This window comes from Antechinus flavipes, chromosome 1 (genome assembly GCF_016432865.1).
Source record: "Antechinus flavipes isolate AdamAnt ecotype Samford, QLD, Australia chromosome 1, AdamAnt_v2, whole genome shotgun sequence".
NCBI classification, from domain to species: Eukaryota; Metazoa; Chordata; class Mammalia; order Dasyuromorphia; family Dasyuridae; genus Antechinus; species Antechinus flavipes.
The window spans coordinates 337,290,395-337,434,573 of NC_067398.1; the positions used below are offsets into that span (position 1 = coordinate 337,290,395).

The 144,179-nt window shown below is 38.9% G+C and overlaps 3 protein-coding genes across 6 annotated transcripts; 1 reads left to right on the forward strand and 2 right to left on the reverse strand.

The window, feature by feature from the left end:
* The first annotated feature begins 1,832 nt into the window (after positions 1–1,832).
* On the forward strand, positions 1,833–38,059 carry HAGHL (hydroxyacylglutathione hydrolase like). Of its 4 annotated transcripts, none has more exons than XR_007949162.1 (10): positions 1,838–1,997; positions 5,779–5,898; positions 8,764–8,828; positions 14,767–14,884; positions 16,177–16,285; positions 16,595–16,698; positions 17,833–17,934; positions 20,442–20,521; positions 27,366–27,613; positions 34,555–38,059. XR_007949162.1 is itself a non-coding variant. In XM_051969264.1 (9 exons), exons 2-9 carry the CDS (start codon positions 5,794–5,796, stop codon positions 34,559–34,561), a joined length of 690 nt encoding a protein of 229 aa, XP_051825224.1. In that variant the 5' UTR covers positions 1,833–1,997; positions 5,779–5,793; the 3' UTR covers positions 34,562–38,059. The 4 variants fall into 4 exon arrangements, 2 of the variants coding, with proteins under 2 accessions (XP_051825224.1, XP_051825211.1); XR_007949161.1 differs by lacking the exon at positions 34,555–38,059 and adding an exon at positions 27,779–28,362; XM_051969264.1 differs by lacking the exon at positions 27,366–27,613 and having other exon boundaries at positions 1,833–1,997.
* CIAO3 (cytosolic iron-sulfur assembly component 3) lies at positions 28,741–58,534 on the reverse strand. The gene is made up of 11 exons (XM_051969237.1): positions 58,420–58,534; positions 55,710–55,805; positions 46,393–46,536; positions 45,835–45,967; positions 43,769–43,903; positions 43,123–43,241; positions 41,448–41,577; positions 40,001–40,073; positions 32,573–32,710; positions 30,525–30,682; positions 28,741–30,012 (listed from the first exon to the last, which is right to left on the reverse strand). The coding sequence occupies exons 1-11, from the start codon at positions 58,483–58,485 to the stop codon at positions 29,774–29,776; spliced, it is 1,431 nt and encodes a 476-aa protein (XP_051825197.1). The 5' UTR covers positions 58,486–58,534; the 3' UTR covers positions 28,741–29,773.
* Positions 58,535–72,755: 14,221 nt separating this feature from the next.
* LOC127560024 (mesothelin-like protein) lies at positions 72,756–78,601 on the reverse strand. Its single transcript, XM_051994284.1, has 3 exons — positions 78,512–78,601; positions 77,901–78,090; positions 72,756–73,027 (listed from the first exon to the last, which is right to left on the reverse strand). The coding sequence occupies exons 1-3, from the start codon at positions 78,554–78,556 to the stop codon at positions 72,915–72,917; spliced, it is 348 nt and encodes a 115-aa protein (XP_051850244.1). The 5' UTR covers positions 78,557–78,601; the 3' UTR covers positions 72,756–72,914.
* Between the last annotated feature and the right edge of the window lie 65,578 nt (positions 78,602–144,179).

Consider the following 144,179-nt stretch of genomic DNA (forward strand, 5'->3'; position numbering starts at 1 on the left):
CTAAGGATATGACATTTTCATATAGTCTATAAAGTCTTATATCCTTCTCATTTCTTTTTTTGAATCAAGTTTTTAAAAATAGTATTTTATTTTTCCAAATACATGCAAAAACAGTTTTCAGCATTCACCTTTACAAAATCTTGTGGTCCAAATTTTTCTCCCTCTTTTCTACTCCTCCCTCTCCCCAAGTCAGTAAGCAATCTGATATAGGTTAAACTTCTTTTTTTTTTTTTTAAAATAACTTTTTATTGATAGAACCCATGCCAGGGTAATTTTTTACAGCATTATCCCTTGCATTCACGTCTGTTCCGATTTTTCCCCTCCTTCCCTCCACCCTTTCTCTCAGATGGCAAGCAATCCTTTACATGGTTAAACTTATTCTTAAACCATGTTTTACAATTCTTTGCTGTCCTTTTCTCTGCCCACCTTTACACTGAAGTTAGAGGACCTGATCTTAACAAGCATTTTGTAGAATTTTTACATCTTTTCATTAAGTTGCTTTATCTTTGCAGCTATCTTATTTCAAATGTTTAGCTTGAGCACTTCCATATAAGATAGGCAAACATCCCATGAAGTGATGGTTATTCTTGTCACTAGACAAACTATTAAAAAAACAAAACCAACTCTGCTACTTCCTTTATTTTTGTCCCACAGAAGAAACTGTGAACGATCTTCTCTTCTGATTTAAATTATCTCACATTTGATGTCCATAGTCTAATAAAAGTTTCATTTAATTTAATTTTCCATCACTCTTGCCACTATCACTGTAGGAGTATTAAGCTAGTCATATAGGACTAAAGACCATTTTATAGTTTTAGCTATTGCCACAGTATTAAGCTAGTCATATAGAACTAAGGACCATTTTATAGTTTTAGCTATTGCCACAGTGAAAAATATTCATCACTAGGTTGTCAACTGACTTTCCATCTTTAACTGATCCTTAAAAAGCAGATGCAGTCTGGTCTTAGGTCCATACATAAAAGTTCTTGCATCACAGTAAGACCTATCAGACTTTGTTGAATGCTGGTGGGGTTTAAGTATCACCTCCTTGCCAGCATGGAGGCCTTTGTGGCGCTAGACAACCTAAGACTGGAACTTAAGGTTTCTTGAAACCCTTTCTAACACGGGGGAGAACTCAGATCTCTTGACTCTATTGCCAGTGATCTCACTAATATACCATTCTTTAGCCTCTGTGAACGGAGGCAGAAGGACCTGTGTGTGAGGAAGCTGGAGGGCAGATGTCTGGGAAGGGAGAGGCTGGCTCTGTGAAGGATAAGGGTGATGGGGGACAGGGACTGAAGACTACGTTTGTACGAGGCTGGAGGGAGGGGTGAAAAGGCCGTAGGGCCGCAACACGGTAATGTAGGTGTTTGCTCAAGGAACGGAAGGATGGGAATAAGGGAAATAGCCTGGGAAGACTCAAGGGAAGAAGGGAAGAGGAGGTTTTCAGGGACTAAAGGCAGGAAAAAGTGGAAAAGGAACTGGAAGAGGACCCAGACTGGAGTATGAACCACGGTCAGGCGGAGTGTTTGGGGACCGGGCTTGGTCTGGGACGATGGACACCGGGAAGATGGACAGAGATAGGGACTGATAACTGGGTAGGGGAAATTGGGACTGAGGCGTGAAAAGGAACTCCTTTCTCAGGAAGTACCGTGGTAGCCTGGCTAGCGTGGAGGGGAACAGCAGAGAGGGATGGAAGCTTTTCTCTGGGGCTTTTGGGAATGGAGGGGAGAGGGGAGTCAGGGGGCGGAGCTGGAGCTAGAGAGAAGGGAGGCAGGGGCGGAGCCTAAAGGGCGGGGGGTGGGGCGCTCGCTGAACGGCCGTTGGCGGCGCGCTCTCCTGGTGGGCGGGGTCGCTCCCGGGGCCAGTGACAGCGAAGACCGGCCCCGGACGAGCCCCCAGTGCAGCCTTCGGGCTCCGCCCCCAGCTCCAGCGCGCTCCCCCCCACCCCGCGCCGTTCCTACTGTCTGGACAGGTCAGGCCAGGCTCAACCACTGGTGAGGAGCCCGGATCTTGGGTGGGGACCTTCTCCCCTGAAGGAGAGGGGGGTGTTAGCTGTAAGGGAGGGGTCGACGGGGGCGGAAGTGGAGGAGGGAAACGGGCGGGGGCGGAAGTTGGCGTGGTGGGCGGAGCAGTGGGCGGAAGTGGGAGGGGTAGGAGAAATGGAAATAGAGCTTGAGAGGGGCAGGGGTTGGGCGAAGCGGGTTGACTTTTGGGGTGCTTCTCTAACAAGACTTGAGGCAGATGGGCAGAAGTTTGGGGTTATAAGGAGGTAGGTGATGGAAAGAAATTTTGGGTGTCAGGAGATGAATTAAGTTGATTGTATTTGGAAGGGTGAGGACATTTCCTTTTTGCATTCTTAATCCCTGGCTCCTCGATCCTGCAGATGCCACAATCCATGAATTCTGTTGCAGAAATTGAGGCCCAGTGAGAAGTGACAGCAAATGAGCACATCTTTGTCCAGATCCTTGTAGGGAAACTGCAATTGACTTTGATTCAAATTCCCTAAATGACTGAAAATTGCTCTTCATCTACTGCTTTAAAATGTGGGCATTTCCCTTCGGTGCCTTGCTAGGTATCCTAGGGAGAAAGGAATCTATTTGTAAACTCAAAGACAAAAAGGGCCCTCACTACCATGCAGTCATCTGATAAATTATGCCATGGACCTAGTGCACCCTTTTCCCAAACCTGTTCTGTCACTGAGATAGCTCTTGGTAAGGATAAGGTGCAAGAAATCAAGATTTCATGGAGTCCTCTGTAATGAATTCATGGACTCAAAATCATCTTCAAGTCAGGAGAAATAGTTTTATTGTGATGCTTAACAAGAGGGTAAAGTTCCTAAAGAACTAGCAATTAAATTGGGAGAAAGGACTCAAAACAAGATATGCTTGCTTCAGAAAGTAATAATCCTAGAAGCTGACAGCTATAACTTGGCCTCCTGATTGTAAACAATAACTGTGAGTCTCAGGAAAATCCCTTCAGTGCTAGAAATTCAATGAAGGTCCACTTCTGTAAAGATTCACTTACGCAAGATAATCCTGTCAGGTCCCTCTTAGATCTGTGGCCTACCCTACACACTGGTTTGCTACCAGAGACCCGATCTTTTGCTGGGGTCTTATTCACCCCATCAATATTTCATGTGAAATCCAAGAAGCCTTTTTATACATATCTGAAGATCATTGATGTTGACGCTGAGCTTCCTCGACCTGATTAAATTTGAAGTTCTCTAGCCATTCACTTGTACCCATGAGTGCATTTAACCCACTCCTAATAATTTAAATGCATTTGTTTAAAACACACTGGTGGCTCTTCGCTATTAGTAATGTACACTGAGCATTCAGTTCTTGATGGTCTCCATGTGTGTCTTAAATGGTGACTCAAAGGACAAGGACTGGATCTGACTCAGCACAATGCATAATAGACACTTCTTCATTGTTCATCATGAACATGATGATGACAAAGATAATGGAGGCAATAGAGGCCATTACTTCTCTCTCCTGGATTATTGGATAGCTTTCCATCTCTTCTGATCCATTCTGTATATGCTAACTCTATGTCAGAGGTTTTTAACCTTTCTTGTGTTATGCACCTACGACATCTTGGGGAAACCTGTAATGGGCTGAGGCTTGAGTTGATGCACTGAGGTCCCAAGCACATGAGGCTAAATAGTAATTGGACCATACTCTATTAATATATAAGAGAAACAAACAGAAAAAGGTAGTCAAGATGGCTCCCAAGCAGTCTCTCCTCCCCTTCCTTTTCCACTCCCCTGCCTCCACCCACCAAAAATGTCATTTCCTATACAACACATCAGGACTTGCACAAAGAGTGGGCGGGGCCATTCTTTCTCCAAGTTTATATATTAATAGAGTATGGTCCAATTACTATTTAGCCTCATGTGCTTGGGACCTCAGTGCATTAATTCAAGCCTCTGCCCATTACAGAAACCTGTGGATCCTTTTTCAGAAATCTATTCAGGAACTTGTAACAGGTCTGTGGACCTCAGATTAATCATTTCTGTTCTAGAGACATCTTAGTAAAGCAAAACTACAACATCACTCTCCTAGTGGGGGAAAAAACCCCAACAACAACAAAACTTCAGTGTTTCCCCAGGACCTACAAAAAAATCTATACTTTTTAGCTTGCCTTTTGTATTATCCACAAGCTAGTTCTAATTTAGCCTTTTTTTGGTGGAAAAGTCGTGGATTTAAAATCAAAGGATCAGTGTTTGTTACTTCTTACCTGTGTGACCTTGGGCAAATTATGTCATCTTTTGGAGGTTCATTTTGTGATAATACCTGTACTACCCAAGGTTTTTGTGAGGGTCAAATGAGATGACATTTCAGAAATTTTACAAATATCTTAGTAAATAGTTGCTAGATTTCAGCTAAACTGGATTACTTGCTTTTCTTTCAAATTATCTTTAAGAATTTGCTCTCATCAATCAGATAATAGCATTTTATTAAGCACCTATTATGGCACTACATTGGGACAACATGTACACATAATTTTTAAAATATATATAAAGTTAGTACAAGATAATTTCATGGGGGAGGTGCTAGTATCTGGGGTGGCAACCAGGAAGACCATATGTAGTAGGTGGTTCTTGATTTGAGTTTTGAAGGAAGCTGTTGCCATGCTTTCAAGTCTTTGTTCATGTCATCCCTTATGCCTAGAATGCCCTCCTCCTATCCTTGCCTGTTAATAGCTATTCTTCAAAGCCCAGCCTGATGTCATCTCTTTCCCTGGTCCCTCTAGCTAAAAGTCCATTCAATTCAGGAAGCATTTATTAAATGCTTGCTATGTAATAGATGAATGAACATTGATGAAGCATTTACTATGTGCTAGGCACAGGCTAAACACTGAGGATACAAAGAAGGGCAAAACCCAGCTTGTCCTCAGAGCTTACAGTCTATTGGGAGAGACAACATGTAAATAATCACATACTAATCAGATATATTCAGGATAAATTGGAAGTAGTCAACAAAAGGAAGGTACTAATATTAAAAGAAATCAAGAAAAGTTTCTTGTAGAAAGTGAGATTTTAACGGGAACTTGAAGAATCCAGGAGAAGTTAGGAGATGGAAATGAGGAAGAAGAGTTCTAAACATGAGTGCAAATTCATGGAGCCTAGAGATGGAGTGTCTTGTGCGAGGAAGAGCAAGTAATTAAGTGTTACTGGATCACAGCTTATGTAGAGAGTAATAAAGTATAAAAAAAGATTGGAAAGGTAGGAGGGAACAGGACCTGGACTTTCTTATTTTTTTATTAATAGTATTTTATTTTTCTAAATGCATGTAAAGATAGTTTTCAACATTTACTTTTGCAAAACCTTGTGTTCCAAATTTTTCTCTCTTTCTCCCAAGACAGTGAGCAATCCAGTATAGGTTAAGCATGTGCAATTCTTCTAAACATATTTCTCAAATTGTACAAGAAAAATCAGATAAAAAGAGGAAAAATAAAAAAGAAAAACAACAATAAATACTATGCTTTGATCCACATTCAGTCTCCATAATTCTCTCTCTGGGTGCAAATGACTCTCCATTACAAGTCTATTGGAGCTGGCCTGAATTGCCTCATTGTTGAAAAGAGCCAAATCCAAACAAGGAAGTTTGGTACAAGATAAATTGAGGAGAGAGAGAACACTAAAAGCTAGGGGATTAGGAAAGCTTTTTGGTAGAGTGTGTGGTGGGATTGAGTCTTTCTGTAGTAGATACTTAGGAAATGATTGTTAATTTACAGATTGAAATTTTTTTATTTTCTTTAACTTTCATGTAGAGCTGGAAACTGACCATGAAGGTCAAGGTTATTTCAGTTTTGGAAGACAACTACATGTATTTGGTCATTGAAGAGAATACCAAAGAAGCCATTGCAGTAGATGCAACAGTTCCCAAAAGGGTAAGTAGGGATTTGGGAACTTGTCCTTTGTGGACCTCAGTTACCACTTAAAGTGGCAGCTGCCAGGGCCAACTATTCTCAAGAGGCTGGGTTGCTTCAGAAATGGAAGAATAACCAGTTTTGAGTTATTGTACTTTGGTTAGTGAGTTATTAGGATTCTAATCAATGTTTTTAAATTTAAGTTCTATGATAATTTTTAAATTATTAAAGAATTAAAATGAATGAAGTTGAACAACAGTTAAATTTAAAAGCAAAAATTTTTGAGGAATTTTTTTGGGATCCTTTTCCTATTCAGGTGACTAGGATAGGAGAGACAGATTAGGCAGGAGTATACTTTTTCTAGATCCCAAGTTCTATAAGTCCTCCTGTTTTAGTAGATTTGGTCATAATAATAACGGTAAAATGGCATATGAAGGAAAGGAATAACTTTATTGGATTTCTGTCTCTGTCTCTGTGTGACTGTTGCTGTCACTTTTTTTTTTTTAAAGATTGTTTACTTATTTTTAAAGTGAAGAGGTTTACTAGATGAACTTTAAAGTCATCTTAACTTGATATTAAGTATGGCCAAGATTTTTATGGTAATAGAGAAAGAAGAAGTTACAAAGCTGAGACTGAGGAAATTTGTTGTGTCTTCTCTTAATAATTACACTTCCCTCGTGCTTCATGCTGATCCCTCTCAAAGCCCTGGATAGACCCAACTAATGGCCTTCCTGGAGGTCATGCCCCTTAGGGATCATAAACATGAGATACACCTTTAAGTTTGACATTGAGGTTGTGGAATCTCTCACATACCTGAGGAAGAGCTCAGAGAGCCTCACTATGGCTGTATTGGAGGTGCTCTCACATCTTCCCTATGTTTCCTCTATGCTTCTACAGCAAAATGGTGGTTAGATCAGGTCACCAATGTGTCCTCAGAGAGATGAAATTTCTTGATGCGTTTTTTTGGAGATTCAAGATTGTCTAGGGGTGGACTGTCATCGTTATCTGCTTAGCAACTGTCTATCTTCCTTTTCTGACTAGCTTTACTTAGGAATCCTGCAGATTGCTGTTCCTCTTTTTTAAGCTGTCTCCTGTTGTTCCTGAAAACTTACTGATCCAATTTTATGAGTCAAAGGGAGGGTAGTTGCGAAACAAGGACAAAAGGCAGAGAGATTCAAAAAGACATATCAATGCAAAACAATTTTAAAGAGAAACAAGTGCAAAAAAGTGTCAGCTGACTACAGGAGCAGAAGCAGAAGAACTCTTAGGATGGGTCCCAGCTAGAGCGTAGATCATTGTGGACCTGGAAAAGAGACTGAGAGCAAGAGCCCTTTGTCTACTGATTAGAGTCACTACATCAGAATACTTCCAAATATAACAAACAGTCCTGATACAGGAGCAGAAGCTCTTTTTTTTTGGCATGTAGCCCGCTTGTGGAAGTCCTGCCTTAACACTGCCTAAGTATTTCACGAAAGCCCTCTGTTATTCCAGCCCTTTCCCTCCTTCCCTCTCACCCCTCTGTCCCAAGGACTCATTATTCTACATTCTGAAATCTAGCCTTTGAATCCTCCCAAGATTCAGCTCCGGCCATGCTTGTGTTGAGTGGAAACTTATAGATTGTTATGTGTGTTATGTGTGTGTGTGTGTGTGTGTGTGTGTGTTGTATGTGTGTGTCATATGTGCATAGGTTATATATGTGTGTTGTATGTGTCACACGTGTTATATGCACACAGATAATATGCACTGTGTTGTGTGTGATGAGCGTATATGTATGTTGTGTGTATTTTATGCATGCCTATGTGTGTTGTGTGTGTTATATGTAGTGTGTCCGTGTGTGTGTGTGTGTGTGTGTGCGCGCGCGTGTGCGTGTGTGTGATGCCAGTGGTAGGTGGGAGGAGATACAGGGGCTCATTGTGAGCTGAGCAAGGATCAGATTTAGGTAACTCCTGGAGTGAGCTGTGGTAGGTGGGAAGGGATGGAGCCCTGACAGATGTCCCAGCAGTATCTTTTCTTCAGCCCTTGCCTTAAATGGAACAGAAGCCTCCAAGCCATCTGAGGGTTGGGCTTTGCCCAAGGAGTGCTTGCTCCTGCCTCGCCGCCTCCTCCTCTTCGGGCTAGACTCACTTGGGATGGTGCCTGCTGTCATTCTCCGTCTAACCTCAGGCCCAACTGGCCCTTGCTGCTTGTCATAGTCTGTGCATCTTCAGTGCTCATGTGCAAAAGCATGGGCACAGAGGCTGGGATCAGGGAGCTCAAGAAGCCACTGAGCAATGAAAGGACAAGAGACCTACCTGTCAGCTACAGCTCAGCCCCGAGCTAGCCTTGTGACCTCGCACTTGGGGCCTCAGTTTCCCCCTCTGGAAAGTATAGATAGGGGATTAATTAACCCGCACGGTCCCTTTCAGTTTGGATAGTCTGTGCTTATGCTTGTGATTCTTGGGAAGGCTTTTGCTTCTTGGTGTAAAGCCCATTTGGACTGATGGGCTGGTACCTTCTGCTGACAAGAATCTATTGATACTGATTCTAGTTTTTATTTTCCCCAAGTGCCAAAAGATTCTTTCTCAGGGTTCCTCTAGGGGAGATGGGATCTGGAAAATTCCTTAGCATCCCCTCATCAGTTGTTGTACACTAACCTGGCTATATGAGGATAAGGCCTACAGGCTGTCCTGCTTTAGGATCAGCCCTGTGCTCTGTATGGCCCAAAGCAGGCTGCTTTAATTATGTATTCCTTCCTAATGTGTGTGTTCCTTCCTCCTCAGTCCTCTAGTCTTAAGGCCTGCCTCCTTTACTCCCTCAATATTCTCATCTCTTGCTGATTAATATGGTCCTTGGGCAGAGCTGAGGAGGAAGCAGATTCTTTCTCAGGAACCCCCAATTCTCTTTCAGTTGCTGGAAATTGTCAGGAAGGAGGAAGTGAAGCTGACTACCATCTTGACCACTCATCATCACTGGTAAGTAATTTCCCTTTGTCTAAAGACTGTATGTTCTAGTCCTAGACCCTTCAACAAGACTAGCTCTATTAGGGGTAACTAGATGGAACAGTGATTAGAGTGTTGACCCTAAGTCAGGAAAACCTGAGTTCAAATCTGGCCTTGGATACTGACTAGCTGGGTGACCTGGGTAAGTTACTTATATTAGTCTCAGTTTCTTCAACTGTAAAATGGGAGTAATAATATAATTACCTCTCAGTGTTGTTGAGAGGCTCAAATGAGATAATATTTGTAAAAGTGCTTAACACAGAGTCTGGCACATAGTAGGTGCTTAATAAATGCAAGTTTTCGTCTTCCCTGTACCTCTCTATATCTTTCAGAGAGGAACTTGACATTACTTTCTTTGATGAACAACACATGTAGGTCCCAGACAGATTCACTAGTATGGGGGGAAAAAATCACCCCATAAGACCAAAAGAGAAACTGAGGCAGAGCTCCAAGCCAAAAAGCTTTATTAGAGAAGTCCGGCTCCCCTCCCACCAAGCAGACCCCAGACCTCCCTCTTGATCTGAGGTATCCTTCAGGGCACTACTTTTATAGGGTAACAGTGATGCTAAATATAGAATCAATATAGGACAGAATAAATATAGACAGCAATTTCATTGGTTGCCATAATACACAGGCTAAAATATGAATACCAGCAAGGTCATAAGGTTTCAAGATGGGCATTCTCAGTCCTTTTTTGGATGAATTCAGCACTTAATAGCCTTTATTACAATGCTGTACCTTGTACTTATTTTATATCTAAATCAAACTTCACTTACTGGAGAAAAAGAAGGTGGGCAATAGGAGATGGAGAATAAGCTGTGGCATTTAGATGAAAGTGAATTGGATTTGGAAAAAGAGGGCCTGGGTTTAAGTCCCAATCCTATTACTACTAATCAGTAAATATTTATTGCCTGTTGTGTGCTGGGCACTATGACAGCATGATAGGGCAAGTCATTTCCCCCCTTTGAGCCTCAGTTGCTCCATTAGTAAAATAGGGATTATAACATCTACATGATTCATCCCACAGGATTGTTGTAAAAATAGTGTACTGTGAATCTTAAAGGGCTTTAGTAATGTCACTTGGTATTATTATTGTTTATAAAATTACCATGTCTGGAAGAAAATGTTGCAGTTGGCTGTACTACTACCTGGACCAATCCAGTATAATCCAAGATCAAAGTTTGGGCTTGGAGTGAGATGAAGTGAGATTATGAAAAAATGGTGATTATCCATACTTTGTTACATGACTGTGTTTTCTTTTCCTTTTTTTATTATAGACAGAACATATGCATGGGTAATTTTTCAAATTGACCCTTGCAATCACTTCTGTTCCAACTTTTCCCTTCCTTCCCTCCACTCCCTTCCCTAAATGGCAGGCAGTCTCATACATGTTAAACATGTTAAAGTATATCTTAAATATAATACATATTTATATAGTTCTCTTGTTGCACCAAAAAAATCAGATTTAGAAAGGTAAAAATAACTTGGGAAGAAAAACAAAAATGTAAGCAGTCCACACTCATTTCCCAGTGTTCTTTCTCTGGGTGTAGCTGGTTCTGTTCATCATTGATCAATTGGATCTGAATTGGATCCTCTCATTGCCGAGGATAGCCACATCCATCAGAACTGATCCTCATATGGTATTGTTGTTGAAGTATATAATCATCTCCTGGTTCTGCTCATTTCATTCAGCATCAGTTCATGTAAGTCTCTCCAAGCCTTTCTATATTCATCCTGTTGGTCATTTCTTACAGAACAATAATATTCCATAACATTCATATACCACAATTTACCCAACCATTCTCCAATTGATGGGCATCCATTCATTTTCCAGCTTCTAGCCACTACAAACAGGGCTGCCACAAACATTTTGGCACATATGGGTCTCTTTCCCTTCTTTAGTATCTCTTTGGGGTATAAGCCCAGTAGTAACGCTGCTGGATCAAAGGGTATGCACAGTTTGATAACTTTTTGAGCATAGCTCCAGATTGCTCTCTGGAGTGGTTGGATTCGTTCACAACTCCACCAACAATGCATCAGTGTCCCAGTTTTCCCGCATCCCCTCCAACAATCATCATTATCTTTTCCTGTCATCTTAGCCAATCTGACAGGTGTGTAGTGGTATCTCAGAGTTGTCTTAATTTGCATTTCTCTGATCAATAATGATTTGGAACACTCTTTCATATGAGTGGAAATAGTTTCAATTGCATCATCTGAAAATTGTCTTCATATCTTTTGACTATTTATCAGTTGGAGAATGGCTTGATTTCTTATAAATTAGAGTCAATTCTCTATATAATTTGGAAATGAGACCTTTATCAGAACCTTTAACTGTAAAAATGTTTTCCCAGTTTATCATTTCCTTTCTAATCTTGTAATCTGTCTGCATTAGTTTTGTTTGTACAAAAGCTTTTTAACTTGATATAATCAAAATTTTCTATTTTGTGATCAGTAATGGTCTCTGGTTCTTCTTTGGTCACAAATTCCTTCCTCCTCCACAAATTTGAGAAGTAAACTATCCTATGTTCTTCTAATTTATTTATAATCTCATTCTTTATGTCTAAATCATGAACCCATTTTGATCTTATCTTGTTGTTAAGTATGCATTCCTGCCTAGCTTCTGCCATACTAATTTCCAATTTTCCCAGCAGTTTTTGTCAAATAGTAAATTCTTATCTCCAAAGTTGGGGTCTTTGGGTTTGTCAAACATTAGATTGCTATAGTTGTTGATTATTTTGTCCTCATGACTGTGTTTTAGACAGAAAATCCAGAATATATCTGTGCAAGTCATGTTTCTTAGGTTATAGATATTTCAGGTTCTTAATTTTAGGAGTTTGAATTGTTGTCCAAATACAAAAGGCCTAGGTAATGGAGAATGGAGCTATATGAACTAAAGCAAAGTGAAATGAACAGAACCAAGAGAACAGTGTACACAGTAACAGCAACATTGCGCAATGATCAACTCTGATACACTTAGCTCTCCTCAGCAATGTAATGATGCAAGACTTCCAACAGACTCATGATGGAAAATGCTATCTACATCCAGAGAAAGAACTATGGAGATTGGATGAAGATCAAATCATACAATTTTCATTATATTTAAAGAAAATTTAGAATAGAATAGATTTCCATGTATAGATAAATAATCAGAAAATGAAGTTTGAGATAGTTTTCCAACACATTAGTCGTGTGACATAGGGTAGTACTCCAGGTCAGTAGAGCAGAAAGAACTCAATGATTTGGAGTGAGAGGGTTTGGTTCACTTCTGGTTCTGCTACTTATATTGATGTCCTTGGTCAAGTCACTTTACTTCATTGAAGTTTCCTTATCTAAAAAACGAGATTGAATTAGATGGCCATTAAAAGGCTCTCATTTCTTTCTTTCTTTCTTTTTTTTTTTTTAAATAACTTTTTATTGATAGAACCCATGCCAGCGTAATTTTTTACAGCATTATCCCTTGCATTCACTTCTGTTCCGATTTTTCCCCTCCCTCCCTTCACCCCCTCCCCTAGATGGCAAGCAGTCCTTTACATGTTCAATAGGTTACAGTATATCCTAGATACAATATATGTGTGCAGAACCGAACAGTTTTCTTGTTGCACAGGGGGAATTGAATTCAGAAGGTATAAATAACCCGGGAAGAAAAACAAAAATGCAAGCAGTTTGTATTCATTTCCCAGTGTTCTTTCTTTGGGTATAACTGCTTCTATCCATCTTTGATCAATTAAAGCTCTCTTTCTCGAAGAGGTCCACTTCCATCAGAATACATCCTCAAACAGTATCGTTGTTGAGGTATATAATAATCTCCTGGTTCTGCTCGTTTCACTTAGCATCAGTTCATGTAAGTCTTGCCAGTCCTCTCTGTATTCATCCTGCTGGTCATTCCTTACAGAACAATAATTTTCAATTTCTTCATCTGAGAATTGTCTGTTCATATCCTTTGACCATTTATCAATTGGAGAATGGTTTGATTTCTTATAGATTAGAGTCAATTCTCTATATATTTTGGAAATGAGGCCTTTATCAGAACCTTTGATTGTAAAAATGTTTTCCCAGTTTATTGTTTCCCTTCTAATCTTGTCTGCATTTGTTTTGTTTGTACAAAAACTTTTCAATTTGATATAATCAAAATTTTCTATTTTGTGGTCAATAGTGATCTCTAGTTCTTCTTTGGTCATAAATTCCTCCCTCTTCCACAGGTCTGTGAGGTAAACTATCCTATGCTCTTCCAATTTATTTATAATCTCATTCTTTATGCCTAAGTCATGAACCCATTTTGACCTTATCTTGGTATACGGTGTTAAGTGTGGGTCAATGAAAAAGCTCTAATTTCTAAGCCTATGGGATCCTAAATAATTTCACCATTCTTTTTTTGTTTGTTTGTTTTTTTGGTTATTGTTGAGGCAATTGGGGTTAAGAGCCTTGTTCAGGATAACACAATTAGTAAGTAAGTGTTTGACGCCAGATTTGAACTCAGATCTTCCTGACTCCAGGACTGGTGCTTTATCCATGGGCAACTCTGTCTAGCTGCCCCTAAGTTCACTTTTCTAATATCAGTTTCCCCATATGGCACAAGCCACTTGTACTACCTGTCCACAGGAATATTATGAAGAATTTGTTGAATCAAAGAGCATTGTCAGTGTAATTGAAAAATTTTCTTTTTTCCTTTGTTAAAAACCATACCAACCTAAGAAACTTATTCTTATGGTGTGAAATATATATTGATGGCTGTACATGAGAAGGAAGAAAATAAGTGCTAGGATCAACATCAAAAGGACTGGCAATTATGGATCAGATTGGGGTATGTTTCTGAATCCTTAGGATTCAGAGGTAGGCCAGTGTGCCTCCTGCTGTAAGTTGTGAATTCAGGGATCACTGTAGAAAAAGGTAAATGGTGAAAGCCTTGAGTTCAAAGCCATACGGTCCCCTGCTTGGTGATAAATGGAGGAATTAATATATCAGGCAGTTTGTGGAGAGTCAGTAAACCCAAGACCTAGTATGAAATCCTTTACATGTAGGTGGTGGCAGCCGCGGACCATCTTTCTAGAGGTCCTGAAGCAGACTTAAGGAACAGAAAGTAGGAAAGGGAAGTCCCTCATCTCACAGCATCATAGTCTTTCATAATTTCATTATTTCATAATGCAGTTATTCCTAGGGCATCATAGAGATTAGATCTAGAAAATCTGCATAAAATGTATTGGCCCTCCCTTTGTAGCAGAGAAAAAGTCTCAATATTATGGTATTAAAAGATAAAATATATTGATATCACATAATCCTAGACATATGTTTTATGCATTTCTAAGTTTCTAAACTTTTTCTTTGTTGTTTGCTGGCTTTCCTGTGTAGTCTGTGGCTTCTGCAAAATTCCCCCCAAATTCCGTGTGATATATTGAAACCGTGATGGGGAGTTTCACTGTGGAAGGGATAACTATAGTTGGAAGGAACCCTTTGTGGCCCTCTAGTAGAACTTGTACAAGGAACTCTTTCTTTTCTGCTAAGTGATTATTTCAACATCTCTTTGAAAGATCGCCAGCAGGGGCAGCTAGGTGGCGCAGTGGCTAGAGCACAAACCCTGAAGTCAGAAGGACCTGAGTTCAAATTTGACCTCAGACACTTAACACTGCCTGGCTGTGTGACCCTAGGCAAGTCACTTAACCCCAATTGCCTAAACAAACAAACAAACAAAAAAAAAAAAAAACAGAAAAAGAAAGCTCTCCAGTGATAGGAAAACCATTCTTTCCTGAGATAGTTCATTTCAATATTAGGTGGAAAGTCACTTTATCCTTTGCTTCTCATTCTGCTTTTTAGGATTAAAGCTTCTACTTGGTTTTTGGAGCTGGGGGAAAAAGGAAGCTGGGATGCAGAGAACTGTAACTTATTGCTGGTCCTTAAAATCTTCCTGTCTGTGCAGGGATCATTCCAGGGGCAATGAGGAGCTGGTGCAGCTGGTTCCAGGCCTTCAGGTGTACGGGGCTGATGAGCGCATTGGTGCCTTGACACACAAATTGATTCACAACCAGGAGCTCAAGGTACTGTGGCTGACCAGGGGGCAGGACAGGGTCATCTGTTCCCTTCCATCCTTCCCTCCTCTCAGATGTCCTGTGCTTCAGGTGTGTCAGCCCTGGGAACTTTCAAAATAAATTTGATTGTTGGGTTGGAAGCAGGGACCAGGAGTCGGGAACGTGACAAGCAAGTCACTGTTAAGTCCCTTAAGGTGAGAGAGAGATGAGAAGGAGGGAGATCCGGACTCTGTCTAGAAGGCTCAGTCTGTCTGGAAAGATGGGAGTTACACACAGAAAACAGAAAAGAAGGATGATTACCAGGGTACAACCAGGTTGCCTGGGGGCATGGAGAGGAACATGGGTCGGATACCAGAAACTCATTTTTGTTGTGTGCCCTGGTACACTACGAGGAGGCTCTGTTGTGTGCTTCTGTCTGACCTTTGCGGAGAAGCAGCCGTGAAGCAACAGGGGCCTTAAGAGAGCTTCTCCAGCTGGCTCCTGTCTGGAGAGAGGCGAAAGCAGCTGAGATAAGTTTTGGCCAGAAGGGGGCATCACTGAGCTTGTGGTGAATCGGTGAGATCTTATTGTTAAAGAGGGACCCGGATCTCCTGAGAGAGGAGATTTTTTTTTTTTTTTAATTTTTTAATTTTTATTTTTTAAAATATTTTATTTTATTTTATTTAATAACTTTACATTGACAGAATCCATGCCAGGGTAATTTTTTTTTACAACATTATCCCTTGCACTCATTTCTGTTCTGATTTTTCCCCTCCCTCCCTCCACCCCCTCCCCTAGATGGCAAGCAGTCCTATATATGTTAGATATGTTACAGTCTGATAGAGGAGGTTTTAAAGGATGAGGTTAGCCCTCTTTGGTCTTGTAAGTAAAGGCTCCCATTGGAGGCAGTGTGGTGCAAACAAAGGAGCGGGGCTAGATTATCGCCAAGGAACCTTCCTCCTCTGACCTTCTATGTTCTGAGGCCGGCCAGACCAAAGGCTACATGGTTTACCCTTTTATGTAGAATGGGTCATGGAAATTAGGGGGAATGATCCCACCAAGTCTGTTTGTCTTCAGGAACCTGCCATTGGTCCTAGGTGAGACACACAAACTTATCTCAGTCTTGTTTCTGTTGGCCTCCTGCCATGAGAGTGAGAAAACCATACCTGGAGGAAGGATATGGGATGGGGGTTACAGAGACTACCTCAGGCAGCTTGGGAGCACACCTTGGGTCAGGGGTTGGGGGTGTGTGTGACAGGGTATGGGGAGGAAAAACTAGTAAGGCTCCAGGCAATTTCCTGGCCCTTCCCTTCCCTCTGCAGTTTGGAGCCATCTGTGTGCGGTGCTTGCTCACACCTGGCCACACCTTGGGCCATATGTGTTACTTCATGTGGGAAGACAACTGTCCAGATGCTCCAGCTGTGTTCTCAGGTACCTGGAGGCGCTTCTTTGTGTGGCTTAAGTTTAGGAGCCAGGGTGAGCAGGAAGGGGAGGGAGCACTCTGGTTTTCCCTTGGGATTGTAGTCGGCATCATTCCCCGAGCATCCTCCTTAGGTGGATGTCAATGTGTGTGGGTGTCTTGTCCCAATGGAACCATTCCAGCAGATACCGCATGACAGTTTTGTCTGCCTCCTGCCATCTGGGCTTGTGTGTGTCTCTTTCCTCTGTGTTGTGTCCCTCTCCATGATGTCCCTTTCACCTGGCAACTAGAAAGAACTTTCACTCCCCTCCCCTGAACAGGTGATGCCTTGTTCGTTGGTGGTTGTGGTCGACTCCTAGAAGGGACAGCAGAACAAATGTACCGGAGCCTCAATGAAACACTGGGGACTCTGCCCAAGGAAACTGTGAGCACTCACTCTTAGTCTGCTTCCCTTCCCTCACTTTTTCCTCTTGCTATTTTACCACACTTTCCCTTCTGAATCTTCCTCCTTGGGAGGCTTTACATGAATCTGGGGATGAGCTATCTGATACCCTAGTTAATGACAACCTGACAAGCCTGATACTTCCAGATCTTTGGGATAAAATATGGGCAGAAATGTACCAGTCTCAAAGGACCCTGCAGTATGGGAAAAGTAAGGAGTAGAAGATCCAACAATCTAAATCTGTTGAAGCCAATTCATCTAGTTTGTGTCTTGAAGAGACAGATGACTTAGGTATGTCAGGCACAGCCAGCAAAGTCTAGAATCTAGCCCAGTAGTCTAGCAAAATCTATGTCTGCCTGCACTTGGGAAACTGAGTGCTTTACTCCAAGAATGAAATAGCTTGGTTAGAGAACCCACCTGTTCAGGTCTATAACCTTGTAGAAGGTAACTATATACAAATTTACTTTTTCACCATAATTGAAGCAAATGATTAATATCTACTCTTCCTTTTATCTTGGATGCTATTTCTTAGATAGCCAAATGATAGTGATGTTCTTAGTCCTTTTTGCTTGCTTTCTTAAAGTTGGAACATTCTTGGAAGACCAAATAGCTGGCTATATTCATAAATATCCCATACAACTTTTGCCTTATGTTAAAAGTATTATGGACCAGTTTTTTAATTCCTTAGTAGGATATGTTTTCTGAAGCATGTCTTGGATTTTAGTGGGTTTTAGTCTATACTCCTACTTCAATCCTGTGTGTGATTAATCTAGACCCTTAGCTTTACTCTCTTTTCTCTCTGTCTGTAGTCCTATAAATGGCATCAATTCTAGAGAGCTGTGCTAGGAATAAAAAGGGAGAGAAATAGACAAATTCAATGGTAGCCATTTTGGGGAGAGAGAGATTTGTTGGGAATAGAGACTCATAGTTGTTGGTCATCAAAATGTTTGGAGAATCCCAAGTTATCTGCATGATGATGGACATTGAATTGGTATGCCACCTCATTGTCCTCAGCTGAGCTTACTCTTGAGGTGGTCTGGAACGTCTTTCCATTGGCTGGATGTGCCAGGGCAAAATCTGTGGGAACCCTAAACATCTCATCCTTTCCTTTTGCAGAAAGTGTTCTGTGGGCATGAGTACACTGTCAGGAATCTCAAGTTTGCTTTGAAGGTGGAACCTGATAACGAAAATGTGAAAACAAAGCTGGCTTGGGCCAAAGTAAGTATTATAGAATTTGAAAAGATAAATGGGGCATTGAGGCTGTGTTGGGAGGAAGTGGAGTTATTCGACATTAAGTAAGCCTGCTTTGAAACTGAGGACTTAGAAATGGGGAAAAATTTTATTTTACATATTTTACATAATACATCCCTTTGGTGTTTACAAGTCAGAATTTAACAGCTTCATTTTATTAAGCAAACTTATCAAAATACGTAAAAGGTGTGCTGGTCAATTTGTTAAGATTTTAGAAATCTAAGGTTAAAAGATATAAGCTATTTGCAAAAACACTTTAGAATTGTTTCCCAAAAATGGGAGTGACAAATTTCTTTAAGTTTTTACTTCATGGAACACTGGGAAATGATATATTTCAGTTCTTGATTTTTACTTTGTAGAAATAAAGCAAAAGATATCTCGGGAACATCTGGATAAAGGATTCTTTTATCATTGCTCCTCCCTGTCTTCCTGTGTTGAATAGGATGTTCAGTTCCATAGTAATGGTTCACTTTGGGGATAGGGGTTCTTGGCAACCTCATCTTCAAAGAAGAGGTTTTATTGGGTCTGGGCTGTCAGGAACCAGATGTAAATCTGGGAAAAGTCATGTAGAGAAATTGTCAGGACCTGGTCAGTCTATTCAGTTGATCTCTTGCTTTCAATCAAGCTCATCCTTTTTGGTTTGGCTGGCACTCTGACTTCTCTGTTTAATTTCTCATGGACATTTAGTGTGGAGAAATGATGACCTAGATTAGAAAGTTTCCTCAGCTCACTAGGATCAGCTTTCTCTTTCGGAGTTCCTGTGGAGGATACCTTCCTCTTCTGGTCCTTAGCACACTAAGCCTGCTGGCCTCAGAGTGGAGATGTTAATGATTGTTAAGATATTTGAAAGACAGGGGACTAGGGCATGTAGTCTCTCCTTTTGTATAAGCTGACATAGTGGGATGATCTCTAGCATCTCTACCACCAATCTGAATCCCTTGACTTTTTGATAGCCAGTAGAATCTAATTTATTTCCCAAGCATAAAGTCCTTTCTGGTGTCACACAGAAACACTCTCTTCACACATTGCTATTGTCTCCCAGGGGAGAGGGGCATGAGCTTTATATAATCCCAAGCTCGTTGTAACTTGTTTCATTAGGGATTTTAGGAGGCAGTTTAATGAGTTGTTGTGGTAGAAGAAAGCAATCATTTGATGGTGAGCCTCTTTATACTTAGTTTGATAGGTTGGTCCTTGGATGGCACAGTTACCCAGCGAGCCTCAGTTGAGTTCCATTGAACCCATAGTCACTTTCATGCCATAATGACATGTTAGAATAGAGCTTTGGCAAAGGAGGATTTTCAAGACTTGCTAATTACTAACAAGTTTTATGTTAGTTTGTATGCATATCCTAATTTTTTTATTATAGCTTTTTATTTACAAGTTATATGCATGGGTAATTTTACAGCATTGACAACTGCCAAACCTTTTGTTCCAATTTCTCCCCTCCCCCCTTTCCCCCATCCACTCCCCCCGATGGCAGGTCGACCATGTTAAATATGTTAAAGTATAAATTAAATATAATATAAGTATACATGTCCTAACAGTTATTTTGTTGTTTAAAAAGAATCGGACTTTGAAATAGTGTACAATTAGCCTGTGAAGGAAATCAAAAATGCAGGCAGACAAAAATATAGGGATTGGGAATTCTATGTAATGGTTCATAGTCATCTCCCAGAGTTCTTTTGCTGGGTGTAGCTGGTTCAATTCATTACTGCTCTATTGGAACTGATTTCATACCCTAATTTTTAATAATTGTTCATAACTATCAGGATATCTCTGGCTTATGTTCTTCCTCTCTTCTGCTCAGTCCTTCATTGGTTTGATGGTTCTTCTGTCTTCTCCTGTTAGAACTTTTGACCTTCAAATCCCCCCAGCTTCTTTATCTCAATTTTTTTCTATCATATTCACTTTTGCTGCTTCTATCCCTTGATCCCTGCCAAATTTTTTTGCTTTGTTTCTCCTCTACCCCTCCCAGTACTAGTGTGTTGAGCTGAGTCAGCCACTTAGGCAGCTGTACTATCCTATATACCATATTTAGGCTTTAGTATATTTTAATCATATTGCATTGGGTTTATGGTACAATAATGATGTTTCATAACACTCATTTGATATTGAATAATGGGGATTTTTCTATGCCCTTCTGGGACTCAGGAGCCATTTTCACTGTCTTCCCCTTTGGACAGTAAGAGAGCAGTAATAATATCTGGCCATTAATTCCTTCTTGCCTCTCCTTTTGGACATGGGGCTGTTGAGTGATGAAAGGAGTGGAGGTCAGGCTTGGTCCCTGTAATTTTCAGCTTTTCTCCAAAGTGGGTAGCTGCTAACAAAGAAAGCTAGACAATTAGAAGGATGAGCTGAGCATTCTTTATAAAGTGCCTATAGTGGCTGGTACTGAGCCTGCAATTGACTTTGCTTTTTTGACAACTTAATTGTGACATGGCATGTGGTCACCACTTAACTTGTTATTGTTCCAGGCTAGAGATGACGACGACATACCCACAGTGCCTTCAACCTTAGGAGAGGAGTTTCACTATAACCCCTTCCTCAGAGTAGCGTAAGTATCTTCTTGTTAGTTGGACTTGCTTTGTAATATGGAAATATTCCACATATTTATGTGTCCCTCCCTCTGTCCTCTACCTTGACCTCTTCTTCTATCCTTCTCTCTCCTCAACTGATTCTTACTACTCTAAGGTACTCCGTCTTCAATCCATCTCTTAGGTGTCCAGGGGCTGCTGGAACTTGAGAGTCTAGCACCAGATATTCTCAATTGAAATCCTGTTTTGAAAAATACTTGTGTTGTTAGTTTAAGAAATATGTAGCTTCCATGGGACGATGATGATATTTTTGTTCCAGGGGTTTTCATTATGACTTTTGTGAGCCCAGGAATGTCTAGTAGTTGAGTAAGAAAATCTACATTGGAACAGATAGTATGCTTGGAATGAGAAAACTTCCAGGTAGGAGAGCCATGTGGCAAGTGACGGGCTCTCATTTTCCTCAGGGCTCAAGTCCTCCCTTGGCAATAATTTAGTGAATTAGTGATGTCTTTATGGGACCATTTCCTGCACTAAGTGGAGTGTCCTTGGTACTGGTTATAATCAAGCTCATCAAATTTCCAGGCATAAAGAGCTGCTTGAAGCTCTGCTCTGTCATGTATGTGGACTTTTGTTTGGGTTAAGTGAACATATCATGAGTGGATTCTGTTAAGTTTTGAAAATTGTAAAATGGGAAAGGACTGAGAGGGCTTGTTTTTGAGGAAACTGTTAGGACTGTGAAAATTCAACCTAACATATTCTTCTTCCCTTCTTGGTCTTGGCCTTGCTCTCTAGAGATGGGAGCTCAGTCCCTATCCCTGACACATACTGACACATTAATTTATAGCGACCATAGGAGATCATTCAGCTTCTACTTGAATGCTTCTAGTAAAAATGCCTGGCCACCTGTCTCATTTTTGGAGAATAATTGTTAGGAAGTTTTCCTTGGATCAAGGTAAACACCCTCACTTTTTTCATTCAGTCTTTGTATGGCACAGTCTTGAGATCCTCATTATCTTGGTTGCTTACCTCTGGACAATCTCTGTATGGCTCATCTGTACCATTCCTAAAATACAATAAGAACTGAATACCATACCCCAGACATGTGGTCCAATAGCAGGACTAGTTCCTTCCTTTTCTGGGTGCTGAAGCCTAGGGGTTATAAGGAGACAGTTTTGTGGAGCAGAAAGGCTAGCCTCAGAGGTAAGGTGGAATTTCAGGCCCTACCTCTGACACATACTGGCTGTGTGACCTTAACCAAGTCACTTAGCTAGGAAAACTCCCTAACACTGCATAGAAAAAGTTTTCATTCATTTCATTGGTAGAGAAACTTTTCCCATTGGGAGTCCCCTATTCCAAAAAAATCACAGGTCTTGGTTGCCATATCACATTGAAGCTGCTTTCCACTAAAATCTCTAGATCTCTTTTCTGACTGCTTTCTAACTAATCTTTCCCCCTCTCATACTTGTGAAATTGAATTTTTTAAAAATTCAGGTGCTATTATGGCTCATCTTATTAGATTCAATTAAGTTATTGAGTCCACCTTTCTCTTCATCCAAAAGAAGAATATAATGTGATAAATGTCAGATGTTTTGCTTAAATCTAGGTAAAGTACATCCATCTTGTTCCTTTGATCTAGAAGTTGTCAAAAAAAAAAAAAAAGGAAATCTTGGGACAACTAGGTGCACTAGCTCTGAAGTCAGGAGGATTGAGTTCAAATTTGGCCTCAGACACTTACCACTTCCTAGCTGTGTGGCCCTGGGGAAGTCATTTAACCTCAATTGCCTCAGTCAAAAAAAAAAATTGTTAGTATGGCCTGACCTGTGCTGGAAGCTCTTCTAGTTCTTGGGGCACTGCTTCTTTTCTTAGCTTTTCACTAACTAATAAGTTTTAGGATTTTGCCAGAAATAGAAGTCAAAGCTCACTAGTTTATAGTTGGCACACCCGATTCCCTATCCATATCTCTCCCTTTTAAAACAATCAAGACATTTGTCCTTTCTGATCCTGGGGCTTCTTTCTGGTTCACTGACAGTGACCCAACAGTCACACTGTCAGCTTAGTAGCTCAGAATATAATTCATTCGGATCTGTTGACTTGAAGCCATTAAGGGTAGTTACTTTTATCATACGTGGATATCTATTCCCTATTAGCTATTTTTGTTCAGTCTTTCCTAACCCAGAGATTGTTCTCCTTGGAAGAAGAAACCAGTAAAAGAGTTAAATGTCTCTGTCATCAGTTACCATTGTCAATCCACCATGAATAGGAACAGTCCTAGTCTTTCTTTGATCCTCTTTTCCCAATACAGGGTTATTGGTTTTTTCCCCAATACTTTATTTTACTGTCCTTAATATTCTACAACTTTGTTTGACTTCCATATATTCAGAATTTTAGCACTCCTGACTGTCATAGGTCAATGCCCCACTTCTGTATTCATCTTCAATTCTGATTTCATAGTTTCTATATATTTTGAAAAAAATTTTAAAGCTTATACTTATACAGTGCATTTATATCCATTCTTTTGAACAACTACCCTTTTTTCTCCTCAATAAAATTGTTTCTCTTTTTCTTCAGAATTTTATTTGCAAGAGCTTCCAATTCCTTTTGGAATACGTTGGCAGCATTTTAGTCAGTGTCATCCTATCATTTCCTGAATCCATTGATATCTGCCTTCCCCAAATCTAGGATGCATATCAGAGGCTTATCTTTCCACAGGCAGCTAGGTGGTACAATGTAGAGTATTGGACTTGGTGCCAGGAAAACCTGAGTTCAAATCTAGCCTCAAATCTCCTTACTAGCTATGTGACCCAATTTATAAATTGATGATAATAACAGCACTTCTCTTATAGGGTTGTTGTAAAGATATGAGATAATATTTTAAATGTTGTAAGGACATGAGATAATATTTTTAAGATAAATATTTTATTTAATAAATATTTATATTTTTAATAAAATAAAAATAAAATTTTATATTTAATAAAGATAAAGATAAATATTTTAAAGATCTCTGTACACCTACATGACACTATATAAAAGCTAGCTAATTGTTATTATTGATTATTAAAAATTCGAAGATAGTGTGGCCATTTCATCCCAAGGTTCCCATCATTTCCATTCCAGCAGCCAGTTCTTCCATTTCTTCAAGATGTGCTATGGTCTGTCCATTTCCTTGCTAAGATATGATGTTCAAAATTGGACATAGTAGTCTTCATGGAGCATGACCAGGCAGATAACAAAGCAGTGGGCTTTTCTTAATGAAGTTTAAGATCACATTCATGATGTTGGCCACCGTGCTTTGCCCTGAGCTTGCATCATCCCTCTAGCCCCATCCTACTGAGTTAAAATTTTTTTTTTTTATTATGAACTATTCCATAACCTTATCCTCCTATCCAGGCCATTAAGCCCACTAGCTCAATTTTTTTTTTTTTTTTGGGTTTGTTTGTTTGTTTTTAAATCAGCTTGTATTTTTAGAGGAATACTCTACTACTTCATTGTAAGGAAAAGAGATTAGGAAGGAGGGAGGAGGCACTGAGAAGTGTGGACTGGATTGAATTTTTACACGCCTATCAATTTCCAAGGTAGGATAGATTGGTCTTTGGAGCTAATTCAGTCTTTCTGTACTGCTATTAGGTATGTGGTTCTTCCCAAACAGGAGAAAACTGGACCCTCTGAGGAGGAAGCAGCTGCTTGTCCTTCAAGGAATCATGATGTGTTTCTGTAGGGACCATCAGGTGAAAGACAATCCACTTAAGGATCAGAGGAAGAAGACATGCTGATGAGACCTCCACAGTTGTCTTCTTAACAATATTACAAAAATCTTCTTGGGGCAAGAACCTCTCAAGACTTGTTAAACCTGATTACTGTTTACTTTTTGTGAATGACATGGCAAAAATGGTTTTGCCAGAAGTAATCTATAAAGCACTGCTTAAGGATTATGAAATCTTGATTATGAAACTGAAAACTTGAGAGCAGCTTTCATGCTGTTAACTAAAGGCAGGGGTTTCAGGAGAGAAAGGCAGATTCAGGAAGTGAAAGATGGTTAAGAAATGTCTGAGGAGGGGATTTAGATTTTCTGAACTGCAGCTTAAAATACAGAAATGACACCCTGTTGCCCAGGGATGGACTGCACCTAAAAAGATCAGGTAAAAATGAAATCTATTTTTAATCAAAAGTGAATTACTTATGCATATCTGCCGAGCTAGATACCATAGAGAATAACTCCAGTGAAGGAAAAGAAGCAGTGGAGATTACTTAGCATTTCATGATAAAATTAAAAACAAACAAACAAACAACCATTTGTGACATCAGGTACTTATACATAAATGCATAGGAAATGGGTAATAAGGTAAAGAAGTAAAATTGTATGAATCACTGGAATGTGAGGGGATGGAGCTCATGATCAGAATATGCTCTGGAAAGCTATTCCTTTTTTCTAAAAGAAATAGGATAGTTAAAAGGAGGAGTAGAATAGTAATGTACGTAAAGAAGATATATATGTTTATCTGAGAAATCCAGGCATCACAATTAGGGGAAGAGTTGGTAAAGAGCACATTTAGGTAAAGAACAACAGAAAAATAAACGCTATTGTCATGCAGTGGTGTACTGTAGACCACCTGGATAGAAAGGGGAAATAGATGAGGAATTTAGGAAACCAATTATGTGATTTGCACACAAGGTGTGATTTAGAAGTGATAGGATACTTCACTTAATTGGACATTTGTTAAAAGAAGAGCAACTAATAATTCCTTGATGTTTCCCAATGATAACTCCATTCTTCAAAAGTTGGAGGAGACAAAGGGAACTTTTCTGGACCTGATTCTCACTAAATAAGTGTAGAGAAGAATATGTCCAGAAATAACTGGTCACTGAATAGAAATGAGAAACTTACTGGGTGGGGGAGGTGGAGAAGCAATCCCTTCATCTTAGGAAGGCAAGCTGGGCAGTGTAAAGTGTATCCTAGAATCTGGGAGTTCAGATTTCAAAGGGTTTAGAGAAAAGATAGGATTTCATGCACTAAAATTTTCAGGGTAAGTCAGCCTGACAGGAAGGACTCCAGAATGAAATTCCAAAAATGAAAATGGAAGCAATTCTATTGAGGAACAGAGGGTGCAGTTGTCCAAAGAGACCATTGATGGAAACCTAGGAAATTCACTGAACTACAGGAATTAAAGACAGCTACAGAAGATGAATATGGAAGTGTGGCACAGTATGGAAGAACAGTATTAGTGATCCTAAAGCTCAGAATGGGTGGAGGTTGGTGAGGAAAGCTATTGAGAACAAAACAGGGTGAGTTTTTCTTTTCTTTTTTTTTTTTTTTAAAAGCTAGACTGAAGAAAATGGGAAGATCAAAGAAGGAATAAGACTGTTGCTGCCTGATGATAAATAGCCGCAATGATGGAAGACAACATGGAGCTATACAACTTTTAATTTTCTTCTGTTTTTCCTCCCTAAGAGAAATATCTTTGATCCAGAATGGATAAAACAAAAAATAGCTCATAGGGAGTTGAAACATAAGATAAGGGGATAGTAAAAGCACACTTAACTGCTTTTGATGAGTTCAAATCCCCAGGACCAGATGAATACTAGAGTACTATAAAAGAATATTTTGAATATAATTGCTGTCCCACTGCTAATGATCTTTGTAAGACACTGGTGAATGGGAGAGGTACCACGGGATAGATTTTGAAAAAAGGAAGAAAAGAGAGTACGAATTAGATGAGGACATTTGACTTCAATTTCTCATAAAATTCTAGAACATACTTTCTAAACAGGATATTGAATGACCATCTAGAAAAGAAAGCCAAGATACTAAACTAATATGATTTTGAGGACATGCCAAACACCATTTTATTTGACTAGACTTGTAAAGAAGAAGCAATAGCATTACATCCTCATCTACCAGAATAGTAAGTCTACTTGAATTTCAGCAAGATATTTGACAAAATTACAAGCTATTCTTATGAATAAGAGAGGGATATTGGTTGAAAGACACTGTATTTAGGGGATATCAGAATCAGTTGAATGAGTGACCCAAAATGTCACCATTAAAAAAAAGTAGCCATGGATTTTCTAGTACCAGCTTTGAAGGAGGTATCTAGAGGAGTGCCTCAAAATTCTACTTTTAGCTCTGTACTATTTAACATTTTTATCGTTGACTTGGATAAGGGCACAGAAAGCATGCTTATTTGTTTTGCAGAAGATACAAAGCTGGGGTGAATAAGTTAACAGCTTAGATGACAGAACCAGGCTCCAAAAATATTTGATAAACTAGAACAGAAGAAAGCAAACTGTATGCCCCATCTGACTCACTACCTGTTTTTGTATGATTGATCTAAGAATGGTTTTTACATCTGTAAATAATTTTATTGTATTTAAAAATTTTAAATCATCCTTAGCTCAGGGCTGGATTTGGTGAGTGGCTGTAGTTTGCTAACCCATGGATTAGAACATTGGGCTGAATTTGATAAGATGAAATTTAAATAGTGCTACATGTTTTAGATTAGGGGAAAATATATCCTAGATATCAGGTCTGTGAAGCTTGGATACACAATGAATGTTAGATTGAGACTGGCTGCTGATTGGTAGTTGGAGAATCTGTGATTCCAACAGTGGCACTGAAAGAAACTAATGAATTCCTACTCTCATAGCTAAACCCTGCCTCTCTACATTGCCACTGACCCAGACCTTTGTGGGTAATCCTGGTTTACTTGATTATTTATATTTCTCTCAAAGATGACATATCTTGAGATTTATGGATTGTGTTTCAGAGTGTTTAATTTTGTTTGCTACCGTAACACTTTCAGAACCCTGATTGGATTATTTTACATCTTTAACATTTTTACTTGAACTAAAGCTACCTTTTAATTGTAGAGAAGAATCTATCCAGAAATATACTGGGAAAAAGGATCCAGTGGAAGTCATGAAAATTCTACATACAGAAAACGACAACTTCAAAAAACCTGCAGAGCCACTGGACCCTCGTGCAGTCCTTGCATTAGAGTGGGGCCTCTTGGGCTCTTTAGTGCAAAAGGAATGAAGCCAGGAAAACCAGCTCTTGCAAGTTGGACCCCCCTCACCTGACTTTGGCAACACTACAGCTGGAAAGGACTTCTTGAGTGGTACATTGCTTGTTTTAAATTAATCCTTCGGAAAGCTTCTCCTGGGCTTATTTTGGCCTACTGCTGCTAAGATTTTGGGAATGAATCTTCAATTTTTTTGGGAGATGGTTTCTTCCTATAGTTAGCTAATCTGTGATTTTAATCTGATTTGGCATTATTTCAAAGGGGAAAGAGCCCTGTAGCTGGAATCAGAAGACTTCATTTGAGGACTGGCTCCATCCTCTACTGGCCATTTGACCTTGGGCAAGTCATACCATTTCAGTTTCATCTGTAAAATTAGGGGACTGAATTAAATGCTCACTGAAATCTCCTCTAGCCCTAAATTTATTGTTCTGTTGGTAATATGCCACTTTTCTTTCTTCCTTTCTCCCTTCTTTCCTTCCTTCCTTTCTTAAAAGAGTAGCAGTCCACTCATGTGTCCTGTTCCAATACTGAGGGAATATGGAAGCTTTAACCTGCTGATTTTTTCCAACTGGGGTTAGTCTGCCCCCTCTTTGGTGGTTTGGTGACCCTCTTCTCCTGGGAACTCCTCACCTCAGTGAGCTTCTTTACTCAAATGTCACTCCAGCCTCAGGGACTACAAGGTGTTTACTAACACACTCAGTTGCAGCCATATTTTTTCCTAAAAGTATTAAAATCCAGTCTTAATCATGGATTATAATCTTTCCTTCTATATCACTATTGCACCTGCATTGCCTATACTATGTAAAGAAAGTCTGTGAAAATAAAACCCATTTTGGAAAATGGAATATGGAAGCCAAGTTGATTTTAAAAAGCTGCTTAGTAGCAACGTGAAACTCACAACCACTTTCATGTTACTGTGCAGAACTTACTTATTTTTAGGAATGGTGGCTTTTTTGTTTTAATCTTAGAAAAAGCTTTTTTTAATTTGAAGAAAATGTCAGAGGGAGGAACTTCTCTTTTAGAAGTGTTGAGTGCTTTCTCATAGCTAAAAAAAAGCACAAAAGCACAGTAATTCAGTCTTGGTTCAGCCTGACCTGCTGTATAGAAGCTACAGTTTAGAGGATTTCATCTAATACATGTTACAGTCAGACATGTATACAGACAGACAGACAGACAGACAATATAGTCAGAACCCTGAAATGAAACAAGAGGCTCACAAGAAGGAAATGGAAAAATGCCAGGGGCTGATTTTTTTAATATTGTTCATTAAGTCAATATGCAGATTTTAGAACATAATTATATGTAAGCAAAAAAGATTTTAATGACCATAGGAGTCACTGAAGCATTTTAAAAAATAAATACTATGTTTTACCTGAGACAGCAGCACACAGATGGATTCTTAAGGCATCTGAGTGGGTTAGGTACTTGACACATTGAACCCAAGTCCTTGAACATGCCATTTGTTCAAATACCAGGATGGTTTGGATATCTAAATTTATCATTTGACTTAAGAAAATGACTTTAATTCAGTGTTCTACAACATCCTGATAATACCAAGGAATTAGGGTTGGATTCTTGTCAAGACAACCTTAGTTGTACCTGGTACTTTCATCTTTCCCAATCCACAGACATTTTCAGGGAATGACTTCAGACTCACATTTTGCTTTACATTAAGATCTGGGATCAATTAACTAGTAATCAATATTTTTTTTAAATGAAGCTAGCACCATTGAATTATTGGAAAATCTCCTAATACGTGTGTAAAAATAAGAGAGACAAACATCCAAAGAGTTCAAGGAAACCACCCTCGGACTCTTAGATGCTGGTGACAAAAATGCAAGTCACATAACATATGGAAGTGCTTACAAAATTACTTATGTGAAGACTAGACTGAATGGGTATTGGGGCTGGGAGAGGGGGCAGAGGAAGAGAGAGTTTAGAGTTTTTAACCTTTTTGGTAAAAACTCTAGGGCAGATAAAATGTAATGTCAAAATGTCTTCTGTCCCATCCAACCAGAAACCCAGCTTTTCAGCTGGTTTCTATTTTTATCTGAAAGCCTCCTTGCCTCAATATAACTCTAAGATTCAATACTGTAGTAGTCTTGTAATTTGTTTTTCTTAGTGAGCAGTTGGAATGATGGCTTTCTTGGGATTTCTTCTGCTGAGGCCAAACTCAGTCAACTTCAGCAGCCTTTGTTTTTCACAGTGTTCTTACTCCTTCAAGCAGAAACTGCATGCTGGACCCATTGCTTCTCCCTACCATTTAATGTTAAAACCAGTGTTCATCTTCTCTACTGCATGATACTGTGTATGCAATGTTGTCCCAGCTTCTTCGGAGTCCTTCCCTTTAAGCCACTGTTCATACAATTCTTTAATTTCTGGACTTGTCTCGGGCATTACAGTCCTAACCATCTCATAGAGCTTTTCCACTTGCTGGAGAAGGTCCTTACTGGAGATAGCTTCTGCTTTGATTTGACCACCACCATTTAAACAGCCTAAATGCAAAAGAAAAGCTCATGAATTTAGAGTGAGATGTTCTACTTAAAGACACTAGAGGAAGCAATTATAGCAACTATAAAGATATTCAGAACTACAAAGATATGATGGGCTTGATGCTAGAGGTGAAATAAAGGTGATATGGGGAAGGAAAGGGAAATAAAGTACCAAAATTATCAAGGATTGATTTAGGATCAGCCATCACTTTATTCCCTCACCTTATTCTTTCCTCCAAAGAACAAAACATGAAGAAAAAGCCTCTGCTCTGTTCTGGGATGCTAGAAGGGTGGGAATAAACACCCCTGGCTTATTTAACAATGGGAAAGTAGGATCAGCAATACTTTACTATCACCCCATACTGGTCGTTGTGAAAAGCAAGGTCCCATTATACCCTCCCCGATCCCTACTTATCCAAAGTTAATTCCTGCAAATTTATACTTCTGTATAATAAATCATTAGGTCTTAGGCCAGTATAATTGCTCTGCTAGCCAGTTAGAAGTAAAACTTTTACCTGATGGACAGGCCATGACTTCCACATAGTGATATGGAGACTTTCCTTTCTTGAGTTTCTGTACTAAGTTCTGAATGTTTCTAAATCCATATGCCAACGCAAAGTGAAGTAGAACTGTACCATCTTTTTCTAGCATCACTTCTTGGAAATCTTTGTTTCTGAGATGAAAAAGGAGGAAATGTAAGAATGTAAGAAATTATGACCAATTATGTTTATGCACAAAACATTCCATTTTCTGAATAGATTGGGGAATGGGGATTTGGCAGATTTATAAGGAAATAAGGCAGCCTATGTGGCTTTTCAAATGAAGTACAAATTCCCAAGGTCTGCGATTGTAACACGACTAAAGCTTTATTCCCTAAGCAGATGTGGAATGATTAGAATTAGACTGAGCTGAAAATTGGAGCCAGGCAGGACTGGCAACAAAGAAGAGCTTGTTGATATAGAAGGATTAGCCTGGCTTTGCGCTGAAGAAGGTAACAAAGTAATTATCAAGGGTCCTCATCCTTTTCCTTGGCAGCAAGCTGCCACAAATTGCAAATTGAACTCTGAAGAAAAGGAAAGGAGAGGCGCACGCCACAGGCTGATTTAAAAGAACAGGTAGAGGAGGGCACCAATTTTGGTTGCCATCTTCTCAAACGGACACCAAACTCCCAGGGAAAGCAGCTGATGTTTATCATCTCTACTTTGTTTCTTCTCACTCAGGTCTCAGTCCCTTGTGATTTGGCTTCTGACCACAGCACTGAATTGGACTTGCTCTCTCCAGTTACTAATGAGGTCTTAACTCACTTACCTGATGGCCTAGTCTCAACCCTTATCCTTCTTTTCTACCACATTTAATACTGTTGACCACTCTTTCTGGGACCTCTCTGGGTTTTTGAGACATCACTCTTGGTTTCACTTGTCAGACTATATCTGTCAGTCTCTCTTACTGGGTCTTCATTCGGTTTACATGCTGTGTCCCTACATGGGTGTCCTTCAAGATTTTTCTCTTAAACACTCTCAATGTCTTCATCAGCTGCTAAGGATTCATTTATTTCTTATGTAGATGACTCAAAAATCTACATATCCAACCCCGGTCTCTTTCCTAAACTTTTGTACTTGATGGCTAGATGTTTCAAATTGAACATCCTCCACGCATCTTAAATGCAACCTGTCCAAAACAACTCAAAATCTTTTTGCCAAAACCTATCCATCTTCTGAATTTCCCTATCTGTTGAGCGCACTATCAGTCTTCTAGTCACCCAGGTTTACAACCTTGGACTCATCTCTGATTCTTCACTCTTGCCCATCCTAAAAATACAATCAAACGTCAGATGTTGTTTTCTACTTCCACAGCATCTTTTGACTCCACCCCTCACTCTCATGGTTACCATCTAACTCAAGCCTTCATTACCCCTCACCTGCACTACTGTCTCTTCCCTCCCTCTCTAATCCATTCTTTAGCTGACAAAGTTATGCTGATTAGAGTGCAGGTCCGATTATGACGGCCCCCTCAGCCCTATTATTCAATCAAGTTCATGCAAACTCCTACACAGTCATGTAAAACTATTCACAACTTGGTTCCAGCCTATTTTCCCCACTTTGTTACACATGATTTTCATATATTCTTTGGTTCAGTCAAATTTGCCTCAGAATTTATTGCTTCTCACGCAAAATATTCACTCTCCCATCTTTGGAAGGCTGTCTTCCACGTGTGGAATCAATCTCCTCAATTCTAGCTCTAGGAATCTTTTATTTCCTTCAGGGCTCAGTTAAAATGCTATCTCCTTCACGAAGCCTTCCCTGATTTTTCTCTTTCTGTATCTCCCTAGTAAATTATCTTGTATTTTGTGTGTGTGTGTGTGTGTAACCTGCATATGTTTCTTAGAGTTTTAGCTCCTTGAGGACAGGGGCTATTTGCATTTGTATTCCCAGTCTTCTAGCACAGTGCTTGGCACATAGGAGATGCTTGATAAATGCTTGTTTACTGCCTGCTACTTAATACAGTTATCTGGAGTGATCATACTCTAAATCCTCTTTTCTGCACAGTAGTTGAAAAGCCTTACTTCAAAGGTTTGTAGGTGATTCCATCCACATGGATTCCAAAGAGTTCTTGGGCAGCATATCGGAATATATGCTCTAAATAACCACCAGAACCACCACCACGATGGCCGAAGAGCTCCTCTCCAGAAACAGAGCTAAACCTGGGGGAGAGAGGACATAAGATCATGACCAGCTTGATTAAGACCCATATAATCCCAAGTCTACGTGTTCATAGATGGATGAGAATCTCTATTGGGCAAAGAATCCATCTATCAGTAACAAGGAAAAGGCTTTTCTCAGCAGACCTGCTGGTTCATAATGTCCTGCAGAATCTATGTGGCAGATATAGGTACAGTACTTATGGAAATCCTAACCATGGGCTCATTTGCTGACAATGGAATTTTCGCCCTAGCAACAGTGAATATGTAGCACATGTTTATGAATGTCCTTACATTCATAAAACAGCAAGAGTAAGTTTGTGGGGAAATAAATTATAGGACACATTAGAAGCACAAAAGCCTTTTTGTGTCTAATGTACTGGGTGAACAAATATACTGCACTTTAATACTGAGATCTGGGAATGACTCAAGTTGGATCATTACCCTTTTATCACATTACACAGGAGATAGGCATATGTGCACTGGTGCAAGAAATGAAGTGAGGCTTTCCCTTGGTTCATCATGTTACATTCAGACTATTCAACTTTAGCAGCCCACTGAGGCCTATGGGGCAGGGCTCAGTGCACACGGTACTGCTATGCTGGAGTACAAAATCAACTTAGCCCCATTTCCATATCAAATCAGGGATGGATAGATTTCCATGTACTTTGTCTCACTCTTCTGTGGAATGAGATAAAAAAAGTACAATGTGATCCAACGAGTCTATGATGAAAATATCAAACAAAATGTTTTATTTTCTGACTTCCTGGCAATGACCAAGTGCCTCTGATATTAGGATCTCTAAATGCTTGTGAAAATGAAGTTATTAAGATTGGCCCTAGAAAAGAGTTGAGAAAAGGAACCTCTCTTCCTTCTTTGTATAAGTGGAGGATTATGGGTGGGAATAGTTCATAAAATATTAGACATAGTTGGGGTGCTGATTAGATTTGCATAACTTTCCCCCCCTTTTTTATTCTTTGTCACAAGGAATGGCTAGTTGGATATGTACACATTCAGAAATAAGGATGCTATAAAAATAAATGATACTAGTAAAATATGTTTTAAAATGGCCTACTATATCAGGCATGGAAAAATTCATTTAACTTCATTGACTTTATTAATCCCATGAGGATCTTTAGAAGAATGCAAGCCAGTGGAAATGGTTATATTCTGGTAGTTTGGGTGCTTACTTACAAAGTAGAAAAAATGCTTTGAGTGGTCATCTTATGTGGGAATTTATCACTTGACAGCAACTGCCACTGGTATAGTGCTTTAAGATTTGTGAAGCACTGTCCCCATATTGTCCTAAAAAGGTCGTGCAAGAATTATCTCTGTTTGACAGATAAAATAATTGAGGCTCAGAAAGAGTAGGTGATTTCCCAGGGTTATAAAGCTGGTATCAGTACTGAGATTCAAATCTTCTGGCTTTATCTATTTCTCATTATCTACTAATTCCATGCTACCTCTCATGAGAGTATCTTTAAGAATGAACCAAGCCTTGAAGTCATTTATAACTTGTTCCATATGGATGTAATTTCATTTCATTCATTTGTTCATATGTATACTAGCCTTTATTTAGGTCTCAGACCTTCACAGTGGAAACAACAAATTCAATGTGGAGTATAACAATAGATTTGTAGAGGAGGTTAAACAGAAAGCTGTTACTGTGGGAATAGCTGAGCAGAAACCGAGACTGCCCTTCTCCCTGGTCAGTGCTGAAACTTTGGTGCCAGAAACAAAAGCTGTGGTCTTCTAGATTCATATGTTCACATGTTACAAAGGGCAAAATTTTGCCTGGGAATCTGCTTCAAAGCTTCTATTTTTAACTCCCTTGCTCTTGTTTACAGGAACTGAGATTCATTAGTAAATGCTTCAGTGTGTTCAGCATCACGTCCTGCTGGTCTCTACCAGGAGAGCCACCAGCAGTAACCTCATCGGAAACCAAAGCAGATTCAACTATAGTCACATCAAGAGCAGTGGTTCTGCCATCAGCAGCCCAATAGCCCCACCAACTTGACGAGCCCTGTTTTCTTTTTCCCTGGTGAAAATAGTTCCCACTAAAAGCAGTCATTGAGCTGTTTTAATTTGTGCTACAGCTGTCTTAGAAAATGTCTCTCAACATTTAAGAAAGTTAAAAGGCCAAAAGTAAAAGGAGAATGGTTACTGCCTTGAGGTGAAATCAAGTTGGTACCTCTAAGTAACTTTCCTGAGTGGCCTTAATACATTCACTGCCAAAAGATCTGGAGCCAGGAAATGGACACTCTAGGATCCTTATCCCACAGAGACTGTTGCCTCTTTATTGTAAAAGAGATTACCAAAGCTGAAGTCACAATTATGTTACAAGTTATCATATTTACCATAATCAGTACTCCATTATCCACATTGGTGCCTCTGGCTCAGGAGATCCTTGGCTGAGAGCTAGGTGAGAGCTGAGCTAGAACAGGATGTATGTCAATATCTGCATGTTTAACTGAGCTCCAAATTAAAATAACAAGTGATATAACTGGCACTCACTGTGGTTATAGCTTAAGAAATGCTTGTTGGTTGACTTAATGTGGGGGTAATTTGTACTTTGATATTAACTATTAATTATTTCAATTGGTCTGTGTTCTGGGGGTGCTCAATGCAATGATACAGATTACAATCTATTCATGTCTATTCAAACTGTGGATACTCCTATCCATGTGATGCCCTAAACTGACAGTGCAATTCCTTGATCCATCTTCCCTGGTAGAGGCCTTCCTCTATATTGTCTAACAAACACTACATGGATACCAATGGAGCGCATAGGCTGTTCATCCCTTGCTCGCTCTTTGTGACTGGTCAATTTTTTCCTCTCTGATAACATCTTTTATGCGACTTATCCTAAATAGTTTTTCATTTTTAATGTACTGTATCCTATATTTATTTACCATGTGCCTTCCCATTGCCCTTTAGGTGACCCATTTCACAACTCATAGCCATACAGCATCATCTGAAGAATTTTTATCTTAAAAGGATGAGCCTTTGTTTCAGATTGGAGTTATTAGGAGCGCTGAACAGCTAATTGCTTAAAGGCAACCCAATCCTATTTCCTTCTCTGGACCAAGCTGACTGTCTATTTTCAGCATCTGTTCAAGGCATATGTACTGACGAATCAGCTTTATCTGCAAATCAAAGTCTGGACAGCAGACGTTATTTACTTGTATTTTTCTGTGTGATTGGGTGGAATGCTTTTTAATGATCATGGATCTCATTTAAAAGGCTGTATAATACATGGGGTTTAATGAAAATGCACAATGTTATCTGTAGCGACACATAGCTGGAGAATCTCACTATAGGGAATTCTTATTTGGACTCTCGACTAGAATCCTTAAATGACAGAATCAAATATAGTTGGCAAGCATATCACTCTATTTTATGCTTTGCCCAATATTCATAAATGTTGAAGTTATCTTGGTTGTCATATTGTTCAGAGAATTATGTATAATTTTGACATAAATGGGAAATACCTTATTGGAGGAAAACTTCAAGGTAGTGTTTTGCTGTACCAAATCAAGTTTTAAAAAAATCAGCAATACAGTGAGATCTTGTATTTTCTCAACTTTCATTCAACTCTATAAATATGTGGCTTCTTATAAAATATTGTGGAATCTTGCTGATTCCCCTCTTAAACCTTCAAGTATGCCCTCAAAGCAAACACAGATTATTCCCACAAAAATTTTGTTGACATGGGAAAGTCAAGTCAGTATATGGATTGTTAGTTATAGAAAAATTTTCAGTTGTCCTTTAAAAAATGCAACAAAGTTTAAGATTTTTTCCCCCAAAAGTTTGGTATCTTCCCTTTTTTTCATAATTTGAGAATCAACACTAAAATACTTAAAACTGCCTCACCACCACCATAGACTTCGTTGGTACATACATGGTTCAGTCCAAGAGCTCTTGCTATTATTTATATTCTAACATTTATTTTTATTTTACATGTCAGTAGTCTGTCCAAATCAGATTGACAATAGGATAACTAAAATGACTCACCCCTTGATTTAAAAGTTGACTTCCATATCAGTATTGATACATCAAGGGATAATTGATCTTACATTTTTTATGATATAATTTGGTGCTCACCACATCAAGTGTCTTCTTAGTCCAATCATTTTTTTTTTTTTTAAGAGCAGTCAAGGCTTGCCTTTTATCCCCCCAATAGAATGTACAATTATCCCTTCCACATCTCAACTGTCCCAGCTGAAGTTTTAGTCCAATCATTAATAAAGCATCCATGATATAGATATGAGGCTTCTGTGTTATCTTGAAGTCTCTAACCTTTTTGTTTTGATCTATATTTTCCAACGTGTTTTTATCATGCTCACCTATGTTCACTTTTGCAGTGAAATTACGAAGAATCAACTGGATTGGGTTCTAATCCTTTTTTTTTTTGCCATTAGCTATGATGTTTAGTAACCAAGTTAATACAGACTTATCTTGGAGGATCTTACTATCAAATTCTTTGTGGAATTTCTCTACCTCCTCATATTACATGTTGGTGCATATGTTGCAGTGATTTTTATGACACTTTTTTTTTCAAATACGTATGAGGACTATAATAATGAAATAATCTACTACTCCCTGAAATATTTCTCTTTATTTGAATCTTGAAAGAGAATTTATCAGCCATCTTTTCACTTAGCTGCACTTCCTTTTGTCTTCTTGTTACATTTATACTGGGAATCATTTTCAGACTGGTTAAGATTCAGGCCTTCCAGTAGTAGATTCACTTGTTAGTCACTGGTTATAAACCTCACATTTAGTTAACTGTTGGAGGGTCAAACTTATGTGTGATTGTGAGCACTGCCGCCTCTCTTTTCTGGCACTATCCTGCTGTCTTTGTAGAAGCTGTATCTGGATAACTGGCTATTTTATTTTTTCCTTTGTTTTTTGGGTGCTCATAGATAGAGAATTCATCACTACATGGCCAATCTATTGGTGAAGAACCTACTCCTCAAGAAGTGGACACTGTCTATTTGTAGCCTCTCCAATATTCTACTGGGATAGCCTTTGAAAATCCAAGATCACCCTTTTACTGCAATGAGGCATTAATACTATGTTATAATAGTTTTTACTATTCCATAGTATACTGTTACAATTACAGAGTGCTTTCTTCACAACCACCTTGGGAAACAGCTTTTTATTATTAACGTTTATACAGAACTTCATGAATTTAAACATAAATATTATATAATTTAATCTTCACAGTAATCCTGTGGGAAATGCAAAAAACTAGTAGCATTCCCAACTTTATAGACAGGGAAATCAAGATTTAATGGTGACTTATTTAAGAGCACGAGACTAATAAATATTAAAGAGATGAGACCTGAACCCAGGCTTTCTGGACTCTTAATTCCACAAGTCTTTCCTCTAATACAATGTAAAATAAGGTCCAAGAATCCTTTCCTCCCCACCCAAAAGAAAAAAAAATATGTAAGTATCATATTAATGGTTTGTCATATTTTTTTGACCATGAAATATTCAGGCTAGTTTCACTTAAATACCAAGTCACACTCCTGCCTCCCATTTCATGTTGACAAAGTTTTAAAAGACAAAAACAGGTGTCACTCTTAGCAATTCAGGCTAAAATGCCATCTCCTAGATAGAATTCTGCAAACCCAAAGATATCTTGATAAAAATGTTTCAAAATAGGTTATACTGTGCTACTTTTTTTTATCTTTAAAAAAGGAATCCACATTGATAAAAAGTTAAAAAACCCTATCAAATCCACAATTCTATGAGTAATGCAATTAAGCCAAAGTTCACCTTATTAGCCCTGAATAGGTCAGAGAGGGAACAGAAGGACCCTTTAAGGTCATCAAGTGAAGCCTGCCTTCTCATACAGAGAAGGCTCTCAGAAAAGCCTCATACTGAACAGCCCAGGAAGAGAAGACTGATGATCCCTGAAGGTCAAAGACTCAGTATTAGAAACAAGAAGAGAATCCAGGTCTCTGGACCCCGAGTCTAGATCTTTTCTCCACAAGGCAGCTTTGCTGTGCTACATTTGGATACATATGGACACAGGAGTCCAAATTCAACTTTGTCCGTGGTCCCAAGCTGTTTAGTAACACTGATTAAATAAAAGGCAAGGCTACAAAGCCATTTTCTGTGCACTTAAAAAGAAATGGCTTAGTCGAATATGGTACATTACAGCTGATACTAATTTAGAGCAGCAAAACATGTAATTTAGAAGTTATTCAAAGTCTTTTGAGGCCCATCTCTGTTTGCATGGATGGCATTCAGCCAATGGTGCTGCTTTTCACTTTAAGCATTTGAATCACTGTTCATCTGTTTTTCACATTTGAGAGCTCCTGCTTTTATTAAATTGAAAACAAATGACACACACAAAGGGGTAGGCTGAAGTGACCCCAGATGACTTTATCAGTGTATTTAGGATTCCAACACACTCAGGAAATGACTGACTAAACAGAATGGCCAGAGAGGGGAAAAGGATTGTGCTATTTATCACTGCATAATCTGTTCCAGGGAATTAAGCATCTGGATAAAAAAAGGGACATTCAAGAGTAGACGCATATTTCCTGTAACTTTCCCCTCATTGGTTAATGGGCCTATGGTCACAAATTTAATATATAGAGAGATACTCTTCAGGAAAACAGGGAATGGTGTTTAGAAATAAAAGGAAGGGCACAGAAGCCAGAGTAATAGACTAGGGACTATTCTGCATGCCCAGAACAGGGGATCAAATGATCAAAAGCATTTACTGAATGAGTGCCTGCTCTATGCTAGGTCCTTGGTAGGTGCAAGGGCTATAAGTATAAAGAATGAGACAATCCTTATTTGAAAGGGACTTGAGAACTTCTGGCAGCGAATGCCTATTGGTCTGTCAGGATGTATTATGTAGTGGAAAGAAAACTGTCCCAGCAATCAGAAGTAGATTCTGGTTTTGATATTGCCTCTCTCTAATTGGGTGATTTTGAGTCAGTCTTTTTCTTTGTTAATTAAAGGGGCTGAACTTCATGTGATCCTAAGGTCCTTTCTCATCCTAGCATTCCAGGAAGCCATAGAACAGTCAAAGAATGGCCACTGTCAAAACTGACTTATACATTTGATTTTCTCAGCTTTAGACAGCCACCCCAGACACTTCCAAAATAAAGTTCCTTATTTCTAATGTGCCACAAGAACTCCTAGAGCCTAATACTTTGATAGTGAATAAGAGCACTCTGTGATGTTTCTAATCTTGCTCGGTTCCTCTCCTGTTTTAGCTTTATGAAGACACTTTGGCAAATGTGCAACAAAAATATTTGTGCTTACTCAGCATCCAAAGGGGCTGGATCCACATCTGACAAAGAGACGCCCTCTTGTTCCAGCAGCCTTAATATTTCCCCTAGAACAGAACCACAGCATAGATTCTTTTTTCATTTGGCATGTCAATAAAAATTCTGACTCATCCAGTTGAAACAAATTTCACAAAAGACATGAAAAAACAACTGTTAGGACTTGAGAGAATAGGGGAACACAGTTACATTGTGTAACCCTGCCAGAATTAATAACAAGTGAACTCAGTAAAAATACCTACATATTCTTATAACCTAGTTCCAAAAGGAATTCAGAGCCGGGACCCTAAGGAATCATTAAGTCTTTTTTCTGTTCAACTGATCAGATATGTAGCTCTACCCAACTTTAAAGTCGCCCAGAAGAGATCCATAGGTTCCTATAGTAACTAAATATCTGAGTTAACAAACTCAAGACATTTTTCCTTATCACCATTGCTGACTCCCCTACCGCCATCGTTATCACAGAAAATAGTGCAGGTTTAGACCTACATCTATAAACCCCTTCAGGTGCAGCATAAGTCAATCTCTTCTTATTGTGTTCTCAGTGGAAATTAATAATAGCTGATCAAGAATGATTGCTATATTAGGATCAAGCAGAATAGAAGCTCCTTGAGGGCAGAGGCCATTTTTATTTTTGTCTTTGTATCCACAGCAGCCAGCCCTGGGCCTGGCACATATGCACTTAAATGCTTGCTGAGTAGATGTCTGATAATGAAGACTGATTGTTTTCTGCTTTCTAGGATAGCACCCCAAGTTATTTAACCTTTCTTCAAAAAATTTTCTACTTTTTTTTAGGGATTCCTTGAATCCTCTCTAATTTCTTCCCATTTTCCTACGGGCCAGATATGCACATGCCATCTTACTAAAGTGTCTGCAAGAGCTGAATTATGAGGGGGATGTTCCAAATCTTGTGCTTGCTGTTTGTCACATAGCACAGCACTACTGATTCCTGTTCAGCTTGTGACATAATCCTTTTTTGTTATCAACTTTCCTCAAAATGGGAATGCTTTGAACACTATTCCAATTCTATGATTAGAAAAGAGCCAGGACTTTTCAAGCTTCAAAAGAGGAACAAAGGCAGCCATTTACACTCAAAGCATTTAGTTGCTAAATTCATGAGAAATCTGTAAGTCCTCCAAATTAGAGTTCAACTCTAAGGGAAAAGAACCAATATTGGTATTTCACATTCCACATAAATATGACGTGAATAAGAAATTAATGGGAAAACCAAGTTATAGCTAGATTTCACGCAAAAGTAATAAAATGGTATTGTTTTCTTTATTGTCATAGGAGGGGTACTGAGAAAGGCCAGGCACCTAAGAGATGCTGTTAGACTAGTAACTAATAAGAAACAACTGTAAAATGCAATGAAAATATTAGGTCCCAGAAAAGTGCCAAGTATATTATAATAATGTTACCCATACCTGTGGTAATTACACAGTCTACATCTCTAGTTTGGTACTCTTGGTTGAAAAAGTCTGGTCTTGATGCTTCTAACTTTTTGTCATAGCAGGGCATCACTGTTACATGGTAGATCTTGTCAGGGGTTAAATGCTACATTGAAAAAATAAAGAAAACATGGAATTGCTGCACTGATTACTATTCATAAAAATAATCTCACTACTAAATTATAACAACTTACACTCCTATAGTACTTTATGGTTTATATGGAAGAACTTTTCACTGGCAAAGCTGGAATGAAAGCTCATGTTGTCTGAGTCCTAGCCAAATATTCTTATGAATATATGATATTGCTTCTCAAATACATTGAATGAGGGGGATTAGGCATGTAGCATTAGAGACACAAAAATACAATATATCCACCAATTTCTTGGAAGGCTAGGAAATAACTCTGATAGTCAAGGCCATTTAAAAGAGTTTGCCAAATATTTTTTGTCTCTGTCAGTTTTTTTTTTTTAAATGCATGCAGATGTCTTGAGTTAAATTTAGTAGAAGAAAATGAAACCATTCACAGATAGTAAATCATTCACAGATAGTAAATCATGGAATTTGTAGTGCTTTCACATATTCCCTAACAAAATCAATTTTAAATAAGGAAAGAAAAAACCCTATAGGATCTATATATCTAAGGGAGAATTATAGAGATCAAGTAGAAAATAAAAATCACACTGGAAAAAAATTAATAAGCTTGCAAAAAAAATCCATTAATGTTTTAAGGAAAAACAAATAGTCTTTAGGGAAAATAATTAAATGGATTTACATGGAATTTTCATCTATTCCCAAAGGCTATACTGCAAAGTATTTGGCACATTCCAGGTAGAATAAATGCCTCTTTTCTATAGAATCATAGACTGCTTAGGGCTAGAAGGAACCTCAGGGATCAACCATCCATTTTATGGACGAGGGTCAATGGTGAAGTGACTTGTACAATCACATGACTAGTAAGTGGAATGACAGAGCTGGGACTACAGCTCAAATTTGCTGCCTCATAATCAAGTGTTTTTAAAAATTATACCATACTGGCTTTTCATTCCTTAGTTTCATCCTACTCTCTTTAGAAAGTATGTAAGTGCAAGCTATATATTGGAAATGGGACCTTTTATTAGATTAGCTTTGACTGCTCAATGGACATCAACATTCAATAGTTATAAATTGTTCAGAAGTTGAATAGGGAAAAGTATATAGTACTGGGACCCACAGAATGTTAGGATATTTAGAAAAAAGTCTGTGAGCTGATAATTAATGGAAGGAACATGGATAACAGTTAAACAGGATAAGAAAGAATGAATGAGTTTTGATATATACCATGGGAGAGAGCACCCACATCAACATTATTACATATCGGAAGAACTGGGATGCTGTCAATGTACTCTTTCTATTAGTGGGGACTGCATCCTCACTATACCTTAGGAGATGGTCTTCATGAGATGCTGCAATCAAAAAATATCTGCATAGGGTCAACCCTCTGGCAGAAAGTCTCTCTAAAATTGGTTGGGTTGGTCAACAGACATTAGTCTGCCACCAAGTCCAGATTCTAACTGGTCTTGTTAATCCTAAAAAGTGATCAAGTAGTGAATAGATCTAAGATAGAGAGTGCTCTCAACATTGCCAGTTTCATATAGACAAGAGAAATATTACCTGCTTCTTTGCAAAGTGATCCTTGATAAGGCTTCCCATGACCTGTTGGGGAGATTTAGCTGTACTAATGTAAGGGATAATAAAACTTCCATGGGTTTTCTCAGCATAACAGATCCAACCTGCAAACCACCATGGAATTCAGTTAGTGCACAGATCTAATAAATTCAAAAAGCCTAGCCACCCACTTCCTAAACAAGGTTAAGATTCCAGGAACTTTTGCTGCCAAATGTCTATGAAGCAGGTTTGCAAATGACATAACATTTGGGGGAGGATTAGTTGCTAAAGAAAGTCTTGACAGGAAAAAAACATGTATATGATGACATTAGAGAACTTTCCTATTTTTATCACTATTATTTTTATTAATAGTAGTTCAAATGATCACATCAACCCTGGTTTCATGAGAAAGACTAGAAAATCAATTTCAAGAACTAAGAAAACTTCCTGGCTTCTAGAAGAAATTCCTGTGGGTTTAGGAACAGTATATTTTATGTTGATGTTATGAACCAGCTCTTTTATATCATTGTATTTCCTATCCCATCTCCTCCCAAGAATGATTCTTCCTCTGCTTATTTTGAATGACTGATGACCTGTCAGGCTTTATTTTGATATTCAGAGCCCAGTAAAAACCTGTATTCTTCAGGCACACCTGGGCAGGCAGAGGCCAACATGGGCAAGGCTTGTTTGGATTCTGTTCGTCTTCGAAATCGCTGTACAAACTCTCGTTGGCTTTCCAAGAGGCTAAAATTTCTTGAGAAGGTTGTGTCAAACACATAGTGCACTCCTGTAAAATAATTATCTCATTTAGAAACAAAAAAACTTGAAACTCCCCCCCCCCCCAATCATGAGTCTACCTAATTACTCTGTGTTTGACTGTATCAAAATAACCAATTTGCCTCACTTTCAGTAAATGCAACAAGTTAGAACTGAGGTTGAATTTGGTCTCTCAATTAACTCTGCCTAAGGAGGAAATGATACTGCTGATTATGCCACAAAATCTTTGAGTCCCAGTAATGTTATTGTTCAGCTGTTTTTATATGCCAAAAAAATACTATTTTCTGCAAAAATGCCCCAAAGACTACCCGTTGTGTTTGTGTATGAAGCATTTTTATAAGAAGCACAGTTCCCTTTGTCAGAATAACAGCTTCAAATTGGACTCTAGTCACAAGTGGGGCAGGTAAAAGGAAGTGCAGTTAGCTCAGCACAAGCCCTTTCTTATTTGACAAATGGGATGAAAAAACTGCAGATGTTTAATTTGAATCAGATTTAGAATACTGAATACTTGTCAACATGTAAACATGATTAGATTTATTCTGTTAGTTAGATCTGGTGGGTAAAAGCAGAAATTATAGGGATTCACTCTCTAAGGATGGAATGCACTATTGTGGGTGCCCTTTCACCTAAGGTTTTTGGGTGTCCGTGGAGCCACCATTCATTTGGAGAAGGAAGGAATTCCTAATACAGGCAGGAGCTCAATTAGATGACCTCTGAGGCTGACTCCGTGATTCTGGGAGCCCAACATGATCCCTGTGGTCCCTCACCGAGGACTGTCACTGTATAGGAGGTGCTTCCATCCCCCAGCTAGAGGCAACACAGCACAGTGGGGAGAATGTGACTTGGAAGTTCAGACCCTGGCCCAGAGACATACTATGTAATTGTGGGCAAGTCACTGTCACTTCTCGGGCCTAATTTCCTCATCTGCAACATGGCAAGAATAGGGACCTACTACTCTCCTCATGGGTCTATAATGCAGAGGGCAACTTCAATGCTCTGTAAGTATGAGTGATGATGAGCAGAGTTCTAGGACAGCCCAATTGGGGGTGGTGGTGGTGCAATCTCTTTTCCCCAGCCCAGGTGTCAGAAATCTCTGATTGCCTCTGATCAGCATGATACTGTGCAAGGACAACCAAGACAGCATCTTCAAGGGGCTGCTACCCCTCTCCCCTATACACAGATGACCTGAAGTGCAAGCTTTGGCCAGCACTAGGTAAGAAAGGTGCTGAGTGACCTCAGAGACAAGCTGGGCCTGTGGCCGTAAGTTGTTCCCTTCTATTAGAAGGGACCACCAGAACTGAAGAAAGGGAGGAGGAGGTCTATTTGCACAGTAATTCTTGAAGGTGATTTAATAAAATCCTGAGGACTGTGATCTACTTTGAATCTGTACATCACTGAAATCTCAGGTCTCTAAAATACTGAAGAAGTGGCTGAATGATGTAATTAAAAGAGCATTACAATCAGAAGATGTGGGTCTCAGCCCTGGCCTTGACACTGAGGGTGATGAAAGATGATGGGAGCAAATCTCATCTCTAAACTTTGTTTTCCTCACTTGAAAAATGTGGGTGATATCATGTCATTACATGCTATGACCTCTGAGAGCACAGTTAAGTGCTTTACAAATCAGAAAGCACTAGACAAGTATGAAATATTGTTGACAGGAAAACTAATTTAATTCTGAACTTTTCCAGACCAAAGTCAGAATTTTTAACTGTTTTACTTTAAAGTGCATTGTCCTTGATCTTCAAAAGTGAAACTCCAACTTGAAGTCAAATATAACATAAATGGTTGAAGTTTCAAAAAAAAAAAATTACTTAAGATTTCAAGTCAAGCACAATGTCAGTGACTAATAGGCATGAGAATACTTCACTTCCCACCTTGATAGTTTGAGGACACCCCCTTATTATCCAAGGGCAACTGGAACAAGGGGCCCCTTCCCACCTCTATTTTTAAAGAATGAAGTTAATTTCTTGGCAGTATCTAGAGGAGTCAGTTGAAATCTTGCTGCTAATGATGCTCTTGACTGTGGTGAAACCGAAATGACAACTAGCTTTTGCTGACTTGGCTCAGCAATCTGGAAAACAAAAAGTGAAAAATTCATGATAGTTTCAAAAGATAAAATAATTATACTGAAGGAGTATGCACATGTCCTTGGCTCTGGGTCAGATTTTCATTAGTTCTACATATAAATGGGACATCAAATTCAGTCACTTTTAGTTGATCATATCACATATGCACAGTAATATTCTACAGTGGCTTTTGTGAAAAGCACCATTTTAGGCTGAGAATAAATTGCTTCATGTTATAAAATTCATGAAGAGTCCACTTAGGAAATGTTAAAAAGGAAGGTAGCTCCTGGAAACTGTTTTGATCCTAGATTTCTTATGGAAACTGTGGAATGTTTAAACACTGTATCAGTAGGTAAACTACACTTTTGAATCCTACACCATGCATGGCATTTGAAGAAAACACACATTTCAGAAGTTTGCTCCCACATACTTTGTTAAAATTTAAAATCTTGTATAGCTCTTCATGGCTTTGCTGGGTGATTAAGACACTTTCGGCTGAAGTAATGCAGCCACTGCAGGCTAAGCAGTCATTCAGAGAGATTTTAGCTTTTTCAAGCTTCCGAGAGCCTCCATCCTAAAGAAGATAACAAAAACATTTCTTAAACAACTGACAAATGACATAATTATTTCGGCTGATATAAAAACAATTAAACTTCTTTAAAAAGTTAACAAAATCTTCATGTCCTAATCTTATGGTATTAAGTGACTGCATTTATAAAATAGTGCTTTATGGTTTGCAAAGTGCTTTATGTAGTATTTCATTTGAGCCTAAGAACTCCTGTGAAATAGGTGCTATGAAATAGGATGATATCCAGAAGAACAAAAAGTCAAGAATATCAAGGGAATTAATAAAAAAAATTACAAAGGATGGTGGCTTAGCAGTATCAAACCTAAAACTATATTATAAAGTGTCAGTAATCAAAACCATTTGGTACTGGCTAAGTTGTGGATTAGTAGAATAGAGTAGACATACACAACATAATAATCAAAGTCTTTAGCAATCTAGTAATTGATAAATGCTCAAACTCTAGCTTCTGGAATAAGAACTCACTATGTGACAAAAATTGCTGAGAAAACTGGAAAATAATAAGTCAGAAACTCGACGCAGATCTGTATCTCACACCCCATAACAAAATAAGGTCAAAATGGATACACGAATTGGGCATAAAGGAGAATACCATAAATAAATTAGGAGAACAAAGGAAAATTTATCTACTGGATCTTTGGAAAAGGGAGGAATTTATGACCAAAGAAGAACTAGAAAACATTAGGAAAGGCAAAATGAATAGCTTTGATTACATTAAGTTAAAAAGTTTTTGCACAAAAAAACCCAACAGAAACAAGATTAAAAGGGAAGTACAAAACTGGGAAAAAATCTTTATAACCAGTGTTTCTGATAAAGGTTTCATTTCTAAAATATATAAAGAAGTTTGTCAAATTTATAAGAATACAAGTCATTCCCTAGTTGATAAATGGTCAAAGGATATGAACAGTTTTCAGATGATGAAATTCAAGATGAAAATAAAGCATATGAAAAAATGCTCTAATCACTATTGATTAGAGAAATGCAAATTAAAACCACACCTCTCAGACTGGTTAAGATGATAGGAAAAGATAATGATGAATGTTGAAGAAGATGTGAGAAAACTGGGACACTAATGCATTATTGATGGAGATGTGAAATGACCCAACCATTTTGGACAGCCATCTAAACTATGCCCGAAGGACGATAAAATTGTGCATACTCTTTGACCCAGCAGTGCCATTACTGGCTCCGTATCCTAAGGAAATCGTAAAGGAGGGAAAAGGACCTCATGTGCAAAGATGTTTGTAGCAACTCTTTTTGTGGAAAAGGAGTGGATACTAATCAACTGGGAATAGCTGAACAAGTTGTGGCACATGAAAATAATGGAATATTACTGTTCTTTTAAAAATGATGAAAAAGCTGATTATAGAAAGGCCTGAAAAGATTTACATGAACTGATGCTGAGTGAAACAAGTAGAACCAGGAATACATTGTACACAGTACATAATAAGATTGTGTGATGATCAACTATGAAAGACTTGGTTCTTCTCAGTGGTTTAATGATCCAAAGCAATCCTAATAGACTTTGGACAGAAAATGCCATCAGCATCCAGAAAAAGAACTAAGGAGACTGAATGTAAATCAACACATGCTATTCACTTCTTTTTCCTGTTTTTTCATCTCTCCCATGGTTTTTTCTTTTTGCTCTGATTTCTCTCTCCCAACATGATTCATAAAACAATGTGTATTAAAAATAAACTTACTACAATTAAAAAAAAAGAATATTAGAGAGGAAGAGATGGGGAAATTGTCTCCTCCATTTGTCTCTATCTTGATATCATTAAAAAAATAAATAAACAAACAGGATGAGAGAGGTTAAGTGACTTTACCAGCAGCTAATAATCCTCTAAGATAGGATTTGAATTCTGGTCTTCCTGCTTCCAAGTAAGGCACTTAATTACCTCTGTAGCTTGTTTGCCTCTAATATTTGGATCTGAATGCTAGATGCACTGTGTCCTAGGTACTGTACTAAGCACTTAGGTATGAGCAAACAAGATGGTTCTTGCTGTTAAGAAGCTTCCATTCTACCAGGGAATCACAACGGTGTTCCTGTGACAGTCAGTTCTATACCCATAATGTGTTTGCTTCTGATGCCATTTTGTAATTGCCTAAGGGAGGGAAAAAGTTCCTACGTGAGAGAGTCTGAGGATCTAGCTGGGGTTTCAGTCTGAATCCTGGTTCTGACACCTTACAGTTGTGTGACTGTGTATATTTTACAATATAACCTTTCAGTTTCCTAATAAATGTACTACCTACCTCTCAAAGTTGTTTGTAAATTATAAAAAGCTACATAAAAGTGTGATTATTAGCACCATTACAGCATAACAAAATCCCACTGGGATGTTAAATCTCACTCTAGTTTGTCAGATCAATTGTTAAGCATTTAATTGCCTATGGACATGTGCCTGGCATTGTGCTAGGTGATTGGGAATGCAAAGAGAAATATGAGACAGTCCTATGCCTGAAGGAACTCACATGCGAACGAGGCAGACAAAACTCACTTATGTGGAGATATGGACAGTATACATATAAAGCAAACATAGCAGGGCAGACAAAAAGAATACAAAGCAGAAGCTAAGTAGCCTTCAAATCAGCTCTTCCTCAAGCTGGTATAACTTCTCTGAATGACTATTATATTATCCTGCCATTTCTAACACTTCCTGTGGAACCAACTACCCACACACTATAAAGCTGTATTTCCTAGGAACCAACGAATGATTTTAGGTGGTGTCTACTTATCTCCTGAAGCTGAATGTTTATGGAAAATAGCACATTCAATATTCCTAAATTTCAAGTTCTAACACTTCATAAAAACTCATTCATAAATAGTGGAAAAAGACAAACATTCAGATTTCCTGCAGCTGCTTTTAGATGAAATGAAACAGAATAAACTCAAGAGTGAAATAAAAAAAAAAAGTAGCAGTGAAATCAATGAAGGGGAAGAGCAGCTATATCCTTAAGTCTAAGTTTATTCCACAATGGGTAATGCAGTGCAGTAGTCAGTGACCTGACCTATGAGTCAAGAAAATTTGGGTTCAAATCTCACCTCTGACATATATGGACCTTGAGGCTCTGGGCAGGGGCCCTTTCAGGGCTCTCTCTCAGCTCTGTTGTATCTCAACTTCTTAGTGCCCCAGGTGACTCTCAAAGACTAGGAAAGGGCAAAGCAACTGAACCTAAACTGGCAGAGAGAGTTTCTGCCTCGAGTTCCTTATATTAATTAATCACAGATCTGAAGAGGGCTCAATTTTCTAATAGCCTTGGTGAAAGTGAGGGCAAATCAGAAAAGTATATTTATGCTTGCTTTCTCTAATGATGAGAAGGGAAAAAAATTGGTCCAGGGGAAGCCAGAAATAAGAAAATGGCAAAGGAAAGAGTCAAAGGAACAACAGTGACAGTCCTGTAGTCTGGCACAGACGGCCCCTAAGATTCAAGTGCTTATCATCTTATCTGATCCCCAAACTCTGAGCAGGTAAGCCAGGGGTCGTACCTCCTCTTTACAGGGGTAAAAAAGGACAGGTCCCTGAGACTCCAACTTAACTAACTCTCAGTTCATAGCTCTAGGTACTATAATTACTTTGCCTTTTGTAATCCAGAATTCTAAAGAGGGACAGGGAAAACAGAGAGAGGAAGACGCTAAGAACAGTAAAAGCAAATAACAACTCATTTATGGAGTTCTCTGTGATACCTAAAAAATACTTTTGTACAGCTATCCTGTAAGGCAGGCAGTGTATGATAATGTTTATTTTTACAGGTGAGGAAACTGAGGCTCAGAGAAATAACTGATTTGCCTTGAGGTCTCAGCCTAAGTATTTTGAATTCAAGTCTCTTCACTACACCATCTGGTTTCTCAGAATAACATAGCAACCTCCGGTGTGCCTGGCTTTGTAAACAGTACAGACCCTTTGTGAAAAGCTTTATTGGCTCAGGACTGCAGATCTGACTGACAAGGATATTTAGCTCCCTCACGGGTCAATACTGTGTCAGAGCCGAGAGTTTTTCAGCTATCTGGAAATTAGGAAACCAGACCTTTCTTTTTAAACTTTACTGATGAGAAACTTAGAACTTCTTCACAAACACAATAGCCCAGTGTTAAATGGTGGACTTCTAAGCTTCACATTTGGTAAAGACTGATTTACTTTTTGCTAAATGAAAATTAATAGGTCTTTATCCTCAACTTTAGAAATGTAGGAACAAATTGGGTGGGGACCAAATGATCTGTAAAGAGTCTTTTCTGACATTTTTGCTCCTTTCCCAGAATTAAACATATCACAGTTTACTTGTGGGGTGGGGGGTGAGGAGGGAGTAGAGATAGTGAGGGAAACTTAAAGTACCTCTCATTTACTCTTGGGGCCTTTACTACACACTAAAAAGCCTTTATATAAAAAGTTTAGAAAGTGAAGGCTCAGCTGCCTCCAATTAGGAGCCACAGGCTGTTTGGAAGAGCAACCTTGGGGAGATTGGCTATAGCTAATCTACAAATCTCTTGGTTAAATTTGGTCAAGTGAGTTTGCCAAAAACAGATCCTAGTTGTCCTAGCTCTCTATTCTCATCACTTGAGGTGCAAGCACAATTTAACTCCCTCTTGAATCCTCTGATTCAGGTTTTCAAAATGTGGCCTGAGGACTCCTGGGAGTCTCTAAGATCCCTATTTAGGGGATCTCAAAGGTCAGAATTATTTTCATATTAATAAAGATGTTCTAAGTTCAGATATAGTAAATATCCACAATGCTGTTGTTTTTTATTCATGTTAAAATTTTAAATTATAAAGGTGTATTGTACTAACATATTTGAGAATTGCTACTAAAAAAAAAAAAATCACTTCTACTCTTTTCCAATCACATTCCAACTCAGTTCTCCTATCACCAACCCTATTTTCTCACAATCCTTGGGAACCCCTGTTCTGTTGTCAATACATGTCCATGCACAGTGGGATTTTAAAACCAATATTCTTTTTAAACTCTATGAGAAGGACACTAACAACTGGCAGGGATGGGGGGCTGAGGCAAGATTCTTGTAGTGGGCTGACCTGAACTTTGAAGTAAGGATCATGCAAAGGCAAGGAATTGCACAAAATAGAGCATTTGAGCCAATTCAACTGATTCAAAGTTATTTATTAAGCACCTACCATGTGACAAGTACTGACGATTCAAAGACAAGAATAAAACAGTCTCTGATCTCATGGAGTTTACATTCTACTATAACTCACTGGAGCTGAAGAGATCATTGCGAATAAGGGTATGGAGAGAGAAAAGTGGGGTTATGACCCCTATTGAGAAATATTTCCATTAAGCTGGCAGGAGGTTGATTATCCAGCAAATGAGACAGGAAAGAAATGATTAGATAGTTAGAAAGGAGACAGAGAAGTTTCATGGAAGTCAAGGAGAAGCCAATGTCAAGGAAATACACACATTTCTTACATGCTTCATACAAAGATCTACCCAGGTCATTCCTTTGCACAAAGGAATTGGTGCAATTCAGTGTTGTTTTATACCTTCACAATTAAAATTCAAATTCTTCAGCTTGGCATTCAAGGTCTTCTACAATGTCTTCCCTCCCTACCCCCAAATATCTCCAGCCTTATCTTATTGCTCTTTCCCATGCACTAAGTGCTCTGGCCAAAGTGGGTAAAAAACACTGAACTCTCCAAACTCTGTTGCTGTTCTTTGTGCCCATGATGCCTTCCTCTCCCCCTTTTGTCTATTGCTTTTTTTTTAAACTATCCTTTGTCTCGTTTGCTTATCCCTTGTCTTCCTGACTCCCTCAAGTGAGCATTCTCTACAGATCTGTGTTCTAGGCCCTTTCATTTACTCCCATGGTTTCAAAAATCTCATCTGTGTAGGAGACGCCCAATCTTTATTTTCAGCCTGACTATCTTAAAGCATTCCAGACCTTTGCTCAGATGGACACTGTACTAGTACAACACCTTAATATGGTCAAAACTGAGCTTAAATTTCATTCCAAACTTGCTCATTCTTCTGACTTGATTATATTAATCAGTGGTATCACTAGTCTCTTGTGTTTGAAAATTTGGTCCTTTTGACCCATTCTTTTTCTTTTCTTTCTCATCTGAGAAATGATTCACACTGGCTCTCTTCTTTCTATTCTAAATGCCTTTGCTCTAATACAGATTCTCCATTACTATACTCCCTCCAAATCTACCCATCACATCACTGCTAGAGTTATCTTCCTTATGCAGAAGGAAGCAGTTCGAAATTCTTCACTGGCATCTTGCCACCTGCCAGATAAAGTCTAACTTCTTTACCATGTAAAGCCCTCCATAATGTGGTACAACTGTATCTTTCTTTTTCTCCTTTCCCCCTTTTTATTAAGAGTTTATTTGTTCAAAATTCAATTTTATTTTCAACTCCAAATCTTTCTTTCCTTCTTCCTCTTCCTCCAATGGAGAAGACAAGAAAAAAAAAAACAAACCCATGACATATACCATGTATAGTCATGTAAAACAAATTCCTGCATTAGCCATGGTATTAAAAAAAAATATGAAAGAAAACAGGGTTTATTCTACATTCTGAGTCCATCTACTCTCTACCTGGAAGTAGATAGCATTTTTCATCATGAGTCCTTTGGAACTATAGTGGTGAGTCACTATGTTGGATCGGAAATCTCTCAAGGTTGAAAATTTTACTATTCCTGTATAAAAAGTTCTCCTGGTTCTGCTCACTTCACTCTGAATCAGGTAAGTCTTTCTGAAACTGTCCCTCCCAACATTTCTTTCTTTCGTTTTTTAAAAATTTATAGCTTTTTACTGACAGAACATCTGCAGGGGTAATTTTTTTTACAACACTGTCCCTTGCACTCACTTCTGTTCCAACTTTTCCCTTCCCTCCCTCCACCCCCTTCCTTAGATGGCAGGCAGTCTCATACATGTTAAACACCTCTCATCACTTCTTATAGCACAGTGGTTCATATACATGTACTACAACTTCAGCCATCCCCTATTTGACAGGTGTTCCCTTAGTTTCTAATTCTTTGCCACCACAAAAAGAACTGATTTCCAGAACGACAACCCTGCTTTTCTAGTTTTGTCTCATGCTATTTTATTCCATGTTACTTTGCCTTCCACCTGAGTCAAACTACTTGCCATCTCTTATATATGACCTACCTTCATGGGCTCATTTTTCCTTCTGCTCAGAATGCTCTGCTCCTCTGCCTCGGGCCACCCCCTTGCTCTCATCCCTACTCACAATTCTGCTGAATTCTCTCCATGGCCCATCTTTGCGACACTGAATGTGGGTTAGTAAAAAGGCCTTTTGGCTTGGGAGTCAGGAGACCTGAGCTCTAGCTTCAGTTCTGCCTCTGACTAGGCTGTTCCAGAAGCATTTCTGTTAACTGTGATCTTATATTCGGTGCTGGGGGAAAACTATACAGCTTAATTAAACTTAGCTATGTTATGGTCCTAGTAGAAAGATGCAAAAATACCATGTGTGCTCTCCCATGACTCCCCACATTTGATAATGGGCACTTTGCTTACTCCTCTCTTCATATAAGTAACTTTAATATAGAATCAGCTCTGATCAGGGCTCATAGCTCAGTATAACAGCAGTAAAACATTCAGTAGAAGACCAAGAAATCAAAATTTTAGAGGGGACCTCCACATGCTTACCCCTTGTCTTCCTGACTCCCTCAAGTGAGCATTCTCTACAGATCTGTGTTCCCTAAGTATGGGAGCAGAGGCTTTCAAAAGGAAAACTGTGAGCCAGGTAATGAACTCTTTATGAAAAGAGAAAGATAAGTGAGTGAATTCAATAAATCACTGGACTAGGTGATGAAAATGTACTGGAGCTAGCTTTGTGAGAGGTGATTTTTAAATTTCAGTGTGAGCAGTGACATTTCAGATGCTACAAATCAGAGCTTGATATATTGCTTTGTGGATTATCTAGACTTAATAAAGTTAGAGAAAATGCTTAATAATATAGATTAAATTTTAAAATGTTGTCACGTATCTATTTCCCCCCAGAAAGTCATTTATTAAATATTTACCTGCACACTTCTGGATGGAGGGAACCTTAAAGGAAGAGAAGTTAAATGATGATGGCAAAAGGAAAGACCAGAAATGGAAGAAATATGTTTCTTCTATCTGCTCAGTGACTGAAAGGAGGAGCAACTGGTCCTGGAAAGGGTGGTCAGTGATCAGTCAATAAAATCCAGTGTCTTTTGTAAAGAGGCAAGTTTCTGTTGTGTAAGAAGATGGAAGGAATGTGGAATAGAGAAATCTAGGACAAAGGGAAGTCTGCCAGCAACAAAGCAGGGAATCCAGAAGTTATAGTCAAATGGAAAAGTAAAGGGTAATCTAGATGAAGGAAGGATAGGGCTGCGAGGGCTGAGTATGGAGAGAGATAGGAGAGAAGAGAAGGTATGTCTCAGCAGATGGGAATTCTAAATTAAGGGCCAGGAAAAAAAGAAGCAGGTGGGAATATGCTTACCATAACACAAGGGTGTGACCAATCTCTTAAGGGCTCCCCAGAATAATGCTTTGCACACAGCCCTCTGTCAATATGGGCTCTCAGACTATTGAGAAGTCAAGTGACTCAGATAGTTATATAGCCACAACTAGCAACAAAACTGTTTTGGGAACTAGAACAGGCTTCCTCATTTCCAAGCCAGTGCCTTTTCCCATTACATTACACTCAAGTTTCATCCTTGGACATGCTTTCATTTCCTGCTATTAAATCATAGTAGATCTACTTGAATTATATAAATTCAGTCCAAATTATAACCAGGTAAGAGTTCAATGAAGTAGCTTGATTTTAATATAAAGAGTTTGATTTTGATTATATCATCAGCTAATTATGCAACAGATGTTCACTCAGAATAAGTAGTTTTCATTTGAAAATCTCACTTTAAAAACTTGGAACATGCTAAACAGAAAAGAGACCAGTCACTTGCCATATCTTTCTTAAATGAATATCATTTGCTGAACAAATCACATTCATTGTTTTATATGAATGGACTCCTCCATCCTCCCTTGATTACAAGAAAAGAGCTCTGTAATATCCAAGGACTGATATAAAACATAAATTACTTCTGTATAACTAGCATTCAAAGATGGAAAGCAAACTGGAAGAACAGAAAAATGGATCTCAAGATGTTAGTTGCAATTTTGTGTTGAGGAATGGTGAGAAAAGCCCCCCAGTTCTTACTTGATTAACTTGGAAATAAGTCCCATCGTCTTCAATCTGGATCTTCGCTGTGCCTTTTCCAAGTTTTTTTTCAACTTTCATAGGCTTTATGCAATCCTAGGCCAGAAAAAACATACAAAAATCAAAGAGTGTAAGAGGAAGAAAATCCTAGTATCAGAGATACAATGTATGTATGTAGAATTGGAAGGGCTTCTAGGGATCATTAGACCCAACCCTGTCAGTTTTCTGAGAAGGAAACAGAGGCCTGGTGAAAGGAAGGCACTCACTCATTATCCCACAGCAAGTAAATGGCAGAACTAGCATCGAGATCCTTGTCTTCCTAATTTCTGGTTCAATACTTTTTATTCACTGTGAATATCCTGACCATAACACAGGGTTTTATAATTTAAAAGCTCTTTCCCCACAATCATTCTATGGGGAAAGCAGTACAAATACCATATTTCCATCTTATATGTAGTTATTAGTCCAAATTCAGTCATACAGCCAGTATTTGATCCATAAGTCTTATAGGACCAAGACTCCAAACTACATTGCGGTAACTTCTATCTGATAAAGGCTTCTGTAGAAATTGAAGAGGTCTCACATAGCTTTACTGATTATTTTAAAATTTACCTACAAAGACATTATCAAATATGTGCTTTATTTTTTTCACTTCTCCAGCCCTTTGCCTTCTCTTTCCAGTCACTCCTGAAATAGTCAAAATAAGCTCATTGTTGAGGATTGTTTTCTGCAAGCAGAAATGTTCAGTACAAGATAAGAGTTGCTTACCTTGTTTTCACACAGAGTACAGTTTTCTAACATTGTGCAGGAACCCAAGGTTATTCAGCTGATCATAAACCCAAGAAAGGTTTACTCTAACTAGCCAATGTCCGCCCTGCAAGTATCTATACCAGCCCCTCTCAAGATCTCCACTTTCCTTTTTAACAGCAGCAAACAGGAGGTGTGGTCACTAAATTCAGGATGACAAAATGCTGCTTTTGCTACTGAGAGGGAGGTCTGTGAGAAATGTTTTGCATCTGAAAATCTGGGACCATTCTACCCCCCCCCCCCCCATATACTGCAAGAATTTCCTTTTTTCTGCATCTTCTCCCTAGATTCCCCACGGCTAACCCAATAGTGTCTGAAATCCTTCTTAGCTAAAATGAACAGAATTCCTTCCAGGCATCCTGTTATTTCTCACAGATAAAAAAAACCCCTCAGGGACAGAGATAAGTATAAAGTATATCACAAAGAGCCTGGGAAGAGGGCTTTAATCAAGATTACAGAGAGATCCCAAGTAGGAAAATGTATAAAGATCAGCACTGTTTGTGGTGACAAAAACTGGAAACAAAGTACAGGCTCAACAATCGGGGTCAGGCTAAAGAGAGTGGGCTATGTGTAGGTGACAAAAAATTACTGATTCATGAAAAAAGATGACTAAGAGATGTTCACAGAAGCATGGGAAGCCATATGCACTGTCCATAGGGTCAAATTTATACAGAGACTAAAACAAAAGAAATGGAAAGCACACACACACAAAAATCAAAATGAATGTTGTATAATCATGACCAAGTATGGACTTGGAAAAAGACACCTTCCTCCCCCTTTATAGAAGTTCAGTACACATAAACTGTCAGGTACCATTAATGTTTTGATTGACTTTTTGCTTTTATTTCCCCTTTTTTTTAAAAATGCAAAGGATGGGTGGAGGCAGGAAGAATGATGGAAAAATCAAAGACAGCAATGAAAATAAGATTTTTAAAAAATAGAAAGCCTTGAATTTGGCATCAGTCCTGGGCTGGAGTCCCTGTACTGTTACATCCTAGCTGTGTGACCTCGGCCCCAGACACATCATTCGTGGCGATAATCCCCATCTATAACTGTGCTCATAAATTTTACAAAGTATCCCCCTCTCTTTGCCCCATCATCAGGAATGATGACACTGACCAAGGGCACTTAGACACTACAAACTGGGAGCAGGTCTCGCAGCTGCAGAGACCCGCCTCGCAAGTAAAGGGCTCGGCAAACCCTGGGGGCGGTGGAAAGTAGCGAGAAATATTACAACACTAGCAGCCCGGCACGGACCGTCCGCGCGGCCTTGGGGAAACCCAACACCCGGACCCGGCCAGGTCCGTTTCAAAGCGCTGAGTCACTGCGCCCCGGCAGCTGCTCCCGGAGAAGGCCGCGTGATACCGGGAGGAGGGGAGGGCGGGGGTGGGGTGTGCCGGCCAAGGCCTCTCTCCGCGCCCGCGATATCTGGGGCAGCTCGGCATTGCAAAATGGGAAACCGAGAACCATCCGAGGGAAACAAACTGCTCGAAGTCACATGGACAGGAGCCCAGTGTCAGGGGCAGGATTCGAAAACAGAACTAGAGACCAGGCTAAACTTAGAACTCTTGCCAGCCTCCGTGAGGAGAGGAAGGAGTCCTGGCTTAGGCCCTCGGAGGAGCTGGGTCCCTGAGCGGGTTCGCTGAGAGCTCGACAAAGCTCCATAGATGGAACTCAGTTTTCCCCATCTGAGAAATGGGAGGAACGCCGAAGGAAGGTGGCGACGGCGTAGTTCTTCCAGCATATTATTCAGATAAGCCCCGCCCCCGGTCCTCCATGACGTCACTAACAACCCTACAATCTCCTCTCGGGTGCCCCCCACGCCTTCTTGCAGACCCTCCCCGCCATCAGCCACCAGGCTTCCGTCCTGAGAGGCTCTTTCCCCCCGAAACTCCTGGCCCACCTGAGACGGCCCAATGAAATCATCCAGGTCCGTTAGCTGCAATGCCCCGCTGAAAGGCGACGCCATGACGGCCACACTGCTGGGTGGCGCTCCGGCTCAGACGGGACTGTCGTCAAAGGACTTGCAGGGTGGCTCATTTCCGCCACACTGCCGTCAAGAGCTACTCACGCACGCCCGGCCCCTTTCCCCCGCCTTTCGCGGGAGGTCATGCGCATGCGCAGTGCTTGTACTTCTGGAGCCTCTCTTGCTGAGCCCCTTCTTTTCTGACAACGGGTGGCGGTGACAGCGGTAGTGGGCGTCTGCTGCCCCCTGGCGGGGTCTCTAGCTCTGCTATTTTTTATTAAGCACCTTCTCAGCCCAGAGGAGATCCGACATCCGATCAATCGAGAGGCGGTCATTAAGTGCTTCCTTCGTGAGAGGCGCGGGTTATATCAATACAAAGGTGAAGTGGTCCCTGCCCTGGAGAGGTTTACCTTCTCTCAGGGAACACAAAGTGCACACAGATAGCTCTGTACAGAATAGGTGGGGACTCAGTGGGAGGAGCAGCAGCTCGGTGTCAGCAAGACCGAGTTCAAATCCGGCCTCAGACGCTTACTAGCTGTGTGACCCTGGCCTTGTCCCTTAACCCCATTTGCCTCAGTTTCCTCATCCGTAACGTGGATTGCAGAAAGAATCGGCAATGACAAGAAAACCCCAAATGAGGTCGCAAAGAGTAGCGCCCACAGTATTGGAGAGTGAGGGTGGGGAAAGGCTCTTGAACTTGTTCGTAAATGTGCTAATAACTTCTTCATCAGAGTTGGTTTTCTACATAACCCCTAGTATGCTGTTAGGCATTTAGGAACCTTACTCTGAGAAGCGGTCCCTAGGCATTCACCAGCCCGCCAGAGGGGTCCAGGACCCAAAGAAACCGAAGAGAAGGACAAAAAGGGGAGCCAAAGGGGTGCTTGAGAGATGAACCTCAAAAAAAGCTCCACAGAGTTCTAAGAAAGAGAGAGAAGGCACGCGAAAGGGAGAGGGGTAGGTAGATGGGCAAAGTGGGTGATAAGGCTGGAAACAAAGGATGGGACCCTGGTGTATATCGAGTAGGTGAGTTACATCTATGGTCAGACTTGTGCTTTAGAAAAACCTTTTTTCTTAAAAAAAAAAAAAAAAAAGCCATCTGCATCTAGAAAAAAATATGGAGTTAATGTAAATCAATACTTGCTATGTTCACTTCTTTTTTCTGTTTTTCTTTCCTCTTAGTGGTTTTTCCCTTTTGTTCTTTTTCTCTCCCAAATGATTCATAAAGAAATGTGTTTCTAAAAAGTTAGTAGGTCTGTATAACCAGAAAAAATTGATAAATTAAAAAAATCTCTTTCCATTTTAGGTTATGGATGGAGTATGATTCTTGCTAATGAGGAGGGAGAAGTTGCTTGAACAGAAGTCAGAACACTGGAAGGCTCTGCTCCGGGTCTTTACAGAAAAACTCAAGATCTGGGGGTCAGAGTGACAAAACTTCAGGATCACCCCTGTCCTTTAGGACATAACTTTTTTATTTTTAAATTTTTATTATAGCTTTTTATTTACAAGATATATACATGGGTAATTTTTCAGCATCGACCCTTGCAAAACCTTCTATTCCAACTTTTCCCCTCTTCCCCCCACCCCTTCCCCTAGATGGCAAGCAGACCAACACATGTTAAATATGTTAAACACAATATATGAATACATATCCATACAGTTATTTTGCTGCACAAGAAAAATCGGACTTAGAAGTAAAGTAAAAATAACCTGAGAAGGAAATCAAAAATGCAAGGGGACAAAAACAGAAGGAGTAGAAATGCTATTTTGTGGTGCACACTCATTTCCCATAATTCTTTTGCTGGGTGTAGCTGGTTCTCTTCATTATTGAACAAATGGAACTGATTTGGTTCATCTCATTGTTGAAGAGAGCCACGTCCATCAGAATTGATCATTGTATAGTATTGTTATTGAAATATATAATGATCTCCTCCTGGTCCTGCTCATTTCACTCAGCATTAGTTCATGTAGGCCTTTCTGAAATCATCTTGCTGGTCCTTTCTTTCTTTCTTCTTCTTCTTCTTCTTCTTCTTCTTTTTTTTTTTTTTAGTAGTTCAATAGCTTTATTACTTTATTTTTTTAAATAGCCTTTTATTTACAAGTTGTATGTATGGGTAATTTTACAGCATTGACAATTGCCAAACCTTTTGTTCCTATTTTTCCCCTCCTTCCCTCCACCCCCTCCTCTAGATGGCAGGATGACCAGTAGATGTTAAATATATTAAAATATAAATTAGATACTCAATAAGTATACATGACCAAACCGTTATTTTGTTGTACAAAAAGAAACGGACTCTGAAATATTGTACAATTAGCCTGTGAAGGAAATCCAAAGTGCAGACAGGCAAAAATATAGGGATTGGGAATTCAATGTAATAGTTCTTAGTCATCTCCCAGAGTTCTTTCGCTGGGTTCAGTTCATTACTGCTCCATTGGAACTGATTTGGTTCATCTCATTGCTGAGGATGACCAAGTCCATCAGAATTGATCATCATCTAGTATTGTTGTTGAAGTATATAATGATCTCCTGGCCCTGCTCGTTTCACTCAGCATCAGTTCATGTAAGTCTCTCCAGGTCTTTCTGAAAATCTTCCTGTTGGTCATTTCTTACCGAACAATAATATTCCATAACATTCATATACCATAAATTATTCAGCCATTCTCCAATTGATGGGCATCCATTCAATTTCCAGTTCCTTGCCACTACAAAAAGAGCTGCCATAAACATTTTTGCACATACAGGTCTCTTTTCCTTCTTTAAGATCTCTTTGGGATATGAGCCCAGTAGTAACACTGCTGGATCAAAGGGTATGCACAATTTGATAACTTTTTGAGCATAGTTCCAAATAGCTCCAAAATGGTTGGATGCATTCACAATTCCACCAACAATGTATTAGTGTAGAACATAGCTTCTTAAACTGGTTTGCAAACCCATATGGGATTTTATAATTGAATGTGGCAGTTGTGAAGTTATGATTTATTACCAGTAAATGTTTGATTTGTATACCTGCTTTAATATCTATATATTCAATATCATACAAAAATTTCTTGGGAGGAAAAAAGTGGCCAGTGAAAAAAAGTTTAAGAAGCCCTGTTTTAGGGCACCAAGACTCTGTGATCCAAGTCCCTTCCAAAGGTTCTCAATACATCCTGGAAGTGGGTTTTAGTGGATGAGATATTGTCTATATCTGTGGTGTCAGATGGTATCTTTTCAGGCAATCAAAGCTTAATGAGCTATGGAGCAAAATTTAATAGACTTTAAAATGAGGATCTATTCTTTATGCAATTCAAATTAGAATGGGAATAATTAGCTTTCACAGTACACACCTGTAGGAGTATTGAAGCAAGATCCTTAAATGACTGGTGACAAATTGGTTGTTCACAAATTGACTATAAGTCACTGCATTGACATCAACTAAGTTGTGACTGTCATAGGACATATTGGGCATATTGTCTAGTTTGAAGTTTTATATCTTTTTTTTTTCATAATGTATATGAAGATGTGCCAAATTATTTGGATTTTTTAAGAATGCAACTGTTATAATAGTGAATGAATTGACATTGTTTGCCAAAAAAAGTTTTAAGAGAGCTGTAACTTTAAGACTAAAGGTTTACCAAAATAAGATGCTTTAAAGTCATCCCCCTTGGCCATGGCCAAGTTAGAGAGAAAATAATTCTGTTAGAAGTTCAGTTCTTATTGAAAGTATATTCTGTTTAATTATGCAATTTGCTTGCTCATCATTATTTGACCTTATTCCCTAAACTTCTGGGAAGATGTCTTGCTGTTTATAGAATTATAGTAATGTGTATCTCTGCTTTAAAGTAGTTTTTGTAGTTCTAGTAGGATTTTTTTTCTTTTGTTGCCCTTCAGTTTCTGGGACTATAGATAACAGATTTTTGTGTGTTTTCCTTGCCATTCCATTTTATTTTGCCAATCACTGCCTTGTAATCCCTAGGAACTAGAAAATAGAAACTTTCCTTTTTTTTTTTTTTTTTTAATCAGAGATGGAACTTTTTCTGCATACAAAGGAAAAGCCAATGAGTCATCTTTAATGCTGGACTGCTCTGCCCCCAGTTAGCCTCCCAGGTGCTGACTCCTCACCTGGAGTGCTGCCATCTCCTAGTAATTCTCTTTTGTGCTGACATCACATCTGTAATGCCATCACTCCAACTTTGGTACTTCAGTCCCTCCTGAGACTCCTGAGGGTTGTTGTCTCTCACTAGCTGATATGGATTTTTATACTTTTAAAATAAATGGCAGAGAATCATTGTTGATGCTTCCATCATTTGTTGTTTGTTGTTGTTTGGCGATAAATTTACTAACCAACATTGCTTATTGTGAGGGCAATTTCCTCTACATGTTGAAAGTAATATGATTAATTTCTCTCTTTAATATTTTTCTGCAGATGCCAAGAGTAATCATAATTCAGTTGGCAAAAAGAAGGGTAGTAATTTAATATATATTTTCTATATTACAGAGTTCTTATGGGTACCTGACTCCTTTTAACTTGCTCCTTCTAGCTTCAAGGAGGTAGGAGATAAGGGAAGTCATTAATTTTTGTATTCTAAGATTTTGTGTACAAGGGCAGAGACAGGGATCATTAATTACTTTCTAGGATTTAGTTTACAAGGGGAAGAGGGGAGTTATTAATTCCTGTATTCTAGGATTTAGTGTACAAGGAAGAGAGAAGGGAGTCATTATTCCTATATCCTAGGACTTAGTCTTCAAGGAGGAGAGAGGACTCAATAATTCTTGTCTTCTAAGATTTATTCTGCAATTCTATTTCCCCATTAAAAAATGCTGAGGAAAATAAGTTTCAGAGGCCCTTAAAAAGATCACACAATTATGTAAATGTGAGAAACAATGGGCTCATCTGTTCTGAACTGCTTCTGATTTAGGCTAAATCTCAGACTCCTTTTATTAGAATACCCTACAGCTTAGGACAACGAGGATCTGGGTTCAATTCCTAGTCCTGCCACTTACTTGCTATGTGACTATGATCAAATTGTTAATCTCTGAGCATGTTTCCTTTTTTGTAAAGTAAAGATAATATTGACTTTACTTACCTCATAATGAAACTTGAAGAAACTTAGGTATTTCCAACACGGAAAATACCAGTGGGATCAGGGACTTGTCTTCAGCTGACTCTTATAATCCAATTCAAGGTGGTTGCTGCTCTCAGAGAGCTTATGCTTAGTGTGGGCACAGTTATGAAAATACAAATTAAATATAAGAAATTGGGAGTATGTGTCAAAGTCTAGATGGTTCTTGAGATGAACCTTGAAGGGTTCATCTTCAATCTTGATAGGGATTCTAAAAGGTGGAAGAGAGGAGAAAAAACTAACAAAGGCATGGAGACAGGAGGTGATTTGGTTCCAAGCAAGCCAACTTGGGAAATAATATCCTTTGTGACCATAGATCCTTCTGGAAATCCAGTATTTCAGACTCTTGTCTGCCTTTAGATTATATTTGATTATTTTGCCCTTTGGATCCTGATGTTTTTTCAAACTGACCCATACTTCTAGAGCTCAACCACGTCTTACCTACTCCTCTTAAGCTCTGTTAGTTCCCTGATAAAACGTGACTTGATTCTCCCTCTACAAGCATGCTTCCTCTCACCTCATTTCACCAAGAATACAGTGTGATTCTAGTGGGAAAGTGCTCTATAACCTGTAAAATGAGCTCCTAGTTACTTTTTATATTATTGATGAATATTAGCCTATTTGTAGAGATGATGGATGTGTGCTGCCTAATATTTTGACTTTATGGATTCTGATTGTATAGTTAAATATATTCCCCAATGTTGTGTGTAATAAAGCATGTGAAAAAGTAATTTTATAGTTGCTTTTAAGGAAAGCAGATATTTCAAAAAAGAGCTGAATTATTATTGTAGTTAATAAATATTTTAAAGTGCCTATTATGTACTAAATGCTAGAGATACAAAGAGGCAAAAGACAATCTTTGAATAATTTTGATTACATTAAATTTAAAAGTTGTATACAAACAAAATCTGTATAGCCAAGATTAGAAAGCAGAAAGCTGAGAAATAATTTTTACAGTTAATATTTATGATAAAGGCTTCATTTTTAAAATCTGTAGAGAATTGAATGATTCAAATTTGTAAGAATACTAGTCACTCCCCAATTGATAAAAGGTTAAAGTATATGTACAGACAACTTCAGACGAAGAAATTAAAGCCATATATAATATGAAAAAATGCATTGGTTAGAGAAATGCAAGTTAAAACAATTCTGAGGTATCATTTCTCATCTGTCAGATTGGCTAAGATGACAGGAAAAGATAATGATAAATGTTGGAGGGAAAACTGGAACACTAATGCATTGTTAAATGGAGTTGTGAACTGACCCAGCCATTCTGAAGATCAATTTAGAACTATGCCCAAAAGGCTATAAAACTATGTATATCCTTTGATCCAGCAGTGTCACTACTGAGTCTATATCTCAAAGGGATCATAAAAGAGGAAAAAGGACCCACATGTGCAAAAATGTTGTAGTTCTTTTTGTGATGGCAAGGAATTGAAAGAGGAGTGATGCCTTTAGTTGGGGAATGGCTGAATAAGTTATAGTATATGAATGTAATGGAATATTATTGTTCTATAAGAAATGATAAACAGAATAATTTCAGAAAAGCTTGGAAAGACTTGCATGAACTGATGCTAAGTGAAATACTTAGAACCAGAAGAACATTGTATGTAGCAATGACAATATTATGTAATGATCAATTATGATAGCCTTAGCTCTTCTCAGAAATATAGTAATCCAAAACAATTCCAGTAGATTTAGGATGAAAATTCCATCAATGTCCAGAGAGAGAACTTTGGACACTGAATGAGGATTGAAGTATACCATTTTCATCCCTTTTGGTTGTTTTCTTTTTTGTGTGTTTTTTTTTTCCTTTTGTTCTGATTTTTCTTTCAAAACATGAATAATATGGAGCTATGTCTAAAATGATTGTACATGTGTGACCTATATCATATTGTTTGCTGATTTGGAAAGGATGAAGGTTGAGGGAGAGAGAGAAAAAAATTGGAATTCATAATCTTAACAAAATGAATGTTGAAAACTAGCTTTGCATGTAATTGGAAAAATCAAATACTATTGAGAGGAAAAAAAAGCTGGTCCTTGAGCTCAATATCAGCCTAGTGGTATTTAAATTTAAGCGTGATAGCCATTTAAAATGGCATAAAAGAATGTAGATTTGCGTACTAAATCTGAGGATATAGGTGTTACAAGTCCCAGAGAGGTATGCAGTGGTACTGTTGTAGAAACTATAATCATCCACCCCTGACTACTTTTTCTGATTTCTGTAACCTATAGGGAATCAGGCTGTTAACTGATTGACTAATAAACTAGGGAATGTGGCACTACTACTAGTAAGTGACATTACCCTGAGACCATTAGCCCAGTGGTATTGTTAGGTGGCATTGCTTGTGCACGGACTTTGCCAACAGCTGTAGAATCCTTACTGCTCACCAGAGGGCACTTGACAGCAAGGCCTTAGACTGCTTCTCCCACTGGCTCAGCTCTCCTAGGCACCTGAATATCGTGGCTAACAGTGGGATTCTGTGTGGGTCTAAGAGTAGGACTTGAACTATGCTTAAAAATAAGTAAAATAGGAAGATCTCTCATCTCTGAGCTTTAGGGAAATCTCTCGCTTACTGACCCCATTCAGAGACACAAACTTAGTTTTTTAAGGGCTAAGTAATTTGTTGGACCAAAGTAAGATTATTGTAAATAAATTATAGACTTCCCTCTGGTCCTTTTGTTAGTCACCAGGATTGCTCAAGGACTATGGAAAAGGATCAAGGAAGTGTGAGTTGAAGTGGCTTGACAAGAACATGGCAGAAAATAGGAGGAAAGTACTAGGGTTTGAAACTGTCTTCTGACCCATTGTGCTGGAGTTCCACTGGGGTGATCAATCCCATCAATCCCTTTCTGTCTGGTCCCACCTACTACCATTCTGCTAGTTTCACACTGGTTTTAGATTTTCACCTTCCAATCTCCAGGATTGGCTTCAGTTCTTCCTTCGTTCTGTCTAATTTAGGCTATAGTATCAATGTTAGGGAAAGAGTTAGGGTGTGGGGAAAGAGGTATCTGCTAGTTTCTTTTTTTTGATTCATAAAAATTTATTTTATTTTTTTCTCTTGCAAAATCTTTTGTTCCAAATTTTCCCCTCCTTCCCCCCATCTCCCCAGCTGGCAGGTAGTTTTAATACATGTTAAATATGTTGAAATACATGTTAAATCCAATATATATATATATCTATATATATATATATCTCTATATATATACATATTTATGCCATTATCTTGCTGCACAAGAAAAATCAGATCAAGAAGGAAGAAAAAGAAAAACTGAGAAAGAAAACAAATTTCAAGGAAATAACAGTGAGAATGCTACTTTGTTTTTCACACTCTATTCTCACAGTCCTCTCTCTGGGTGTAGATGGCTCTCTTAGTCACTGCACAAGTGGAACTGGTTTGAATCATCTCAATGTTGAAGAGAGCCATGTCCATCAGAATTGATCATTGTATATAGCCTTGTTGTTGCCATGCATAATGATCTCCTGTTCTGCTCATTTCACTTAGCATTAGTTCATGTAACTCTCTCCAATCCTCTCTGAAATTATCCTGCTAGTTGTTTCTTACAGAACAATAGCATTCCATAGCATTCATATATCATAATTTATTCAATCATTCTCCAATTAATAGGCATCTGTAATGTTCTCTCTAAAATGTAATGTTCTCTGTTGAGGTTTTCTTGAGGTCTCTGGGAGCAGCCTTCATTTCAATTCAATAATCACCACACCAGTAGCCAAGGATTAAAGTCCAAATCCTTTATTGTCTCCTTCATTTGGGGCTCTGCTAGTTTTTCTGGAGGCCTATCTTTCCTTGGTTCCGAGAGCTTGAGCTCCCGCTTGTCTTCTCTGGCTTCTGAATCTCCCCAACTGGCTGAGGCTCCTAACTTATATGCCCCACACTGAGTATAAAACAATCATTATATCACTAGGAAACCAATATTTGTTGTAGGATTAAATCAGTCCTAAAATAGATTTAACCATTGTCTCCTCAATTCCACTTAGTACCTTGTTTCAAGTTCTGGCCCATAACATCTCCTTGTAGGATGAAATCAATCATACTGAACCATGCTAAAATTAGGTAACTGTTGTCTCTATCAATTTTACTCCCTTGTAAGAATCCTTTGTTTAAAATTCAGAGTTCTGGCCCATAACAGGCATCCATTCAGTTTCCAGTTTCTTGCCATTCCAAAGAGGGCTGCCACAAACATTTTTGCACCTGTGGGTACCCTCTAATTTCAAGGCTGTCTTGTTACCACAGGAACTCCCACTTTCTCAGAAGCTTCTCTGCTTCTAGGTGCATGAAATGATGAATGGGAGTGTGTCCTCTGTTCAAAGCAGATGAAAACAATCTGATGTGAGCTGGAGCAGGATTAACCTGGTGAGCTCTTACACAAAATATCACACTCATTCTTGATCTCTCTACAACTTTAGCCTGGTCTTGAACTTAGACTTAGGTGGTCCTTGCAAACCCTATCATTTTAGAAATGGAACACCCCTTATTGCCTTGAAATTTAAAGGAGCTGGCTTCCAACAAATAGAAAGAAATACCATGTCTCACACTAATCTTGTGAGATAGGTGTCCTTGATTTACAAATATCTGAGTTATGAATAACCCATATGCTTCTGATCACCTATGGGCATAAGCTCTAGCTCTGATTTAGTTTCCCAATCACTTGGAATAAGACTGATTAAAAGAGATACTTTCTCATGCAAAAAAAAAATGAGCATATTTTTCTTTCCAAGTATCTCAGTCTTCCTCTCCCTTTCTTTTGCTGTTAGGAGATGAGAAGGGTTGCATTTCTGACATCTCAAGTTGGAATTCAGGATGCATTTCCCTATACAAATATTTTTATAACAGATTATTTCCTGATCTTTAGTATACTTGGGATAACCCACAATTAATTCTACAAACATGAAAGCCTCATATGGTTGCTTTCTGTATCTTTAGATTAGCTATGAAATTATAACTGGGTGGACAGGTACAGTAGGTTATATGTCTGACTTGGTTTGACATTCCTGAATTCTTTTTATAAGTAGAGGTTCTTTGAATCCCAATATTCTTGGGTTCATTAGCTAATTAGTTAAGTTTTATTATGTCTTACACATGGTGACATATACATGTTTGTTTGAATGAATACATCCACAAGACTAGATTTTTTGCAGGGTTTGAGAAAAGGAACCATTTTGCATACTCACTGCAAGAATTGAGTCATTTAATGGATATAGTGAAGATAAAACTGATAGTTTTTCAAGCTCCATTAGCTACTCCCATGTGCTCCAGGCTGCTTGTTTCTGAGGTGTGTTGTAGTTTTGTTTAAATAATCAGTAAATCTAGCAGCTCACTTTTTTTTTAAAAAAGCTTTTTATTTTAAAAATGTATGCATAATTTCACCCTTGCAAAACCTTGTGTTTCAAAATTTTTTTCTCCCTCCTTTTCTCCCATCCCCTCTCCTAAAGGGCAAGTAATCCAATTTATGTTAAACATATGTAATTCTTTCTATACATATTTCCACAATTATCATGCTGCACAAGAAAAATTTAGATCAAAAAAGGGAAAAAAAAACAAGAAAAAAATGCAACCAAACAAAAACAAAAAGGTGAAAATACTATGTTGTGATTCACACTCAGTACCCCTAGTCTTCTCTCTGGGTTCTGATGGCTCTCTCCATCAGAAGACCATTAGAACTGGTCTGAATCACCTTAGCAGCTCACTTTAAGGTTAGGGTTCAGTATAACAGCCCCAAAGGTCCACTAACTTTCTTTCTCTTTGGTTTTTTGGGGTTATTTTGGAAGAAAAGTTCTGAGTTATGTGATAAGAGCCAGATTGGGAATGTGACATGACTCCACAGAAGAATGTAAATTACTTTGAGTACATGTAAATAGAAAATTAAGCTCCAACTATCCCATGTGAATACTTGCAAGCAACTTTGGACTATTCCTGGTACTATGTCTTCTTTGTTCTGTTTCTGTATAATATTTGAGTTGATCTGGGTTGGGTGTGGGAATCCATTATACCATTCTGTCTTCTTGCTACTAAGGACTGAATCTCATGAGTTACTCCCTTAAATTACCCACTTAACCCAACAAATCTTAATAAATCTACATTTATACAACCAAGCTGGTATGAGCCCATCCCTATCATTTTCTTTGGTATCTCAGTATTCTCTTGGAAGATCTACATTCCTATAATTGGTATATCAGGGCAGAACAGATCAGGTCCCTTATATTTGGCCTTACAATAGACACCTGCACACTTATTTCTGATTGTTTGAATCAGTCAAAAAACTGTTTGCCTCTAGTCAAGGCACCAGAATCAAATGAGATGATTTGATTTATTCTGGTCTCCCAGTAGCCTTAAGGAAGACGGCATATAAACCATACAATCAAAGGATTTCTTATAGAAGACGATGTCACATATAAAGAGAAACAATTTGTTCTACAAGCTAAACACAAAAAGGATATCTAACTTTATGGAAGACATCTAGATATAATGGAATATAGAACCTTATTTAAGAATAAAATATGTATACAGAAGCCAGCTGTTGCTATAAGAAAGGAGTCAGAAGAAAGAACAAAAATGTCTTCTGTATAAACAATGTCATCTGTATAAACAAAGATTCACTGATCACTCATCGCTGATGGTTTTTGATAAGTCTGTGCCTAGTCTTAGTCCTCTTAATTCTTCTGAAATTGTGTCTGAATTTTAAGGCATGTTATGTAGATCACTATGATAGGATCCTGCATATTTCAGAATGTCAGTCAACAAACATTTATTTAGCCTCTATTATGTGCTAGGCTCTAGGGATACAAAAAGAGGCAATGGATAGTTTCTGCCCTCAAGGAGCCCACAATCTAATGGGTAATTAATAAGCAAATATGAACAAATAAGCCATGGACAGAATAAGTCGGAAATAACTAAGGGAGAGAAGGCATTAGAATTAAAAGGGGTTGGGAAAAACTTCCTGTAAAAGATGGGATTTTAATTGACACTTAAAAGTAGCCAAGGAAGCCAGCAGATGGGGATGAGGGAGAGTATTCCAGACATGGGGGATGGCATATATTTGGGTGAGGCAATGATAGTTAAGTGACTTGTCCAGGGTCACACAGTTAGTGTTAATTATTTGAGGCTGAATTTGAACTCAGGTCCTCTTGACTCCAAGGCTGGTGCTCTATTCACTGCATCAGATAGCATATATATATATATATAAATGTACAATTCTAGTGGAAGACAGCTGTACAATTCTAGTGGAAGACAGCTGTAGTTAGGAAGAATGTATTATATTTATTTGAAATATTTAATTGAAATACACTTCCTTGTAGCTTCCACTTATTGTTTCCAGTTCTGTTCCTTAATCATTTTGGGTCACTCAGAGAGATTATATTTCTGCTTTTTCCTAAAATGTATATTGACTTACTTCTTCAGACCAGAACCAAATAAACTGAGAGACAGGATGGTATCTAGTTGGTTAGGGGATACATATCGTCAGTGTCATTGTCTATCAGCTCAGTGTTTATACTATTAATAAACCATAGAAGTGGATCAACTAAAGGTGGGACTTAATCTCTGCACCATGAAATCTTGGTCAGGATCGATGGGAATGCTGTGTCCTATTGCCTTAATTTACTAAAAGCTCACAAACTTCTTTAAAACTGTATTTCTCTCATCCCATATTTATGCAGTTGATATTCTGAATCCAAGCAGACTTTAGATTTCTGTTGTACTTGTCCCTTGTTTTACAGATGAAGAAACTAAACACCATAGACTCATTCAGTGCTACATAGTTGGATTTTTTGGCTAGGCAGTTGGGTTTAAGTGATGTGCCGAGGGTCACACAGCTAGTAAGTGTTATATGTCTGAGGCTGGGTTTGAACTCAGGTCCTCCTGACTTCAGCATTGACATTTTATCCATTGCACTATCTAGTTGCCCCCATTTTAGTCAAATGATGGAAGGAGAGGAAGCAATTAAACTTAGACCACCATGATTTCTCCACAATGATCTAGAAAACAAGTCAGTCTGAGTTCTAATTGGGATAGCTGAGAAAAAGCCACAGTGATTCATTTTTCCAGCTCATTATGACTTAGGGAGACAGGTTTGCAGACATTGGGGGTGAGATTTGCCCAGGGATATACAGAGCACAGAGAATTTTAGCACCTAGGAATTGAAAGATGATAGAAATAGAGCATCAGACAGGAAGCACTCAGTGTGTCCACAGACCAAAGGATTGTGAACAGATCTCTCCCTGGATCACACCAGTTTGGGAGCACTAAAAGCTTGCAGATGCCCAGCCTGAACTGTGGAAATATCAGAAAAACTTAATTAAAAGGACAGAAAGTCAGGCTCAACACCCTCCTCCTCACATATCCACACTCACACTCCCAGAAGAGTCCAGACCTTGGCACTGAACAAAGTCAAAAGTCAAGAAACAGTCTGGAAGAATAAGCAAACAAAAATGGTATCTGGCCATAAAGAGCTACTAGAGTAACAGGGATGTTCATGACATAAACATAGAAGAGAATCAAAACATCTAGTAGCAAAATTTCAAAGTAATATGCAGCTTACACACAAGAAGAATAAAAAAAAAGAGCTAAAAATGAAAATGAGAGTATGGAAGAAAGATTTGGAAAAAAAGGAATTATCAGTTTGGAAAAAGGTATTGAAGAAAATAACCCCAAGAAAACTGGAAGTAGTGAAATAGAAGGTAATTATTATATGAGACATCAAGACATAATGTCAAAGGTTTGAAAAAATCTCAATGAATATGTAAAATGTCTCTGAGGAAAAAAGACAAACCAACCTGGAAAACAGATTGTGGAGAGAGAGATTAAGAATCACTGCCTTACCTAATAACTATGAACAATAACAATAAACAAAAAGAGCCTAGATTTTATATTTCAAAAAATCATAAAAAAAAACCTACTCAGATATTTTAGAATCAGAGGATAAAGTAGAAATCAAAAGAACACACCTGAAAGACTATAGTCAGGATTGAAACTCAAATATCCCAACTCTCATTCCAGCATACTTTTAAATGCACCACAATGTGACCATATGGAATAACTAAAGGACAATAAACCACAACACTGGAAATATGTCAGATACAACATTTCTTTCTTTTGAGAAGTTCTATATTTGTCAATATGAAGCAAATCTTACAATACCCATGTGAGGTAGGAAAGCTGCTGCAGTTAAAAGTTAAGGACTTCTCACAACGTATCCTTATATTCTCCATTCAAGAAACAGGTGGCAAATCACTTGTACATTTGGGTAGATTGCAATTTCTCTTTTGTGCTGGTTTTACAAATGATATGGTGCTGTCATATATTCTCAAATAGTTATGAAGCCCCCAAGGAAATCATTACTCCACAGAGGGTGAGGAGGGTAGTGTAAGAAATCTGGCTTATGTGTTCTTTCAAGAGGGCTCCTTCCGCTCTGGAAATGGGTGGTGCTGAAATAGAACAGAGAATAGAGTTAGATCACTGGGACACAGCTGTAGGGGACTAGACACTTCAGAGAAAAAAGAGGAGTTTTGCCATCTGCTTCTTTCTTTATAACAACACTAATTTTCTCCTCATGAGGAAAAGTTGGATGTAATTCTAGGAAGCAAATCAATGAAAAAACATTCTCATTGAATGCTTTAGTCCAGTTCTAGCTAGCTCTGCTTCTTTTAATGGAACATGTTAGCCTTGGAATTAATCAATGATCCTTTTATTAAATCCCTATAATATATCAGGCACTGTGAGATTCTGGAGACAAAAATAAAGACAAAAAAGAAACAGTTTATGTTCTCAAGACCTCACATCCTATAGAGAGAGAACAATATAACCACAAATATGTATAAACAGAGTATACAAAATAAATGTAAGGTAGCTTTGGGAAGGAGGGAGGTCACAGAAGCTAGGAAGAAAATTAAAAATCTACCATACCAAAGATATAATCCAAGGAACCTCTGCTACAATATATAAAATAAGCACAGAAGAGTAACCTTTTGCAGTTCTTTGTATCCCCAGTACTTTAGCACAATTCCTGCTATATAGTAGACACTGATAAATATTTACTGACTGATTGAAATTATCAGATAGATTAATCCTCAACTCACTGATTTAAACTGGTATTTCTAAAAGGTTCTCTTCCACAGACAGTGAAAATATAAATGGCTACCTAACCATCAAGACTCAACTACCCCTGAAATTCTTTTTCACCAGAGCTCTTTGATGTCCCATCTGTGAACTTTATACTTCATATCTTTTTAAAGTACTAATCATTTTATTTTGTATTACAGCTATTTCTGCATGCAGAAATAGCTGTAATACAAAATAAAACATGTATAATATAATAATAAAATATATAATTATATATACACATCAAGACATACATATATACATAATTACATATAGGTAAGTAAATATATGGAGTAATATATTTATATAGGAACATATATAGGAATAAATATATTAATAGTTATATTAGAGCAAATACATGGATATGTGAGTATATGTAGGAATGGCTTTATAAAGTATATGGGAGTATTTATAAACACGCATTTACTTATACATAGTTATGTTAGAGTAAACATATATATGTATATACTTACATATGTTGAAGTGTATATATATATATATATATAAATATAAGCACATACACATATAATGGAGTATATATATATACAGAGAGAGAGAGAGAATACACACATATGTGTAGTGTGTTTGTGTGTATGGTCATATTGGAGTAAAATTGTGTCACAGTGAATAAGTACTAGATTTGGACTTAGGAAGATCTGGGTTCAAAAACTACTACATACACCTACCTGGATGACCCTGAACAAGTCACATAAACTCTCTGAATGTCAGTTTTCTCATTTATAAAATGAGGGTAATAATGGTATGGATCTTGTTATGATGATTATATGGAATAAATTATGTAAACTCTGGCAAACCCTAAGGCCTTTTATAAATGGTAGCTATTGTTGTGTATATTATTCCTTTCTAAAATTCACCCCCTCCAAATGACTTTGCATTTACCTGTAATATATTTTGCAAACAACACCAATAACCACCCCCAAATTTGCAATTTCTATATATGGGTTGTATCCTTCAAGTAGAGTGAAAATTCCTTTGAAGGAAGGACTGATTTATTTTTGTCTTTCCTTATTCAGCACATAGCACAGTGCCCCATATATCCTAGATTTGCAGATGGAAAAAAACTTTGAGAACAGTTTGACTTCATTTTACAGATGAGGAAATTGATTCACTGAGAGGTTAGGTGATAAGCCCAAGGTCATACAAGTAATAAGTAGCATAGTGTGGATTTGAATGCAGACTTTCTGACTCTAATGTAGCATTTTCCATTACCTGTAATTGATTTATAAATGTTGAATAGAATCTTATCTTGTCTCAACTTTCCTCTTCTTTCCATTATTCTTGGAGCTACCTGAGGATGTTTCATATCTTACTTATCTTTAAAATGATAATTACTGCTGCATATGTAACATTTTTCACATTATAACATTTTCTATATAAAAATAACAGGGAACTAGCTTTGGAGCTAGAAAACCTGGGTTAATTCTCACCTTTGGCACATACTAGCTGTATAATCCTGAATCCTAAGTTAACTTATCAGAGTTCTCTAAGAATCCTATATTGGTAAGAGGGAATTTTCTTGTCTAAGGGTCCCTTAAACCAGTTGAAATCATTGCTCTAATACCTATCCCTTTTATACACATTTTCTCTCTTGAGCCTCATAACAATTCTATGAACTAAAGAATATAGAGATAATTATTCCTATTTTACAGAAGAGAAAACTTTAGCTGAGAGAAATGGAGACTTGCCCAATGTCACACAAGTAGGAAATATCTATACTGAGATTTGAACCCAGATTTTCCTCATTTAGGTATAGTCTACTTGTTACCCCAGGAAGTCTTACCTTCAATCACAGGGGGCCTACACAAAGGCAGTATGGCACGTGATAAGAGTACTGAGTGGCTCTCAAGTCTGAGCACCTAGGTTCAAATCCTGTCTATGATATCTACTACCTATGACTTGGGACAAGTCACAACCTCAACTGGTCTTACCATTCCTGACTATAAAATGGGAAGGTGGACTCAATAGCCTTTGAGGTCTCTTCCATTTAGTCCATAAATATTTATAAAGCATTTACTATGTGCCAGGCATTGTGTTGAACACTGGGGATGCCAAAAAAAAAGGGGAGCAAATGGCAATCCTCATTTTCAGGAATTCAGTCCAATGAGTGAGATAACATACAAATAGTTATGTACAGTAAGGCTATGTATAGGATAAATGGAGACTGTCTTCTAGTTCTAGATTTATGATTCTAAGAAAAGGTGGCGTCTCAATAAGTGTCCACTTGAACTGAGCTCTTAAATTAGCATGGAACCTCAAATTGATAAAATGAAATCTCAATGTGCCCTAGTCTTTGGGAAGCACAGGGATTTACTGGGGAGAAGAGGGAACTATGAGTCAGGAGAATTGGAATCTAGTCCCCGCTCTACCCCTTCTTAGCTTTATTGTTGTTCAGTTGTTTTCAGTTGGTGTCTAACTCTATATGACCTGATTTGGGGTTTTCTTAGAAAAAGATACTAGAGTGATTTGCCATTTCCTTCTCTAGCTTATTTCACTCTCCAAGGAAACTGAAATAAATAGAATTAAATGACTTGTCCAGGATCATAGAGCTAGTAAGTATTTGAGCTGTATTTCACAGTAACAGTATTAATAATTTATACCAGAGCTTCTTTAACTTTTTCCACTCATGACCCCTTTTACCTAGAAATTTTTACATGACCCTGGGTATATAGCTATATAAAATAGGTATTGAACTCAGGTCTTCCTGACTTCAGTCTCAGTGCTATATCTATTGCATTACTTTATCTTTGTGATCCTGGGCAAATCATTTTAATTTCCTGTGCCTCATTTCTTGATAATGAGACCCATGATACCTAACTCTCTGGGTTGGTATGGGTGTAAGAGATAAGATGTGTCAATATTATTTGAGGAGGTTGAACACTACAATACTATGTTTCTCTAGATCTTTCCTTACAACACAGAAGTAGTATTTCTTAATGGTTAGAGTCTGGAGCCAGAAACCAGGAGGTTTAAATCCCTACCTCTAACAATTAGTGGCCACACCTTCAGATTATATTCTGTGACTATAAATTTAGCCAGATTGCAATCTATATTAATGGATTTCCCTCCCCCAGGTACTTGATGCAGCAATACATTACTCACAATGGTTCTGTGAAGTTGGTAAGATAAAGTGTTGCTATGTCCATTTTCCAAATAAAGAAACCGAAGCTAAGCGAGATAGTGATATCATATAGTTAGCAAGCTTTGGACTCAAACCTGGTGTTCTTTTTGCAGGTTCAGTGATTTTCCTATTGCCACACAGATTATCATGCAACCTTATTTAGACAGGAGCTGGTTGATGTTTAATTTCATATTAACCATGAAGAAAGCATTTTATAAATGATGATGTAAATGATGGCATTTGGCCATGTTTTACTCACTTAGGAAAGAATATGCTTTCAACAGTTTTAGAAGTATCCATCTTTGGGGTAGCTGGATGGCCCAGTGGATAGAGCACAGGCCGAGAAATCAGGAGGACCTGAATTCAAATGTAATCTGACACTTAACACTTCCTAGCTGTATGACCCTGGGCATGTCTTTTAACTCCAATTGCCTCAAAAAAATGTATCCATCTTTATATGAGCAACTGATGGAGGAACTGATGAAGAGGAGAGGAGAGGAGAGGAGAGGAGTTATGGGTTCATTCAAAGATCTCTAGTTGCCTCTTTCTTTGTCCTATTCATACAAAGACATTTGCATATAAAAAAGCCTTATAGAAGTATGCTCTAGAGGCAACTGCTTCCTCATGACATCATTTTTACTAATATCATGTATTCAAGGAATCCAATAATAATGTTAGGTCTGATCTGACTATATTTCAGATTTATTAATCAATAAATTCACAAACATTTACTAAGCCTCTAGTAGCTACTGTATGCCAGGTACTATTCTGGTCACTAGGGTCCAAATGTCCTTAAAGAGCTTACATTAGAGCGTCAGAAAAAAAGAACACATAAATATATGTAAATACACATAAAATATATATAGAAGAAATATAAAGTTATTTGCAGAGGAGAAGTACTAGCTTCTGGAGTTGGGGGAGGCCTCATATTATTCACTCATATAGACTTTTCTTTTTATTAGCCTAATTTGGTGAGGTTGTATTACTTTTGGAAGACTAAATTCTGTTTTGATGTGTACAATGTTTTGGTCATCAGAGCAGTGTCCCAGGAATTTACTTACCTGATGTTAAAACAAAGAAGCCATCAGGTGTTGGGTCTGGATGTCCAGCCATAATCTTGAGCCCAATGGCATTCACTTCTGACTGGGTATGAGCCTTTATCCAAGCCTGTACTGTAGAATGCTCAACAATGGTGTTTAGCTCAGAGAGATTCGTGTCAAGTAATTCTTTTAGATTTTGAGGACTTAATTTCTATGAATCCAAAATGAAAAGAGAGAATACCTCATACTTTTGTCTTGGGTCTATCCCAGGAATAACATAGAGTAATAAGACAGTATCAAAGGTCTAGAGCTAGTTAACTCAGTTGATTAAGGCACAGCTTTAAGAAAATCAAGGTCATACATTTGACCATCATCAGTTAACTCTTAGTTTTATAAAGTATGAAAGGAAGCAATGTGGTTAAGTGGAAAGATAACCAGACTTTGAGTCAAAAACCTGATTTTTGCTTTTGTTTCTTCTAATGTTCCTTAGGTACATAAATTCATCTTGGAGACTAAGATAGTAAACTTTAAAAGGCAATTGTTTGTTCAGTCTGTGAGCCAATGAATGGTTAATATAAATAGCACAGCAGTTGACATTTCTAATGAGAAGCCTTGTCCCCAGTATTTCGCACCTTAACCTCCTCAGGATTGAGGGTTGTAAAGGTATCCATGTCCATAACTGGGGAATGAGCTGCAAATTGGATGAGATCTTCAGCTGGGGCTCCTCCTACAAGAGGAAGCAAAAGGAAAGTCCCAACTTAAACCGTTAGCCAACTGGCTAGTACTGAGTTTAGTCCAATCCTATTCACCTAGTTTTTCTGGGTTCTTTGCACAGGCCCACTTCCAACCCCATGTATATACTGGTCTAAGAAGAATCTCCTTACTGTGCCCCATAGACCCTATACTTAGGCTCTCCCCTGATCCCTACTGCCTGCAATACTTTCTCCCCATTAAAAGGGATCACAAGCCATCTAGTCCCACATATACCTGAGCAAGAAGATCCTTTTTCTTATTTCTACTGAGTTATAACCTATTAGCTATTTTTTGTCTTTAGTCTGAAGTTTATTCTCTTTGACAGAAAAAAGCAAGCAATGTAAGAATCGAGTAGTTCTTTCTTCTTTCTGGAATCTATTATCATTATACTAACCAACCTGAGTCAAGATTTTATTGCTTCTTTGATTCTCCTCTCTTCTTCATTATAGCTAAAATAACCCCCAGGGCCCACCCTTTTAGATGTCCTTAGCTTTCCTCACTAACCTGAATTCATTCTGAACTTTAGTGCTCCTGACACTATTGTTACAGAGCCATACCACATGTTTGGTTTTCAACAATTAGCTATATGACCATGGACAAGTTACTTAAACTCTGTCCTAAGGCAACTTATTAAAATCTAATTTTTTAAAGTTAGAAATGGGTTGTGATCTATATTACTCTACTAGTAGTGGCCAGATTTCTGGGTATCTTAAAAGTCTTAGCATATTGCTGGGCATATAGTAGGCATTTAATGTTGATTAATTGATACTTGGGACTTCACAGTAAAATTAGAGGAGAGGATGTAAACAATACAATATAGAACCATTCATTTCCCCTAAAGAATCATTAATATATCATTGCTATAAAACTGAAAGAGATCTCAGAGATCATCAAATTGTATCCTTTCATTTTTCTGACAAGGAAACTATGACCTGGAGAATAGAGTGACATATCATATAGATAATTAGTAGCCAAGTTGTAGTCTGAACCCAGGTTCTCTGGATCCAAATTATGTGTTCTTTTCATTGTACCATGCTACAAACAACCATTCAAATACCTAACTAGGTATTGTACTTAAATGTATTACAAATATCATCTCATTTGGTCCTCACAATTCAGGGGGAGGTAGGTTTATTATTATCCCCATTTATAGATGGGAAAACTTTCCCCTCTTTCTCCTTCCTTCTCTCCCTCCTTTCTTTCTCCTTCCCTCCCTCATTTCTTTTTCTCTTCTTCCCTCCCTCCCTCTCTTCTTCCTTCCTTTCTTTCCTTTCCTTCCTTCCTCCCTCTTTTCCTCCCTCCCTCCCTTCCTCCTCTTGTCCTCTCTTTCTTTGTCTCTTCTTTCTTTATCTCTGTGTGTCTCATTCACTTTGTGTCAAGGTGTGTAATACTCTTGTTTCTTTTTGCTCTCTAGAAAAGAAAAAAAAGAAGCAGAGGCTCTTTTGGCTCTTTTGGGGCTTTTCCCCTTATCAGTACTAAAAGGACCCACAATGGTATCATCTGACTGTCTCTATAGGCAGAATTGGGAATAAGAGGTATTTTGGTCTTGTGTTAGAAAGAACACAGGATTGAGAATTAAGAGACCTGGGTTCTATTTGCAGCAGCTTACACTTACACATTTTGCCTTATAAAACATACAAGATAGGTATTATGTTCCCTGTTTGGAAAATCAGGGAAATTGGGCTCAGACAGGGGAAGTGACCAGCTCAAAGAAATACAGCTAATATATTGTATGACTCAAAGCCAGGTTTTCTAGTTCTTTCCTCTGCCACTAACTCTGGTTCTTATGGGCAAATCCTTGTCTTCTTGCACCTTATTTTCCCCATTTTGATATAAAGGTATAATAGTAAACAAGGTCAATCTCTCAGTACCTTGTACAATTCTGTAAGATTATAGTTTCAGAGCAGGTGAAGATCTATATTGGTGGAGGAATTTCCCACCTCTCCCCCCAAAAAAATTCCCAGAGACTAAATGATCTTTAAGTCCTTCCTAAATGGAATCTTCTTTGACCCTATTAAAGTGCTGTTATTGCTGAATAGGGGTAGGAAGTCTGGGAAAACTTTAGTGTGGCCTGCGATTTAAAAAAAGATAAATTTTATTGATACTTTTTGCTTTTGTATCACAGTCATTTTTGGAAATCTGCCATAGCTCCCTGCTATACTGTAAGCCCCTGCCTTCCTCAGTCTGGAATTTAATTCTTCTGGGTAACAAAGAAAAGCAGATTAGCAAAAATACCCCAAGCAGGGACTGTAATTGGCAGTATATATACCTATTCTTCCCTTGTAGTCTTCCACCTCTTTGCTAAGAGAAGGGAGGAACATTTCATTATTTGTTTTGACTAAGCTAAGATCTGTGAGCTAGAAGACCAAGATCCACTTTTTATGCTTGTAGCATTTGAACTTACCAAGCAAAGACTTTAGCATCTGATAATAGGCATTGTGTGTATTCTGGTATCCCAGGACTGTGGCTTTCATCTGGTGGTAGATGAGGTTTTTCTTTGTTTGAGAACACTGAGAAATATTCAAGGGTGATCTCAGCTCCCTGTGCCATTAAAAGATTTGTAATTATTTTAACTTAGAAAGTGAAAACTTAGACTTCTATCAGAATTCTACACCTGCATACCTCCTTATAGCATGAAAATAATCCTTGATTCATAAAGGCTATGATAAATAAAGTACAGTCTCTGGTAGGTACTACTAATTTAGAAAGACTTTGAGTATAAGTCCATGGATAGGCTACATTTCTATTTTCTCAGAATCAGCTTAGTTATAGTAAGAGCCTAATCCTTAAATTTATATAAAGTGAGGAGTTTACTTGGCCACAACTCATGAAGACTATTTGCAAATGACAGAGGAATTGTGAGTCATGTAAATGAAGAGAATAGTATCCAAATACCACATCAATAAAATCACAGATCATTGAAGTGCCAAGTATCAGTAAAATGTTCTAAAGTCAATCAATAAACATGTCTTGAGCACTTACTATGTGCCAGGAGCTAAACTAATTGCTTCATTCTTTGGAGCATCAAATGCATTCTTGTTCAGTGTAATCAGCTGTGACAAAATCATAGGCAATAGCATGGGAGTCAGGAGAAATGGGTTGTAGCACTGTCCTTGTAGCACTTTGGGGGAGGTCTTTCTCATTTTTTGGGTTTCATTTTTCTCCTTTGTAAAATGAGGGGCAGGAATCAGATTTTTAATGAGCCTTCAATCCCTATCCTCCTTTTCATAATTCCAGGCTGAAATATTCTAGTTTTTCTTATCCTTTCTATCTTAATAAAATTTCATCTTCTCCCTATTCACACTTAACCCAACCACTTAGAATTATTACCTGGACCACCATACACTTAGATTGGCTAAGATGACCGAAAAAGATAACAATAAATGTTGGGGGTGGGGTGGTAAAATTGGTACACTAATGCATTGTTGGTGGACTTGTGAACTGATCCAACCATTCTGGGGAGCAATCTGGAATTATGGCTATAAAACCCTTTGATCCAGCAGTGTCTCTGCTGAGTCTGTATCCCAAAGAGATCATAAAAAAGGGAAAAGACCCATAGGTGCAAAAATGTTTGTAGCAGCCCTTTTTGTAGTGGCAAGGAATTAAAAACTGAGTAGATGCCCATCAGTGGGAGAATGGCTGAATAAATTATGGTATATGAATGTTATGGAATATTATTGTTCTATAAGAAATCATCAGCAATCTGGTTTCAGAGAGGCCTAGAGAGACTTACATGAACTGATGATGCTTAGTGAAATGGAGTAGAACCAAGAGAATATTGTCCACAGCAGCAACAAGATTATATAATGATTAATATGATGAACTTGGCTCTTTTCAACAATGAGGTGATTTAGGCCAATTCCAATAAATTTGTGATGGAGAGAGCCAATTGCATCAAAAGAAGGGACTATGGGGACTGAATGTGGAGCACAACATAGTATTTTCATCTTTTTTTGTTGTTGTTTGCTTGCTTTTTTATTCTTTCTTATTTTTTCCCTTTTGATCTGATTTTTCTAATGCAGCATGATAAATGTGGAAATATGTTTAGAAGAATTGCATATTTGTAACATATATTGGATTATTTGCTGTGTAGGGGAGAGGGTGGGGGGAAAGGAAGGAGAAAAATTTGGAACACAAGGTTTTGCAAAGGTGAATGTTGAAAACTATCTTTACATGTATTTTGAAAATAGAAAGCTATTATTATTAGAATTGGTACCTGGACATTTTAACATTCAGTCTTAAAAATTAACTAATATAATATAAGGGAAAAGATTGTACAAGAAGTTGCAAATCTATTATGCTCAATTTGCTTTTCCTTTTAAATATATAATAAAGCTTCCATCTAAATTTTTTCTTTTTTTCTTCCTTCCCACCTCTTGTCCTAGAGATAAGTACTATTAGAAACACATACACACATATAAACATATACACACATATAAAAAACCACATGTAATTATTTTATACATCAATTTGTCAATTCTTTCTCTGGATGCAGATAGTGTCTTTCTTCATAAGTTCTTTATAGTTATTTGGGTATTTATATAGTTAAAATTATTTTTCTACTAACCTCTCCATATCCAGTCACTCCTCAAGGGGAGCACTTAATAGACTCCCCAAATTGGAAGGATCCTTAGAATATTTGAGTTTAGGACTTAGGGACATAGGCATCTTAGGACATAGAACACAATAGTGTTTGAACCACAAGGGATCTAATAAATTAACTAATTCTAGACCCCATCCCACTATTTTTTCTTTTTTTTAACAGATGAAGAAACCAAGTTGGCCCAGGGAAAGGGAAGTATCTTGTTAAAGGTCATACTGTTCTTAGTAGTGATGTCTGGGCTAAGAACCCACATATGATTCTTCCAGAAAAAAAAGAGGCTCCAGGAATATAATCCTATTACTTTGCTTGGGAAATACTCTTAGCATTTCAAACCCATGTGAAAAGGAGGGGATGATCTGAATTCATAGAGCTTAGGGAAAAAGACTTGGGAGCCAAGACAGATTGTATGTAGCTCATGTATCTTTCCTGGACATCTACTAGCTCTTTTATCTTCTACTTTTAATGTCTTTGGATTTGAGTGAATGCCCTGGGCACTAATTCCATTTAGTTGTGCCTCAGACACTCTCAGAGGAAGCATGGAATAGAATGTTGGACTAAGAGGTGAGAAGATGTGTTTAATTTCCACTTACAGGTGCAATGACTCTGGGAAGGCCACTTTATTTCTATGAACCTGTTTTCTCATCTGCAAAATGTGGATAATAAAGCAATTCTCTCATTCCTGGAGTCAGGAAGACCTGTTGAGTTCACACTCAACTTCAGACACTGCCTAGCTGTGTGACTGGGCAATCATTTAAATGGTTTGCCTCAGTTTCTTCATCTGTAAAATGAGGATAAATATAGCCCCATGGTTGGTGTGAGGATAAAATTAAATAATAATTGTAATGTTTAGTACAGTGCCTGGAAAATTGTAAGCATATATAAATGCTGCTATTATTGTTTTTTTTATTATTTTTATATATAAAGTGCTTTGTAAATTTTAAGGTGCTATATCAATGTGAGTTTAGATGATTTAAACAAGAGAGAAATGACTTGAATTATACCGGATGGCCTCAGGACTGATTTGCTGCAGCAGATGGTCTTCCAGAGCACAGATGTAAGGATCCAGTGCAGTGAGGATGCTCCCTCCTAGCTGGGTATGGTTTCCTTTTAGGTACTGGTTGACCATTGCATTGACCTATGAATATATACACACACTATGTAATTTTTTCTGGCCAAAATCCAGAAATCCCCTCTCCTTTCCTTGCAAGGTCTCAGGTCTATTGCTGGTGGGTGCAGTGGCGGTTTTGGAGCATTTTGTTTGTAGAAAGAAGGAAGGGCTGTGTGGCAGAGTAGTTTAATGTTTCATCACCATTCTCTAGTTGCTTTCTGGAAAAACCTCCTCTCTAAATTCAGATTGTAAGAAAGATTCTGACTTCTTTTGTATCTTAACATAGCACAGGCTTAGGCACATAATAAGTGCTTCATAAATGCCAAAGGGAAGAAAGAGAGGAAGAGGGGAAAAGGAATTCTAACCATGTCATCAGTCTTTTTACTTTGGCAAATGAGATATAGTGGAAACAATCTTGGATTGATGGCTAGGAGCTCTGGGTTCTGCTCTTAGCATTGCCTTTAACTATCTGCATGCCCAAAGGCAAATTATTTTTTCTCCTTGGGCCTCTCTGAAAAATGAGAGCAATAACTCATAAGGCTGTTGTGAAATTCAGATGAGTGGGAAAAAAGATGAATACATTTATAAATTGTAAAGGTTTACTTTTCAAGTAATTAAGACTTTGTAAACTAAAAAAAAAAAAACCCTGAAAATAAATTATAATTTTGTACTTTGTAATAATAGTAATACTTTGTAATGACAAGTACTAGCACTTTCTAAATGAGAAGCTTTATGAATTGTAAAGTGCATTGGAAACTGTAAATAATAAGGTACCTTAAAACAAGTAAAATAATTTGCAAATTGTAAAGTGTTAGATAAGTGGTGGGTGGTATTATTCTAATCAATTCTAGGAATATGTTTATTGCTTGAATACCTGTGGGGGCAGCAGTTGGATTAACTTTCAGGGACTGCTAGGCGATATGGCCTCTAGATTTCTCTTCTGTCTTCTTTAATTATCTATTCCACAAGATAATTTCTCCTACTGTAATATAGTCCTATATAATGAATCCCATTGCTCTGATCTGATGCAGAATTTCTGCTTTGTGGGCCACTAGCAACATTAAAACCTGAAACAATGAATAGGAAGGCCCAACATCTAGAAGCTTGTGGTCTCAGGAAGGAAAATCTTTATAAGCCAACTGATGGAGCTAAGAACACATTGCCAGACTCTATGTTTACAACTAAAGCTCCCTGTGTCTTTGGCTCTATGTTTAGGAAAACTTGATTAGCAAAATTTCAAAAGAAACAGATAAGGGAATTACTATTTTCATTAATTTTTTTTTCCCCTGACTATATGAGAGATAGGTCTCAGTTTAAGGAAATCTGATTAGCAAAATTCCAAATTTACAAAAGAAGCAAATAAAGGAGTTACTATTTCCATTAATTTTTTTTTCTGACTTCACAAATATGTCCCCATCCTGCTGGGTTCTTTGAAGCAATTAGCTTTTTCAAAGTGATTTGAGTTAGGAAAAAAAATCTATTCAGAAGCAATTTATTAGGAACAGATTATATAAAGCAAGACATACTTGGATCACTGTCACCAGTCTAGAACAGACCCTCATTACTACCCAATCTGTTTGCTGTAACAATCTTCTAGCACAGTGGCTCTCAAAATGTAGTCTGAAGTCTTGAAGACCCTTCAGGAATCCATAAGGCCCCATAAGGAATCCATAAATTTTCATAATATTAAGATGTTTAAAATTTTAATATAATTAATATGGATACCTATAACCCACATTAAAAAAAAAGTATGTGTCAGGAGTGTTCAATAATTTTGTAAATGGGTTCTGAGGCCAAAAGTTTGAGGACCCCTGTTCTAGTAGACCTTCTTGCTTCTACTCTCTCCCTAATCTAACCCATCCTCCACATCTCCTTAAAGAAGCCTCCCTAGTCCTTTTAGTCGACAATACTTTTTCCCTTTTGAGATATCACATAGTATTACAAGCTTTAGAGGCAGCTAAGTGGCTCAGTGAATAGAATACCAGGCCTCAAGTCAGGAAGAGAGCTGAGTTCATTTACTAGCTATGTGACTCTGGGCAAGTCACTTAGTCCTGTTTGCCTCAGTTTCCTCATCTGTCAAATAATCTGGAAGAGGAAATGGTAAGTCACTCCTGTATCTTTGCCAAGAAATCCCCAGGATTTAATGTCTTTAAGGCTAGCTCTCTTCACTGTGTTATTCTGCCTTTCTCTCTTCTTACCTTTTCATCCTGATTTAGCCAAGAAGTTCCTCTCAGGAGGGCGACTAAAGTATCAACTGCAGTGATGTTCCACTTGGCCATCTCTGCAGGTTGATATGCTTTGGTTATGTGGCCCAGGAGTGGAAGGTAGTCTTCGGGAAGCACTCCGAGCATCTGTTTCGAGACATATTACAGTGTGACAGAGCTAAACATGACCTCAGCTATCTTTTAGTTTAACTTTTTCATTTTAAAAAATGTCTAAACTCAGTAACTATCAAGAAAACACAATTTAGAAATGATTGTATATAGATCCACAAACTCTAAATTATTTATAAATTGTTTTTAAAATGCATATATTGTCAACAAAACATTTCTATAGTTTTTCTTTGTCCCATGCACTCTTTTTATTTTGTATTTCAAATTTATTGTTTTTATATATAGTCAGTGTATATATTGTTGTTCTGATTCAGCTTTTTTTTTTGGTTCTATAGCATTTCTTATTTTCCCCATGTTTTTTGATATTTGTCAATATCAAATACAAGTAATGAATTGTACTTCATTAAATGCATAAACTTGATTTGCTTTATAGGGGAGGAATATCAGGAGAGAAAGATTGACCCAGGTCAGACAATAAATTAATAGAAGAATTGGGACTAGAATCCAGGTCTCCATTCACTGTAGCACATTGCCTCCTATCCATAGGGGAAAATGTATGGATTTGACAGTGCTATGCAGCTTTTTGGATTTGTGAATTGTCTAGTTAATGCATCTCGTTTCTCTCATTCATCACCAGTACCACTCTACCTTATCTAGTTTCATCTTTAGAACCTGAAGCAGGGGATCCTCAAACTCCATACTTCCAAATATCTCCAAGTGGTTTTTTAGGATGCTGTCTGGCAAGCAGGCTTTCAGATCACTACTTGAAGTATATTTGGCAGCTATCATGTCTCTCTCCTTCCTTACTTTTTCTGCTGTTAGTGGGACTCCAGGACAAGCTGCTGAGGCACAAAGCAAAAATTAGCCAGGGATGACTTTCCAGAAATGCAAAACTTTCCTTTCCTTTAACTACCCAATAACCTTTTCTCAGTCTCAAGCCCTGTGCTGGGCTTCCTGCAGAAAGAGACCACTTGTATCCTTCATGTGAAATGTCTGGAAGACTTATGAATTTAGAGTCCTGGCATTCAACACCATCCACATTCTGGTTCCAACTTACCTTTCTAGCCTTATCTTATGTTATTCTTTCCCCTATACTCTGCTTTCCTTTAATTATTTTCTATCCCTATATTTTTGCTCCCATCCTTTTTCATATCAAGAATTCTTCTTTATCCATTGAGATACTCCTTTTTATTTTTTGGTAGGTCCAGTTCAGATGCCTTATCTTCCATGTTCCTCTATAGAACATAATTCGATCACCATTCTTTTACCCAGCCCCAATTGAAAGCATTCTTCAGGTTTATGTTTAATTTAATCTAATGGTATCTAATGGAATCCTCCTCATCTTCATCCTCTGTCTTGTCAGTGGGAATGTGAACTCAGAAAAAGCACCTGTTGATCTGACTAGGGGAGAGCACAGCAGCATGGACGCCTCTAGTGTTCTTTGGACTCCCATCTGCACTGTATGCATCTACTAATATCACATTAGAATTTTTTTCAATTTCTCTGTCACATTGTTGACTCATATTGACTTTGTAGTCCACAAAACTTTCAGATCACTTCATACAAAATACAACATTAGATACTTACTTTTATTACATACTTATTGAATTTCATTAAACACAATCTTTCCTTCTCCATTCATTGGAATCTTAGGTGCTTTGCACGATATCATTTTTGATGCTATGAGAAAGTGCTACAATTAGGAAATCTAAATTCTCTTTGGGTTTATATTGATAGCTTGCTGGGTGACCTTGAGAAGCCCCTTCTCTCTGGGATGTAGTTTTCTTCATGGGAACATGGGCTAGTCAATCCAGTGTACTTCTAAAGCCTTTTTTGGTTTTGACTGTCTGTGTCTGCTTGTGTCTTTTTTTTCTCTCAATAGTATTTTATTTTTCCAATACATGTAAAGATAGTTTTCAACATTTGTTTTTGTAAGACTCTGTGTTTTAAATTTTTGTCCCTTCCTCCATTTCTTCCCACCTCCCCAACACAGCAAGCAATTTGATAGAAGTTAAATATGTACAATCTTTTTATGTGTATTTCCTTATTTTCATATTGTGTAAGAGAAATCAGAATGTTTATTTCAAGAAGCAACAATATTTGAACAGAATAAATAGGAAGAGACTAAGAGAGACAGGAAGCCCAGAATTTCAGCATGTAAATCACCTACTTGTGTCTCTTTTGCTCCTCTTGGGTCCTCTGAGTTGTTTCAAACTGTATGTGAACTGTTCCTTGTTGTGGATCTTTAGCCAACTCAAGAAATTTGGAAAGAATTTTGTCTTTGAGATCTGTGGAACAAAGAAATGATTTTAGGAAGAGGTGGGCACTTAGGAAAAGAATTTTTTTCAGTTATTTTTCAGCTATATCCAAATCTCCATGACCCCATTTAGTGTTTTCTTGATAAAGATACTGCAATGGTTTACCATTTTCTTCTCCAGCTCATTTTTACAGATGAGGAAACTGAGGAAAACAGGGTCAAGTGACTTGCCCAGGGTCACCCAACTAGTCTGAGGGTAGATTTGAACTCAGGAAGATCTTTCAGGACCAGCACTCAATCCACTGTGTCACCTAGTGGCCCTTGGGACAATAATACTTGGGTTTAAATCATAGGCATTTTTATTAGCCATCTGATCTTTACAACAGTCCCACAAAGCAGATAATGCGGACGTTGTTATCACCATTTTACAGATGGGAAAGTTGAGGACCAGAGAGAAGAGACTTGCCCAACAGAAGAGAAGGAGCCAGGACTAAAACATAAGTCACCTAACATTAAACCCTGATGAGGGAAATTAGAGGTAGAAACTAGCCCAAGAAGAGATAAGAGAAGAAGCATGTCTGGTGCTTCACATTTACTTTTCCAGCTTTATTGACCTTCCTTATCCTCCATCCAAGTCAAACCTATTTGACATAAGCTATTGTGGACCCATAAATTAAATAATAATGTTAATATTTATAATGATTGATCATAATATAGTATCACATTTTACATATGATCTACATGTTATCTGAGTGTCCCATGAATCCTATGAGATAAAGGAGATATCATGTCCATTTTCACAGATGAGAAAACTGAGGTTCAGAGAAGAGAAATTATTTGCCCAGGATAACTTAAAAAGTACATGCTAATGTTATGGGATGATCAGCTGTGAATGACTTTGCTATTCTTAGCAATACAATGATCCACAACTACTCTGAAGGACTTTTGATATCCTATCCATATCCTATCCATAACCAGAGAAAGAACTGATTTTGTCTGAAAATAGATTGAAGCAGTCTCTCTCTTTAAACTTTATTTTTCTTGAGGGTTTTTTTAGGGGAGGGATCTATATTTTCTTTTACAACATGATTTATGGAAATGTTTTGCATAACTTCACATGTGCTTTTTTAATATGGACTGGAGATGAGGAGGAAGGAAAAAAATATGGAACTCAAAGTTTTAAAAAACAAATGTAAGAAATTGTTTTAAATGTAACTGGGAAAAATAAAAATGTTTTTTTTTTTTTTAAAGCACATACTAAATATGATTTGAATTGTGGGCTCTTCTTTCCATATACCATTTGCTGTAAGATATTCTGATTGATAAGAACTAAATGGGATTCCCATCTCTCTCCACCCTCAGAGGGCTATTTGCATATTCACAAAGAATTTTAATGGGCACTCTAATGGTGGGATTTCAGGTATGAGTAGCTTTTTGGTAGAAATTGGAGGTAGCTCTTTTCAAGATCCTTTTCATTCCTCCATGGAATCTCTCTATGCCCAGGTAGATGGAGGCAGTCCACAAGTAAAGAGGAAATTCTGTTTCCTTTAAGTTTCTTTTAAGATGTTTTTCCTGATCAAGGCAGTTGTCTGTTGTCAATAACTGCCTCTGGATTTCCTTTCCAACCAGACTTGTACTTGTTCCTAGATAGAAGAGAAATGCTGAGGCAGACTTCTGAGTATTTACCTGTGTGTGGAAATGACTCGAAATGATTTCCCAGAGGGCATTTAGCACAATGTGAAACAGACTGGAGATTTAGGTTCAAGTCTAAGCTCTAGCACATAGTGGTTATATGATCTTGGGGTAATCATTTTCCTTTTCTGGATCTCAATTTCTCTATATGTAAAATGAAGTGAAACTAGATGATTGTAAAGATCCCTTTCAGCTCTAAATTCTTTGTCAAGGTAGATATGGTCTGAAATCTTGAGATGGCAATACAGTTAAAGTCTAATAAAGCCCTTAATTTGATATCCTAGATTTTCCATGAGCTGGCACCAATTTGACTTTCTAGGTTTATTTTTTACTAGTCCTCTCATATTCTTAATGCTCCAACAAGTTGGGCTCCCTACTTAAAATTCTCTTATTTCAGTTGCTTCCTTCTCCTAGAAGGCCCTTCTCCCCAGATCCACTTCTGAAAATCGGATCCATCTTCCAAGTCCAAATGCCATTTGTTCAATGAAATCTTTCCTGCCATGTATCTTAGTTAGAACTGAGTTTTTCCTCCTTGGAACCGCCAAAGCATTTTATCCACCTCTTAATGCTTTCATTCCCTTCTGCCATTATAGAATCTGTGTCTTTATTTTACTCTCTTCTACTAACAAGATTGTGAGCTCCCTGAGGGCAGACACCAGGCCTCCTTCCTCTCTGCCTCTTCTATAGGGCCCAGAGCAGGGCCTGGCCTATAGTAGGTAGCGAATAAATATTTAGTGAATGAATATAATTGCATACCATTAATATCTATGTTAACTTTCATGATAAGCTCACTGAGAGTAGAGATTTTTTCATTCATCTTTGTATCCCTAGCATTCAGCATAATCTGGCACACAGTAGGTACTTAATAAATGCTTATTGATTATCTTTTCCTCACAGGTTTTATTGAAGGAAGAATGTGGAGCAGGTAAGGGAGATGATTTATGGGGATCCAGGAACAAAAACGGGAATTGAAAGACTGACTGACTGATTCTTAAAGCAAAAACAAAGAATAAGTTAGAGGGACCTGAGAAAGATCAAGCCAAGTCCCACTGGTGAGTCACTAAGTCCAAAAGATAACTTTCATAACAAAATTAGAGGATTATAGATGTTCAGAACTGGAAGGAGACCTTGGGCGCCATTTAGTCCTACTCCCTTATTTTACATATAATAAAATTGAGGTCCAAAGAAGTTTAATTTGCCCAGTGTCACACAGCTACTTAATGGTAGAGCTGGAATTCAAATTCAGGTGTCCTGATTCTCAATCAGCATACTTTCCATGCTATCATACTTTCTCTCCTTTTAAGACCTCTTCTAATTTTCCCATTTTGTTCATTTCAGCCCCAGTCCAACTCCTTTGCCAGTTTCCTGATGTCAACTTCTACAAAAGTGAGTGTTTGCCAAGGATGGAAAAAGAGACAGAAATCTCATCTTGTTCTGTAGGAAGCCTACGGGTGGGAAGAGAAATTAAGGTGGGAACCAAAAGGAAACATATGGGAAGCCCATGAAAAAAATTAAAGGATTGATTGAGGGGCAGATTTGGGAGTAAGGAGTATTCCTGGAGGCTTCCATTGGTCAGAAATCCCATATCCTGAGACCTCTCCTTCAGCTTTCCTTGATTCAAAGCCTATAATAGAACCATGCTCTGAAGACCATTGCAAGGTACCTCAGGGATTCTCTGGAGAATTTTGCTTTCTAAAATGCTGGCAAGATTACCCATCTTCTGCAGGGTGCTGGCTGTCCATGTTGATGGAGACCTATGGGGAAAAGAGATATAGTTCACAGAAACTAACTTAAAGAGTTCTCTTGCTCTTGGATGTTCTATTAGCTCCTTGTGTGACTTCAAGATATTAATTTCCCTTTCTTAGATTCTTAATTTTCTTGTCTGCATAATGGTGGTGAGGTTTTTAGCCAATGTTTTCTTTCTTTCTTTTTAAAATGTTTATTGATTGATTTTACTGATTAGGAAACTGAGGCACAGAGTTATGATGCTACAGCATGTGGTCAAGACCTTCAATAAGGAAATTACTCTGATGGAATTCAATAGACTTATAAGTTAGCTGATGGATGGAAAGCAAACCAGACCAAGTTGGATAGGATCTACAGCATATTTCTGGTGGAATTGTATTCATGTACTAGGAAAAGTGGATCTGAACACAGTGAGCATTTCTTTTTGGGTCCCCAAGTTCCCAAGATGTTCAGCAGTGTTCAATTAAAACATTCAACTGTGAAGCTACTTATGGATGTTACCTCCCAAAGCCAATATTTTCTTGAGTACTTTAGTCTCAAAATCTCTCCTTCAGTTTAGAATGTATCCTGGTAAAGAATCCACATATTGAAACATTTGAAGATATGTTCCTCATAGGCTTTCTTTCTTTCTTTCTTTTCTTGGAAAAATTGAGGGTATGTTCCTCATAGGCTTTCTTCCTCTTTGTTTCTTTGTTTCTTTGTTTTTTTTCTTCCTTCCTTCCTTCCTTCCTTCCTTCCTTCCTTCCTTCCTTCCTTCCTTCCTTCCTTCCTTCCTTCCTTCCTTCCTTCCTTCTTTTCTTCCTTCCTTCCTTCCTTCTTTTCTTCCTTCCTTCCTTCCTTCCTTCTTTTCTTTCTTTCTTTTTTCCTTCCTTCTTTCTTTCTTTTTTTCTTGCTGAGGCAGTTGGAGTTATGTGACTTGCCCAAGATCACACAGCTAGAAAGTGTTAAGTGTCTGAGTCCAGATTTTAACTCAGGTCCTCCTGACTTCAGGGCAAGTGATCGAACCACTGTGCCACCTAGCTGCCCCCCTCATAGGCTTTTGAATGGAGATGTGATATAATCAGACTTGAGTTTTAGACATATCATTTTGGCAACTGTGCATGAGAAATGGACTGGACAGGGAAAGCCTGGATAGCCAATGATTTCTAAGATTACTTATATGCTAACATCCTTCTGATATTCCGTGTCCTATATTCTGAGGTGCCATGCATATAGGCTGTGGATGTGGGATTCATCTAATTTCTTAAACGCACACCTTTGTGAATGGATTGGAATGGTGAGCAGAACCTTGAAGAAGGACTAAGTCTAGTGTTTTCTAAGGGTCAAATTTGGTGCTTTGGATTGCTCAAGAGTATATCTATACTATTGGCCAGCAAATTGGTCATTTGCTGTTACTGATGTGGACATAGAATCAGATTCTAGTATATACATACCCAAAGATGTTTTCCAACTTATGCTGAATGGCTGTGACTTGAGATGCAGTGAATGATGAACAAGGCTGTAGCACTTGGAGTACATAAGGGTCAGATTGTATAATTTGTGACTCATTCAAAGCGCAGGATAAATTACCCAAAATTTGTAGATTTTTCTTGGAAAGAGAGTCACTTGAAATTCCCTGAAAGAGAATAGGGAAAGGAGATAAGCAGAAAAACATAATGTATAAAAATGCAGTTGGGAGGTTGTAGGTCACTTTTCTCAAAGCTTTTCTTTTCAGGACTTCAGATTCTATAAATTTCTAAGTAGAGACAAAAAGTCACTTACTAGGCAATGCTCAGCCTGGTCCATGAGAGTTTTCCACTTAGAAGCCTTTTCTTTTAAGATGTCAAAATGAATACGTCCAATTTGCCTAAAATATTTTTCACAGTTGTCTGGGTCAAGTTCTTTTTCCATCCTGAAAATGATAGTAAATAATGAGGATTTTAAATAAGTTGAAATCTATATCTCAAGATGGATAGTCTATGGGACCAAATATTCTCATGTATTAGAGTTCCATAACCTAGAAATGCCAGCATCTAAAGACATCTAATATAGGGAGGCCCAAGACAATGGAAAAGAGCTTAGAAGGTATTGTAGAGATCAGAGGTATAATTAATCTAATGACACAGAATCATCTTTTGGTGGTTTCTGCCCAAGATTTCTGGCTGCTTATAGTTCATAATCTGGGACATAAGACTTCTCCAGGAGAATACAGGATACATCAGGAGACAGACACCAGGGAAAGCCAGTTAGGAGTAATAACTCCATAGCCACATTTCTCTACCATGTAGAAATCTTTCCTCCCTTTGGTATTTTCTTTCATATCAAATAATTTGAAACTGCAGTATTAAGAGAAAGCCTAAAAACATCAGGCTAGATGTCCTGATTCTTTCTGATTTCATCTAATGTTCTGCAAGTAACTACAATCAATGTATTATTCCTCAGGGCTACTACTTGTCAGTCCCCAGGTCAATAAGCTAGGAATTCTTATATCTGTGGCAAATTTCTTTCAAGTGGGACAGAATGGGAACAGTAAAAAGAACCAGCTGAGAAGTGGATGAATGGAAGGGAGTGATAGATAAGTGATAATAACAGGACAGAAGAAGCCTAACTGTGGCTGAAGGACCTGGGCAGAATAATCTATTTTCCAGAGGACCCTGGGAAAAGAGATCTTGGTGATGGAATTATGGATGACAATTGTATTTCATACTGGCCTGGGCTGGGAGAGAATTATAAGGTATTTTGGGGTAGGGCGCGAATTTGTCTCATTCCAAATGACTTTTTAGGCAACCCAATGGTTCAACTGCTCTGTCTTCTCCAGTAGGGTAATAGCATGGACAGAAGAACAAAATTTGTAGGAGAGACTCTCACCCCAAATAAATCAGGATATCAGCAGGATATTCCTCAAAATCTGATGGTGTGATGAGCTCTGTTAGTTTCTTGGCTGTGCAGCTGAGCTATAAAGAAAATTGGAAAATCTGATGTTGCCTTCAAATAATTCTAGTCAAATGGAAGGCTTTTCTTTTAAAAATTATATTAACATCTTGTGTGTGTGTATGTGTCTTTCATTTCCCAATGTATTCCTTCCTTCCATATCCAGAGAGCCATCCCTTATAACAAAGAACTAAAGGAAAAAAAAAAACAGTTCAGAAAAACTAACAACAGTTCAGGCTCAGAGTACATTCAGTGTTCTACATGCATACTCCTTTACCTCCACAAAGAAGGGAGGGAGGTACATTTTCTTATTTCCTCTTAAGCTTGGTCATTATAGTTACAATATATTTGTTTTATTTTTTGCCTTTTTATGGAAGGTTTTTTCCCCTATAGCTGAAAGCAAAGTTTGAGTTATTTTCCAAATCAAACCTCTTTGCAATAGTTTTCTTTTTTGGTCATATGAAAAATGTCAAGAGGATATATATAATATCTGCAGTGATTAATATGAGAATCACAGAATCATAAAATTGTGAGATATTACAAAGGACCATAGAGGGTTTTTGTTTCTTCCTCCTTCACCCAATGTATGGAAAACAAAGCCCATTCCTTCCAGCTTGTCAGTCTAACCTGAACTCTGATTTTAAGCTGGACTGGTCTGTATAGAATGACTAAATGTACTTGCAGAATGTTTGCAAAAAGCTGGGGTTAGAGCAGTTGGAAACTAGTATCTATAAACTATAGCCATCTGAATCCATCCAAGGTTTCATCACACTGGCTATCTCCTGAGCTAGGTTCCAAAGGAGTAAATACTAAAATTAGGTAAAGTGTGTGTGTGTGTGTGTGTGTGTGTGTGTGTGTGTGTGTGTGTGTGTATGTACTGGGGATGGGAGGAGAAAAAGGAGACACACTTACTTACCTGGCTTTTGTCTATTCTGATATGTTTACTGGCCAAGACTCTGATAAGCTCAGCAAATTGACTCTGGTTCAAGAAGTTGGCTGCTCCACAGCTGAAGCCCTGTAGCAGACTTGAGGACAGCCTAGACCCCAAACAAAAATCATATCATTTGCACAGGATCCAGAATTTTCTGCCCTTATACTTGGGGGTCATGTATCAGTAAATTGTGGATTATCCTTTGAATGAGAAGGTAATACTTAGGAAAATTCTAATGGAAGGCAGTGTGACAGTAGAGCAAAGAGCCCTGGCCTTGGATTTAGGGGATCTTGGTTTCAGTTTTAGCTTTAATATTTACTAGTCAATTTGTGTGCCTCTAGTCAATTATTTTCTCTTTCTGAGCCTCATCTGTAAAATGGGCAGAGGATAATAGTCTTTGTCGTGTGTCTTTCAAAGGAGATTGGAATGGAAAGCGTTTTGTAAGCTATGAGAAATGTGAGCTATTATTATCATTATCATTATTTTTCTCTTCTCTTTGGTCTTAGTTTCAAAGGCTTTTTATAGTGACTCAAGATAAGAGCCCTCTGATCCTGTTATCAGCGATCATAAAGGGTTCCTTCTTCCTCTTCAAAAACTTTAACTCACAGCCTTCTTGGAATCTCCAAACTTCTAACCTTCAGGACCAAGGATAACCACAAGTGAGAGATGAGTTTGAGCAAAGCTGGGACACACTGCTTTGTAGCTGGGCCTGGAGTCCCAGATGGATATTCATCCACTCAACATGTATTTGTTAAGTATCTATTTTGTGCAGATCTTTGAGTTAGTCATGGAGAGATACAAAATTAAACAAGAATTTGTTCAAGAAAGGAAAGAATTTTATTAAACACCTATCACATGCCAAACATTTTATAAATATTATCTTGTTTGATTTTCACAGCAATCCTGGGAAACAATGGCTATTATTATTTTCATTTTACATTTGAGGAAACTGAGGCAGACAAGAGATCAAGTAATTTATCCAACTTAACCAGTAATAATCAAGTAATTTATCCAATTTATCCAATATTAAGTTATTGAGGCTGGATTTGAATTCTGGGGCTTGTAGTCTCATAGGGAAATAAGATATATAAATGTAATGCAAATTATTTTTTAAATGAAGAAGAGAAGGACAAAATGCTATGAAATACATATGAAAGAGACTATTTCTGGCTGATGATAATTGGGGAAGACATAGTGGAGGAGATGATCTTTGAGTTGGATCTTCTGAGCATTTCAAACTATCCTTTACCAATGCAAGGATGGGATTCAGTGCCAGTCACCATAGGTAACTATATAAGTAAATAAAGATTCAGATATAGGCCCCTTATATGAGATCTGGGAATCAGTCAACTTACTGTGAATATTTTAGAGGAGATTTGAGCACAGTTTGGAATAACACTTGGGCCTGTGGGAAAGACAGAGGACAAATTGTGTGTTAGTGTGAACTGGATCCTGTAGCCCATGAGAAAAGACATCATGGTGTTAACTAAAACTTATATATATACATACATGTAATATATATTTATGTATATACACATTTTTGTATATGCACCTATATATACAGTTATTTGAGAAGAGAGTTAACACAAAGCACTAGAAACAAGGGAAAACAGGAAGTGGTTATAGTACAAGGTGGCACATGTAATGATCCTGGAAGGAAGCTCTGAATTGTTAGTTATGGTGTACTTGCTCACTGGAAAAGTTTGAGCATTTGAGAATCCAGTGAGAAAACATATGTAAAATCCTTTGTAAACCTTAAAATGTTTTTAAAAAAATAAAATCAGCTATTCTTCTTATTTCTTTAGGAAATCTTTCTGGTCTCCTTCTTCATTACAACCATCTCCATAAAAATGGAGAAGTGGCCAAACTGTATCATAGTTAATGTTTCTATAGCACATCACAGTTACAACATCATTTTAAATATGTAATCTCATAACAATAATTATAATGATAATAACTTGTACTTGTATAATGCTTAAAGATTTACAACAGTATGCTCATTATGTCCATTTTATAAAAGAGGAATTGAAATAGAGTGATTTACCCAGGGTCCTGTAATTGGTTAATAGCAGAAATGGCAGAAATGGAATTCTAACAAAATTGATTTTTGTACTTAAAATCAATGCTTGCTTCTCTCTTATCTCCAAGCTATATTACCTCTTATAGGACAATCACATTGATGGAAAATACCTGGGCAGGTGTCCACAGCATTTTGTTGATTTCATTAATGTCCATCTGGGAAGAAAGCAGTTGAGACAAGGGGATTTGGGAGGCCAGAGCAGCTGGAACTCTGGGAAAAACCTTTCCTTCATTCCTTTGTAAGATCTGAAATATAAAGCCCCACAACCTCTCAGGAAAATCCAGTTATTTCCGTGGAAGAACAGTTGGCTTCTGCAGCTTTTGCACATCCCTATCAGTAATTCACTGGGGCCACAAAACAATGAATAAATAAAAAAGTATCTATTAAGTGCCTACCATGTGCTGGTGCTATGTTTGGCAATGGGGATGCCAAAAGAGAAACTATTCCTGTCTTCAAGGAGCTTACTATGTCCTATAACACAGGCAACATTGCAATCACATTAAGAAGCTGAGATTTTGCTTAGTATGAATTTCTGCAACTGAATCTGACCCACTGGCTGCATAGCTTACCTTCTTCCGCTTTTTGTCCCCTACAAAAGGAAGGAGAAATGTTGAGATTCTAGTCAGTCAGTATCTTCTACTAGTGTTCTGCCAAGCATTGTGATAGAATTTTGGGAGAGAGAAACCAAGATTTGCCTTCTGATACCTGCACATTGATTCTGGTGCTATATGGAGGCACACAGAACAAATCTAACCTCTCTTCCCTATAACATCCCTTCAGACATTAAAAGATAGAAACCATTCCTTCCTCTAAATCTTCTCTTTTTTAGTTTAAATCTTCTGGGTTCCTTTAATAGACCCTTGTGTGGATCAATGTCCCCTCCATAATATAGAACGCAGAGCTGCAGAGTGTTTCTGGCCAGGGCACAGCAGAAGCATCACTTCCCTCAGGATGGACATCAGGCATTTATTAATAAAGCCAAAGATCACACCTATTGTTTGGGATGCCAAGAAGCCTTTTATATTCAGGTCTCCATGCTTGGGGATAGAATTGGTGGTATCAGGGAAAGAATAGATATAAACATCAACTTGTGTTCAGGCAGAATCTGGAAGGCATGTGTTGAATTGTGATTAAAGGAGCCCATACTCACCCTGTGTACAAATGCATATTGTAAGGTCTCTGGGGCTCTCTGGAGAATGTTGATGAAATTCTCATCTGCCACAAGCTGAAGGATGGCATCATCATTTAGCTGGTTTACTTCACTAGAGGGGAGCCCAGATATTAATGTTCCCAGGTCTAGTACATCTCTAGCTTGTGTGAGCTGTAGATAGAAAGTCAGAAGTATATAGATGCCACATTTATGAGTTAATACATTTAATACTTTATGTATCAATATCCTTAAGGACAGGGGTTGTTAATCTGAGATTCATGAATTTAAAAAAAGAATTTATAGCTAGTCCAATATAAGCAGTTTCTGGCATATATGGACCTCTGTACACATGCTACATTGGGAATTCCAAGAAAGTTCATTCAGAGGACAAACCAGGTGTCTAACCCAACACTAGGCTGAATTAAATGAAGCTCAGATTACTGTTTTTGCATTATATGCAACTGCTGTAGTTTATTCCTCAATCAAATCTCCCTTGAACATGCCCATCTCCCAAATTTCTATGAACTCTCCATAATTCACCCAGATAGCCAGGTTCACAAATTCAGTTATCTTTGATTCTTCAGTTTGAAATTATCAGGTGATACCTGACATACAAGTACAAGCAAGGAGTAGGATAGAAATTGAGGTGGCAATGTGGCTTTGTCTGGCTCCTCCCCTTGGAATCTTCAATCCTTAGACAGAAAAGGAGTCACTTTACTTAAAAGGCTGGGATCTGTGTTATGAAGGCTCAACTCCATGGAGGCAGCAAGTCTGAGTGGTCAAGGGTCAATGGTAAACTAGTAGTTCAATGATGAACAGCCCATAACTGGGGAGTCACTAATTGGGCTAATCACTAACTCAGTATGTTACTTTGGAAAAGCCTCAATTTCCTCCTCTATAAAATGGGAGGAAGGGTTTCAATTATATGATCTCTTAAGATGTCTTCCAACTCTATTATCCTGTGGATTTAAGTCATCAGGTATATGGACTGTATGTTTTCAAAACATTTCTTAAGATGATATCATTTAACAAAATTTTTTTACCTGAAGTCCATTTTGAAGGAGTTTCTTCATAATGACAGAAGCCTGGGCAGTGGTCCAGTCCCTAATGGTGGATAGAACTGGGAGTGTCTTGTTCAGCATCTGTCCATCTGCCTTACTCAGGATCACGGATGGTGTTAACTCAACAGCCAAGGTCCCTAATGTCTGAAAGGTTTCCTTTGAAAGGAATTCTGTGAAAATTTCAATGTCCTAAGGAAATCAGAGGCAGAAGGAAATGAATGTTCTTGGAAGGTTCCATCTCTCTGTTTCATGAAGTTCTTTCCTCAGTACTATTTTCTATCCAGGTCTGAACAATAGAAATTTTTCTTGAAAGGCTAGCATATATGGAGAATTCCATGGTGGGACCCTCATTTCCCTCATATACTGGGGATATATATATATATATATATATATATATATATATATATATAGGCATTTACAGCCTTTTGCCTTTGCCTCCATAGTTCCATCAGAGATGTATTAATTCTGAGAACTGGTGCTTACATCTAGCCCTTCCTTCCCCCATCAAGGTGGAGACTGAGCATGGCTAGCCTAAATCCCTAAAGGACACAGACTGTTTCATTTGTGTCTTTGTATTGCAATGCCTAGCATAGTTCTGGAACATAGTAGGCACCTATTGCTTAATTTATTGATTGGCTAAATTTCAGTCCTATCCTATTTCCAATAGCAGTAGGGAACTTTCTGCAAATTAAAACTTTGCTAGAAGCTCAAGGGGAGCTAGGGTTAGTCCCAAACATTAGGGCTCAAAAAGATATTGGAATATTCACTGGGCAGGGGAATGTGCCCCTCTGGATACCCTCCCCAAGGTTGATACATGCTTTGTCATTGGTACAGCTAGCTGGGGCACTGAGCAGACGGACTTTTCGACACTTACTGAAGTAATATTAGGGTAGAATGTATCCAGATCACTGAGGGGAGCATCAGTTGAAAACTTGCCCAAATTCTTGGCCAGCCAGTCTGCTGATCTAGTTGTGTTCCCTGGGCACGCTGAACCTCCTGTACAGAATTTCAGAATCAAAGACTGTTATCCTCACATGTGGCTAAGGAGAATACATTCAAAGGTCATTTGAAATAGCTTCTCTTTTGTGAAACCTTCTCTGAAAACTGTCTATATACTCTTTCTACTTCCTGATATATTTTCACATTGCTTGAAAGAATGTCAATCAATGGCCTTATTGTTTCATTTGTCATTCATGTTTTCTTCCCAGACCACAAAGTCCTTTCCTGTATATGTTCATACCACTCACCACTCCTCTGTATGTGTTGTCTCCTATTGATTTTTCTGAAGGCAGAGAATTGCTCTTCTATTTGGATTTCTTTTGTTTGGCATAAAACTTGGGCATTTGGAGTTCAATAAATTATTTTTCATTGATTCTATCTCAGATTTTTCTTTGTTTTCACCTGACTTTTCCTATATGTGTATATATGCAAATTTGTGCACGGTGTACACATCTGTGTGTGTGTGTGTGTGGGTCTCCCTCAGATTGTGAGCAATCTAAGGACAAGCCTCATGCCCTTCTGCTCCCCTGAAGTCAGAACTTAGGCCAACCCCTCTTACTGTTTCCTGTAGCATTCAGCTAAAAGTGCATTTCATAGTACACAGGAGCCTTATTATAACCATCTGTTTGACAGAACTTCTATGATGCTGTGAGTGATACAGTTCTGTACCAGTGATGGAAAGCTGCAAAAACCCAAGTTTATATTTGGCTAACTTTATTTCCTATCTCCCACTTCTGAGATGGCACTTCTCCTCTGTAAGCTATATCCCCTTCTTGTTCTGCCCTACTAAGGTGCCCAGTGAAGTATGGGCTAGAGCCTGAGAGGGTGGAGGTGGGGTGTGTAGTTTGGATTGGTCTGATCAAATGACCACAAGCAAGAAAAAACAGACTCAAGATCTGAAAATATCTCAGTATGCTAGAATCTCTCATTCAAGACATTTGCGATGGATGGTTCCCATATTTGGAAAGAATTTCTCCCACCTGCACACAGTAGAATTCCTTATTTCTGTTAGCACTCTAGTCACAAGCTCCATCTTCTACATGAAGCCTTTCTTTATCCTCTCACAAATTAGTGTCATCTCTTCTGAAACAATCTGGAATTTATTTTATATTTATTCTAAATACATACACACACACATGCTGTCTTCCCTGATAGAGGTAACTTCTTTGAGGGCAGGAATTATTTCATTTTTATCTTTGCATTCCCAATGGTTGGCATATAATATACTAGACATTTAATAAATTCTTATTTATTGGTTGGTTGAGTGAACTGAATCTAGTAAGATGGAATTTAATGGGATAAATGCAGAATCCTATACTTATTTTTAAATCAAGTATAACCATGAAAATACAGGACAGGTCAGGCATGACTAGATAAGAGTCTATGTAATATAAATCTGAAGGTTTTAAGGGATTTCTAGGATAACAGTGAATCAAGTTAGAAAAAAAATTAACAACCAAAAGTTAAATGTGATCTTAGCCTGCATAGTGTCCAGAGTCAGGGAAGCAATAGTTTCTCTGTATGTTATCTCTGCGTGAAGGAATATTGTGTGGAATACTGTATTCAGTTCTGGGTATCATATTTCAGGAAAGACAAAATTGTGTGGAACAAGTACAAAGGACAGCAACCAATGTATTTGGGGGTATTCCAAGTCTTCATCACCTTACCCCTTTAACTGTTGATTTTTTTTTTCCTATTTAAATACCTCCCTACTCCAGCCCAATCCATTTGGCTCTCAGAAATGATCTTCCTAAATGTGATCATTCATCCTCCTATTTAACAAATGCCAGTGGCTCCCTCATATTTTCTCACAGCAAATATAAAATCCTATTTCAACTTAAAAACCCTTCATAATCTGACTCCCTTTATCTTTCCAGTATTCTTATAACTTATTCCCCTTCATGTCTTCTCCATTTCAGTGTTCCTTATGTGAAACATTCTAGCTCTTGACTTTTGGCATTTTCACCAGCTGCTTTCATGTCTCAAATGCTCTCCATCCTCATTCCCATCTCCTGTCCTCCATGTCCTGCTTCAAGTTGCAGCAAAAATCCTACCTTCTCCAGGAAATCTTTATGGATCCCTCTTAATTCTAGTGTCTTCACTCTATTGACTATATCCAATTTATTTTATGCTGTTTATATTTTGTTTGTACGTAGATATTTGCATGTTGTCTTCCATATTAGACTTTGAGAGATTCCTTGTGAACAGGAACTGTCTTTTGCCTTTCTTTATATACCTAAGGGGATTAGCACAGTGCCTGGGACATAGTAAAGTACTTATTAAAGATTTGCTGACTGACCAGAGTTCTAGTCCTAGCTTTGCTACTAATTGTGTGAACTCAGGCAAATTACTTTGCCTGACTCCCCATTGACATATCCTATGCTAGCAAACCTCTAAAACCTTCAGAGAGGTAAATTGATTTGTCTTAAGTGTCTCAAGTGTTAAGTTCTACATGTTTCATCTGTCAAATAGGGATAACAAACGATTAATACCTAATGGTACTGTTCATTTAACATTCATCCATTAAGTACCTACTACATATAAAATACTCTGTTATTTGTTTTAAATGAGATATTTTCCAAATCCTTCCCAAATCTAAATAGTATAGTGTTGTATAAGCATCAGATGTGATAGGTATTATTATTTCTCCACTGAATTTCTTCTTTGGTATCTCATTGTGGTATCAAAGAGATCCAGAATCCTCAAAGGCAATGCTCATGAAATATAAATTCCAGACAGAACTACATTCCTGAAGTCTTAACTAGAGACTCTGCACTAGAAGGAACATCCTGGCTAAGCAAGGTCAATGATGCTTATCCTCAGAAAGATGGTTGCCAGGATATTGATTATTTTTATTTTTTTGGTCATTTGCAATTCAAGAATTAATGTCTAGATAGGAGTAATATAACGTCATCGATGATTGACAGAAAGAATATCTACACTAATGAATTAATGAACTTTTAAAAGTATTGAAGTATAATTACTTTTAACAATATACATCTCTCAATTATGGAATAAAAGTTTTTTAAAATTTAGAGAACTAATAAGAGAAATTAAAAATATGTGAAAAAAGGAGCAAGTATCTACAGGATGCCCTAAAACTGTTAGTGAGGTTTTATTCTTTAACAGCTTTAAGAGATTAAGGCTGCTCTTTGTATAATCTCTTTTATCCTCTCTGCTCTTCAAGTTGTCTCAGAGAAGCTTTTTAGTAAGCTTATAGAAGATGAGCTGACACCCCCATATTTTTATTATTTTTGTTACAAAAAAAGTTATCACTCTGCTTACAGGATATTAAGAATAATAGTAGATTAGCAATTTATCTGAAGTTTCTTTCTGAATTCTAGGGATGAGAGGAATGAGATGATAATTGTGATAATTATACTACTACTTACTCAAGAGGAATTGGATAGTAAGAAGGTCCTGGCCTTCATGCATTTACCCCGTTTCCTCCTCCCCAATGCTACCAACCTTAGAAAACAGTCCAGAACTCCCAGGAATGGGACAAATGACACACCTGTTGAACCAGTTTGTTGTAATAAGTATTTCCTCATATATTCGTTGTAGATGTCACTTCTTGCTGTGGTTGAGAGAGTTTCATAAACTGCATTGAATCCCTTCACTCTGAAAAAAAAAAAATGAACACAAAAGAGTGGTGTCCTTGCCCAGAACTTTACATAATGGAAACTTTTAAGTGTGGGAAGCTGAATGGGTTCTCCAAATTTCAGTGTCAGGTTCTCCCTCTGTCTTTTCATGGTCATGGTGAAACTAATCACTGAATATCCTGCTAGCTCAGGAAAATGTCATCATATCACTAAACTTTGTCAAAAAGCATCATAGCACAGTGGAAAGAGAACAGGACTTAAAAGATAGGAACAATCACTTCCCTTCTCAGATCCAGAAAACTTTATAAAACTCTGATCTGCATTAGTAGAAGGAATTTCCTTATCCCCTAAAAATCATATGTTTGGTTTCCTGTATTGGGCAAAATTATAAAATCATAGAAAAATAGAGAATTGGTGGGAAAAGCCTAGAAATTACAATATTAGGCTGGGATAGAACTAGAAGGATCACCTAGTAATCTTGATGCTATTATTTTATCGACAAATCTGAGGTTTGCCATTTCACATTTCATTTGCTGCAGCAGCTGACCAGGTTGTCTCCTACTCCGGATCTCTTTCTGATATACTGTGTTGCTTCTCAGGCAGTTAAAGAGGACTTGCTATAAGTCTTTGTATCCTGAGATTCTGGGAAGCTGCTTAACTTTGGACCTGACTCTCAATTCCCATGGAATTCTAAGAGCTATAATATACTCAGGACAGGCAGCTTTCTCAAGGAAAGGTGAGGAGGAAATGTCCATTTGGATAGACCAGTAGTCAGCATCTAGGGACAAAAGGTCAGTGTTTCAAAGGGAAGTGTAGGGGAATGCCTATTTGAGAAGGCCAGGAGCAGCATCCAGGGACAAGAAAGGCATGGAAGATTGGACTAAAAGATGATTCTCTTAAGTCTACTGTGTGCAGTTTGATACATTTGAATAAAGAAAATCATGCCAGTTTCAGTCTAGTCCCCTTCCCCCAATTTTTTCTTTTTGAAATTAAAGAAAGCTCTTATCAGTTCGTGGGCATTTTGAGCAATTGTATGCAAATATTGGACTTATTAGCCATGTGCCCATGGGCAACAAGCATTTATGAAGTACCTACTATGTGCCAATACTGTGGCAGGCATTGGGTATTCAAAAACAGAAAATTAGATAACCTCTGCTCTTAATTCAAGTCAAATGACTTCTCTAAGCCTTGGCTTTTTTTATCTATAAAATGAGACTCCTGGTACTTCTGCTACTCTTCCTTTATGAAATTGCAGAGAGAAAAGCATTTTATAAATTCTGAAGCACAATAGAACCATAGGACCAATGTGTGATTGTCATGAGCAGATGCCTTTAGACATCCTGGAAAATGCCTGCATGCCCCTGAGCCCCTCTGGGAACCTGAGACTCTGCTGGGTAGCAGAGGAGTGTCTTGGTACTCACACAGCTTGGTAGGAGTCACAGGAGATATTCGTGCTGAGTCTGTCAAGGGCAGTTGTTGTCACATACGGGAGGAGCAGGGGGAGCTGATGCTGGAACCACTCTGCCCACAGGGAGGCAGGGAAGAGGTGGGAGTTAGGGCCCAGTCTGTCTAGAACAGCCCTCAGGATGGCGGCCCCGACTGTAGCATTGGGCAGGGCACTCAGGTGAGCCTGTAGAACAAGATGGAAGTTGGAGTGGGAGAGAGAGAGGCTCAGGGGGTGGATCTGGGTGGTGCTATACTGACCCACCACATAATGGGCACTGTCAGGGGAGTTTCTGTAGTGTCTCTAACCTCTTTTTGGTCAGAAGCATAGTCACGGTGGACAACAAGGCTGCTTCCATGCAACAGATCGAATATAGTTCCTCAATACAATACAATACTTGGAGATCTGCTGCCCTAAACTCTCTGAACTATGTAGGCTAGGTTCTTCTTTCCTTCTTTCTTCCCTCCCTTCCTCTCTTCCTTTCCTCCCTCCCTCCCTTCCTCTCTTCCTCCCTCCATTATTCCTTCCTTCCTTCCTCCCTGCCTCCTTCCTCTCTTTCTTCTTTTCTTCCCTTCCTTCCCTCCTCCTTCCCTCCTTTCCTTTCCTCCCTCCGTTATACCTTCCTTCCTTCCTTCCTCCCTTCCTTTCTTCTTTCCTTTCTTTCTTCCTTCCTCCCTCCCTTCCTCTCTTCCTCCCTCCATTATTCCTTCCTTCCTCCCTCCCTCCCTCCTCTCTTTCTTCTTCCCTTCCTTTCTTCCTTCTTCCCTTCCTTCCTTCCTTCCCTTCTTTCCTCCTTCTTTTTCTCCCCCTTTCTTTCCCCCCTCCTTTCCTCCCTCCTTCCTGGAAGTTAGGCACTATTAGTATCCTCATTTTACAGATGAGGAAACTGAGACAGAAGTTAAATGTCTTGTCCAAGGTCTGAGTAAGTGTCTGAAACTGGATTTGAAGTCTTCTTTATTCCAGGTCTAGTACTCTACTATACTATTTTTAGACTTTGCATCTCCTGCAGCAATTACTATATACTACATAATTACTGTTGTTCAGTCATTTTCAGTTGTGTCTGATGACTCCTTATGACCTATTTGGGATTTTCTTGGCAAAGATATTAGCGTGGTTTGCCATTTTCTTCTCTAGCTCATTTTTGCAGATGAAGAAACTGAGGGGAAATAGGTTAAATGACTTGTCCAGGATCACATAGCTAGTAAGTGTTTGAGGCCAGATTTGAATTCATGAAAATGAATCTTCCTGATTCCAAACCTAGTGTCTATCCACTGAACCACTAGCTGTCTGGTGCTATATAATAGATCACAGCTAGAGAAGTCACTCCTGGGGCCAGGATTTATGTTGAGGAAGACTGAAAAGAAGATCATTTTGATTGTAAGAAGCAATCATCTGGTAGCTTTCTATTTTAAATTAATTATTCTTATTAAGATACCCATGATTTTCATTTCCTAATTTATTTCCTAAATATTCATTTCCTAAATTATTGAAAAACTTAAAGTTTGAAGACCCCTTTAAAATTTAGTGGCCTAGAGCAAAGTCCCGATCACTTTTCCTAATTACAGTTTTAACCAAATGTATATAATCCTATGCCAAATTTCTGTTTGACCCTTGGGGCCTAGTTGCCATAATCCCTTTCTGAGAAACAAGATTTAATGTTAAAATGGAAAACTTCAATGAGTTCAATCCTAAGGTTCTATCACCCAAGCCATTAGGATGATTTTGCCTTCTGTATTCCATTTGTCCTGTTCTTTGAGTGAACTAAAATCTACTACAATTATTTGAATATGTTATAGAAGATGGAGGCAGTGGGATCATGTGGAATGAGTCTTGTTCTTGGTATCTTAAAATCAGCTTTCAGATCTTGATTCTGCCATTCACTAAATATATAACACTGGTCAATGAGAGTTGAGACTATGAGCTTCCATTTCTGCATCTGTAAAATGGGGATAAGAATAGTGGATAGAGTGCCAGGCTGGAATCAGGAAGAATCATTTTACTGAATTCAAATCTGATCTCAGCTATATGCTAGCTAGGTGACTCTGGGCAAGTTACTTAACTTTACCTCAGTTTCCTCATCTGTAAAATGAGCTGGAGAAGGAAATTACAAACTACTACAGTTATCTCTGTCAAGAAAACCCTAAATGGGATCATGAAGTGTTAAGACATGATGAAAATAACTGAATGACAAGAAAATGGGGATAATGAGATTATATTACCTAAACCTTAGATTGCTATGAGGATCAAGTGAGATAATCTTTATAAAGAACTTTGTAAACAAACTAATATTCAGCTCTGAAAGGCAATAGTAAGATGGATAGAGTAAATGATGCAGAATCAAGAACCCTAGGTTTAGTTCCACTTAAAATACTATTTTTATATGAGCAAATCATTTAAGCTCTCTGACCTCAGTTTTCTTGTCTGTAAAATAGGAATATTAGTTGTTCTACATACTTTATAGGGCTATTCTGAGGAAAACACTTTGCAAACCTTTAAACACTATATAAATGTGAATTGTTATCATGAGAGACAGTCCTTACCCTGTCACTGCTCTAAGTCAATATGACTCTAAGTTAAGGTTAGTCCTTTTTGTGTCATGGACTCCTTTTTAAGAGTGATAAAACTTAATAGAATTAATAATAAGAATAAGAATCCTTATCAGAATAATGTTTTTAAATAATTGAAGGAAATGCTAAATCTCAGTTAGAGGTTGGCAAAAATAAATGTTTTTCTTCTACCCAACTTCATGCATCCTAGGTTAAGAGGAATCAGTCTCTATCAGTGGAGGGAATCTCACACTGGGAACTCACCACACCAATGAACTCATAGTTGTCAACAACAGCATTATTATCATTGACAATTCTCTTCCGAGAAAGGATGTCAGTAGATAGGGGATGCTAGGAAAACTCCTTATGACAGGTAGATTAAAAGGAGCAAGATAGATAGTCTTGGCTAGAGGAAAGGAAATACTAAAAGAAAATCTTAAACCAGTGAGAGGGGCTGTTAACATAAAGTGTCTAAAGCTGGAATTGGAATTTATTCAATATATTTAGAAAAGGCCTTTGGAGTCTGGATTTGAGTCTCAGTTTTACTACATCCTAGTGGTGTGACCTTGGAATTCAGTTTTCTTGTCTATATAATAGGGAAAATGGTTGCACTACATATCTCCCAGGGTTGTGTCATGTAAACTTAGACTACTGTGGGAGTCTGAGAAGATTGGGCTTACCTACCAATCATAGAAGAATATAGATTTATAGCTGAAAAGGACTTGAGAGGCAATCTAGTCCAAATACCTTATTTTACAGATGAAGAAACGTCCAAGAAAAATGACTTGCCCAATGTCTCATGGGTTGTTAGTTTCAGTGGATTTGAACCTACATTATCTAGTTTAATCTCTTTGTTTTTAAAGATGAGTAAACTGAAGCCTAGAGAGGAAGCAAGATTTTCCCAAGCTGAAGGTAAAAGAGCTACTAGCTCCAAATCCATTATCTTATATTATACCACAGCAATGGAAAGTTATTTATTGGTAAATAATAAGATATTATAAAAAGCGTGAACTTCTACTATGTTATTTGCACAGTCTGATATGTAAACTATTGATGGCCATGTAAGCCCACTCTCTAATAAAATGAGTTCTGATGACCTGAAGAAAACTGCCCTTATTATGAAGAGGGGGCTAGGAATCAGAGAAACCTAAATGCTGAGATTATAGCTAGTATTGATATTCCTGCAGCTGTGCTGGGGTATTGAAGAACAGAATATACAGCCAGTTTTCACCAGAAGTTAAGAACCATTAGCATCATGATGATTGTCAGAGTTTTAAAAGGTGAAGATGTACCCTCTGCCCATAAATGAGCTTGGAAGCAAAGATCAAGAATCCTGTTGACACTCACCTCTTGGGCATACTTATTAAAGTGGATCATAAAGGTAGAGACATCCATGCACAGATCTCTGCTTAGCACCTGCAAGATGTCCTGGGAGCTCTCCAAGCTGTGCAGATTTGAAGTCACAATCAGATGTGCCATTTGCTTGGGGGTCTTGACGTCAACACCTTGAACCTAGGAGAAAAATTCAAGCAAGAAAGCAGAAAACTAGAGATATACAGATTGGAAGAAGAAACAATCCCTTATCCCATCTAAACCCTCCCATCCTTTCAGGCTCATCTTTTCAGGCAGCTTTCCCTGCCTGGTATTGATCGTTCTGTTATGATCTCCTATAAATACTTAGCTCAAAACATACATTGTAGCACTTTGTCCTGTCCTTGCTACTTTGTCTTAATTCTCTAACTAATCTTCAAATATTTAAAAGATGTCACATGAAATTCATGCTGCTTATCCCCAAAGAGGAGCAATTTTCTTCCTTTTATCTTTCTTTCTTTCTTTTATCTTGCTTTTATTTCTTGCCTCCCCTTTTGGTTAAGCACAGGGCTAAGTAAATCATAGAAAGCAGGAAAGACTTGGTAATGACTTAATGATCTTTACCTCCTCTAATAGGCTATTACACCTAGTTTTAAAGTTGTAGTTACATCATTAACAATTCATGGTTTGGGAATTAGGGGATCTGGGGTCTAGTCCAGATCTGTCCCTAACCTTCAATCTGACCATAGACACATCTCTCCCTCACTGGATCTCAGTTTCCCCATTGGGGTTCTATGGTTCTAGAACTTGGCTGGGCTCCCTGATTGTCAATCTAGAACTTTGTATTACTCCAGGAGAGTGGGGAATCCTGCTGCTTGAGATAGGAAGGTACTGCCCCATTTGATGGATTGGTAAAAACTGTCCTGTCAATTCTAGAACATAGCTAACATATATTGGTCTCCTCTCTGGGTTGCTGGACAGGTTCTATCTTGCTGCATGCCTAGCATACCATAGGGATTAGCCAGAGACAGGGAGGGTCCTGGGGAGAGGCTGCCTCAATGCCCTGTCTCTGCCCCATGACCCTGATCAAATTGCAGGCAAGTCACAAAACTCATCTGCCTTTTCTGGCTCAGATATGCTGGGTATCACCACCCAATTTTAAACTTTTCAGTGTAGCATCTACACTTTGGAAACTAGAAAATGCTCCAAATTGGGGCTTGATTGTCTAAACTTTATAAAAATCGATGGAGACAACGCTATTAATGCAGATTAACTTTAAGAGTATGCTGTTCATGCATCTTCTCCTCCCTCTCCCTATCAGAGAGTTGGTTGTTAAATATTTTCTAGCACCTCTTTGCCAGAGAAGTTCTAGAGAAGAACAAGGTGTATGATTTACTCATGCTAAAACAGCCAAAAAGGTACTCACTTTATTAGATATGAAAAGACTCCTTATTGTTAGCACTTTGTTTTGCATCTTTCTGTATAATATACTTATATAATATTGCATATTAGAGATTGTTATGTTCTCAATAGACAGGAAACTCCTTGAAGGCAGGTCTTGAAACATAGGAGCTTATACGTATTTTTTGACCTGAATTGGCTAATTTGTGATAAGGGTTTTCTTTTTCTTTTTTTCCCCTAATAGAGAGGAGAGAAAATAGATTTTTATTGAAAAATATAAAATGGAATTCAAATGACTACTCATCTGGGAGGTTTTCCTATGGTATTTTCTGAATTTCTTAGACTTTAAATTGGTTCTGTTGGGTACATGGATGCCCAGGTTTAACTAGTTTGATATAAATTCTTATTACTTCTCCCTTTCTTTATGGTCAGCATAGTTTCATAGATTTAAAATTAGAAAGGATCTCAGAGATCAACTAATTGAGCTTCCTCATTTTACAGATGAAGAAATTGAGTCCCAAAGAAATTATCATGAGCAAGATCACAGAACTAGGATTTGAACCCTTTGACTCTTAATTCAAGCACTCTTTTCAGTGATCCATACTGTATTATTCCTTAGACTCAGAAGGGGCAAGGTCAGGATGACAGATGGCAATGCTTGTTGGCCAGCATAGGCTGCCCTGGGAATATTGATGTATCTTTGTAAAAACATGGGATACTATTCACTGATTGATGAAAGTGATGGAACTAGAATCCAATGGATTGTTCTATCCTTTCCTTCATTCACTTTTACAACCCGTTATAAATGTGACACTATTTTGTTTGTTGTTTTGCAAGACCATTTGGGTTAAATGACTTGCCTACAGTCACATAATTAGTGAGTGTTTAGTGTCTGAGGCTGGATTTAAACTTGGGGCCTTCTAACTTCAAAAGTGGTGCTTTATCCATTTTACCATCTAGCTGTCCCTAAAGATGACACTATTAAATTGGAGAATCAGTATAGTGTAGTGGATAAAGTTGCAAAGACTTGGTTCTAGTCCCATCTCTGACCCTGAGCAAATTATTTAATCTCTTGGTATTTTAGGTGACTTCCTAAGACTATAAATTGAATAATAATCGCTGATCAGCATTAGTATAGGGAGTTTCCTATCAAATCAGACCTAGACCATAAATTCAAGGAAGACTATTCTCCAATAAACTTTGGATAGAAAACACCATCTGAATCCAGAAAAAGAATTATGGAGATTGAATGTAAATCAACTACATGCTATGTTCAATTCTTTTTTCTGCTTTTTTCCTCTCCTGTGGTTTTTCCCCTTTGTTCTGATTTTTCTCTCCCAATGTGATTGATAAAGAAATATGTATTTAAAAAATAAAGAAATACTGTTTTAAAAAAGAAAACTATCTTCTGATGTAGAAGGGTGGATCATTTGTAATACTGTTATACTTTCTCTTAGACTATAAGTCCCTTAAAGACAAGGAATATCTTTTATTCCATCTTTATTTCCCCATGGCCTAGTACCATATTAGGTACTTAATAAGTACTTATTGGATTTGAATTTGTTGAATTTCCATCTTGACATTATACTCTATGGAAATCAATCAGCAGGGACCTTCTAGGGTGGTCTGACAGCATTTCTGAACCTGGGTTTTATCCCTGCTGAGGGACTTTGGTGAAAATAGGTTGTAGGAAAGTATGATTGTTTTCATGGTATTTATCTTCACAGGTTAAGGCTTCATCTTAAACATACCCCAAAGAATTTCTCAATTAGCCAGCTACTATGGATGCATTCATGATAAAGTGGAAAGAACTTTGGTTCTAGAGCAAAAGAATCCCACTTTTGGAGACCGAATTCCTGTGTAGTCTTGATCTTGTTACTTCAACTCTCTGGGACTCAGTTTCCTGATATGCAAAGTGAGGGAATTGGGTCAGAAAGCCTTGGAGGTTCCTTTCAGTTCTAGAGCTATGATCCTAAGATGTTTTTGGATCCTGTTGATATCTCCAGCCTCTGATATTTACCAGAAAGGAACTCACAGTGTTTACTCTCTCTGTGTGAAGGAGCATGGTCAGATCATGATTCACTTGAAGTTGTCTCCTTCCAACTTCAAGGGAGGCCCTAGTTCTAGTATCTGGGGGTTTGATGAACAAGAACCATGATTGTAGAAGTGACACTATTAAATCAGGGAGTCAGTATGGGATAGTGGATAGAGAGAGAGCTTGTCTCAGACTTCCCTCTAACTCCCTAATCCCTTTCTAGTGCTCTTTTGCACTTTATTTTATCCTTCCATGTTGAAAAATCCTGATTTTAGTGACAGATAGAATCTCTGGGGCTATAGAGTCCATCCAATTTAACTCACTTTTTGCCCTTTCACCCTCCATCCCTACTCCCATGCAGGAAGTTAATCTACAGTATGTCTTTGACAGATAATCATCTATCTCCTGCTGAATACTATCTGTAGTGTAGAGAATTCAATACCTTACAAGCCATGCTGTTCTACTTTTGGACAGCTCTGTCAGAAAATTCCTCTAACTTAATCCCTCTCAGCCTCAGTCTTTTCATCTGTATAATGATAATAATATAATGATATCTATCTCACTGAATCGTGAGGTTCAAATGAGATCAATATATGATATGTGCTTTGTAAACTTTTAAATACCTTATAATTTTTAGGTATTACTATTATTATTAGTAGTAGTATTCAAATTGAGTGGAAAATTGCCTTTTTAATTTCTCTCTATAGATTGTAATTTGGTAAAATTCCACTAACATTTGTTATTGTTGTTTAGTCACTTCAGTCATGTCTGACTCTTGGTGACCTTATTTTGGAGTTTTCTTGGCAAAAGTACTGGAATGGTTTGCCATTTCCTTCTCCAGCTCATTTTACAGATGAGGAACTAGCAAACAGGGTTAAGTAATTTGCTCAGGTCACATAGCGAGAGTGTTTACTTGAGTGTGTTTAAGATGAATCTGCCTGATTCCAAGCCCAGTGCTCTATCCACTGTGCCAGCAACATTTGCCAAATGCTTATGGACAGGACATTATGGAATAGAATAAGTCTAATATTTCTTCCATATAATTAATTATCTTTCCATACAGCTACCTGAAGACTGGCTTTCCCTTCCCCATGAATCTTTCTTTCTCCATACTAAATCTCCCAGTTAATTTCTTTGATTCCCGTATGGCCAGTTTTGAATTCCTTCACTATCTTGATCACCTTTTTCTGGAAAATCAACACTTAATAATAATGTTCCTCCTCTAATGTGGTGCTCAGAATTCTCCAGAAGTATAGTTTGACATTATATAGCTGCATATAGTTTGTCTCCTTCACCCCAGTGACTCCCACCATCTCCTGCATCATTCAACTTTCTCTTCTTCAAATATCCCCCAACTCTTTGATATCTCTTAAGTCATTTTAGTTCAACCAGTAGCATGTGGTTTACTTAAGCTGGTGAGATGGTTTGACTGCTTCCAGGAGTAGCATAAATTGGGGAGATTATAAGCTCTGGAAGGGCAATATGTTCTAGGAGAGTTTAAAGGGTGCTAAGGGGAACTAAATTTGTACATGACTTAGGAAGGCTCCTGAGCGGATATCTATAGGAAGAATGGGTCCACCCTCAGACAAAATTGACTGAAAGCATTGAGAAGGACATGAGATGGTTGTTATTATTGGTATTTAAACAAAACTGAAAAGAAAATCCAATCCCTTAAATAAATACCATTATGAATTTAGCCAGTCAGTTTGTAGAAGCAAGCTTTATTGGCAAGTTAAGAAACAATTACATAGTAGTTGGCGGATCTGTGTGGTACAGAGAACATTTGGGAGGCAACTTAGGTCACACAGTTGGCCAGATGTGTGATACACACTCATTTATAGAAATAGAATCTTAGAATCTCCAAGTTGGAAAGTACCTTAGAGGTCATTACCTAGTCCAACTCATAGCTGAAAAGGAATTTTTTCTATAACCTCCTCCAACAGGGAGCCAACCAGCTTCTGATTGAGGTATCCTATTTCCTATCTTTTGAAGTATCCCTGAATTATTGAATTCTTATTCATATTGGACGAAAAGCCTTCTCCTTTTAATTTCTGCCCACTGATCCTAGTTCTTCTCTGTGGAACCCTCACTGTTGCTATAAAGGAATCTAAGCACCTAATAAGAGAGGGTCCCTGTGGAACATTCTATACTGCCCTGTTTAGGGGTTCCCAGCCTCCTTCCTACCATCAATTTCAAGGTTATCCTAAGTCATGGAAGTATTAGGAAAAAAATAAATTTGAATTACTGATAAAATCAATTCCCAGAAGAGATATATTTCACTCTCTTCCTTAATCAGAATTCTTGTTATTCAGGGCCAAGACCAATCCTTCTTGAAGGTACCCAGCACAAAGCTGAGTACACAGCAAGGTTCTGTGGGGATTTGTTGAATTGAACAGTATTCTAAATGAAGTGATTTGGTCTCATCAGAATGTTGGAATAACCAAATTCATTGCTACTGATTTCACTAAAATTGAGGAGATTTCACTGGTAGTTTTGAAGGATGAGTGAGTTGAAAATGCAAAAATCAGAGAAGTAGAAGGTACTTCAATATGCCTCTAGTTTAACACCTTTTTACAAATGGAGAAACTGAAGTCCATACTGGTGGAAAGTGATCCTCAAAGTCCTACATATTCTATACAAATTTAATCCTAGAATGATGGAGAGCATTCCCAGATAGGCTCTATAGCTTGGGCCCAAACCTCAGATCTGAGAGATGGTCGGTGGAGATAAAAGCTCCATTAGATCTGAGGTGTGTTCTGGGCTCAGAGTATTGAGAGATATAGAAGCAGGATCTGATAAACATATAATCAAGAGATTGTCCCAGAGATGAGACAAAGAAGAATTTTTTGGAAAGCTTAAAGCAGTGAAATAGCTCTTGTTTTATATGGTAACCCCTATTCCCTTTGCCACCTTACTCTAGCCTGATTCCTGCCTTCAGGGACTGGTCTGTTTGGAGATATCCATGCTGAGGTCAGAGGAGAAGTAACACTGTCCCACCTAGGAAAGGAAGAGAGGTGGGGGTCTCTGGGCCCTGTTAGGAGCAAAAGTCCTTGATGTTAAGTGCTGAGACCGGTGCTGTTGTTGAGGCACCGACTGGAAAAACTTACTCCATCGAAGTCTGGGTAAAGAGCCTGCAGGTCACTGAGCAGGGCCTGAGAGCAGAATGGACCCAGATTCATTTGCAACCAGTCCCTGGTGTCAGAGCCTTGTCTGCTACATGCTGTGCCTGTGGAACCAGAGATGGGCAGTTAGAGAGATTTCTGTACAAAAAACAAGTTTGGGTACTTAGCTCACTCTGCTGGAAAGCTGGCTGATATACTTTTTGGGGGGTTGGAAAAGAACCTGGGTTCTGATTTCAGCTTTCTCACTAACTCTCTGCATGGCCTGGGATGTCACCTGACCAGCATCATCTGTAAAACGGGTGCCAGGTGGTCCAATGAGATGGTATGGGGGAAAGTGCTTTGAAAATGTATAGAGTGTTGGATATGCTGAAGCCCTCTGTAATCTAAGCTACCAAGGAGGCTGCAGTGGGAATGTGATGAACATCCAGGTTTTCTAGGGAGAGGTGAATTGGCCCAAGTCAGAAAGGGAGGTCATGCTTCTGTGACAATTAGTGTAGGACTGGACCTGTGATGTTGGGTTAGATAGGGAGGGCTAATCTTTTAAAAAAAGGAGGAAAAATGAAGGAAAGAAAAAAAAAGAGAGAAGAAAGAAGAGGGGTAAGGGGAAGAGAGAAGAGAAAAAGAGGGGAGAAAGAGAAGGAAAGAAGAAAAATGATGAAAAGAGAGTGGGAAGAGAAAAAAAAAGAAAAGAAAGAAAGGAAATACTTTATAAATCGTAAAAATAACCTGCAAACTTAAAAACATTCAGGAGGATGTAGCTTTTTAAAACTAAAACTCTATTTAATTACTTATTGTTTATTTTCACTGTTGGAGTTCAAATGTTGGAGTTCTTGTTCTTCTCAAAACACAGCCGGTTTAGCTTAGAGCCCTCCAAATATCTCCAAATCCAAAGGTTCTATCCTTTAGTCTCTGCCTCTGCTTTCTTCAGACTCCAACCAGCACAGAGATGGAATGAATCTCTTGTCTCCTTCACTTGGGGCTCGGCTAGCTTTCTGGTGAGTCTTTCAGACCAGCTTGGTCTCAGTGGGGGGAGTGCAGGAGCCCAGCCACCAACCACAGTGGTGTGAGATGAAGATGAATCTGGTTGTCCCCTGAACTCTCGACTCGTAGCTTCTTCCTCTGAAAACTCTTCTTCTGCCACCAGCCAGCCAAGTGGAAAATATTCTGCCTTGCCTCAGAGAGAGGGCTTCTGCAGTAAATCCGCTGAAATCTCCCAAAGTGCTCTGTGTCTGCACCAGAGTGCTCCTCTCCAACCAGCTGAACTCTCTTCTGCGACCAGCCAGCCAAGTGGAATATATTCTTGAATAGCTCCCTCTTCACTGGCCTTATAGCTGACTCTTCTGAGAGAGAGGGATTATGGGTTTTCTCCCATAGTGCTCTCTGGCCCTAAGAGCTTTAAGGGAGGGTGAACTCACAAAGTTACAAAGTTTACTTTGTGAATCTCCCATACTTGTGAACTCCAATGAGTAAAGGTGCAAACACAAGCATTGTACTAATTAGTTCTACTTAGTACCTTGTTTCAGGTTCTGGCCCAAATCTTCTTGTAAGATTAGATCAACTCTAATGAGTTAGCAGTTTGTAAAGATTCCAACAATCACTACCACCATCATTGTGGACATAAGTGATTAAATCATTGGTTAGGGATTTTAGGTCGTACCTGTCTCAGCAAATTGTGCAGCCAAGTACCTCTTCTGAAATCCATATACAGCTTGTTTCTGCTGAGGTGACAATTCCTGGAACACTTCCCCAATGGCTTTTATGCTAGAAAACAAACCGTCAGATTGGTGGTCAGGTCTAAATACTTACCAAGGTCTTCCTCTAATAAGATCCTCCCAGCTCATCTCTACATAGCAAGATAAAGCTAAGAAAAATGGGAAAGAAGGAATTTTCAGGAAATAATACAATGTGTGTTGGATGGTGGTACTTACTGGCTAACAGTGATATTGTGATCCAGCTCTACTAACTATTGCAAATATCTCCAAAAAAAAGTGAGGAAAGGAGTCAAATCTTAGGAAATCTGAGGAAGATGATCTTTGGGAATGAAATAAATTCCTTAATTGAAGTTAGATAATTAAAGAAGAAAGGAATTATTAGTGGGAGAGGGGATGCAGAATTGAGGAAAGAACTAAAAAATTATTAGAGTATTGCAAAATAAAACTAGCAGGCTGCTCTTATGGATGTCTCATAGTGTTCAGAGTGAGTACTCTCTTAACATTTTTGTCAAGTTTTCAAGTCAGTTTTAGGAGGTGGTGTCTTTTCCCCAGAGGAAATACACCTTTAATTTTAGAGTTGAGGTCACTATGAAAGTAAGATTCCCTTTATATTCATTTCTGAAATCATAGAATTTATAACAAGATAGTATCTTAGAGATCATCTAATTTAATGGCCCTTACATTTTACAAATTGAATAAATTGAGATTCAGGGAAGTTAAGTGAATTGACCAAAATCAAATAGGTGGTAATTAGTAAAGCCAAGACTCTTTGATTAGATGGTAGCCATCCTATAAATATGAATTGTGTATCATCATGGATATTCTTATAGGGCAGAGATGGGATCTTGGGCACATACAATGTCTACTAGAGGAAACTACAGCAAACTTAAAATGTATATAAATAAATGTCTATTGATTACTATTACTATTCTAGCCCCACTGCCAAAAAACATATATATTCAGAAGAAAACTTAAAGGTCTTAATTGACCAGAAGCTTAATATGAATCATTGATATAAAACAGAATGATATTGTGACCAAAAAACCCCTCATGATTTTAGACTTCATTAATAGGAGAGCAATGTCATATTATATATTTAAAAAGAATGGCAAGTTGTACATAGAAGATTTTGAATTTCACGTGCATTTTGTTGTTTTCTAATATAGTATAGAAATACTTGTTTTACAAAGTTTTGCAAAGATGAATGTTGAAAACTATCTTTACATGTATTTGGAAAAATAAAATACTATTAAAATTTTAAAAAGAAATACCTGTTTTATTTCTTACGTTCAGAATAATATAAATAAAATTTTAAAATAAAAAGAATGAAGCCCCCTCTGCTCTGATCAAGCTACACTTAACCTACCAAACCAGTTCTGAGTATCACATTTTAGGAGGGACATAGAGAAAGGAGTCCAGAGGAATGCTAATAAATTAATGAAGGGATTTGATTTAATATCATACAATGACTGATGAAGGGATCAAAGGTTTTTTTTTAGCCTGAACAGAAGATTTAGGGCATGGATTGTGGGAAAGATATAGAATCACTGGATTTTGAGCTGGAAGTTACATTGCAGAACATCTAGTCCAGACTTTTTTATTTTATAGTATTCAATTATTTTAGTCATGTCCAACTCTTTGTGATCCCATTTGTGGTTTACTTCAGAAAAAAGTGACATGGTTTGTCATTTCCTTCTCCAGAATATTTGACAAGTGGGGAAACTGAGGCAAACAGGGGCAAATGTCACACAACCAGTAAGGGTATGAGTCTTCTTGATTCCAAGCCCAGCACTCTGTCCACTATGGCACTACCTAGCTGCCATAGATAATGATAGTTATATTCAAATATTTGAAGGATTACCATGTGGAAGAAACATTATACTTGTCTTGCTGGCCCAAGAAAATAGGACTACAAGGAAAAAAATGGCTAAAATTTGCAAAGAAATCAAAATCTAGGAATGGAATTGGTTTCTTTAAAACCTGGTACTGGAGGTATTTAATCAGATAGAGGTGATCCTCCATTAGGGAGAATGAGGAGAATTTTTTTCCTCTAGGAGGGAAGTTGGACACCATTATCTCTAAGATTTTTCCAATTCAGATTCTATGGATCTCCAAAGCAACAATGAATATCTCCAGTTCTAAAATCCAGTGCAGTACTTACAAGGCCTGATAATGGGAACATGTCACAGAGAGTGGAAGCATCTCTAGGCTGGTGATGTTCACCCCAGGCAGCAGGACCTTCAGGCGGCCAAACCACGTGCTGGCTTCTTCCAAGGACATAGTAGGGACTTTTGGAAAGATCATATCTGCTGCCTTGGACATCATGGTATCTCGTACTTTGGAGTTGGCTAACAAGTCAGGACTCTGGATTGCATCCAGACCGGAGAGAGGGAAAAACAAAAAACAAAATCAGAAACAAAAAATATACATAGTAAGCCCATGCTTATTTAACCTGGGCCAGATGATGGTATCTTGGGGGCACTGGTTAATGGGTCTTGTGTGAATGGCTATACTTAGGTAATAAGGACACATTGCAGAATGACTAAGATCTTTGATATGTTCTGGTTATTCAGATATGTTTTGCCCCCAACTTTCCTTTGCAGCCATCTTTCCCTCTAAATTTCACTTTCTTTTTTATTATAAATTGTTTTATTTTTTTTTCTGGTTATACACAAAGCCCAATTCATTCATACAGCTGGGCAGTTGTGCAGACAGAAAACTACCTAGTAAGAATTAAGGACCAACTAGGTCAGAAAAGAAAATTGGGATAGAGTAAGTTTAAAAAGAATGGGTACCATTCTGCTTAGGATAATGTGTTTTTCTTTTATCTAGATTTCTAATTGCTTTATGCTGGATTCTTATTTCTGAGTTGCTATTTTCTCTTTTTCCTTTTAATTAAATCCTAGGAAATCCACTTTTATGACCGGAATATGCTGCAGACAAGGACAAGAAGAGAAAGGGGGAACAAATCAAGTCATTTACAGCAGAGGGGAATGCTAATTAGAGAGCAGGTGTGGTAGACTTCAGGCTGGCTAAGAAGGACTAATTAGAAGAGAATGCACTTCATTTTCCCATCCCATTCTGTTAGACTTAATATAGACCAAGGCTCTTAAAACTTTTTTGCGACCCTTTTTTGCCTGAGAAATTTTTACATGATGCTGGGTATATAAGCATATATTATAATGCTTACATTTATTGATAATAAATCATTTTGTGACTCCCCCATTCAGATATGTGGCTCCATATGGGGTTGTGACCCACAGTTTAAGAAGTTTTGGTGTACACCAAAATTTGAATTTGGATTTTAAAAATATTTTGATAACTTCATTTCTATCGAATTGGTTTCCTTCACAATCCTGTGTTTCCTTTTATGCATTAAAAACATTATTGTGATAAGGGGTTCATAACTTTCATCAGACTTCCAAAGGGGACCAAGACATAAAAAGAAGTTGAGAATCCATGGTGTAAATAGTAATGGGGAAAGAAGTGGAGGAAGAAGACAGAAAGAGGAGTGAATAGGACAGGACAGGTGCCAAGGATCTGGGCCCTTTCCTGTCTTTCTGAGTCCTGATCTGTTGAAGAATATCTGTTTAGATTCTCTGCCATTAATGACTTGATAATGTCAGTGAAGGCTTAGACCAGAATTTGCTTATTGTATGAAGATTCCCAGAGGGTTCCTTCCTAACCCTTATCTTTTGGCAAGATCATGTCAACTCATCATCAGTGCCCCTGCCTGCGGAGCTTGTCCCTCTATTAGAGAGAGAGAGATACTCCATTTAATGTGGTTAGCTATACTAATTATCTCTTCATTTCCCATCTTGTTGCATCCATCAGGATTCATCATACTCCTGTGTGGGTTAGCCTTCCCCCTCTCCTTTTTCATCTTTTTAAAAATTTGTCTTTTCCCATTAAAATGTGATCTGGGATTTCTTTTGCCTTTTTTGTTTTTGGTATCCCAGTGCTTAGTACAAGGCCTGACCCATAGTGGGGCACTTAATAAATTCTTGATTGAATGGAGAAGGAGAGAGCACTTAGTAAGTAAGCCTAAGGAATAAGAGAGGGGTAATAGGAGAAAACAAAGAGGAGTGGGGAAAAAAGGAAATGAGAAGAGCAGGAAAGCGAGAAGTGAGAGCTTTACTGTCCCCTGGAAGAATGGTCCCAGGTGAGTCCCAGGCTTACCTTTAAAATGAAGGTGTTAAAGTCTTCCAGGTAGGAGGAAAGGTGGCTCAGTGGATCATTCCGGGTGCTGATAGCCTCAAGGACAGAACCAGCTCCAGAGGGGTTGTAGATGAGACGGCTGTGGATAGTCATTTGGGCTAGCACACTGGCTGAGACAAGGTCCAGGGAATCCAGCTAAAAGTTGGCAGTTTGTTAGGGCAGACAAGAAGCACAGCATCTCTTGAGAATGAGTGTGGATATGTGTATCCAAGTGTGAGAGTGCTAGAATGTAGCTGTGTACATGTGCTGGAACAATAAAGCCAAACATGTTGGTTCTATTGTATCTAGTAGTATGTTTGTAGAAGTAACTAGACGTGTATTGTGTTACTAGTATATACGTTTCTGTGGGTCTCAAATGTATGTACATAGCTGTCTATGGATGACTACATGTGGGCAGGGTCCTTTTTAACCATTTTATCAATAATTTGTCCCTCTCATGCTTTATTTTTTATTAATTCCATCACCTATCATACAAACTATCTTCCTAGTTTCATGAAATCCATAAAATGGATATCTATGCCTTCTCTGCCTTTTTTTCAAGTCAATGGGCTTCTCTGTCCAACTTTTGAAAATTAATCACAGAGCCCCATGGCCCTCCTCCAAGTTGCCATTGGATCTAGCCATCTCTGATTATACTAGTTCCTGGTCCAAACTTTAGCTTTTCCAAAAGGCTAGCCTTGAGAGATTATCAAACACCTCGCTGAAATACAGGTAAACCAAGTCTATGACACACTCCTAATTTGTTGATCTTTGTTTTTGGTCAGTCATTTCAATCATGTCCAGTGACTTTGTGATTCCATTTGGAGTTTTCTTGGCAGAGATACTGGAATGGCGTGACATTTCCTTCTCCTGCTCATTTTACAGATGAGACAATTGAAGCAAACAGGATTAAGTGACTTGCTTGGGGTCACATAACTAGTAAGTGTCTGAGGTGGGACTTGAACTCATGAAGGTAAGCCTTCCTGATTCCAAGCCCAGTCTTCTCACCATTCTGCTATCCCATTCTGCTAATTTCTAGCAATCTTGTCAAAAAATAATTTGGGGATAATTTGATCTGATTTATTCTGCATGAACCAGATGCATAGTGTTCACTGAATCCTTTTTTCATATCTTAATAAAGTCAAATGCTTAATGATGCCAGCAGTCCCCTATGAAAACCCATGTTTATACCATTTCTGATTAGATTAATTGGTTGAAATGTATATATTATTTTTCCTATATTATTGCATTCTGGTTATATTAGATTGATTAAATTACATTGATTGGATGAAATGTACACCCTTGGGTCCCTGAATGCAAAGGATTTCAGAATGATACTCACCCCCTTGAAATCACTTTTGAGTGTAATAATGTCTTTGTAAGAGGCATAGGAACTGAAGGGGCCAAAGTATTTGTGCAGCCACTGCTGGTCAGTCATAGCATTCTGGGCACAAGCAGAACCTGTGGGAAGAAGGAGAGTTGGGAGGATTCCTGGAGGTGATGGTGGTACTGAGATCAGTACTGAGTTAGGGGGAATGGATGGATGGGTGATGAAGCCTGTGACCTGGCTCCTTACATTCTGTGACCTGGGATCTAGAGAGGAAAAGGGCCATCTAGATTTGGGGCCACATTCTGTGGGTACCACAAGTTGTTTTTTTAAGTCATAGCAAAAACTGGTAGCATTCCATCTTCCATTTCATTCTTCAGGGCAGATTCTATCCCCAAAGATCATCCCCACTGGCTCCTGTACAGATGGCAGGGAAGAAAGTGAGCTTGCCCTCATGGCCGGGGCTGAGGATTTGAGATCCATGCCTGCCTTCCATCAGTATAGAGTTACAATTCTGGTGACTATATTTTAGAAACCCCACAGAATAAATTGGTCTGAGGGCAGGGAAATCTCAGGGCATGATGGCTGGTTTTCCCAGGGAATCTCTGAATTTCTCTTAGCAGCCCCCCCTGCCCTTGGGCACCTGTGTTTTGCTGCTGGGTCATCAGTACTCGCTGCAGGAAAGCATAAATGTCTGTTGGATGTTCATATGTTCCATTAGCCTGGTGGGTGTCCAGAACTTGGACCCTGGAAGGGACAGGGTTAATATATTAAAGAACAGAGAGGCAATTTTATTGGCTAAGTTCTAAGAAACCACTAATCCTTTTCTATTGTCTAAAAGGCAGTCTAGTATAATAAAAGTATTAATGATCTCAGGAGCCAGAAGACCTGAGTTCAAATTCTACCTTTGATGCTTACAAACTTGGGAAAGTAACTTAACACTTTTGGTGACTTTATTTTTTAGCAAAGCAATTGGGATTACGTGGGGTCACACAGCTACTAAGTGTTAAGTGTCTGAGGTCGGATTTGAACTCAGGTCTTCTTGATTGTGTTGTCTAGTCCCTAAATAGCTTAACTTCCTTGAGCCTCAGTTTCCATATCTATAAAAGGAAGCGATTTGGACTAACTGGCATCTGAGGCCTCTTTCCTATCTAGATCTAAAAGTCTATGATAGAATCCAAATTCTTTAATCTGGTATTCCAAATGCTTTAAAATCTGACCCTCAGTTTACCTTTCTGTCTCTTACTCTTCCCTCCTTCAAGTGTTCTATGATCTCCTCTCTTATTCAAATCCTAATCCTTCACCTTCAAAATGATTCAAATCCTTTCTCCCCAGGAGCATCCCAGACCACAGTGATTTTCCCCTCCTCAGATCACATTCATCTCTATATCCCTCATTTGGTCCTCAATATGCAAAATCTGGTGACATCAGTACTCTTTCTAAATCTATACATTTTATCTCCCTTAATTACTAAGTCTCCCTCAAAAGAGACTCATGTAGTACTAGACATCCAGTAGGTACTTAGTGAGAGCTATGGAATTAATTGGTTATTTTACAGCCCTCATCACCACTTTCAGCTTCATCCAGGCTTACAGGGCAGCTAGGGAGTCACAAGACATGTCAACAGGTAGAGAGCCGAAGTTCTGCGCATCCAGACCGGTCAGGAAGAGGGCCAGTCTGTCTCCGAACCAGGAGGTGTACTCTTCTGGGCCAAACACTAGCATCGATGGGCTCAGGTGGCAAAGGATCTGCCCCAGAATGGTACGTCCCACTTCGGCATTTGGAAGCTGGGCCAGGTGATGCTGTGGTCAGGAGAGTCCAAAAGCATATTAGGGCCAGCCTGGCCCCTGGGGACAAACAAGAGGCCTGGAGCTGGTAGTTAAGGCACATAGATGTGGTCTGAGCAAGGATGCTCTAGGATTAGAACACTGTCCAGGGGCTAAGATCAGGGGTTTGGTGAGTGAGTAAGCCGGGCATAAGGAGGACCAAGGGCCCTGTGGGTTAGCAGTCAGAGCTCCCTTACCTCCTGAGCCTCCTTGTTGAAGGCATCCAAGAATGGCCCAATGTCAGCAGCTTTCAGGGCTGCCATGATCTTGCCTGCTTGGATGCTGTCTCTCAGGATGTCGCCTGTCACTAAAAACCCTGCAACTTGTTGAGGAGTGAGAATGCTCAGTGTGTCCATCTATGGGGAGAGGCAAGGAAAATGGGGTTAAGAGAAGGGTAAAGAATATAGGGAGTCCAGCTTAGGGAGGTAAAAAACGTGTAAACTGTTATTTTATTTTATTTTATTTTATTTTTTTTGAGGCAATCAGAGTTAAGTGACTTGTCCAGAGTCACGCAGCTAGTTAAGTATCTGAAGCTAGATTTGAATTCAGGTCTTCTTAACTGCAGAGCCAGTGCTCTTATACTGTGTCACCCAGCTGGGCCTCTTTTTATAGTTTTAAAGCTCTATGTAAATGCTAGTTATTTTAATTATTGCTATTATTATTCGCCTCTTGAACACTGAAGAAAGTAAAGCAATGTTTCACTGTTTGCAGGAAGTTTTTTTTTCCTCTTTCTTCCCCAAGATTAATGTCTTCCCACTGAGATTGCCTTTCCCTTCCACTGTATATAACTTATATGTTCATTTCTTTGCATATTGTCTCTTCCACATTAAAATCTAAGTTCATTGGGGTAGTTAGATGGCACAGTGGATAGAGCACTGCTCCTGAAGTTATGGATTCAAAATCAGCCTCAGACACTTAATACTTACTAGTCAAGTCATTTAACCTCAATTGCCTCACCAAAAAATAAAATAAAATAATAAAATAAAAAGAATGTAAGCTCCTAGATAGGAGCTATTTTTGTCTTTTTTTGTATCCCCAGTAACTAGCATGCTCTGACACATGGTAAATGCTTACTCAGTGATGGACTCATTTTCAATCAGATATGGGAAGAGAAGGGGAACATCTTAGGAGAGAGACCCCAGTAAGTATTGGGATAAGAGACTGAAAGTCTTTTCAGGTTGCCGCTGATCTCTCTGGACCTTGCCAGCCTCATTTTTATGGAGCAGATTCAAACTGAAGTGAGCATTGAGCTAGATTTAAGGACTTCCCAGGGGTAAGAATGGTGAATGCTACAAGGGAAGTTAAGGAAGGTCTTCCTGAACAGCTTCTAAAACGTACTCATGCTGCAGCCGGGAGCAGGACACTGACCCACATGACCTGCTAAGGGGATCACTTCTGAGGGTCTCGGTATTACTTACGGCGTTGAAATCTTGGTACAGTCTGACAAGGTCAGGGTAGGTGGCCAGAGAGCTGAAGGAGCCCAGGTTTGCCTGCACCCATCCAAGGCTACCCTGGGTATTTTCAGAGCAGGGTGCACCTGGAAAAGAGGGGCAGTATGTCGGGTGGCCTCTAGGTTGTGGGCTTAGGGCTAGTTGTGTGTTTTTTCTCCCTCCAGACCAGGGGCTCGGTGAAGGCAGGGGCTCAGCTCAGACCAGGTAAGAGTCCACTTCCCAGGTGTGAGCATGGCCATAAGGGGTCACTATGGTCCTAGTTAGCAGGGGGGCTGCTAACCCCCCTCTCAATACCCCTGAGCTCTCTATGGGACCAATAAACTGATGTGGCTTTTAAGTCACTGACTTGCTTCTGTGTATACAGAAGAGTGAGATCCGGTGAAGTCCTCAAAAATGAACCTCGAGAATGCCATGTCTTACCTGTCTGCACTGGGCGGGAGACCAGGTAGCCTTTGGCAAAGTTGAGCACGTTCTGCCGGGTGGTGGGAGCCATCTGGGGGAAGCTCTGCTCTAGGCCACCCATGCTGTTGGCAGAAGGGAAGATTCAAGGCTCTCTTTTTTTAGGACCCCTGCCCTGATTTGGAGTCAGAAGGCCTTAGGTTTCAACCCTGCTTTAGATGCCATCTGCCCATTTATCCAGCTTGTTCCTGCCTACCATCCGCCGTCCCATGCCCTCTTCCTCCCGGTATGGTAGGTATCAGGACCATAAAAATTCCTCCCCAAACCTAGGAGTGCCAGGCTTGGAGCTGGAGAAACTATTATGACCCCTTTCATGAGCAGACATGACCATAGCCCCTTTGGGCTTGAGGAAGATCAAGGACGGCTCTTGTCCTCTCCTTTCCTGATGAATTAAACCCTGCGGAAGATGAACGCATGGAACAGACCCAAGAATCATAGATAAGGAGAGGTGGTCACCCCTACCTATTCTAGGGGAGAAGTGAGCCTGTGGGGAATTCTCTTTTTTTTGTCTGATCTCAGGAAATGGGCCAGTCAGCCAGGAGAAAGTTGTCCTATGCTTCAGGCCAGGTCCTGAAGATATCAGGCTCACCTTTTCCCTCTCCCATCATAGATCTGTAAACTTAGATAGTATAACTCCTTCATACTACAGATATTATTTGTCCTTCCTAGAAGAAGACCATGACATCAGGGAGGTGAGACCATGACATCCAAGTAAATTGGACTGAAGTGAGGGAGGGCTCAGCAAGGTCATTGCCTCAGTTTCCCCTCCAGAGCCATCTGGGACCAGTGGCCAATTATAGATCAGGAGATTGGAGATGGATGGAAGATAAGGAAACTGCAGCTCTCAGAGACTAAATTACTTGCTTAGGGCCATACAGATAGCAAATATCTGAGGCAGGATTATAACTCAGGTTTTCCTCACTAGGTCCAAGGCCCTAGCTACTCTTCCATGGTACCTGTCAAAGGTATGTTGTCCTCTCAAGTATAAGGCTCCATGGACCCCCAACAATATGATTAAATATGGGAAAAAACGTGTGTGTGTGTTTTGAAAGAGAAACTTAATACTTTCTGGGAACCCTGGGAGCGATGGGGGCCAAGTTCTAGTAAAGAGAGCTCTGGTGTCCGTCGGGCAGGAAAGGCCAGGTCACTTACACAATTTGGAAAATGCCACAGGGCATGTTCCTGGGGAGGCTGGCAAGGGCTTCAGCAGTGATGCTAGGGAGCCAGAGGCTGAGCTTGTGTCTGAACCAGTCCTTGTACTCCTGGGGGTTGAGGCGGCTGAGGCGGGGACGCACTTTGTGGAAGATGGCAGCAAACATGGCGTCACGGACGGGCACGCTGGTCAGGGCCGAGATTCCCTGCTGTCAAACACAGGGAGCTTGGGGCCACCGGAGTCACAGACTGGGCTTTCCAGGTTCCTGCCCTCCCAGGAGCAGGCCCCCAACATGGCCATTTATGGGGATCATCCTCCCATACATAGTTTTGGGCCTTGAGCATATTCAATTCAATGAGTGGTTCTATCCTGCACTGTTTCCCTATGAGTATGAGTCCTACTAAATGTCATTTTAAGCTTTGCAAATCATTTTACCCGTTATCCCATTTGATTCTCACAACAATCCTGAGAGGTAGGTGTAATTATCCTTATTTTACAGATGAGGAAACTGAGGCTGAGAGAGGCTAGATAATTTTCTCAAGATCACACAGAAGAGAGAGAGAGAGAGAAGCAGAGAGAAAAAAGAGAGCCAGACAGACATAAAGAGAAAGACACACACACACACAGAGGGAGAGAGAGAGAAAAAGAGAAAGGAGAGAGGAGAGACAGAGAGAGACAGAGAGACACAGAGACACAGAGAAAGAGAGAGAGACAGAGAGAGAGAGAGAAAGAGAGAGAGAGAGAGACAGAGACAGAGACAAAGAGAGAGAGAGAGAGAGAAAGGGAAGGAAGGAGAGAGGGAGAAGGAGGGAGAGAGGATGAAGGAAGGAAGGAAATAAGGAAGGAAGGAATAATGGAGGGAGGAAGAAAGGAAGGGAAGGGAAGATTGGCTACATTTGAATAGTATAAAATCTCTGTGAATGCAGGGACAGTTTTTATCTTTGTATTTATTCTCAGAGTCCAGCATAGGACCTGGAATATAGTAAGTGCTTAATAAATGTTTTTTGCCTAATTGTTAAAAGCCCTATCCTAGGGCAGTAACTAGGGCTGTGCAGAAAGTGTGATAACAATGGGCATCTTTGTTGTTGCCATAGGGGCATGGGCTTTTTTCTTGCTTCTGATCCCTCCGATTTTTCTAGAAAATCCCCACATCCACCTAGATATCTCCAGTTCACCAGGAGTAGCTCCTCCAATCTGCTTGCATGGATATTTAGCATTTAGTTGCCCCTAGTGTTCAAACACTGAATGTTTGTTACCTGTTGGGCCACGGAGACAAATTCTGTGACAAAAGCAATCATGCTGGACATAGTTCTGTTCTCTAGTGTTGATAGGAGGGTGCTCACAAGACCAAAGTCTTCTAGGACCCCAGGAGTGAAGAACACATGGGCCAGCTGTGTTGACGTGAGATTTTCCTGGACATCAAACTGGCAAAGAGATAGAATCACTGCATTTTAGCTTTCTCCCACAGGACTTAGTACAGACCAGGGGCATACCCTACTGGCTTACACTATTCATAGGATCATAGACTTGAAGCTGGAAGGAGGCTACTCCAATCTCCTTATTAAAAAAAATGAGGAAACTGAAACCCAAAGAGGCTAAGTTACTTGTTAAATGAATCCTTGTTGTGTCAAAAGTGGGATTTGAACTCACTGTTTTTACTTATTCTTCTGATTTGGAATTCTCTCCATTAAAATTCTCTCCATCTTCCTCTTTGTCTTTTTAAACCCTAACTATTCTTAAAGCTCTGTTAATTACTCAAGTCTTACTGTCTTCATGAAACAGTCTATAACTTGTGATCTGACAATATGCTTCTCCTCTTGATGATATTTCTAGTCAGAAGCACTCATTAGGCACCTATTGTGTACTGCCTTCTATTCATTTCTGGACTGTATGCATGAGTCCTGTGGTCCCAGTTGCTGTGTTGTTGCCTAGGCAAACCTTGGATTTCCCCCTTCTCCTGACTCCCCATGGGCCCACATTGGTGGTTCAATAAACCCTTGGTAGGCAGTGGATTATTCTTTGCAGCAAGAATGCTTTTTTAGCAAGTGATGGGATAGTAGGACTCACGCCATTGAAGTCATCCTTCAGTTTCATGAAATCTCCATAATCAACATCAAATACAAATGGTCCAAAATTCTTCCAAAGCCAGTCCTGACTACTCATTGGGACTTCCAGGGTTCCGTCACAGGCCGAACCTATGGGAACAGGAAATTTTTCTGAAGTAAACCCAGAACTCCAGGCATTTTCATTCAGTCCAGACCCACCCAGAGTGCTTTCCTATAAGATGTTTTGGATCAAACTTCCCTCCTTCCCTTGTTTCCCTTCTCCTTTGGGTCTCTAGGATTACCTGTTGTGTTTGCCTGAATTCCAAGAAAAGCCACCAAGGCCTGAGCCACACCTTGTCTGTTTTCAGGTGCCATGGAGGCAGCCCCAAGAGATGCCACACTGAGGGAAGAATACCAGATGGCATTGAGGCAGGCTGACTGTCACCCAGACCCCCTGGACATCTAGTCCTTCCATGTTCAATAGAATCTAAGAATCATAGCCTCTGAGAACTAGAAGAGGTATCCAAGATTTTTAGTCTGACACCCTCATTTAAAGATTAAATTAAAAAAACTTGGGCCTGGAGAAAGAACTGATTTTTACTGAGTCAGGGTTCTTGGCTCCCAATAAAGATTAGTCCTTTATTCCACCAGGAAGCCCTTAATAGCTGACTCCTTTAGTAACTCCAGCACAAAGAAAACTTTCTATTTATAATCTCTATGTCCTTAGTCATGTCATAGAATCATATAATATAGGTTTCATTCTCATTCACAAAAAAGAGATTGAGACTGGATGATTTCTATAGTCCTTTCCAGCTCTAAACTGCATGATAAGTTTTTTGGGTGTCCATCCCTGAAATGTCCTGCCTTCAAATCCACCCACTGAAATCTTTCTCTTCATTCAAGAATTAGCTCAGGTACTGTCTTCTCTAGGAATCCTGCCTTTATCTTCCTCCTCACTTCCACAAAGTTAAAAATGATCTCTATTTCTTCACAATTTTCCTAGGGCATATTAAGATATCTCCTTTGCTCTTAACATATTCTACTCTGTTTATGTATATCTCCTATCTCCATGCCTTTGGACTGGCCATGTTCTCTGCCTGGAATATGCTTCCTTCTCAATCAATCAATAATCAACAAACATTATGCCAGATATTATGTTAGGCACTGAACAGTGTCTGACACAGTGTAAACACTAAATAAATAGTTGTTGATTGATAACAGATTATAAGCTTTTTGAGGGCAGAAACTCTGCTATTTTTAATCTTTCTCATGGCATTGTCTAGCATAGAATCTGGTGCACTGTGGATATTTAATAAAAGCTGACTAGACTGGTCTATCATCAGGGAAAAAGCCAACTTTGGGCATTGATCTTTCCTCCCTCCAGGATCCTTCCTCATTGCTTTGCTTTGGCTTAGGATTCCTTTGACATCCACTCACAAAGCTTGGAAGCTGTCACATCCAGACACGTAGGACAAAAGGAGCTGAGCTTCCTCGGCACCCAGGCTGGGAAGGAGAGGCAGGAGCTTGGTTGAAAGGAATAGGGTCCAGTCCTGTGGTCTCCAGCTTAAGAATTCTCCTTGAATCTGGCCCACCAGTTGCTTGAGCATCTTCCTCCTGACCACCACATTTTTGATGGTCCCAGTTGACTGATGGAAGTGGGAGAAGAAAATGAATGGGATGTAGCAGAGGATTGGAATGGGAGAAAGAAGCCTCCTTGGTCTGAGAATAGAAACCTTCTGGGGAATGGGGCTGCTTTTCCCCTCTTTTCAATCATTTATATCAGAAAGAATTAGTTTATCAAGTAAATTTTCCCAGTAATATCTTCACTTAGGAATATGAACTCGGATGGGAGGAGAGAAAAACGATTTTGGAACTTGGATGTGACCCTGGGAGGATACACTTGGTGCATACTATAGAGATGGTCCGAAGAAATGGGGGAGGGGAAAGATTGGGCCACTGGGGGGCTTCAGGAATTCCAGAACAAGGCGGGGGGGGAATGGTAGACAAAAGGAAAACAGGCTAAACCTGCAGGGGACCCTTGGATTTTCTAGGCTGTGATCATCCCATTAACTGCCTCCTTCCAGTTACTGGCAACCTCAGGGTCAGGTAGAAATCTCACCAGCTGGAGTTCCATGGTGAGTTGGCTCAGGAATTGGTTCACAGCTTCCACGGGCATGTTCTGCAGCCTGGCAAGGACCAGGTCCATGTCTTTTTCAAGGCTGATGGTGCCAGACTGTATGGCAAAGGAGGCCAACTGGGTGGGGGTCATTTTGTCCAGCAAAGAGAGCTATAGAAGATGTAGGGATAAAGTGAGCCAGAGGTCCCATGTAGCTAAGATTCTGGGCCTGAGAAGTGAGGGGACTCTGCAGAGTCTGCAGCCCCACTCTACACTAAGTCAGAAGGATCATAGGCAGATCAATATAGAAAGGACTTTAGACGTCATCTCATCTAAATCCTTCATTTTCCAAATAAGGAAACTGAGGCTTGGAAAGAATAAATCACTTGTTCAAGTTCTAATGATTATATTCTGAAGTCACACAGACTTTTTCTGGCTTATCTATTTTTGAAAAAAACCACACTGATTGGAACAATTGCAATAGCCCCAGTGGTCCTAGCATACCCAACTTGACAATCAGATAATTCAGGCAAAGCCCCCAAAGTAGAGCTATATGAAAGGGAGAAGAGATTTAACTTGACCTCAACATCTGAAAAAAGGCAATGGAATAGCTTCTGGGGTTCCTGAGAAGAAAGAGAGAGAGAGTGCCTACCTTCCTACTGAATTCCTGCCCAACTTACCTGAGCAGGGACCACTCACCCCTTGGAATTTCCCATTCCAATGCAGCAGGTCCTGGTAATCAGCGAAAATACTGAAGTTCCCCAGGTATGTGTCCAGCCACACCTCAGAGCTGGGGATGTCAGCTCCACATGGTGTTCCTTAAGAGGTGCAGGTCTGGGGTGAGGGCTTTGATCTGGCTGCTATCATTCTGTCCCCCTTAGATATACCCTGCCCACCCTCTAGCTACCTCAGTGCTCATCAGTCCCTCCTGTCAGGGACAGAGGCTGGAAACCTAGTCTTCTGGGACAGGACATTTAGGGCCTTTCCAACTTAAGATTCTAGGATGTTGTGACATGAATGGGATAAGAGTAAGCAAGGAAGGTCTTATTTCATTTTTCCAGCCATCTGTGAGCTGCTGCAAATGTGGACCAGAGAATTGTGTTAGCCCCATTTGAGTCAGATAAAACATTTATTCACCATTCATAAACTCTTCTCACAGACCCTTAGCCAGAGTCCAAAGATAACTCCTTACCTGTGCTTTCAGCCTGACTCTTAAACCTGGCCCTAAATTGACTCCTATTCTAACTAATCTTAGTTTCAGACTGATTCCTAACCCTGATTTAACTAAAGCCCCAATACTACGTCCAGCATCACCCTAGCTCAGTTCTGGATTCAGATGCAGCTGGTACCCACTGCAAGGGACAAAGTCCATGAAGGATGGAACATAGATATTGTCATGAAGATGCTGACACGGACATTCTGGTCCTGGTCACATACCTGACTGAGCTTTGGCTGTGAGGAAGGCTTTGCAGAATCCATATACGCTGGGGGCATTGGGGGCAGGGATGAGCTGGTAGACATTATTGAATCCTTTTAATCTGTGAAGATAACACAGAAATGGGAAATCACAGAAATGGAGGATGAAGTTATGAGACACAGAATGGCTTCTAGTTCAACCCCATCATTTCACAGATGGAGTAATTGGAACCATTACTTACCATATACAAGATGTACAACTAGATGAAAAGACCAAAACAAAAAAAAAATCCCTATCCTCAAAGAGTTAATGTGCAGAGTGTTGAAATGACATGCTTCAAATGTCCGATCAATCAATACATTTTTATGAATCACCTACTATATGCCAGACATTGTGCTCCATTTCTTGGTGCCATTTTAAGAGCTATGTCCAGGTTCCTCAAGTCTTTTCTAAAAATCTACCAAGATATTTGTCCTTAATAGTTTTTGTCCTTTACGGATTAGAAAAGGAACAAGAAATCCTATCCCTAACCTGATTAGGGAAAAAAATCCATCCTTTTTTGGGAGGGTGGGATGGTGGGAAAGACAATTAGGATTAAGTAACTTGTCCAGGGTCACACTGTTAGTATCAAATTGAGCTAGAAGAACTCTTGACTCTAGGGCTGATATTCTATCAGCTAATCCCCTTAGCTGCCCCTCAGGTCCTATCCAGCTCTAAATCTATCATCCTGTGAGGCTAAGAACCAATTTCTGACCTCAAAGGGTTTGCAGTCTAGTTGAAGCAATAAGCACAATACACAGAAAACCATAACACATGATGGGGTACCAAAGGGAGGGAGTTCTGGCTGAGGAAGATCAGAGCACTTGCTACGGAACAATGTCTCTTCAATAATTTATTATTTTTCCAAGGCAATTGGAATTTAGTGACTTGCCTAAATTCATACAACTAGTAAGTGTTAAATATCTGAGGCCGAATCTGAACTCTGGTCCTCTTGCCTCTATGGCCAGTGTTCTTCTATTCACTGTGCAGCTAGCTGTACCTACAAGAATTGACTGGGGAGGGGGTGGGATGGTAGCTGAGACCTAGGTGGCTGAGTTCAAATTTGATCTCAGACACTTACTAGCTGTATAATCGATTCTGAGCCCTGCAAAAAATAAAATAAAGTAGAAAGGACCTGAGAATTCATCTAGTTCAAACTACTTCTTTTACAGCTAAATGCACACAGCTAGTAAGTCACAGAGCTAGTTTTATATATTTTTGTCCCTTAGTGTTTGACACAGTCCTCTGCACATTTTGGGTCAAACTGTGGGTCAGATGAATGAATGCAAAAAGGGGGATTCATTCTTCTGATCTGAACTGAAACCAACTTGTGGAAATTTTGTTTTGAAAAAAACAAAACAAAACAACAACTTTTCTGATGTATGGAACAAACACAAGTTGCAACAGCTAATGAGGCTCTTGGAAAACATTTAAAGGGATATTTCTGTCCTGTTTTTGTTTGAGGTTGGCCTATTCCTTGGGGCCTCCATCCCTCCCTTGCAGTAAATGAGGCCCAAGGGAGGGCAAAAATCCCTTTCTCTTTGGGTGTCAAGAGACCATTTAACAGGCTGTGGATATCAGGCACAGACCTGGGTAATCGAGTAACAAAGCTAGCACCATGGGTCCCCCAGTTCTGTTTCCTCCAGTCCCTCATGTGAATTTCCTTGGAGAATCTCAGAACTGAAAGGGACTGACTTCGGAAGTCAATTATGGCAATCTTCCTGGCATCGGGGAAGCCCTGAGCTGTCTCTGGCAGGGAGGCATCCGAGCTGGGTCTGAATAGCACCTGCGCCCAGTTTCTGAAATAAAGCCCATTCCTCTCTTGGACTTTTCTAATTGTCAGGAAGTTTTTTCTTTGGTGGATGGGTCTTTTTGGGACACTCATCCGCTGTTCCCAGTTCTTTTTGCTTTCTGAGACTTGATAGAACACTCCTAATCCATTTTCCACACAACAACCTTGCATATATTTGGAGACTATATATATTTACGCATATATGTATATATATATACACACACACATATATATTTGGATAGTATTTGGAGAAGATAATTGGATCTCCTTGGATTTTCCAGGCTAATCCTCTTTGACTTTTTTGACCAATCTTCACATAGCAGCATGCATTCTAGCCCCCTTACTAATCTGCTCTTTCTTCAATTTTATAAAATATGACATTCTGGTGTGACCGGATCAGACAGAGGGCAGTGTGGTGCAGTGAAGAATCATTACAGAAAACTGGAAGACCTGCGGGTTAGGTACACGGTTGCAGCCACTTCCTTACTTGAGGGATTGGACTTTAAGGGAGACATTGGACTAGATAATTCCTAAGGTCTCTTCCAGTTCTAAAAATATTCTAGATATTTAAGGTCTTTTCTAACTCTCATAATCTCCATCTAATTCTGGATTAATTCTGCACATTAACTCTTTGAGAACAGGGATTTTTTGTTTGTTTGTTTTGGTCTTTTCACTCCCAGCATCCAGTTGTACTTCGGACATGATAGGTGTTTAATGAATGGTGACTGAAAGAATTGAATTAATCCCTTCCCTTGCTTTGGTTCTAAGTTGTTCTCCATTCTGAGATCAGGATCTGGTTGAGTTAGTTCCTCTCCATGTAGGGAGTAACTAACTAATTCTGCAGCGAGATATGTGTCTAGAAGGATTGTAGAAGAATTCCATGGGGAAGTGGGTGGGACTGGGTTTGGAGGCAAGAAGTCCTGGATTCAAATCTCACCTCAGATACCTACTAGTTATATGTAGGGAAAAAAATTAACCTCTCTGAGATTTGGGGTTTTTTTAATCGGTAAAATGAGGGGATTGGACTACAAGATCTCACAGAACAAATCTGTGTTCTTGTGATCCATCCCTTTCCTTAGGAAGAAGAGACTCCTGAATGATCTTCCCCATGGTCTTATCTCTGGGGACAAGCAGGGAACAAATGCAAGCTCATCCTCCCAGCAGGGCTCAGGACCTACATGTTCTGGTAGCTATCACATGAGATGGTGAGGGGGATCTGGGCAATCAAGGTCTCGTTCACTGCCTGTAATATATGCTGGAGGCCACTCTGGAACCAGTAGGCAAAGTCTGAGCTCTGGAACTTGGGGAAGTGGAGAGAGAGGTGCTGGAAAGCGAGGCTGAGCAGGAGGCCGGTGTGGATGCTGCCTTGGAGCTGGGCCTGCAGGACCAATATTGCCTTGTTCAATATTGCCAAGGGTGAGGATCAGGCCTTCACAGGCCCTGGGTCTGCTCAGGCTCGACTCCTTAACTGCATCTGTGAGACTCCCCCTCCCCCAATTATTTTTGCTTCCTTATTCTCACACTAATAACAGCCATCCCAACACCAGAACAGATTTTATAGCACCTAGAATAGCTATGTGAATGATCCCAGAGGAAAATTCATCCCTCATAGAGAAAACCCACGGACTTCCCTCCCTAATCTTTCTCAGCACTAAAGCTAGGAGGCCTGAGAGAAAATCCTCACCGGGGAGAGGGCATTGAGGCTGTCAAAAAACTGTGCCAGGTGCAAAGTTGAATTTATCTGGCCCACGGCTTTCAGGATGGTCTCCTTGTCGGCTATTGCTCTCGTCTGCACCATGAGCTGGGCCAGCTGGCCTGCAGATAGCTCGGTCAGGCCGGGATCTGCCAGGGGAAAATACAGTGGTCAGGTATACGGCCATAAAATTTCCTCCTCAACGTAAGGCGAGCTCATTAGGGCAACAGTTCAGTTAGGAAGCAGAACCCGTGGCGAGACATCCTTTGGTGCCCAGCTGAAACGATACTCAGATTTCTGGTCATCCTGACATTTTCAGTTGTTTGTCCAAATAATATTTCTAATGATTAAAAGTTTTCTATGCATTTTTCTTAGAACAATCCTGAAAGTGTATTATCAGCCCTATTTTATAGATGAGTATAAAATGACTCATTCAGGGAGACACAGGAGATGGGATTTAAGCCCAGTTGTTCTGGCAGGAATAATTAGGAGATAATGTCCCCTTTTCTCTTTCCCTCTTTAGTATTTGGAGTTGATACTTTGGATGGAATGATTGTGTCTGCATGTGACTGCCGTTCCTCCCAAGTTTTGTATGCTTTTCCTGTCCGATTACACATTGAGGAGTACAATTGTAGAGGGAAAGGTAAGGAGGTTGGGACCACGGTACCTACCCCCTCAAAATTTGGGTTAAGGACTGAGAATTCTTCCACAGTGGCAAAATCCCGGAAACTCTTGTAATTGTGGGTGATCCAGAGACTGCTGGTGGCATCTGCAGAGCAGGTTGCACCTATGGAGAGAGGAGCCTGCAGGTCAGCTCACAAACGCTTCCACCCTGTTTGGCTGAAATTGGGGAGATGGAGGGCCCCTCCCCCACAAAGACCACTGACTCCAGACTGACCTGTGACCCTAGCAGGTCTCTCTGATCTTAGCTCTGACTTGATGCCCTTATCCCGTTCACAGATTCAGGTCTGTCCCTGATTCCAGACACAGTCCTGACCCAACTCGGTGCCGGCCATGCACCTGATCCCTAACTCTAATTCCATGTGTCCCTCTAAAACCCCAGTTCATCAGTCAGCCAGGGGATGGGGTGCCCTCAGTGGGCACTGAGGATGAAAACCTTGTGTCCGAAGATGGGCCTCAAGGTAGCTTCGGATCCAGCCATGGATTAGTCTCCTTTGGTCGTCTGTTAAGTGATCAAATACACCATCCAGGGCAGCCACCCTGCATTGCAGAGATAATAATAATATGATAATATAAAAATAATAAAAGCAGAAATGAACACTTATACAATGCTTTTAGGGTATATAGAGGGCTTTCCTCACAATAGCCCTGTCCAAAAGACAGTCCAAATATTATTGCTTCCATCTTACAGAAGGGGAAAATTGAGACTCAGGGAAATTGAGGCTCTTGAGAACACAGTGTCAGAGAGAGGATTTAAAACCAGGTCTCCTGATTCCAAGCCCAGTGTTTTTCCTTACTGCCTTCCCATCATTGAAGGAAAAGAGGCAGGGAGAACTGGGGAGGAGAAAGGAAAGACCTGGAGGGGAACATTTCTAGGCCACCAGTTTGGCCCAAGTCCTGAGCTCTCAGGCCTTTGGAGATTGGTATGATATGCTAAGGCAGTCTGGGCTAAGATGCCAGAGGAAGCTGTTCCATTCCTGTATGACCCTAGATGCTGGAAGGAGCCTGGGGCTGGGGGCTCACAAGCTCTGCTGCGCCTGGCAGTCGATGTCCTGGGGAATCAGCCGTAGAAGTGTGCTGTCGATGCTGGGCAAGAAGAGGGACATCAGGTGGCCAAACCAGAAATCATACTCCTGAGCTGTGAGGGTGCGGAATGGGAGTAGCTGGAAGATGGTCTCCAGGGTGAGGGTCCGGACACGGGCATCAGGCAGGATGGTGACGCCCCTCTGTAGGTCAAAGCAGAGGAAAGCCCATTTTATAGAGAATAAAACTGAAGCGCAGAGATGAGTGACCTGCGTCAAGTCCCACAGCTGGCTCCAAAGCAGGGGCTCAGGTCTAGGTCTCCAGACTCCCCAACTAGTATTTTCTTTGCTGCATCTTTATTTCATATGGGCTAGAAGAGGAAAGCTACTTGGGCAGAGCACTTGGGAGCTTTAAGACCTTGTCTCAATTTCCTTCTGTGTAAATGAAATTAGATGCACAACAGCTACACAAAACTAGGAATATTGTGCTAATGAGTCAAGAATACTTTGAAAAGTCCAATTAAAGAGAAAACTGGTTATGTTTAGGAGTGATGTATAAAGGATGAGATTGGTCAGTCAATTAAAAAGTTTGCTGAGTACTTTCTGGGTATAAGTTCATCCCCTTCCCCTGCCTTCCTCCCTTGCCCTTTCTGTCCTGGGCTTTGTCACAGATAGAGTCATGTTCAAGACTATATAATGATCAGTATGATTAAGAGAATATTTTGATTTATGGAAAAAAGAATCAGAAAGGTATTCCTAGAGGCACAGTCTGGAACCAGATCTTTTAAAGAAGAAAGGAAACACTGTGGAAAGTTCAAAGTACTGTCTAGATGTGAGCACTGATCATTTTTTTAAAAAAAGGAATCCAAGGAACAAAGTGTCTCCTGAAGGGATCTATTCAAGTCATGGAATTTCCTAGGAGTTAGTTGATCCTCTCCTGTTAGCACATCAGCCAGGATTCATTTATCCTGCTGGAAGGAGAGGTGACAGGAACTTTCCTGGGAGCTCAGATAGGGAAGCAAAAACTTCTGATGGGCTACACTGAAGGGCAAGAGGAAGACCTTAAGGGGAAGAGGGCACCGATAAGGAACTGGGCAGAGGTTGTTGCCAACAATAAAGCAAAGTCAGCTTTTGCAGACAAGACAGAGGGGAAGAACACTTACCAGCTGGGCCACTGCATTGAATCTGGCCAGGAATTCAGCCATGTCCCTGAAGGGTCGCTCCTCCATCTCAGCCAGAATTCTGATGGTTAAACACTCACTCCTTATTGCACCTACTACTAGCATCATCTCCCCAAGTTGCTGGGCCGAGAGCCTATTCAAGACTTCGAACTAGGATGAGTGATAGGAGACAAGGCAGATTGATATCTGTCATCTTCCCAATCAATATGCTGCCTTTTCCATTTCCCTTTTGACATTCCCATTTGACAAATGAGAAATTGAAGCACAAACTATCTCCCTGGTTGGTTTCCTTACAGTCACCTGCACAAACTAGATTATTTCTACCTTTTTTTTCTTTTTAAATTTTAATAGACAAATTTAAAATTTAATAGACAAATTTTATTGTCTTTTTAAAGAAAAAAGTCCAAAAGAAAAAAAAAGGAAAAAGTTCATTTTCTCTGCCTTTCCCTTTCTCTTTCTACTGGGGGAAAAGTAAAAAGAAAAACAAAACCCTTGCAAAAATATACACAGACATTGACTATGTATTAATTTTTTGACAATAAAATATTAGTTACTTACATTTATTGGCCATTTATTAATCTGCCCTGGAATCCAAGATCACATTATTTATATAGTTTTCCTCTGCCTGGAATGCTTTTTATTACATATTTTCCCTCTAACTACGCCTTCCCTGTCCTTCATGCCTGAGCACTAATCCTACCTTCCAGACTCCTCCAATCCTGCAATATCTTACTCCCTTTTGACCAAACTCTTCTAGCTCTGGCTGTCCTTACTTCTCCTCATTAACACCCTCTCTTCCTTTAAAATCCAGCTGAAACACTAATCAATCAATCAATTGACAAGTATTTATTAAGCACCTACTATTAGCCTGGTCCAATGCTAGGCTAAAAGGGATATAAGCTGTGCTGTGCTGATAAATGCTTAGCCAGATTTATGAAAAAAATTATATTCATAGAACACTTTCAAGTTTAATTTGTATTATTAATACTTTTTTCTTACCATGTTCTCAATCCTAGATAATCAACAAAACAATAAATCAAGCTATGATTTGCAGTGTTTGCTTATTTCCAAGGTGTCAGTATTCACACTGAAAATTTAACAATTGGCTCTCCTCAGCTGATCTGAGTACATCTTTGGATACAAGTAGAAAACAAAACAAAAATTCCTATTCACAATTAGTTTAGATTCTAATGAAAGTATTTTACCTTTTCTATGAGAACTTTCCAAATTGACTTAACTGCTAACATGTTCCCTCTCAAGTTTGTAGCTAACTTTGCATTTAACTACTTGTGTCTAAATTACCTAGTATTTATTCTCTTTATATTTATTCTGTGTATACTTATGCATGTCCTTGTTTTCTCCTCTGGTAAAATGTACAAATTATTCTAGTATTTAAATTTGAATCATCAGTGCTTGACACAGAGTAGGCACTTGATAAAATTGAAATTAATTGGAAGTAAAAGTAGATGGGTTGACTAAGGAACTTGTCCAAGGGAGTTAGTGCCAAAATACAAATTCAAGATCAGGTCTTCTCCCAGTTTATGTGACCATAATATTTGCTAGGATCTAACTAAAACTACTGAAGACTACTGTCTTCTCAAGAGTCCAGGAATAAGGGAGAGCAGGGATAGAGAATGTCCAGCCCAAAGACTGTATAAAGTCCATAAAATCATTTGCTAAGGCAACAGCAAGTGATGATGAACTGAAAACTAAGTATATCAACCTCCCAGGTACTTGAGTTCTATAACTTGATAATTTTATATAGCCCATGAATTGATGTTACAAATATCCAAATGGCCCTTGGCAGAAAAAATGTTCCCTACCTGTGGGTAGAGGATAGGAAGAGAAGTCTATGGCTAGCAAAAGCTGCTTGGAAGGTCCCTCTGCCCTTAATTTTCTGGGGAACTAGGCTGCTCTGATTCCTATGGGCTCCTGAAACTGTGAGGACTGGCGGTCTATACCTACCCCATTAAATGCTGGGTAGAAAGTGAGGAGTTCAGTGTAGTTGGCAAAGCTTAGAAAATGGCCAAAGAGCTGAAGATAACTCTGGCTGTTGTTATAGGCTTCAGGGAACACGGAGCCTGCCCGATCAGGAAATGAGGAAAGGAGAATGGTTAGGATCAGGAAGGATCCTGATAATATCAAGGTCCCCCATTTCCCTTTTATCCAGGTAGCTAACTTTGTTTTATACAGCCTCCCAGACCAACAAGTTTAAATTACTATCAATTATTCTAAAGTCAATAAGAATTATTCATAATAATTGCCCACATTTCTATAGTCCTTTTCAATTTACAGTTTGCTTTCACCAAAATAACCCACCAAAGGGACCTTTTTTTGGGTCAGGATCTGCAATTTTATCAGGATAGCAGATTCCCACACTGGGAACTTCTTTTATCTTTGTAAGTTAGAACTTATCTGTAATTTATAGTCTTTTTTTAATTTTGAAAGAGAAAATTTAATTATTTAATTTTAGCTTGCCCAAGTTGGAAGTATTGTGGCCACTCAAAGGGCTTACCCCACTGCAAAACTTTAACCTACTCTGTTTTTAACCTGGGTGGGTTCATCCTTCCTTAGGCAGACTGGTAGCCCCCCTTCTTATATTGGTATGAGACTTAACATAGCCACCTGATTAGCTCTGACTTGACCGCAGCTCAGAATTCCTGAACTCAAGTGATACACTACCCTCAATATCCCCCAGAATCAGGGATCACAAGGATGTGCCTCCACAGCTGATGATAACTCATAGTCTTAGAAAATTCAAGTGACTTGCCCATGGTCACATAGCACCTCTATGCCAGAAAGAGTCCCTTGAGCCCAGGTCTTCCTCCACTACTTCACATAACCTCTAAAAATTTTTCTTATAAAAATTGCATATATCTATATAGAAATGTGAAGTTTATAGAAGTGCTTAATACTTCTTGGGGTTTCTGTTGATCTGATAATTACCCTATGAGATAAGTAGTTATATTATTATAAGCAATTATTATATTATTATCCCCATTTTACAGATTGAGATACGAAAAAAAGAAAAAAAAATTAAGACCTTAGTACAAGGTCACAATGCTTAAAGATGACAGATCTTGAGTTTTCAGATTCCAAATTCAC

Bases quoted from the DNA above. Each gene is read 5' to 3' on its own strand.
- HAGHL (XM_051969251.1), top strand. From the start codon at position 5,794: ATGAAGGTCAAGGTTATTTCAGTTTTGGAAGACAACTACATGTATTTG. The intron at 5,899-8,763 runs GTAAGTAGGGAT...ATTCTCTTTCAG, and splicing joins ATGCAACAGTTCCCAAAAGG to TTGCTGGAAATTGTCAGGAA. The intron at 14,885-16,176 runs GTACTGTGGCTG...TTCCCTCTGCAG, and splicing joins TTCACAACCAGGAGCTCAAG to TTTGGAGCCATCTGTGTGCG.
- CIAO3 (XM_051969237.1), bottom strand. From the start codon at position 58,485: ATGGCGTCGCCTTTCAGCGGGGCATTGCAGCTAACGGACCTGGATGAT. The intron at 55,806-58,419 runs GTGGGCCAGGAG...TTTCTGGCCTAG, and splicing joins ATTTCATTGGGCCGTCTCAG to GATTGCATAAAGCCTATGAA. The intron at 43,904-45,834 runs GTGGGAAGGGGC...ATTATTTTACAG, and splicing joins TTCATTCTTTAAAAATAGAG to GAGTGCACTATGTGTTTGAC.
- LOC127560024 (XM_051994284.1), bottom strand. From the start codon at position 78,556: ATGGACATGGATACCTTTACAACCCTCAATCCTGAGGAGGTTAAG. The intron at 78,091-78,511 runs GTGCGAAATACT...TTGGATTCATAG, and splicing joins TCAATCCTGAGGAGGTTAAG to AAATTAAGTCCTCAAAATCT. The intron at 73,028-77,900 runs GTAAGTAAATTC...GTTCTATTTCAG, and splicing joins CTTCTTTGTTTTAACATCAG to CACCACCCATTTCCAGAGCG.